General features: G+C 45.7%; 1 protein-coding gene across 1 annotated transcript; it reads left to right on the top strand.

The window, feature by feature from the left end:
- Positions 1–19,009: 19,009 nt before the first annotated feature.
- On the top strand, positions 19,010–107,592 carry DENND5A (DENN domain containing 5A). Its single transcript, XM_036763571.1, has 23 exons — positions 19,010–19,141; positions 52,731–52,802; positions 53,616–53,725; positions 58,517–59,186; positions 64,893–65,080; positions 73,759–74,076; positions 76,879–77,094; positions 78,863–79,097; positions 80,708–80,858; positions 81,668–81,761; positions 88,276–88,407; positions 90,712–90,864; positions 92,615–92,699; positions 94,375–94,459; positions 94,887–95,015; positions 97,158–97,279; positions 99,596–99,741; positions 100,555–100,673; positions 101,142–101,323; positions 102,081–102,163; positions 102,883–103,006; positions 104,702–104,870; positions 106,371–107,592. Exons 1-23 carry the CDS (start codon positions 19,024–19,026, stop codon positions 106,552–106,554), a joined length of 3,885 nt encoding a protein of 1,294 aa, XP_036619466.1. The 5' UTR covers positions 19,010–19,023; the 3' UTR covers positions 106,555–107,592.
- The last annotated feature ends 24,950 nt before the right edge of the window (positions 107,593–132,542 follow it).

Here is a 132,542-nt window from a genome sequence, read left to right as displayed (position 1 = left end):
TTAATTATATTCTAACTTATTTGTTATCATATTTGAACGTATTATAATTTACTATTTAATCCTTTATATTCTACTTTAAATTATGTTTCCTCACAACAACTAAATAATTTGCCCCTGTTTTATTGATGAGGAAATAGGCTCACGGGAATGAAGCCATTTGTCCAAGCTATACTGGTAGCTGGTAAGGGGTGGAGCTGAGACTGAACCCAGATCTCTGCTTGTTGAGTGAATGTATGTTAAGGTGGAGCAGCTAAGTAGTACAACTGATGGAGTGTCAGACTTAAAGTTAGGAAGGCTTATGTTCCTGAGCTCAAATCTGGCCTCAGACACTTATTAGCTGTGTGACCCTGGGCAAGTCACTTAACCCTGTTTGTCTCAGTTCCTCGTCTGTAAAATGAGCTGGCTAAGGAAATGGCAAACTGCTTCAGAATTTCTGCCAAGAAAACCCCAAATGGGATCACGAAGAGTCAGACATGACTGAAACAACCAAATAACAACAATTTGGGAAAACCCTATAGAAAGCTTTGAGGAACTTAAATTTCTCATTTAATTCACGTAGGCCTGTTTAGATCTTTTTTTTTTGGTGGGGGAGGGCAGTTATATTTATTTCTAGGCAAATGTTATTTGCAGTTGTGTAGGTTGTTTTGTTTTGACAGCTAAAAATCGTATGTGTATGAATGTGTATATGTGAGTATGTTGGGGAAAGGGGAGTTAGAATTATATTTATATGTGTCTCCACTCATGAGTAAAATGCTAGGACCCACAGCAGATAGGGAGAGGGAAAATAAAGAAGATATTTATAAACTTAGAATTTCCCTTTTTTAGCAGCAAGAACAATTTTTTTCCCAAACATGTCACAGAATCACAGAATTTTAGGGCTAGAAGGGACCTTGGAGATTATCAAGTCCTATCAGTACTTGGAAAAGAATCTTTTCCACATTGTTGCCAGCAATTAGTCATCCAGTCTCTACTTCAGAAGCTCAAGTGAGGGGGAAGCCACTACCTCCCATGGCAGACCATCCCACTTTGGGGTGGCTCCGTTTGTGTTAGGAAGATTTTCCTTGAATCTTTCCTTGATTGGGAGCTTTCGCCTCCTGATCTTAGCTCTACCCTCTGGGTACCAGTCCAAACAAGTCTAGTACTGCCTTTTGGAGCCAAGGAAAAAGAAGTCTAGTCCTACCTACACATGGCAAGCTTTCCAGTCTTTAAATACAGCTCTCATCTCCAGGTCCAAAGCTCATGTAACATCCTGGCCACCTTCTCCTGTAAACTCCAATTTGTCAAGCTCTGGGAAATGTTGTGCCCAGAACAAATCACAACATTTCAATTGTGGTCCGACAAGAGTAGAGGGCAGCAGGACCATTAACACCTGTGTCTGTAACACTATACTTTTATGTTACAATGCCTGTAACATAGAAAGTGCTTAATAAATGCTTCTTCTTTCTTCAAAATTTATCACCAGTGTGACAGGATAATAAACGTGTGGAACCTACGTAGCACGTTTCATAACGCAGCTCAAGCTTCTTTCTTCCCTTCCCCCCCACCTTACAGATGGCTACCATTAAACATAAATAGGTGTATATATATGTAAAATTATTCTGTACATCTATTTATCAGTTGTTTCTCTGGATGCAGATAGCATCTTTCTTCATATGTCCTTTATAGTTAATTTGGGTAAATTAATTTGAGCTTACATTCTAATAGGACAAAACAACACACATGAGGTGGAAGGGGAAGAACTTTGGTGCAGAGTAGATGGTTAGTGAGGCTATGGAGGAGTGATCCATCCCTTCCAGGAAGTTCATTTGATGGTTCAAGAACTGAAGAGAGGGTGAAAGAGATGCTCTAGAGACAAGATAGCTGGCCAGGCTGGTGGGAAGGGGACCAAGCAGTGGTTAATGAAGTGAATTATGGATGGGGTCTGCCTGAAATAGTGGGCCAGGTGAAGCAATGAAGTGTTCAAGTCTTTTTCATGCAGTGTGTCTGGTTCCATCTCATGACCTTGGGTTGCTTTTCTTAACCCAAGTGCAGAACTGTACATTTCTCTCTATTACGTCTCATCTGATTTGCTTTAGCACCTCACCTTAGCCTGTCAAGGCCTATTTTAAATCCCTGTCTTTGACGCCCAACATATTGTCCTTTCCAGCTTCATTCATGACATCTGTAAATCTGGAAAGCTTTATCCGAGTCATTGACAAAAATGTTGAATAGCACATGGAGTAGGACGGAAGCCTGGGGCTGCCCTCCAAATACATATTGACCCATTAATGACTTCTTTGGGGGTTTCTTTGCTCAATCAGTTCTAAATTCCCTTAATTGTATTGTTGTCTAGCCAATATCTTTTCATCTTGTTCACATGCCTAGAGTATAAGCAACTCTGGCCAATGCTTTGCTACGATTTCCATGTATGGTATCTATAACAGTCCCTTTATCTACCAGACTTAGTACTCAGTCAAAAGAGGTTGTTATATGGTTAACTCTTGACGAAGCAATATTGAATCTTGGAGATGATTTTCCCCTTTCTAAATGCACAGAAATGAGTTCTTTATCGTCATTATTATCTTTAGTTCACTTTTCAAATTATCCACTTAGAAATGCATTATAAAATTTTGTTATATATAATAAAAGTCAAATCCACAAGCCTATAGTCATTTTTAGATTTTTTTGTATTGATATCTTTTGTTTTCCCATCACCTTGATTTTCAGATCTGCTCTTACCATCTTCCCCCTTTTGCAGTGAACCATCTCTTATATCAAATTCAGCAACGGCTGCAAGGCACCATGACTCAGTGCTGGAAATGAACCGCCAGGCCCTGAGTTCAAATTCTACCTGTGACACTGAGTACCTGCCTTGCTTTGGGAAAATCAGTTAACCTCTCTGGGCTTCTGTTTCCTTATATGTAAAATAAAGGGATTGTATTAAAATGATGGGCAGCTAGGTGGCGCAGTGGATAGAGCACTGGGCCAGGAGTCAGGCAGATCTGAGTTCAAATGTTGCCTCAGACACGTAGTGGCTGTGTGACCCTGGGCAAGTCACTTACCTCTGTGTGCTTCAGTTTCCTCATCTGTAAAATGAGCTGGAGAAGGAATGGCAAACCACTCTGGTACCTTTGCCAAGAAATCCCCAAATGGAGTCACGAAGAGGCAGACATGACTGAAACAACTGAATACTAAAATGATGGATGACCTCTAAGGTTCCTCTTAGCTCTAATTCTATGGTCCTGTGAAAACTAGCCAATACGTGAACCAAATGTATCAGCAGATGTAAAGTTCCACACCCATAGTCTACCACTTCCACAAAGAAGGGAGAGAGGTACCCTTTTTAATTTTTTCTTTGTGGCCAAGTTGTGTCTTGACATTACATACCATTCCATTTTGTTGTGGTTGCTTTTATTTCCAGTTATTTAAATTGTGTATACTCTTTTCCTGGATCTGCTTATTTCAGGTGGATAAGAGTCTTCCTGTGCTTCTCTGAATTTTTCCCTATCGTTTTTTTTTAAAATAAGATTTATTGATTTCTTTGTTTTTTACATCACAGTCATTTCCTGCCCACACTTCTGCCCTGGAAAATGAACAAAATAACATTTCAGCAAAAGCTACTGATAGCATGACTCCATCCTTACCCATAATCCTCCACCTCTGCTGAGGGGAGAGAGATGTGCTTCATTATCTGTTCTCTGAGACCTAGAATTGGTTATTCTGGTTACTCGGAGTTCAACTTCCTTTGAGTGTTCTCTTCACCCTCATTGCTGAAGTCATTATCTATGTTGCTCTGGTTCTGGTTCTCTTACTTAGTTAGCATCAGGTCATACGGCTCTTCCCATGTTTCTCTGAATTCTTCCTCATCTTAATTCCTTACAGATCAAGAATTCTCTGCACCATAATTTGGCTGGTTATTCCTCAGTCTGTGGGCACCCATTTTGTTTCCAGTTCTTTGTTGCCATAAAAGTGCTACTACAAATATTTTGGTATATATTAATCAATTGATCCGTCAATAAGAATTTACTAGTGAAACTAGTGACAGTACTAGGCACTGTACTAGAGAGCTGGGGTTTATTGAGGCAAAGATTCCTGCCCTTAAGAAGGTTACATTCTACTGAGGGAGGCAACGTACATAATAAACGTGTATAGTAGATGGAGATGTATATGCATATATTGGTAGTTATAGCTTCAAGAGCTAAACACACAACTAAGACTTTTGGAATACCCTGTAGAGGTCTGCTCTTTCCTTAACTTCCCCTCCCCATGCCTATCTAGTAAGAGATACTGTGGTATACTGTGATTATTTCTTTTACATCAACATTTCTATGTCTTGATTTTGTCTCAAATAAACAGGGTGTCCCAAAAGTCTGGGCAAAAATGCATGTTTTGAAATATTTGGAATATTAACAGACTTTAGCCCCTTTGACTTCTTTTTCTGGGGTATGCTAAAGGAGAAGGTGTACTCAATGAAAATCACAGATGCAACACTCTTGATTGAACACATAAAGAGTAAATGTGCTAAAATTGACAGCAATGTGGAGTTATTGCATTGAGTTCATGTGAATCTTGCAAAGCGCATCAACCCCTGCATCACAAATGATGGAAATCATGTTGAAGATGGTGTTTGTTAATATTCCAATTAAATAAAGTGTTGTTGAAAATTTCATTCCTTTCATTTCTTGAAAATATGCATTTTTTGCCCATGTGTCCAGACTTTAGGAACATCCTGTAGAGAAGCCAGGGGTTAGCTGGAGAGACAGAAAGATTTGAATCAGGTAAGAGAACCAAACCTGTCTCAATGGTAGGAATTCTCAGCTATTGTAATTATACTAATAACTTCTGGTCTGATGGAAACTCCATTAAAAAAAAGCCAATGTAAAGACAGGGAGCTAGGAGAGAGGGAGTCATATGTGAGGAACTGGAAAATGGTAAGTTTGGCTGGACCTAAAATATGTAAAGGAGAGGGATAAGTCATAAGGCTAGGAAGGCAGATTGGAGGCAGGTTGTGAAGGGCTTTGTAGAGGAGTTTATAGGTGATCTTAGAAGCAACAGGAAGTCACTAGAGTGTGCATAGAAGAGCCACGTGTTCAGACCCAAGCTTTAGGAAAATTGCTTTGGCAGCCTTGTAGAAGACGGATTGGAAAAGTGAGAGACTGAGCAAGGAAGAAGTGATGAGAGCTTGTACTAGGGTGGTAGCGGTGAGAAGAGAAGACAGAAGGGAATCGATGAGAAAGATGCTTGTGGTGGTAGAAAAAAAAACCAACAACCAGGATCTGGCATTTGATTGGATTATGTAAGGTGAAAGAGAAGGAAGAATGAAGAATAATGCCAAGGTTACAAACCTGGGAAGAGCAATAACGGCTACCATTTTTGTAGTGCTTTAAGCTTTGCAAAGTGCTTTACATACATAGTCTAATTTTATTATTATCCCCTTTTTACAGATGAGGAAAACAAGGCATGCAGGGATTAAGTGACTTGTACAGTCACACAGCTAGTCATTATCTGAGGCAGGATTTGAATTCAAGTCTTCCTGATTCCAGGTCCAACAGTACTTAGCTGAGGAAGTTTAGAAGACAGGTCTTTTTGGGAAATGATATTTAATTTTAGACATGTTGAGTTTGAGATGTCTCCAAGACATCCAGTTCAAAATGTCCAATAGGCAGGATTGGAGTTTAGGCGGGGAGACTGGGGCCATATGTGTAGATTCAGAAGTCATATGCATAGGGATGATAATGAAACCTTTGGAGGTGAGGTCACCATTAAGAGAGTTTAAAGAGAACAGAAGATTCAAGAAAGGACCAGGGAGGGATCCCCAAGATTAGGAGTCACGATTGGGATGATGATTCAGTAAAGGAAACTGAGACAGAATAGTGCACAGAGTGCCAGGCCTGGAGTCAAGAAGACTCATTTTCCTGAGTTCAAATCCTGTTTCAGACACGTACTAGCTGTGTGACCCTGGGCAAGTCACTTCATCCTTTTTGCCTCAGTTTCCTCATCTGTAAAATGAGCTGGAGAGGGAAATGGTGAACCACTCCTGTATCTCTGCCAAAAAAGAAAACCAACCCAAATGGGGACACAAAGAGTCAGACACAACTGAAAAATGGCTGAACGGCAGACAAAAACTATATATCTATGTTAGAAATTTTCCTGGAGCAACTCCAGGTGGGGACAACAAGCTAAAGAGAGAAACTGATTTCTTGGTGTTAGATCCCTCACACTGAAACCAGTTCATATGAATTCAGAGTCTTGGATGACCTTGGGCCATGGGTTATATATTTATTATTTTTTACAAATTTTAAAAATTGATTTATTCCCTCCATCTATCCCTACCCCAAGAGTCATCACTTAAAAGAAAGAATCCAAAAGAGGAGGAAAAAGTTCAGCAAACCTAACCAACATACTGAAAAAGTCTGATTATATATATATATATATATTAATTATGACAATAAAGATTATTCAAAGGGAACATAAGTAGGCAAGAGAGAGGCAAACAAAACACTATGAGAGATTACTTTTGATCTTATTAATAAGTCAGCTATGGAAGGAAAGAGACCACAAGAGTGATGAGGTTTTGGGGAGAAACAGGCATAGGGCAGTGATCCTGAGGGTTAGTCATACTGCAAGGGGGAGTGGAACACTGCTTCTGGACAACACTCAGTTACATGCACACCTTACTTGGAAAAAAATTGGTGGTAGTTTCTCAATCTCTCATCTCATCTTCTCATCTGAAAGGATGTTATCAGTTTCTAGGAAAGTTTGGAGGCATCTGTCTACAGACCTGAGTCAGAGAAATAATGATGAGCGGGAAAGACTTGGGGGAGAACTCATTCTTCATGGACTTTCCAAACCTCTGGGGGAGAAGATAAGTCTTGAAATACTTAGCCCACAGAAAGATGTATCCTTATCCCAGCCACTGGGGAGCACTCCTGTAGGGGAATTCTCAGTCTCTGAGCTGATGCCAACTGGGGATATGTCATGATGATCACAAGATGTTGGTAACAGACAAGACAGTCTTATTATAACGTGGTTCATGATCACACATATTTAGATATACCACAGGTCAAGCCAGATTACCTCCCACTTTGCCCAGTGTAACCAATTATGTGTAATGAGAACCTGACATAACAGCTAGCTTCTCACACAGGTAGGTGTTAAGTGTTACATTAATGTGAATTGTAATAATTACCTTTAAGTCCTTTTTTTTAAAAACACATATGGAAGTATTTGACAAATGGTACTCAACAAGTATTTGTTAGGCACTTACTGTGTGCCAGACACTGTGCTAGGCACTGAGGTCATGAAGACTAAAGTTTGTTATTGTTGTTTGTCCTGCTTTCTCAAAGAGGACTAATGATACCAGGAGGGTGATATCTTGACTTGAGGGTAAATTGGATTTAAGTGAGGCAGGGCTGTTCGAGGTCATCAGCCTCACCCTCTCCTCCAGAGTTATCTGAGTTCAGTGGCAACACATATGTCGGGATGACTGGTGATGGCCCAGGATGCAGTAAGAGACCTTGGCCTTTTAAACTAAGGTCTTTCCCAGGTCTCAGTTTGTCTAAAACAATGCCCATTCTGTAATTAAAGGGCAGGTAAGAAGTGAGGCAAAAGATGGTCTAGTTTGTGTTCATCAAAGACGAAAGGAAAACCATCTATGCCCCCTAGGAATTTATAGGCTGTGTCCAGGTTGGATATTAACCTTAATCCCAGATTTCCAAACTATACTGCCTCATTCTGGAACTTCCCTCAGTGCCAGGGAACTCCTCAACTGGAACAGCCAACCATGCCTACAACATTTTCAAGCTGGAACACCCCTCGGTGAGACCTGCCTCCTTCACTCGTTGGTGAGTTCTTCCTGGAGGCTCCATTTTGTGGAAGGGCCCAGGATGGCCTTCATTCCTCTACCAGCCCTTTGCTAGCTTCCAGACTTCCAAACTATTCCCCCTTCCTGAATGCCTTCCCTCTCCCTCTGCTTTTGAGTCTTGTTTTGTGTGTTGTCTATCCCCATTAGAATGCAAGTTTACTCCCTGAAAGCCAGGTTGTCTTTCTTTTTTCTTGTGTTTTTTATTTGTAGCTTCAGCAATTAGTGGACACATAATGAGCCTGCCACATAATGAATGCTTAATAAACGCTGCTTTCCTTTCTTCTTTAACCCATCCATTTCTGTTCATCCTGCATGACTCTTGTCCATCCCCTCTCAGAAGTTTGCCACAAAGGATTCATTAAACCTTCTATGGGCCTTTCTCAGTTTCTCTTGACGTCATCGAAGATACAAATGGAACACAGGGATTGTCTGATACTTGTCTCTGCCTCTTGCCTTCTTTTTTGCTCATATGTATGGTTGTGGGTCAGGTAGACCTGACTCTGGCCAGTCAAGTGGTTCAGGTTTGGAACTAGAATGAAATGAGACCCATGTAGACCATCAAATAGTTAGCAACAAGAAGTTTACCCAGCTAGAGCATGGAAAGAATATTCAATAACAATACAGTCCTGGTTCAGGTAGATAGATTCAGGTAGATCATCTCTATAAGAAAATGTTTTAGATCAACAGGGAGTGTTGGATCAAATGAGTGTGGTGGCTTCCCCAGCAGTGGGGCATCTACCAAAAGTGGGATACGCTGACTTCTCATGGGTTGACCTTCTATGCTCCAGGTGGCCAGGAAGACACATCAGTGGATTAGATTCCTAGTTTCCTGGACCAAACAAGTTTTGGAGATATCTTTCCTGCTTTTTACAGAAAAACTAGTCTAGTCCAGATGGGGCTATTAGTCCTGCCACACATGTGGCCGATGACGACCTATACTCCCTTCTGCTTTGTAATTTTTTTTTATAATGTGTTTCAGCCTACTCATGCGCATCATGAGCCTTGCCATTATCCCATAGGTCACCTTTAACTTCGATTCTTCAGAGATTGTAGTGTTCCTTGGCTTGTAGCAATACAACAATGTGAGAAGAATATTGTGCTTTATGTAAGGGAAGGGGAATGCAAGGGAGCAAACATGTATTAGGCAATTACTATGTGCTGGGTACGGTGCTAAGCACTTTACAAATATTTGACCAATCTTCCATCCCAGAAGTCCCAGGATGTAATCATACGGTATTAAACTAACTATAATTATGATGTGTGACCCCCCTCTCTCTGATGGAATTAAAGGGAATAACCTCATTGGGTTAGCATGAATTAGGCATGTCTTTACAGGACTTTAAATAACTAAACCCTAAAAACAGCCTTTAAGTTTGAGTTATTATTATTATTAGTTTTACATTTCAACAACATTTTAAGGATAGAGACTGGTGAGTGGATAGAGACTTCGGGAATGGGCCATCTAATTCACCAGTGCAGTGGCATTGGGATGATGATAATCTATACTTAAATATTCCAAGGAACTGTGATCTTCTCCGTGTGGCTGCTCTCCTCACCAACGCAGATCACAATTTCTCCATACTTGGGTATGAATTTCTTTAACCAAAAATATTCATCACCTGCTGGCCAAGGCTTTTGGCACTCTGTCATCTGAGGACCAGCCTATAGAAATTAATTGTCAAATCTCTACTCAAAGCCTTTTTAAATTGGTAAGATCCACTAAAGCTTGCACTTTATTGATTTGGTTTTAATAATTCAGGGTTAGCTTCATGCTGTGTGAAGTATGACTCAGAGTAATTGGGGTAACTCACACTAGACAGTTTCCAAAGCATGGTCTTCAGAACAATTCCATAAAGTTGGTATTATTATTCCCATTTTAAAGATAGAAATAACTAAAGTTCAGGGGGTTTCTCCCATACTCATATATGGTTTACCCGAATCCTCTTTCCTTTCCTCTGGCTCCTTTTCTTTTTTTTTTTTTTTTAGGTCCATGCTAGTCTCTTTTCACAGTTTCATTTCTATTCCTGTCTGAATTCTGAGGTCAAGTTGGTTGGTTGGGCCAGTAAACTGGGAGGCACTTGGTAGGAAAATATTTAAGCATAAGAGGCATGCCCCACCTAGGACAGTCTGAGAAGAGAACTCTGGGTCAAGGGACTGGGGAGCAGCAAATTATTTCCAGAAGTAGGGGTTTGTACTCAGGTATATGATTAGGAGAGGTTTGGAGATAGTGGAGTCATTAGAGGTCAGAGAGTCCAGAAGTGGGTCACAGGCTGAGGCCAGAGCTGCTGGGTACCCAGACTCCTCATGGCAGGTTCCAGGGGTTTGTATGTGATTGTGGACCAGGAGAGAGAAGACCTGGGATCTAGTCCTGCTCTCCCTCTTCCCAAAACTGGCTGTGTGACCTCAGTTTTCTCCTCTCTATCAGAGGAGTCAAACTCCAAGCAGCCCACAAAACTCCCAAGTGCAGCCAAACTAGATTAAGATGTGTGAAATGTTTAAGAAAATAAAGATACAATACGCACAGGTATATTAATCTGTAGTTTTCTAAGACAATATGTGAGTGCAGGGGTCTGTTTCTTTTTGAGTTTGACCCCACTGTTTCAGAAGCTATAAAGAGGACTTTGTTATCTGAGGGTTTGTGGTTTAGGAAGGCTTGATGCAAGAGGTGGAGACTTGAGTTGGGCCTTGAGAGGAGAGGAAGTAGATAGATGAAGAGGAGAGGCCGGGGACGTGATGTAAGTATTGAATATGCATCGAAGCAGGCAGACATGGGACGTATTGGATAGAGTAAGGTTTCATAGGCATATGATATGATGGTAACCTCTGCTTAAAATACTTAAATATTCTAAGCAACTGTGGTCTCTCTATACTTTTGTAGAGAGTTTTATGAATTTCTTTAACCAAAAATATTCATCACCCGATGGCCAAGCCTTTTAGCACTCAGTCATCTGAAGACCACCCTAATTGTCCAACAATTCCTCAAAACCTTTTTAGCCTGGTAGGATCCATTAAAGCTTACACTTCACTGTCTTGGCTTCAAGAATTCAGGGTTACCTTCACGCTGGGTGAGGCAAAATTCAAAGTAATTGTGATGACTCACATTCGACAGTTTCCAAATCATGGTCTTCAGAACAATTCTGTAAGGTTGGTAGGACAGGTGTTATTCTTCCCACTTTATAGATGGAAATAGCTGAAATTCAGGGGGTATCTCCCCTACTCAGGTATGGTTTACCCAAATCTCTCTTCCCTTTCCTTTGGCTCCTATCCTACATGCAAAGGCATAGTGTGTGATACTGTTCTATCTCTCCTCCCCACAACCTTTAAGCCTTGCCTATGATAGGGTCTGGTTCTTGACTTACCATAAAATAAACCACTGAAGACCATGGAGGGTGTAATTTTCTGGCATTAAAAACCATATATTTCAAATTAGTGTGAATACTGCCTCTTTCCACTGATAAAGATTGTAGTCCTGATGTAATTCCTCATTCAGAATGATTTTTGTTAGTCTTTCTGAAATTTACTTTTTTTCAATTAACAAGCATTTATTTTTTCTCTCTCTCACCTTCCCCCATCATTGGGGGCGGGGGGCGGGAAGAGAAAAACAAAACCCTTATAACAAATATGCAGAGTCAAGCAAAACAAGTTCCCCCATTGGCCATGTCCAAAAATATATGTCTCATTCTGTGCCCTTGAGTCTGACACCACTCTGTGACGGGGCGGGTAGTATGTTTCATCATTAATCCTCTGGAATTGTGGTTGTCCACCTGTTAGTGTCTTTCTAGTTCCCCTATAGAGGATCCACTGATGTTCTTCCTTTGGTCCTTTTAGGAATAATTATAGCTAGCACTTAGACAGCACTTTAAGGTTTACAAAGTGCTTTAGGACCATTCAGGTGCTATTATTATCCTATTTTACAGATAAGAAAACTGAGGAAGGCAGAGGTTAAAGTGATTTGCCTAGGGCTATATAAGTAGTAAGTGCCTGAGAGCATATCTGAACTTGGGTCTCCCTCCACTCGATCCAATGTGCCTTTTGGTCCTAGTGTTCCCTTAAAAGTATGTGCATTGGGGCAGCTAGGTGGTGCAGTGAATAGAGCACCGGCCCTGGAGTCAGGAGGACCTGAGTTCAAATCCGGCCTCAGACACTTGACACACTTACTAGCTGTGTGACCTTGGGCAAGTCACTTAACCCCAATTGCCCTGCCTTCCCCCCTGCAAAAAAAATGAATAAAAGTATGTGCATTTACAAAAACTAATATTTAAGTGTCTCTTCTACTCCTTTATGTTTCTCTCCGTAGGCAACTGTCTATATGGCCTACTCTTAGTCCCAGATTAAATGTTGGGGAACAATAAACAAATTTTCTGGTTAAAATAGAGGATTCACGCAGGGAAGCAATGTGAAATAAGGCCAGAAAGGTAGCTTTGGAGTCAGATTGTCATGGCAGGGAGGGAAGCCCTTGGATGCCAGGAGTGCATAGGTAATAAGGAACTACTGAAGATTTTAAAATAAGCACATCTATGTGCATTCCTATGCATAGGCAAGTCAAACCACCATTACCACCACCTTGACCACCATCTCTCCTCAGACCCTGATGAAGACAGCCCAGGACTCTGAACCCAAGAGCCTCGAGGATAGCAATGCTTCCAGCCCAGTACCCTCTCTGCCATCATCCTAGGCAGCAGCCCCTGTGAGGAGCAGCCTAGCATACACCCACTGCTTCTGTGGGTGCTGTAGCCACAGCTACTGAAGACCCTAACAAGAAAGTGCTTTCCATTAAATCCTCGGCACTGTCAGGTGGTTCAACACAGAAACTGATACGATTTTGCCAGCTGTTTGTCCTTTATTTCAAAGAGAACCAATGACGTTGTGAGGTGATGTCTTGACTTGTGCGTAAACTGAATTTAAGTGAGGCAGAGCTGCACAAAATCGTCAGCCTCACTGTCTCTTCCAGAGTCGTCTAAGTTCAGGGGCAGGACGAAAGTCAGGAGTATTGGTGATGGCCCAGGGTGCAGTGCATGACCCTGGTGTCTTCCATGTTTGACCAAGCTCTACAGCACCTACTTAGCCACCTTCATGGCCATTGGAAGAAATTGTTCTCTTCTGCCCATTCTACTGGGCGAAGTCTTCACATGCCTAGGGCAGATACACCCTTTAACTCACTGCTGGGTTTGAGGCCTGTTGGTTACCTTCAGCCTAGTTTAGCTTGTCTGCTGATATGATTTACCGGGATGTGGCGGTTTCTTGGAGCTGTGAGAGTTGGGTGAAAGTGGACACCAAGTCCTTCTTGAACATCGAATACACCCCATTTTACCAGTGGAAATGCCATGAAAGCAGATGATGCTACTATACCCAAGGACCATGGGGCCTTTCCATCTGATTTACAGCTGAAACCTTCCGTATGGGTTGTCTTCCTCATTAGAATTTGAGCTTCTTGAGGGCAGGACCTATCAACCTGTCTTTTCTATTTGTATTTTTAGTGCTTAGCACAAGGCTTTGTATATATAAGTAAGCATGTAATTAATTGATTCATATATGTGACAGGTGCAAAGAAGTGTTTTAGGAAGATTATTTCATGGGGGTTAACCTAAGACTGCCAATGCAAAATAGACTGCAGAGGAGAGAGACAGGGAGCCTATTGAAATGGGCCTGGTGTAGGGTAAAGAGATCCTGGGGTCAGAGGACGTCTGTGGGAATGGAGAATGGTGGATGGATGGTATTATTTCTACCTTAACATCTCCCACTCCCATCCTCCTCTCTGCTCCCACAGCTACCATCCTACATCAGCCTCTCATCCCTTCTCACCTGGATCATTTCAATGGCCTTTCCATTGGTCTCCCTGCCTCAAGCCTCCTCTCCAATCCATCCTTCCCACAGCTGCCAAAACAATTTTCATAAAGTGCAGATCTGACCGTGTCATCCCTTTACTCAGTACTATGACTCCCTAGGATCAAACTTCTCTGGCATTTAAAGTTCTGGACCCATTTTGTGTTTTCAGCCACATTATACATCACTTGCTTTCATATGCTCCATGGTACAACCACATCGTCCTACCTGGTGTCCCCCATCCATGACAGACAATTTCCTGCCTTCATCACTTTATGCAGATTTCCCCCCATGTTTGGAATGTGCTCCCAATTCACCGTTGCCTCTCAGCATCCTGGGTTTCCTTCAAGATTCAGCTCAAGTACCCACCTTCTGCAGGAGCTGGGAAGAGGGAGGTGGGGGTTTGTACCCTCCTCTTCAAAGTTACTTTGGATCTGCTTTATATATACAGGGTGTATATACTCTGTATATACAGGGTGTTCTAAAAATCTTAGTTCAATTTTAAATTATTAAACAATAACTTAATTATTAATATTAATATTAAATAGCTTAATTGTTAGATAACAATTAAGATTTTATGGTTATTAAATAAAATTTAAAATTATTAATACTTTTAAGTCACTAAACAACTTTATCAATGTTAAACAAAACAATTATTAATATTAATATTAAACACAACTTAATCATTAACATTAATATTAAATAATAATTTAAAACAACTAAGACTTTTGTAACATCCTGTACATAAAGTATACACAGTAACCTTGAAGAGAAGGCAGTAACAGTTGGGTGAGTTAAAGTTATTTTTTTTTTTTGTGGCAGTTAGGTGGTGAAACAGAGCACTAGGCTTGAAGTCAGGAAGACCTGAGTTCAAATATGGCCTCAGACACATACTAGCTGTGTGACCCTGGGCAAGTCACTTCACCCTATTTGCCTCAGTTTCCTCATCTGTAAAGAGGAGAAGGAAATGGTAAACCACTCCAGTATCTCTGCCAAGAAAACCCCACAGGGGTCATGTAGAGTTGGATACAACTGAACAAAACATACTTACATTTTATATTTATATGTATTCATGCATATGTAGATGTGCATATAGGTATATGTATATATGTGTATATTTATATATACATATTTGTATATATGTATATGTATACATATGTGTGTATATATATACACATACATACACACACGTACATATATGTGTGTCTCCCCTGATGGAACGTAAGTTCCTTGGGGGCAGCAACTGATTTTTGTCTTTGTGTCTCCAGCACCTAGTATGTCTAGCATGCCTCAGTACCTGTTGATCGATTGACGCAAGACAAATTCTAAAGAAAGAATACTTCTACTCAAGAGAATGGAAAATCAATGTTGCCCCCCCCAAGAGAATGGAAAATCAATGTTGCCCCCCCCAATCTGTTTTTGGCCCAGCTTACTAATCATAAGAGGTAATGGAAAAACCCTAAGTACTGTGAGAAATGAATATATCTCTCTTATATTTAATAACTAATTATTGTATTAGATCCAGTTTTCTCCTTTCTACTTCCTCATCCAGAAACCAGCCAATGTGGGAAACCTCTCTTAAAAATTTACCCAGGTCGAGATCTAATCTGACAGTAAAAGAAAGTTTGGGCTAATGGGTGTATTCCTGCCCATTTTGTTTGCTCAGATAGGTCTGGGAAGATGTTGATTCTTCCTATTATCAAGTCAGGGGATGTGGAAATTGATGTCTTTTTAAACAAGATTTGAGTGACCTAAGTCAAGTACCCCAAAATAGCCCACTTAGGCACCCCTCTGGAATACCTACTCTTCAAAGGGCTGTGAGCCCATGTATTGGGCCTTTGATTTAAGGGAGACAGCCAAATGACCATCCTTTTATTAATAACTTATTGGCCTTATCAATAGAATGGTTAAATTACCCAGAAACTATGTTTCTCAAATCTTTTTAATTGTCACAGTACTAAGATCTTTCTTCTACCCTCCACTTTGCACAGGGTCCTCTTGCTTAGTCAGAGGTGAGGAGTCTTCCCTGATTCCTGATCAGATGTCATGAGTGACAAGTAAATGGGGAGTTTGCTTCTGTTCTTTTCCGCTATTTTTTGCCAGAATCGTATATTCTAGCTCTTATGAGTGGTGCATTCCCCACCCTGCCCTGCAGCCCTCGGCAGATAAGATCAGAGAAGATGTAACTCTTGCTTTCATGCTCCCACTTCTAAGAACATGGATCATAAAAGGTGTATTTCTCCCATAGAAGAGGATGTTCCTGAGCATAGTTTCTGCTAACCTTGGGGGCCCCAGATGTGTTTCCAGGGAACCTATTGAATAATCTGGCTCACCTGGGGAGTTCATGCCCAGGTTTTAGCTCTTTACTAACTAGATGTACGACAATGGAAAATCCCATCTCTGCTCAGTACCTAACTTCTTCATCCATAATCTGATGGGGTTTCGTGGGACATCTCTAAGGGCCCTTCCAGTTCTGACACTCTAAAAAGTGTTTCTAAAAGTGACAAATATAAGAAGCCAGATTTCTTCCTGACAAGGACTGTTTATTTAACCCTGCTCTGCTCAGAGGCCTGAGAAAATCTGTTGGCCTCAGGAAAGGTTAGGAGGCTAGTGAAGGGAAATCTTTTGTCAGAGCACATTAGTCAGTCAACAAGCATTTATTAAGCACCTACTATGTGCCAACTGCTGTGCTTAGTTAGAAAGGCAAAAAACAGTCTCCTTTCCCAGGGCATTCATAGTCTAATGTAGCAGCATTTATGTTTCCTCTTTTTAATGCTATCTTACCCCGGCCCAGGAAGTTGTCCACAAACCCCCTATTTTTAGCATTTCCTCTAATGTATTTTTAAGTATTTACTTATTTATTTTTGTGCCATGGACCCCTTGAACAGTCTGGCGAAGCCTGTGAACCTCTTGTAAGAATTATGTTTTTAAATGCATAGATTAAATATAGGATTATAAAGGAAACCAAATATATTGAACTAAAGCTACAACTCCCCCTCTTCCCCAGACCCCCACCTGCCCCACTCAACAAACTTCAGGTTAAGCACCTTGCTCTAATTCCTGTTTGGGAGGTGGTGGGCAAGGGCAGGGAGGGCCCAGGAGGGAGGCCAGTGGGCCTCTGGGGGCCTTTCAGATATAAACACGACGGTTGTCAAAGCAGTAACTCCGAGCGGCTGAGGCTGGGCCCCTGGGGTTCCCAATTCAAAGCTTCACTGGGAGGATGAGCCAAGTGTCAGCAGCAGGGAAGCTGAGAGTCAGGTCCCAGCAGGGGATTCTCCCAGGCTTGGCACTGCTAGTTGGGGAACACACACATGAAGCCATGGGTACACACCTGGGAAGGGGAAAGATTGCACTGGCCCCACCACTAAGGCGCCCCAATGGACAGGAAGGGGACCAAGGTTTCAGTGCCGAGGGAGCCTTTCCCTGGCATCAGAGTCCCCAGGGAGGCACGGGCTTAGCTTGTCTCTGGTGACCCGTGCGCCTTCACACAAGGCAGTAAAAGAGCAGGGCTAAATTCTTTAATAACTCGCACTTAAATATTACTTTATAAACATTATGTCGTTTGGTCCTCCTAACAACATGAGATGATATATGAGATGATTATCTTTATTTTACAGATGTGGGAACAGAGTCAGACTGAAATGAAGTTACTTGGCCAGGGTCACCCAACTAGCACAATCATTACATCGTAATGTCCTTGAGGGCAGGTACTGTCTTTTGCTTCCGTCTTGTATCCCCAGCCCTTAGCACAGTGCCTGGCACATAGTAGGTACTTAATAAATGTTTACTGAATTGAACAGAAAATGTTTGAGGTTGTAAATTTGAAGTCAGGTCAGCTAGCTCCAGGTCCAGCTCTCTATCCACTGCTCTATGACTTTAAGCCACTGTGAGATGCTTTAACATCCGGCTGGACAGACCCCAGCTTCGGAAGGGACCCTCCGGGTTGGATCCCAACTAAGACCTTTCTGGTTATGTCCCCAGAGGCATCCCTGGTCCAACCCAGTCCGACCTCTGTTAACCACCCGAGGGTGGAAAATGGGGCTCCTCCCCTGCCTCAAGGGAGACTCTAGTCTCTGGATGGCTGGAGGCTGCCCCCCTGTCCAGCTCGGTCAGGGGTGGGGAAGAGGAGGAGGAAAGGAACAAGGGAGGGGGAGGCAAGAGGGAAGGGCGAGGACGGGGAGGAAAGAGAAGGGAAGAAGAGGAAGGAAGAAAAGGGCGGAGGGAGAAGGAAGAGGAGGGAGGGAGCGAGGAAGGGAGGGGAGGAGAGAAGAGGAAGAGGAGGGAGGGAGGAAGGAGGACGAGGAAGGCAAGGGGAGGAGAAAAGGAGGAAGAAAAGGAGGGAGGGACGAAGATAACGGGAGGAAGAAGGGGGAGAGGAGGGGAGAAGGAAAGGGGGAAGAGAAAAGGAGGAGGGAGGACAAGAGAGGGGGGAGGAGGAGGGGAAAGAAGGAGGAGGAAGGGGGGAAAAGGAGGTGGAGAAAGGGGGAAAGAGTGGGGAGGAGGAAGAAAGAGGAAGGAGAGGAGGGAGGGAGAAGGAGGAGGAAGAGGAAGGGAAGAGGAGCGAGGGGGGGGGAAGAAAGGAGGAAGAAGAGGAGGGAGGAGGGGGAAGGGGGGATATGGAGGAGGAAGGGGGGAAATGGAGGAGGAGGGGGGGGAAATGGAGGAGGAGGAGGGGAAGATGGAGAAGGAGGGGGGGGAGATGGAGAAGGAGGGGGAGGAGATGCAGAGGGAGAGGGAGGAGGGGGAGGATGAAGACGCCAGGAGCAGTAGGAGGAGGAGCACCGGCCGCGCGGGGCGGGAAAGGAGGAAGGAGCAGGAGAATAACATGACGTCATCCTCTGGCCCCCTCTCCCCCGCCCCCGGGGCGGCGCAGGCGCGGAGCGCACGGCGGGCGGGGTGGGGGCCCTCGCTCCCCTCTCGCTCGCTCCCCTTTCTGCACGCTCGCTCAGACGCCTGGCAAACAGCTGGAGGGAGGCGGGCGGCGGGCTGCGGGCGGCTGGCGGGCTGACGGGCGGCGGCGGCGGCGGGCGGCGCGGGCCGGTCCGGGCCGGGCGGGCGGGGCGGGAGCGAACGGACTGACGGCCGGAGCCCAGGATGCCGCGCGGGGCGGCGCGCTCTCCCCCCGCGCGGTCCTGGCCGCGACGGCCGCGGGGGCCGGGGCTGGGGCCGGGACAGCTGCCGGAGCCGGGGCCGGGGCCGCGGTAGCGGCGGAGGCGGCAGCGGCGGCACAGGCGCAGGCACAGGCAGCGGCGCGCGCCGGGCCCGGGGCATCCTGAGTTGGGGTGGGGGGCCGCGGGGGCGGAGGCAGGGGGGCACCGGCAGCAGCGGCGGCGGCGGCAGCCCCCGGCCCCGGCGCCATGAGCGGCGGCGGCGGCGGAGGGGGCGGCGGGGGCTCGCTTCCCAGCCGCTTCGCCGACTACTTTGTCATCTGCGGGCTGGACACAGAGACTGGGCTGGAGCCGGACGAGCTGTCGGGTGAGTGAGCTAGCCCGCGGGGGAGTGACGAACTGGGGGGGGCCCTCCCCCCAGTTTCGGGACGGATGGACTAGCGGGGTCTGCAGCTGGACCAACTTTGCCTCCCTCCCAGGCTCTGGCTCCTCCTGGCCGCGCGCCTCCTCCCTACCCCGCAGCGAACCCCCAAGGATGGTGGACCCTGGCGAGCCTGCATTGTCTCCCCCTTGTCTGGGATGGTCACCCCCTTTCCCTTGGAGAGTGGGGGACCCTGGTCCGGGCTGCATTGTTCATCCCTCAGGTCAGGGATGTTCACCCCTTTTCCCGTGCAGAGCGGGTGACCCAGGTTCTGCATTGTTCACCCCCTTTTCCCTGGAGAGTGGGGGACCCTGGTTGGTGTTGCGCTGTTCACCTCCTTTCCCGTGGAGAGTGGGGGACCCTGGTTGGAGCTGCACTGTTCACCCGCTTTCCCCTGGAGAGTGGGGGACCCTGGTCCAAGCTGTATTGTTTGGAGCCCCTCTCTTTACCGAGATCTCCCCAAGAATGAAGAGAAGTGAACCCCAGAGGAGGCAGCATTGTTCGGGTGCCTTTTCTCGATCCATTCCCCTTGGGACCCTATTCCCCATTCCTCCATACAGGAAAAGGGGGACTCTGGGTCTCCACTCCCATTGTTTGCCCCAAGGTGGCAGAGATTGCCAGCCTCCTTAACCTCCCCCACCCTTCCTGCTTATACCCCTTTAGAAGGAGGGGGTCGAGGTGAACCCTGCTAGCATCTCTGATCTCCCCCCACCCAGTCACATTTTCTGGGGCAGTGGGGTTCCCCGGGTTCAGGGTCTCGGAAGAAGCTTGTGGGAGACGGGTGGAATGATGAAGCAGGAGCTGACCAGGCCCCAAATATCTTGGGACTCTTGTCTGCTCAGTGGGGATTGATAGATGTCTGGGGGAAGGGTTTGCTTCCTTCCTTCGTGCTGTTTTTTTTTTTTTTTTGGTGACTCTTTTAACTATCTGGAGGGGAGGGATGAAGATGAGGGCTGGGCGAAAGTTTATTGTATACACTGTATAATTAAAGGGACCTCCAGCCCAAGTTTCTTTAAAACTTTAGAGTTTCGTTTTGGAGGACTCCTCCCCAGAACGGTCCGAACTCGGGTTCTTAGGCCTTCCCCTGGGCCCTCCTGGGTTTGGTGCTATTAATTTTAACTAGATCCCCAGCTGATGAGCCCCTGTGGGTGAGGCCCTGTCCTGGCCAGCCTGTGGATCCCTCGGAGGTTACTGTGGTTACTTCATCTGGCCACAGAGATAGCGGATCTGTTTTCTGGGGCATGGCCCCCAGATTTCAGTCCTTCTCCCTAAAAGTATGAAAAGGGCAAGATGTCTTTTGGATTAAGCCGATGGGGATATTGGGGAACACAGTACCTGCCTGCCTTCCTACCATGGGCCTCCTCCTTCTGAGAAGGGGATAAGGAAGTGATAATAACTGAGTTACCTAGAAGATGAGGAAAGTGGTTAGAATTCTGTCTGACCCAGTTATCTCTCCCTCAGTGGGATACATTTGGAAAATAGCTTGAGTGGCCTGTGGCTCAGATACTGTACCTGGGTTCTCCTTACCTGGAAGCCTGAACTGTGTCACTTTGCTTGGTTTCTCCCCCAGCTGATGGTTTGTTTTGTTAGGTTTTGTGGGGTTTTTGTGGGTTTTTGACAGCTGATATTGACAGGAAACTCCTGCCCCTTTTCTGCAGCAGATGCCCTCACTGTAAAGTGAAATTAGATCACAGCATTCAAGGTTCATTCATCCCGGTGACTAAATTTGCGTGTCTTTGGTGATGACAGGACAGTTTTCTTCTTGGTCATGAGAAAAATTCCAGTGACTGCATCTCTTCTGAAAAGATATAGATGACTATTCCAAGAAGCAAAACATTGAAAGTTTTTTTTTTAACCCACAACAAGCTAAAACATAGATTTCAACTTTGAAAAAATTGGGAAGAGAATGTTAGCACTTTAGTTTGAAGAGACAAGGCCCTTAATTGGATACTTCCTTCCTGGGCCCAGGGACATGTAGTGTTTGGGGCCTTGGGCTAAGTACTTTGCAAATTCCCCCCTCCACCTCATGCTGTTAGATATCGATAATTAGGATGTTACCGTTTCACTTTCAGATTCAGGCATTTAATATGTATGAGGGTGTAGGGCTTTCTTAAAACTTAAGGCTTAGGAAGGACCTTTAGGAGGAACTTAAGATGTTCTAACCTATCTCCTTCATTTAAAAAAGGAGAAAACACTGAGGCCCAGAGAGAAACCCTAGCTCAGTTAGTGGCAGATCCTGGGCTAGAATGGCGAATGATTAGCTCCTGGGATTTAGAGCCGACTCTTTGGAGCATCTAGTCCAGGGAATCTTAACCTCTAATAACTAATGATAATAACAGCTGGCATCTATATAGCATTTTAAAATTTGCAAAGTGCTCTACAGATATCTCATTTGATCCTTCTCAAATCTTCCTGTCCTGGGAGGCAGGTGCTATTTTCATCCCCATTTTACACATGGGGAACCTGAGGCAGACAGAAGTTCAGTGACTTGCTTAGGGTCCCAGAGCTAGTTAGTGTCTGTGAGGCTGGATTGGAATTTAGGTCTTCTTGTCCTCAGGTCCAGTGCTTTGCCTGCTGTGTCACCTACCTCTGATTCTTTTTTCTAACTCCAATCTATTCCACATCCCTCATAGGATCATAGGACTAGAGGTCACAGCCCAATCCCCTCATTTTACAAATGAGGGGATTGAGGGTCAGAGATGTTCAATGACTGGCCCAAGGTCATACAGGTGGTAAATTGCAGAGGATTTGAACCCAGCTACTCTCACTCTCTCACTCTTTCCAGTATACCAGCTTACTCCCATTGGGCCTGATCTGACTTTAGAATATACATTTAGTGGTCTGGCAGATTGCAGACATGCTCCCATAACATCCTGCCATGAAGCATTAGGCAAGCCCTCTTACTCCCTAGCAGAGAGTGGCTTTCAGGGCATTCTTGGAGAGGACCAAGGAATCATTTTGGGGCTTCTGATGGTATCTGAGCAGACAATAAAGTTGCTGTTGGTTTGTGAATTGTTCACTGTTTGCCACAGGAACTGGCTTCTCATCGAGCTTAAAAAGGCTTCCCTCATAATTAAGCTGCAGGAGTGATTGAAGAAGGGAAGGAGTTGCAGAAATTGTGTACGGAGGGGTAGTTTCCCTGTGTTGCTGGAGGGTTTTTAAATGCGATGGCAGCAGTGGAAAGCCAAAACCGTTTGTCCAGCCTGCAGTCTTTGTATACACACAGACGTTGATTAAAGGTTCTTCTCTCTTGTCGGTTGGTAGGGGACCCTGGTATCCCCAAGGGGGGTGGGGGAGAGCTGGGGGAATCCTAGCATAAAACAAAGCAAAACCCAGCCAGCCTTCTGCCTGTTCGGCTGACTTTTCAGTTCTAGGGCATCCGCGGGCTTCTTGCAGGTCTGTTTCTCTCTGAAAAGGATGATGTCATAGTAACGGAAACTACAGGAAATCGTGAATTGTTCCCGTACCTCTGGAGAGGTCCCTAGGAGACTGTGTTCTCACTGAGTCAATGCAGTTCTGGGCCCCAGGTAACATCCCTGTCACAGTCTTGCCCCTCACAGGCATTATGTAGATGGTCTCTTTGCCAGTGCCGTGACCTAAACTGAGAATGAAGGATTGGAGGAGGCTGGGCTTTGCTTTCTGCCTGTGGAAGGAGGAGGGAGGCTCTGTGATCAGCTTCAGTATTTCTGCCCCCTTTGCAACACTGGTTTTCCAGTTTGCAGCAGCCAAGCTTTCATTTTGAAGTTGTAGTGTTTCTTTAGGTCAGGGGATCTTAAGCCTTTTTTGTGACCTGGTTGCCTTTGACAGCCTAGGGAAATCTTTGGACCCTTAATCAGAATCATGTTTTCAAATGCATCCAATAAAATACATAAAGGAAACCAATTTTTTTGAAATGCAGTTAGCATAATATTAAAAATAATTCATGAACCTCAAGTTAAAAACCTCTACTCTAGCAGGTCATTTATAAAGCATTTCCCTCATAAATAGCCCTGGTTCATAGTGTACATATTATTAAATACCCCATTTTACAGTCGAGGAAACTGAGGCCTAGTGGAAGTCAGATGACACATGTTTGAGGTCACACAGCTAGCAAGTGGCAGAGCTAGGATTTCATTGCTGATCTGACTCCAAGTCTGGTGTTTTTTCCACACTCCCTGCCTCTTATGCAGCTAATCCTTTCCCTTCCCTTCCCTTCCCTATTTTTTTACATATAAAGAAACTCTGGCCCAGAGAAGTAGGAAGTAACATTTTCCATCCTCTCCCTCCTCCAAGTCTGCTGAATCTCCTCCTTCACACCCCTTGCCTCCGCTCTCCCCCTAACCCCACCCCCATCCTCGCCCCCAGCACTGATTGCAGCTTTGCAGTGATCTGATGAGCATGGGCGATGAGGGAATTGCTGGTTTGGTTCATGCTGTGACAATATCAGGCTCTCAGGCAACATACTTCTCTGAGCTCAGATTTCCAGTCCAGGTTGGGAAAACACACCAAGTATAAGGATCTTCAAAGAAATTTGATTTCACTTCAAATCAGAGCCTTCCTGCATCTTACTGGATGGGGGTGATGTCAGGGGACCACAGAAGCCTGTTGTCAGTGAGACAGTGGCATTTCTGTACAGTTTCAGGGTTTGCTCACAGCAGCTCTCGTCATGTAAGCATCGTTATCCCCACTTTGTGTGTAAGGAAGGTGAGCCTCGGCCTGAAGCCCAAGGTAACCCAGGCAGTAAGTGTTACAGCTGAGATCCTCCATCCCCAGAGCTGGTGCTCTTACCACTGGGCTACACTGCCTCTAGTTATCACAGGCTACTGTGTTCTAAGCGAGCAAATGAAGGGCAGCCCCCAGTAAGATCTCAACCAGAACAGCATATGAGGAGGGACTTAGGTCTCTCTGACAGATACGAAGTAGGCAAAAGTGAGATTTCATAGGCCGTTTGTATTCATGTTGAATGTGGAATATGGGCATGATAGGACCTCGTAGATTTATTTCTATAATTTCTATATTTCCTGGGCCGTTTAAAAGAGAAGTAAAACAGTTACCTCCATAGTGCTTTACAGTTATCTCTTGAATATGTCATTTATTTCCCTGAGGTGTGTCCATTCCTTGAGTTTGGCCGTAACGATACCTTTATATGACGCTTTCAGGTTCACAGAGCTCATTAATCGCAACCACCTTTGAGGCAGGTACAGAAGGGGAAGCTACCGCCAGCAAAGTGCAGTGACTCGTCCAAAGTGTTACATGTGAGTCCTGGGATTTGAACTCAGGTCTCCAGAGCCCACGTTCTTTCTGATATACCATGCTGCCCCCCAAAGGGCATAGTAAGCAAAGTCACGCACCCTAGGTGCCAAGGTGGAGGTTGCAGTCAGTGGGCAGGAAGGTGCCCGCCCCCCTGAAGTGGGATTTTCAGTTTAGTTTAACAGATAATAAGAAGCATTTATTAAATGTCTTGTGTGCCAGGTGTTGAGCTGAGTGCCCGGCAGAGTGACACCAAGACAAAAAAGAAACATTCCTGGCCCTCAGAGGACCTCCGTTCTGCTGGGGAATTAGACCCTTGAAGCCGACAAGTATAAACATTAGGATGATTTTCCTTGTTCTCATCTTACAGTCTAGAGTTTAAATAGAAATGATCCTCGGGCAAATCACTATCACATTGTTCCTTTAGGTTTAATGTTCTTGCTTAGGTGGATCTTTTTGTTTTTTAAAGAGGAAGCTAGGTGGCACGATGGTCAGGGCACCAGGCATGGAGTCTGGAAGACCTGAGTTCAAATCCGGCCTCAGACATTTACTAGCTGGGTGACCCTGGGCAAGTCACTTAACTTCTCTTTGCCTCAGTTTCTTCATCTGTAAAATGGGGATAGTGATAGCACGTACCTGGCAGGGTTGTTGTGGGGATCAGATAATGTGAGGAGGTGACACGAGTAAAGCACTCTGCAAACCTGACATAGACGCGCTGCCATCATCCTCTCACAACTGAATAGAAGTGTGGAGGTTTGAGCTCATCTCAGCAGGCTCACCGACAGTGTCTTTGGGACGACCCCAGGAGCAGATGGGACGACAGGAATAGTTTGCAGTTCGTCTTGTTCTCTCATGGTTTTGGTTTCTTTCCATGGGGCTCTATATTTTGAGAGCTTTTCATCCCATGTGGTTTGGAGGTTATGAGTATTCGGGATGCCAAAATCTACTAAGAGTGTTGGGTAAATTTAGTAGATCCGTGATGATGGTAAGGATTATGTATGTGGTCTCCTAAAGAGGGAGAGAGCAGTTAACTAGAGAGAGGAGATGACCAATATGGGCCTTGGAAAGAAGTGTAAGATTCTAAGAGCCACAAACAAAGAGGGGACTGAATTCTGGGTGTGGGGGGAGGGAGTATGTGCTTAGGGAAAATCAGACATCAACAAATAGGGGAGTTTGGCTAGAAGAAAGAGGGAGGGGAGGAGAGTGGTGTATGCAAAGGGAGGCTGGCTGGAGCAGCTTCAAATGCCGAGCTGGAGGGTCAGTGGTCTTTTCCTAGAGGCTGTGGGAATCCCCCAAATTTTGCTAAGCAGAGGGGTGACATGGTTAAAGCTGTCCTTTAGGAAGGTTCTTTTGGCAGCTTTGTAAAAGATGGATCGGAAGCGGGAGAGGCTGGAGACAGGGCCATCCCTTAGGCTGTTACAGTGGTCCGGGTGAGACATGCTGAGAGCTTGCACCAGAGCAGAGTCCCCCTGAATGGAGAGACAGGGCCAGAAGCCAGAGATGGGTTCAGAGCTATAATGTGCAAGACTTGGTAAGTGGGAAGCCCTTTGGGGTGAGAGACAGGGAGGAGTTGAGGGTGACCCTGATGGTGCTACTGATGAGGTGCTTGTGCTCGGACCCTAAATTCTGACAGCCTCTGCTTGGGTGCCTGTGCCTGAACCCCAATTCCAAAACATCCAGTTCTCATAAGCACATACAGTTCTCAAAACATATTCTCTCTTACACATCTTGTTCCAAAAACATTCTATCCCAGGCTCTCTCTCTCTAGCTAAAGGGCAGCATGACCCAACTTATCTCTGCTTCTTCCTCAGTAAGCAACTATGCGCAACCATAGATTGAATTCCAGATGCTGATAATTGACTGAACACTGAATCATAACCATATTTACTATTCACTGCCCTTTCTAACATGTATTTTAGAGACAGTATTTTGTCTAACAAGACACTAGATGAGAAACTATTCCCCTTCAGCTCTCACCGATAGTGAACTTAGTGGTGTTTCATAGTAGAAACCACACCCCCTGTAACCCTTCTGTGGGCTATTCCCTAGAAAACTCTGGGTAATATGCCTGTACAGTAGATACTAAATGTGCATGTTCCTTTAAGAACCAACCACTCCTTGAACACGCCCTAAATCACTCCCTAATCCCACCTCCAAACACCTAGCTGACATGTCCCGCCCCTTAAACCCCATTAGGTTCTATAAAGATTCCCCCTGCACCTCTGTATGGTTGCAGGTTCCCTAAGAACTCTTGCCCGCTGAAAAAGCATAATAAATCTTTCCCTCCTTGATTTAAAGAATGCTTGTGTCCTCGAATTCATTTCAGGTGGCCTCGCCCTGGGAACTTTGGTTTGCTCTACACAGCAAACCCCCTCCCTAGAGGTAGGGTTGGGGTGGTAATAATACCAATAATAGGCATTTACATGGTACCTTAGAGGAAGCCTGGCCTGGTGGATAAAACACTAGGCTCTCACATGGGAAGACCTCTGGCACATACTAACCTCACATGGTAGGTTGTAGAGAAGGTGCCAACCTACATTGGTAGATGGAGTTTCCTTATCTGGGAGTTAACTGTATCAGGTAAACCTAGGTCCAGTCCCTTTCCCTGTCTCTATCCCTCTAGTCTCTTAAGGTATGCAGAGCACTTTAATACAGTATCTGTTGTTCTTCACCACAACTTTGAAGTTAAGTATTACGGTATTATATATGAGGGTTGTGACTTGCCCAGGGTCATGTAGCTAAGAGCCATCCGAACCCTATTAATGAATCTAAGTTCACCCCAAGTCCAGAGTCCTATCGACTTTGCTGTGATACGGGATTATTATCCTCATTATTACAAGAGAAAACACTGAGGACCAGAGGGGACAAGTGATTTTCTCAAGGCCATTCAGTAAGAAGCCACAGAGCAAGACTTGGCCTGAGGCCTTCTGAGTCTCAGACCAGTGGGCTTTTCCATTATTCTAGGTTGTTTCATGCAGGTCGATTTCTTTGGTGTGAGCATATATATTTATTTGAAAGAAATACATGTTCTTTCCCAATCCTTCCTAATCCTAGTACCTTCCCTTGGTTGATTATTTCCTGTTTATCCTGTATATAGCTTATTTGTAAAGAGTTATTTTCATGTTATTTTCTCCCATAAAACTGAGCTCCTTAAAGACAGAGACTGTCTTTCTTGTTTTTTTTTTTTGTATCCCTACTGCTTATCACAGTGCCTGGCACATAGTAGGCTCTTAATATATGTTTACTGACTGACTGACTGATATAGAATTATTTCTATAGATATAGAATTTTTCTAAAACATTTGTATTTCCAGGGACAGCACAGCATAGTGGATATAGAGAATGGGGATTGGAGTGAGAAATCAAGAATGTATTTATTAAGTACCTACTATGTGCCAGGCACTGGGATAAATGTTGGGGATAAAAATATACAAATGAGATGTCCCCTGCCCTCCAGGAGCTCTGGGTATCTACCAAAGACATAGTGATAGGGAGAGGCAGCGCTAACAACTAAGGGAATTAAGAAAGGCCTTGAAGGTGGTAGCACTTGAGCTCGTTCTTGATAGGGTTCCCATCAATCAATCAGTCATCAGGATGCATATTTAAGAACCTACTGCGTGCCAGGCCCTCTCCCAGATGCTGGAGATAAAGACAAAAGTGAAACTGTTCCTGCTGAGGAAGCATATTTAAAACCTTTTTAGTTCAATTTAAAGTATTGAGAAATGTATATTATTCTACTGTAAAGTGTGTAAAAGGTTAAGTACCAAAGCTAGGGGAAAATGGATTAAGGATGATGACTCAGTACAAAACAAGAAATACCCCTTGTTTAGTTAAGATCATTGCCTTTCTCTTCCTTGAAAGGACTGAGAGTGATGTCCAGACCCTCTTTTTCCGTTCTGAAGGGATTAGGGTATTGATTTCAGAGAGTGGCTCCTTATGATTATCCCTGGAGTACACTTGAGGGAGGTGGTCTAAGGAGGAATTGAGTAGTTTTAGGAAAAGATTAAGTGACTTTTGTTCTGTTTTGGAATAGATCTTTTTCTTCTTTTTGTGTTAGAGAGATGCCCAAAGGCATGGGAAGACACTGTCCACTTGGATGTTTCTTTCTCTGAGCTAGAAATTCGTGGACTTAAAATGTTAAAGTAATTAAAAATGGTTTCTGGCAGCCCACCTAAATTGTAGAGTGTAGTAATTTTTTTTATTATTTTTATTTTAGTCCTAAAGTTTCTCTCCCTCTCTCCTCACCTTACCATTTGAGAAGGCAAGAAACAGGGTACCCATTATGCATATGAAGCCATGCAAAACATATTTGCACATTAGCTGTGCTCCAGAAAAAAAAGTACAAGAAGAATAAAGCAGGAGAAAAAAAATCTGTCTATCAGTTTTCTTTCTGTAGGTGGATAGCATTTTTCATCATGAGTTTTTTGGAATTGTATTGCGTTATTGTCTTGATCAGAGTAGCTGAGTCTTTCACAGTTGATAGTTACAATATTGCTGTTACTGTGTATATTGTTCTGGTTTTACTCCTTTCACTTTGCATCAGTTCGTATATGTCTGTCCAGATTTTTCTGAAATCATTCTCTTCTTCATTTCTTTAGCACAATAATATTCCATCACATTCATATGCTACAATGTGTTCAGCCATTCTCCAGTTGATGGACATCAGCTTCCAATTCTTTGCCACCACAAAAAGAGCTGCATAAACATTTTTGTATGTGTGGGTCCTTTTCCTTTTCTTTCTTTTTTTAAGTAATATTTTATTTTTTACCCCAATTACATGTTAAACAATTTCCTTTTTCTTTGATTTCTTTGGGGTATAGATCTAATTGCTGGATCAAAGGTAAACAGTTTTATAGCCCTTTGGGTGTAGTTCTAAATTGTTCCATGGTACAGTGCCATAATTTTTTTTCTTTGACCTTGCCCTCAAAAAGCTTATATTCTGTTGGGGAAGCACCTATAAGTGTATTTAAAATAAATACAATGTAATTTTGTGGAGGAGAGAACTAACAGCTAGGGGGCTCAGGAAAACTTCATGTAGAAGGTGGTAGTTGAGCTGAGTTTTGAAAGACATAAAGGATTCTAAGAGAAGGTGAGGGTAGTGCATTCCAGGCATGGGGGGCAAAGGCAGGGAGGTAGGATATAGCATGTCATGTGTGAGGAACAGTAAGGTAGCCAGTTTGGCTGGACAGAGGAAGGTGAGTCATCTAGAACAAGGTTGGAAAGGTAGGTTGAGGCCAAGTTGTGAAGGGCTTCAAAAGCCAGCCAAGAGGTGGTCAGGAGAATCAAGGAAACCGAGGAATTCTTTACAGGGATATCAGCATGTTCCCTAGTAGAAGCATGTCTCCAGTATAAGGACCAGAAGTAGCGTGGAGCCAGGGAAGCTCCTTGAGAAAGGAAGGAGAATGACCTGGGCCCCAGGATCCTTATTGGATGACACCATGAGATTGAGTTAACCTAAAGGAAGGAGGTGAGCAGAGCGCCCTCTAGGCAGTGGGACCAGCCTGTATTGAGACAGGAAATGGAATGCTGTTGATGAGGGCCAGCATGAAGTCCAGCGTGGTTAGAATGTGGAGTGATGATGGGGATTAACAAGTACTCATCCTGAAAAAGAGCTGGCCTCTGGTCCTGCCTCTGATGCGTGTGATCCTGACTCTGTGATCCTGGCAAGCTCGGCTCACCTCAGTGCCCCTGGTATTTTTAAAGAAATGAGACTTCATTGGGCAACATTGCTTTTGAGCACAATTTAGATTTCAAAGTAGGGGGAATTGGTATGGAGACTTCACTCTCTCGCTCTCTTTCTTTAAAAAAAAATAGTTAAAAAAATAAACATTGCTGTCACTTCCCAGTGACTCCTCCTCTGTACTCTGCAGAACTCTCCATTAAAACCAAAAAGTACAGTTAAGCTAAACATGTATGCCTCATTCTGCACCTATAGTTCACCATCTTTGCGTTGAAAGGAGGGAGCTGTTTGGAGCCTTTTCCTGTAGGTAGCACTTTTTTTTTTATAAGTTTCATTGATGCTTTTTACCTTGCACACATTTTTGTACTTAACACTTTTATGTATATATGTATGTATCTCACTTTTTGGTATATATTTTATATATCTATATATATATGCAACACTTTTTTGATATGATATTTTTGTATAGAATCCTTTCTCAGAATAATGGTTTTAAATGCATAAAATAAAATACATAAGGAAACCAATCCAATTGAAATAAAGATGTAATTTTTTTCCTGTGCAAATTCACAGACCCATTGAAATCTATCTATGCCTTCTAGGTTAAGAACCTGTGCTCTGAAGGATTCCTGCATTGGGGGAAGGCGGTTGGACCGTCTGATAGTCAAGATCCCTTTTAATTGTGGGATTTTGTGCAGTCAGTCAGCCAGCCAGCTGGCAGGTAGTAATGGAGGGCTTGTTGGTAGCCAGTCCTGTGCTGGGCATTATGAGGATTATAAGATAAACCTAAAATTTGGCCTTGCCTTTGGGGAGCCAAGTTAGTGTCTTCTTGGGGAGCTGAGACCTGTCCCCATGAAGCAGGATGGGTCTTATCTTCCCAGCATGGTGGATTGTGTATTCTGGCAGTAGTCACCCCTGGGTTGTGTTGAGGGCTTTGCCATGCCAGCAGCTTGAAGGTCACTGAGTTTTGTTTTGGAGCTGGGAGGCTGCAACTGTTTGGGCTTTATTTTGTGCTTAGATCAAACGCAGTCCCCCTCTGCTTAGCGTCACTTCTCTCTTATGCCACCCATCCCTAGAATAAAAATCCACATTCTCTTCGCCTGGAACCTAGACACCAAACTATTAAGTTACAGCAGTGCCAGACTCGTCTTGCGGCCATCCCCCTTCCTTGTGTGACCTCCTTCTCTCTGCCGTGACTGTGATGGAGAGGATTCTGCTTTTAGAGTTCAAGACTTGGCTCACTGTCCTGGCTCGGATTCTTACTGCCTGTATGAAGGGGAGAGGGAAGGAAACAAACATTTGTTAAAGCGCCTACTATGTGCCAAGCATTTTGCAAATATTATTTCATTTGATTCTCAAAATGACCCTGGGAGGTTGGCACTATGACTATGCCCATTTTACAGTAGAGGAAACTGAGAAAGAGAGAAGTTAGGTGACTTGTCCATGGTCACACAGATAGTGAGGGCCTGAGGCTGGATTTGAAACCAGGTCTTCCTGACTCCAGGCCCAGTGCTATAAGTCTGGCACCACTTAGCGCCTGTAGTCACTTCTTTCAGAAATTCGGTTTCCTCATTTATAAAATTGAGATGTCAGCTCTTGCACAGCATTGCTTTAAGTTAAAAGCTTTTGCAGACTTTCCTGGGCTATAGAAATGTAAGTTGTTTTTCCTAGAAGATGTGAACCTGGGTAAGAGCTTACCTTCTCTGGACCTCAGTTTCTTTGTCTGTAAAATGAGGGTAGGTTTGTTGACTTCTTAAGTCCCTTTCAGCCCTGAATTACAATCCTGTGGTCCTGGTCACAGTTCCTAGTCCCAGCTCTTAGGGTCCGGTCTGGATGCACGGGCTGGGCTTAGTGAGCTGGAGGTTGGAGGTCAGGTTGTGATCCTTGTTAGTGGGCTCTGGCCAGCGTGATGCCCTGGCAGTGGTGAGCAACACTGACCAGTGTTCTCAGTGTACTGGACGTTCCTTGAGTGCTTTGAACATAGGTGTGTAATAGATGCTTTTGGTGGGTGGGATTAATTCTAATTCTTTTAATGGAGAAACTGATTCAGAGGTGTAGGGGTTTTAGCTCAAGATCCCAAGGGTTTGAGTGGCAGCTCCCTGAGGGCATTGCTGTTCAACCTTTCATCTGCCTGTTGGAGTTTATCTCATTTGGTCCTCACATTGACTCTGTAAATTAGGTGCTGTTGTTATCAGAGGAGGAAATTGTGGCCTAAGAGGTTCCGTATCTTGTTGATGGGCTCATAGTCGAGTGAGTGTCTATGGCAGAATTTGAACTCAGGTTTTCTGGTCTTCCAGTCCAGTACCCTCTCCTCTGTGCCACCTCAATGTAGGGAGGGGGTGAAGTCTGATCTTTACCACCTCCTTTCGAAGTATGATTAATTTTTTTTCCCCTCTTTATGGGGATAAATATTTGACTTAAATCAGGGATTTGCTGCTCACTCATGCTCCTAATCACCCACCAGCTTGCTGCTGATGAGGTTTTCCTTTGCTGTGGTTCTTTTTGGGGTGACTTGTGTTTTTTCTCAGAGGTCTATTTTCTTTGAAAATGGAAAGAAAACTCACACTGTGGTTTGCTTCCACCAGACTAAGAGAGTCTTTTTTCTTTCTTCCTTCCGCCCCTTCCTTCCTTCATTCAGTGCGAGGGGCTGCAGCCTGGAGGCAGGTGGGGCTTCTGACTTTCTGTGCCCTCCTGAATAAAAGGAAACCATGCCCATAAACATGGATCAGGGAAATGACAAGGAGCCTTTCAGAGTTTTTAAAGACAGGAAGCAAGAAGAGGAAATGATTCAGAGAGACCAGCATTAATTCCAGGATGTGCAAGACAAAAAAAAAAAACAACCCCCAAAACAGCCACATGCACGCCCAGCCTAGGTGAAATGACAGACCCCTTTGTGTCAACTGCTTTGCTTTCTAGTAATACCTAGAGGGGTCAATAATCCCAGAGTCTCAGGGTAGGAAGGGACTTGGGGGACATCTTAGCCAATCCTCCCCTGGAGCAGAAATCCCCTCTGCATCCTCTTGGACAAGTGGGCATACAACAAGGAGTTCATTGACTCAGGTCTCAGTGACTCCTTCGCTTGGGTGTCCTATTCTTTTCTTTCTCCTTTTGCCTTTTGTATGTAGCTTGGACTGATGGAATATACAGAGGTTTGTCAACATGGGATGCAGAAGCATCCTAGTGCGTAGAATCATATTTTAGAGGCAAAGTGGACTGTTCCTGCTCTTCATTTTTACTGCTGGGGATACTGCAGTCTGAAGAGGAAAAGTGACCAACCCAGGGCCACACAATAAATCAGTGCCAGATTTGGAGACATTGCCTGGGTTTCCTGATCCTTAGCCCTTCCACTGTTAGGAAGTTAGGTCATCATTTTATGATAGTGAAAAGAGTGTTGGACTTGGAGTCAGAAGGCCTGGGTTCAGGTCCTGGCACCATCACTTCTTTAGAGGTGTGACCTCTCAGAGATCCTTTCACATCTCAGTTTCCTCATCGTGACGCTTGCCCTCCTACTTCATAGGATCAAGTAAGATAAATTGTGTGGAAACTCTTCATAACCATAAAGTGCTATGGAAACCAGAATGTTGTTATGACTTCATCTTTTTTTAAAATGAAAATTTAATTTTGTTGACGTCTTTTGTTTTGAGATGGGGTTAGTTTCTGAATATATTTATCCCCCTTTCCCTCCCCATTGAACAATTGTGACAAAACATAAAGAGAAGAACAATGAAAGCAGGTCGGCCAACCTGATCAGCCTGTCAGTCCATTCAATAAGCATTTATTAAGTGCCCACTTATGTGTCAGACACTGTGCTAAGCTGGGGATACAGTTAATTTGTACAACTGTAAGCTTCTGCCCTTAAGGAGCTTACAGTCTTAACTGAGAGGCAGAACACAAAAAGAGACAGGAAAAGCAGAGTGGAGGGCGGGGTGGGGCCAGGAAATGATTGAACGTCTGTGAGTTCAATCTGCTGGCATATGTGGTGTTCCACACTCATGGTCTCTCACCTTCCCAGTGACAGGAAGGAGGTTGGCCTTTGAATTTCATTAGGGTAAGTTTTCCCTCCATTGACTCACATTGCAGGCAGGCTGTGCCTGTAGAGTCTTCCAGGGTTGCTGTGGTGAGGAGCAAATGGAGTTCTTCAGGCCCTGCTGTTGATAGCCTATTTGAACTTGAGCCAGGTTGGTCTTGGTAGGACAGACGGGGTCCATCATCACTGAATTCTCTCCACCTTGGGCTTGGCTGGCAGAACCTTTGAGAAGAAGGGTTGTCTCTGTCTGGCGGGGAGGCCTATATGGGTGATTGTTATCCTTCCTCCTGTAGCCCCATGCCCCAAACCCAAGAGTGAGGAGGCTGGTTTAAAACCAGAGCCGAGGATGCTCATGTTTGACGACCCTCTGGTTGTTTTTATAGCTCAGCAGAATCTGATCTCAATCATTACACCTGTACGAGTCTAAGTTACTGTCGCTGAGGCGTGTCTGACTCTTTGTGGCCCTGTGGACCATACTGTCCATGGGGTTTTCTTGGCAAAGATACAGGAGTGGGTTGCCATTCCCTTCTCCAGCGAATTAAGGCAAATAGGTTAAGTGACTTGCCCCATTCATACAGCTAGTTAGTGTCTGAGGCTGGATTTGAATTCAGCTCTTTCTGATTCTCGAGCTCTATCCATTGAGTCACCTAGCTTTCTCAAGACACTGAGTATTCCTCAGTCATCTGTTGGGAGGAAAAGTTCTCTAGTGTGAATGGTAGGTTTCTGGAAGCACCCTTTGATGAGGTGATAGACTGCTTTGATAGAGCCTTCGTATTGTTACCCAGATGTTAATCAGTCAGCTAACATTTATTAAATGCCTGCTGTGTACCAGGCACTATCCTGGGTGTTGGGGATACAGACAAAGAATTAAACCACCCATACTTTCAGAGATCTCTTAGGATCTAATGGACATTTGTAGGCCTTTATTCTCTTTCCCCATTTGCCTAGTTTCCCTTGCCTGTTCCACATTTATTTTGTCTTCGTGGGTTTTTGCCACATGTTTCCTGAATAGAGTCATCAATAAGTTTCGCTCCATTCTGACTGTGATCAGATTCAAGAATGGCCGGGCTTTATGCCAAGAGGCTCCTAGTCTCTGTGACAATTTAGAACACAGACAAGGCTTCCTAGATTGTCCAAGGGGAGAAGCGCCTTAGAGATGATCTCATCCAAAACCCTAATTTTTCAGGTGGGGAAGTCGAGAGGACCAGAGAATAATTTAATCTTGGGAGTTTGGAAGGATCTTAGAGTTCAAGTAATCCAATCCCTAATTGAAGCCACTTCACAGTCTCAATCATCCATCCTTGACTTGAAGAACTCTGGTGATGGGGAGCTCACTACATCCTGAATGAGTCTATTCCATCATTAGATAGCTCTGATTTTTAGGAATTGCTGATTCCACAAGCATTTTTGAAGCACTAATATGCCAGGGACTCTACTAGGTTCTGGGTATGCAAAGACAAAAAAGTGAAACAGTCCCTGCCCTCAAGGAGCTTAAATTCCAACAGCAGCTTACATCCTTACATTCTAATAAATTCTTTCCTATATCAAAATCTTCCTGCTTGTAATTTCCACCAGTCAGTGCTGGTTCTTTTCTTTCGTGTCTGCTCTAATGCCTGATATGTAGTAGGTACTTCATAAATATTTGTTGATGGTTTGAAACCAAGAAGAACATATCTAACCCCTCTTAATCTAGGGTGATTCTTCTAAGTGGATCTGCGAGCACTCTATGTTGTTGAGTAGATTACTACCTATCCATACTTTCTTATTCCTAAATGATGTTCACCCGTAAATCTTCCATAGCCACTCTCTTCAGTGTACTAGGTGCCTTTTTCTATTTCTTTTAATATTGCTTGGATGTCATCACAGCTGTTGGGCTTTCTGTCTGTCATCCATCACTCTCACTTCACGACCCCTCTTTTTCTAGTTATTAACATTTTAGACAATTTTTTCATGATGCTTCTCATGCATCAGTTATCGTTGAAAAAATGCTGATGCCCTTATGGGTCACCATCTGTCCTTCTGTTGCCCTTTAGGTCAGTTTTGTTTTTGATTCTTCTGAGATCGTGCTGTTGCATGATAGAGGGTACCAATCACCTAATTGGGAGAATATTGGCATTAGAGTTGGGCTTTCATAGCTATGAACATAACCTGGAGAAGTAGCCACCTGGGATGCCTCCCCCCTGGAGCCTTCCTCTCATTGGTTACTCTTCCCCCCAAAGGCCTGACATTTTGGGAAGGACCTCAGCCATGCTTCACCTCACCCCTCACCTCTTTCTGGGCTTTACTGCCTTCTGTCGGCTTCATTTTTCCTTCTAACTTCTGTAGTCTTGGGGTTGTCTTTCTTCATTAGAATGTAGGCTCTCTGAGGTCAGGGACTATCTTGTTTACTTGTTTACACTTAACACAGTGCCTGGCATATAGATAAAGCATTTATTCATTTCTCTCTATCTCTGTCTCTCAGTCTCTGTCTTTCTGTCTCTGTCTCTTTCTCTCACTCTCACCTACCTACCTAGTCTATGCGTCTAGAAATTGTTGGAATCATGGAAATTCTCAGCTGTGTTACAACTATGGAGGTGAAACTTTGAAAACCGAGAGCAACAGAGAACTCAGTAGGAAGAAGATTTTCTTCGGCATCCCCTGAAGCAATGTAAAGCTAAGTCCTTAGATGTTTAAAGTAAGCATCTACTACATATATATGAAATTATTTTTACTAGTTTCTGAATGTCACAGGTGCCTGTAATCAAACAAGTTTTCCTTAGTTGTGAAGAAGGCCGTAGTTTGCCCGGTGTGCCAGGTTGGTAAGTGGTTTTTGATCCCAAGTCTTAAGTCTTTGTCTTCACATCACTGTCTGTGACTGTGCCCCGTGTGACAGTCTTCCCAGCTTGTTAGTTCCATCTCATCACGTGGCAAGACCGGAGGGGTGACCTCAGACTGTGCCATGTAAGAATGACGAAGCCCCTTCTTTGGATGGCAGCTGAGACCTGTTATCTGTCAGCGAAGAAACATCCATGGACAGAGAGCCAAGTGGATGACATTTGTGTCCGGGCTTCCATTTTTGTAGTCATATGGGGCTTTGTACAGTGTAGAGGCCTGAGCCCTGACTGGGGAATCAGAAGACACATCCCCTTCTGCTACTTAGCAGCCGGTCACCGACCCAAGGAACATTTTCCTGAATCTAAAATGAGGCTGATCTTCCCCACCCTGCCTTTCTCACTAGGTTGGTGAGACTATTCATGGGGTTGATGGAAGGGAGAGCACTTTGTTTGAAGCTCTGGGCACGTGGCATAGTGTGAAGAGAATGGAACTTGGAATCAGGAGACCCGGGTTCAAATTCGTGCTCTTATACCAGTCCTGGGCCCTGAGCAAAGCACTTCCTTTCTCTGAACCTCAGTTTCTCCTTCTGTAAAGTGAGAGTATTTATAGTATGCTCCTTTCAGAGTTATAGGTACTCCAAAGACCTGAGAAGTTGGGGTATTGTGTGGTAGTGGTCTTTGGGGGGCAAGATGGGGGAAATTCAGTTTAGCGAGACTGTTATTAAGTACCTTTTACATTCATTCAGTAAACTTCTATTAAGCACCTGCTGTGTGCCACGCACTGTGCCAGAGCACTTTACAAATATTGTACTGTTTCATCCTCAGAACAGCTGTGGGAGGTAGGTGCTGCGGTTATCTCCGTTTTACAGTTGAAGAAACTGAGGCAGACGGGTTAAGGGATTTGCCCTGGGCCACGCTGGTAAGTGTCCGAGGCTGGATTTGAACTCAAGTCTTCCTGATTCCTGTTGTGGTGCTCTCTCTGGTGGACTGCAGTACTCAAGACAAGTTGAGGAGGAGGAGGACAGGACATTTTTACTGGGAGATCAGGGAAAGAAGGGATTTCCACAGGCACAGGTGATGAAAGGAAGCATCCCAAGCACAAGAGACAGGTAGCCAACGCTGATGTCCAGAACCAGGAAGAGAGAAAGGAGATGGGGTACGGCTAATAGAGTGGTTTGAATGGGAAGGGCAGGAGAGAGGAGAGAACAGGGGTGGGAAAAGGGAATTGGGAGCTCATTGTGGGGGTGAAAGCGCCTGTATTTGGTCCTCTTTGCACTGGGGAGATACGTTTGTGGGCAGAGAAGTAAAACAGTCCTCTATGGATTTGCTGAGTCTTTTGGAAGGCTGCACAAGCAGCAATCTGTGACTTTCAGGATGATTGGGAGTGGGAGACTTGGGAGCCGGGCTTGCTGTAAACTGATGGGATGCACTTGTCCCTTATACTGCCTTCATAGTTGACTGGGTTGATTTTTTTTTCCTATAACTTCTCTACATCATATCTTTGGTGTGTAAGTTGGGGAAGGGATGTGACATTCAGGTGCTGCTGATCCCAACCCTCAGAGCAGAGGGGGCATTTTTAAAAATTTTTTTATTCTTATTTATTTATTTTATTTTATTTTTATTTTTTTATTTTTTTTTTGAGGGGGCATTTTTAGAGGGCTTGATGTCCTCCTCTGATAATCATCATGGCTTCCAAGTCACCCAGAGGCCTTAATATCTGTGTAAACAGAGTACAAACTCTCTCAACCCCAGTTGGGATTGATTTGGAAAGGCTTTTGAGTGTGGACCCCAGTGACGATGTATCTGAGGACCGATCTGAGATGAGAGAGGCTCACACCAGGTGGCTGGCTGGCCATAAAAGGGTGATTTTTTTTTTTTTTTCCCAGAGCATCTCTTGAACAGCTCACGGAAGTGAGGAGGGAGGGGTTGTGTTCTTTATAGGTGGAGGAATTTTTCTAAAGGATTGACATAAGAACGTTTGTGGACATCTGGCCCCTTGGACACCCTGTGCTTTCTCATGTTCCCAGAAAAGAGAGATGAACTGGGACCTCTCTCTAGCGGGATGGCCCTCATGCCCTGAATGGAAGGGGCATGTGAGGGCAGATTTGTCCAGAAAGGGGAGAGGCTGGTCTGACCCAGGCTGTGTGTGAGCATGTCTGTGTGCCCTCTCTGAGGGCAGGGGCCTTGTGTACTTTTTTAAGCCCCTCAGCGATTGGAAGAAAATGAGGTTTCTGCGTGGTGGGCATGTGGCAGAAACATGATTCTGACTGTGTGTGTTTTTGGTGGGATGGGAGGAGAAAACAGACAATTTTATAGTTTGTGGTTTGGTTGGTGAGAGTGTTTCTGTGAAAGTCTGGGCGAGTGTGTTTTGATTCTGCCTTGCCCTTTTGAACTTAGTTCTGGAATAGTAGAAGGTGCCCTAGACTTGGAGGCTCCCGTCCTAGTTCTGTGGGGTAGATTGTGTGACCATAGGCTCATATCGTTCCCTTTCTGGACCTCACGTTTCTTCTTGGTGAAAGGTGGGCCTTGGGTGAGATGAGCCCTGAGGGTTTGTTTCAGCTTAAAATCCTTGGACCTGGGACTTGGGCATTTGGTAAACCACTGGATGAACGTTGGGCTCCTTTACTCTCCAGAGTACACCTGGCCCATTTCTTTCCTTCTTACCATGTCCCTCTTCCTGGTTCATTCCCTCCTCACTTTTCACCTGGTCTCTTTCGGGGGCCCCCTAGTTGGTCTCACTGTTTTTGGCTCTCCCTTTTTTCACCCTTCTACTGAGCCTCACAGATCATCAGGTCATGTCCCTGTTCCAGAAGCCTCCCTTGCCTCTGAGATAAAATGCAAACTCCGGTTTTGGGCATATTTCATATTATTCTCACGCATACATTCTACATTCTAGCTCCACTAGCCTGTTGGATATTTTCTGAGATTCCATCTCCTGCTTGTGTGCATTTGCATGGGCTGTGCCCCATACTTGGGGTGCCCTCCCTCTTCATGGCTGCCTCTTAGAATGCCTGACTCCAGGCACAGCACCCCTTCAGTATGGAGCCCTTCACCAAGCCTTTCCTGATCTCCACCTCCTCCCCCATCATTATATATTTATTGTGTATTTACTTAGTTGGGGACAGGTTTTTTTCCCCCTCTGTAGAATGAAAACTCCTTCAGGACAGATACTGATTTCAGTGTTGTTTTTGTCTCTCCAGAGCCTGCGTTGAGTCCAGCTCCGTGCCTAGCTGGTAGTCGGCACTTACTAAACGCCAATTAAATTGAACTGAGTTCAGTTCTGCTTTTTAGGCTGGCACATCCTTTGCTGCTGGAGTGAGAAAAACTCTGTTGTGAGGAGCATCTCTGCTTTGTCAAGTGTGCTAGAGATGGGTTGTTTTTTTCTTTTTTTCTAAGGAATTAAAAAAAAAGTTAGTGGAAAGAATCCTGGATTTGGAGTCAGAGGACTTGGATTTGGCTGCCCCCGGCCCTGCTGTTTATTATGTGGGTAACCTCTGGCTTCAACCTTCTCTGCCTCTGTTTCCCCCTTTGTAAAAGGAGATGGTTGGACCAGAAAACCTCAGTGTCCATTTTTTGCTTTAAACCTGTGATCCCATGAAACCTCTTTACTATATTAAGTTTCCTCAGGAAGTGAGTTTGCCCTGGTTAACTGCCATGCCTTAATAAAGAAAAATCCCAGCTGACACTGGGGTTTTAAGAAGTAGCTGGGAGGTCCATCTCCTGCTTTTAGGCAGGCCACATGGAACTCTTGCCAAGTATAGAAATAGAAAGACCGCTAGAAAGCAGTCTTTAAAAGCCTTCAGAGGTGGGATTCTGCTTTGCAGCTGCCTTAGATTCTAACACTAGGCACTGGGGGGAAGTTTTTCTTCACATTTAGCCCAATTAAAATGGATTTGAATGTTGCAGGCTGCCCTTTCATCCACCTTGGGTGTAGGCCTGTCTTGGGGCCTCTTGGGGTGGTGGGAAGGACTCTGGAGGTGGGGTTGAGGGCCTAACATGGTGAAGAGTGGGGAGAGGGGTAAAGATCAATGAGATACAGGCCCCTCATTTTAAAAGGGGGAGCCAGCTGAGGCCCATAGAGTCAAAGGGGATTGTCCAGGGTCACAAAGGGAGTATCAGAACCACTGTCTGAGCTTCAGGGTTTTTTTGTCTTCCAAACTCAGTGTTCTTTCTGTCACACTCTCTGTTTCTAGCTCAAATACAGGCTATAAAAGCTTAAATTACCGTCAATCTTTCACAGACCCAAGACTATGATTTTAAAACGTAATTTATAATGAATTTAAAACTTTAAGCAAAAAAACCAAGCCCTACCGACTCTTTTTTTTAAAGAGAGACTTCCAACATATAGAAACTTTATCCTTTGATAATGGCCATAGAGACTTCCCTCTTTTGTGCCTCAAAGAATGTCCTAGCCAGGAGGGACCTCAGAGCCCTCCAAGGCCACCCTGTATCTGACCAGCAATCTACTGGTCCTAGAGCATCCCCAACCAGTGGCCATCCTACCCTCACTTAGAGTAAGGGGAGCTGGCTGCCTCCAGGGCAGCCCAGGACACTGTGATGGCTCCTACCTATTAGGAAGTTTTCCCTTAACATCGAGCCAGAATTTGCCTCTCTGTAACTTCTCTGGCTTGTCATTCCCGCTTCTGCTCTTGGAGGCCAAGTAGAAGTCCGATCCCTTATTTATGGGATGGTCCTTCAGATCCTGAAGACATTAGTTTTTTTAAAGAATTCTTTTTATTTTGAACTCAGCATCAAATAAAATGAGCATTTCAAAATACCTAGTAGAACAGAAAAGAGAGATTTGTATGGGAAACTGTGGCTGTTTTGTACAGTCTGCTTTTCGTCTCAAACATACCGTCAGTTTAACAGATCACTTTCCAGGTCGTCCTCCTTGCCCGGGATCCTCACGGGCCTTCTGTTCACTTCCAGACTTTTATCACCTCCCTCTGACTCTTCTCCAGGCGCAGCATCCTCAGTGCCTTGTATGGCACAACCTCGAGAGCCTTCCTGCCTGGGGACCCTCCTCTGCTATTAGGATTTTAGTCTCCCCGTGTGTCCTTCCTTGTGTTAATTTTGGCCCTTGGAGGTGATATGTAAGGGATTTGGGAAGACAGGGTAGAGTCTGGAGGTGGAAGGCTTATCATGGCTAGCATTTATATAAAATATAATTAAGGTTTTGCAAGGTCCCTTTATGTTAGTTACCTCATTTGACCCTCACGAAAACCCAGTGAGATACGTGCTATTATTATATCCCATTTTACTTATCAGGACACTGAGTCTGAGAGAGGTAAAGTATCTTTTTCAAGGTTACGTAAGTGGCGTTTGAGGCAGGATTTGAACTCAGATCTTCTGGACTCCTAATCCAGCCATCTGCTCACTAAGCCACAGTATATGGCGGCATGCCTGTATAGTTCAACAACCCGCGGAAGCAGAGACAGATCTCCTTCCCAGGCCCTTTCTGTTAGGCTCGCACGGCTTCCTTTGTGTCTCGCCAAATAGATTAGACAGTGGCTTCTTCAAGCCGCGGAATATTTAAGTCATAAGGGGACATAAAATATCAGCTGGCAGAGACCAGAGAAATAATTTTCCCATTTTACCGGTGAGGAGACTGAGTACTAGAGAGGGGAAATGGCCTCCTGAAGCCATTCGGAGTTAATGGCTGAGCTGGTTCCCATCTCTTTCCCCCGGAGTCCTTCCCTTTGCTCACTGGGAGCTGATCTTCCTTCCTCAACTGTGATTGGTAAGTGAATGATGCACCGATCTGGCTCCTGACCACTTGGCCCCAAAGAATGATATTCTGTGTTCTGGGACCCTTGTGACCACCCCATGGGCCCTGTGTAAGCAGATTTTACATTGCAGTACAGTATGGGGACACAGGCAGGAAGGAAGCCCTACTATGGGCCCTTAGCAGGTGGGAGTCTGGTTGGGACCGCCTTCTTCCCAAGTCACGCCTGTCTGTCATTTTCCCATTCCCTCTGTGCGGTTGGAGTTGTAATTGATAGAAATGCTGGGGTTTTTTTTTTTTTGTTGTTGTTTGTTTGTTTGTTTGTTTTTAAGGGTATCAGACTGGTCCAGGAGTTTTTGTTGTTAATTGTGTAGGCCTCCTGGTGTCCTGAAGAAAGCCTTGTTTAGGCCTTCTCTTGACTCCCCCTGATGCCGAAACCTCCTGGCCATCAGGCCTCTTCATTCTTTCTTCTGGAGCTGGGCCACCTTGGCAGGTCCAGGCCCTCTCCGTCAGGCTGCTGCTACAGCCCTCCGGAGCCTCACCCCAGAATTCAGACTTCTGCCCTGGACCTTGAGCTCTGATGTGTCAGCTTTCACCTGATTTTGCCTGAAACTAGGCTCCTACTCCCCAAACCACAGTGCCATGGTTCCTCCGTCTCCCCCTTTCCGATCAATCCTCGCTTCCACATCAATCTAGGTGGATTGTGCACTGGCTAAATGTCTGTGTCCTCTGTGCACAAGTCTTCCGGGGCTCTCCTCACTGGGCAGTCTGGTGCCTCTACTGCCCCCTCTGCCTTCGTCACATTCTCTCATATTCCTTTCTAGGACTTCGTGCCAGCTGAATGAAACAATCCCTTGCCTCTAGAACATGCCTGGGATTGACTTTGCTATTCCTTGACGTTATCACCCCTGCCCTTCTTCCTGAAATGCCGTCTCTCCTGCTTTTCACCTCTTATATCTGTCCCCACGCTTTGAAGACCGGCTCCATTTCCATCTCCTACAGGAAGCCTTCCTGGATCCCTCCATCTTCACCATCTTTCCCCTTGACCTCATTTTGGGCTTAGCTCCGGGCCTCCTCAGTGTCCTTATCTTAGAGTGCTGGGCCTTTTCCTTCCACTGGACTGTAAGTGTGGAGTTAGGCACTGAGTCTTATCTAAACTCTCCCTCCTTCATGTCCTAGCACAGTGATTTGTACACTGTAGGCACTTAATAAATGCTTGTGGCTCCTGCGGTCTTTGTTTTCCCAGTAGAGGCTGAGGTGGGGGCTCTTTCTCCCACGTCCTTGAGCAAAAGAAGGGGCATAGGAAGGACTGTGTTGGTTGCTTCTGCTGGTGCAGCTAGGTGGCCCAGTGGATAGAGTGCTGGGTCTAGAGTCAGAAAGACCTAAGTTCAGTTGTGGCCTCACACATTTACTAGCTGTGTGACCTGGGCAAGTCACTCTACCTCTGTTTGTCTCAGCTTCTTCGTCTGTAAAACGGGCATAATGGTAGCACCTGCCTCCCAGGATCGTTGTGAAGATCACGTGAGATAATGATTGTAAAGCACTGTGCATCTGGCACACAGTAAGCACTACATAAATGTTGGCACTGGGTTCCCATCATGTGGATGTCCACTGCCTGGACCATCCTTTGCTGTGGGTCACTGCTTGGGCTTTGATTTCCCCCAGGGCTGTATAAAGGATGGAGGCACCTGCAGGAGGAGGCATCATGCCTCTGGAGTGGAGAGGAAGTAGGGAAGGAGAGGGGCTCCACTCGTCTCTTGGCACCACATCTGCCGCAGCCACAGCTGCTCCAATGGTTGCTGTAACTTGTCTAGGAAGAAAAAAATGCCATTTTCAACATCTGTGTGAGTCCTCAGCTCTGAGAGCCCGATGCTCCCCCAGCCTGGGACCCATGAGCAGGCTGCCTCTTGGGGCCTCTCCTTGGATGACAGCTGCAGCCTCTTAAGCAATTCTGTAAAATGAGGAGGGGAGGCCATGACGGTGTTTAAGACCCTAGCGGAAAGATCAAATTCTCTCCAGTAGAATTGAAGCCCCTTAAGGGCAGAGACTGTCTCTTTTGTGTGTGTGTGTGTGTGTATGTATGTATGTATGTGTGTACACCCCTCAGACTCCACATGGTGCCTGGCATAGACTAGACACTCACTACATGTTCGTTGAGATAAACTGAGGCCCTTCCAGCTCTAACGTCTGATCTGACTTGCTGCAGCTTCCAAATTAACTTGAGCTTTGGTAGCTTGGGGTCCTGAGTCGTCCCTGAAGCATGATCTCTGAGGCCTGTCCTTGGGCATGTTGACAGCCTGCGATATGGGGAAACTGGTGACTGGCTAAATCTTAATAAATGTACATGAACTTGGGGAATACAATGAGCCCTTGTGGCTTGAGCTCCAGCCAGCTCTGCAGGGCTGCTGCTGTTCTCTGAGGGAACCCTTTGTGACCAGGGGCCTGGGAGCTTGTCTGGGGCTAATGCTCTGGAAGCAGCTGGGGCTGCTGCTGTTGTTTGTCCATCCTTTCCCACAAGCATTTATTAAGTGCCTATTGTACGTGCTGGCGATGGGGTGAGGGACAGGAATCAGCCTCTGCTCTCAGGGGGCTTCCATCATGTTGGATGTTATCATTCCCAGTTTAATTCCAGAGATGCTTATTGAGGCATCATTGTACAGGAGACCCTGAGCTGGACCCTGGGGACCTGAAACAAACTGGTGTCTGGCTTCTGGGAGTCACCTCTTCTTAGCCATTGGTCCGCTTGCACTCTGGGGGGGGGGGGGGTCTTCACCTTTTCTGTGTTGTGGACTCCTTTAGGCAGTGTCTGCTTTTCAAATGCATAAAAATAAAACATATAGGATGGAAAAAGGAGCCAATTGTATTGAAATACAGGTATCGAAAGACGACAGAATCAAGTTCATGGACTCCAGGTTAGGAATCTCTGACCCATGGGGCAGCTAGGTGGCGCAGTGAGTAGAGCACCGGCCCTGGAGTCAGGAGGACCTGAGTTCAAATGTGACCTCAGACACTTGACACAAATTTACTAGCTGTGTGACCTTGGGCAAGTCCCTTAACCCCAACTGCTCTGCCTTCCCCCCTCCCAAAAACAACAACAAAAGGAATCTCTGTTCCTGAATTGAGGAGGGGTCCCAGAGAGGTTCAGTGGCCGCTAGATTGGTGGTCCCAAATCTCAGCTTGGCCACTTGTTAGCTAGGGCTAGGTACCCTTGGCCAGATCCCGTCTCCTCTCTGAACCTGTTTCTTGATCCATAAGAGGGGCGCAATCATGAACCCCAGTTTACTCACAGGGTATTTCTAAGGAAAGAACTTTGTGAAACCCTAAAGTCCAGAAGCTTGAGCTGCTATGATCAGATTTGATAATGGGGTAAAAACATTTGGGTAGATACAAAGCATAGTACGAGCTTTATTTCCGGTGGATGGAGTTTCAGATGTTGCCCTCACAACAGCTCTGTAAGGGGTGTGGGTCAGTTATCCTTAACCCCATTTTACAGATGAGGACGCTGATGTCCACAGAGGTTCAACTGACTTCCTTCCTCAAGGGGGTGTCTCAGTCAGGACTTGAACCCTGATCTTTGGGAATTCAGATCTAGCCCTTTTCCTGCTAATACCATGATGGCCCCCCTCATAAGCAGCATAGCACCTGTTCACAATGTGTAGTGTTTTAAGGTCCGCAAAACAAGAAGTTATTCCTAATTGTAATGTTTATAAACTGTGACACCATTTTCACATATTTGCAATATTGACTAGGTTTTCTGTAGTGTTCTAAATAAAACTCAAGGAGCGGGGAATAGTGTGAAGGGGTTTGCGGATTATTTAAAGGAATCCCAGAGATCTCCCAGCCTTTTGGGGGAGGAGAGCTCATTTCAATTCAACAGGCATTTGTTGAGTGTTGGGTGCTGAGCTCTCTGCTAGCCACAGGGGCTACAAAGATGGAAATGAGGGAGTCCCTTCCCTCATAGAACTTCTACAGGAAGGATTCTACAGGAAAATTGACTTTTCATTTCTTCAAAGCCGTGACAAAGCCGGCACTGACCTGAGTCAGTGGCTGAGTCAGAGGAGACCAGGGGCCACTACTTCTGTCTTGGAAGTATATTTATGGGCACTGTTGCCATGGAGACCTATGGATAAAGCTTCATCATCCACTGGGGTCCCTTGCTCTGGTCAATGGCTGTGACTTGCATTTTATAGTGGGTGGGGTGACAGACCTGACTTGGAGGCTAGATCCAGATCTGGCCCATCCCAGACTGTAGCCCGTGTTTTGTCATGAATGCCCTTTCCACTCCTCTTCTGAGAGGGATGCCAGTAACAGAAGCAGAATGTGATTCCCACGAAGAACACAGTTATGTAAATCCCCTGTAGAGGATGAGTCAGGACACCCCCACAGGCGGATTTAGAGCAGGCACCTGTGAGTTTGAGGAGAGAACCTTCAGTTAGGCCCTAGGGATCCGGGGGCTTCCCCGAGAGGGGTTTACTGGGGCCACAGCGGGCCGTCTGCTTGCGGATGGATGAGGAGCAAAGATGTAGAAGGTCAGTGTTAGTGTTCACAGTTCCGTTTCTGTACTTTAATGTGTAAACCTGGACTACAGCAACTTTAGAGTTAGGAGCAGGAATCTCTCTTTCCTCACAGAACATTAGAGCTGAAATGTCAAGCAGTCCGATACACGCTGGCCAGGATCTCCTGCAGTACGTTAAGCATCCATTCAGCCTCCGTGTGAAGACCTTTAGTGTTGGGGAATTCATGGAGCTGTGACTAGGGCAGGGCCACCAGACCTCTTCATCAGGGTTACTGATGATTGTTACATTCCTTTACCAGGGCAGAAACAGAGCTTAATGTCAGTTTAATAAAACCAATCAGTTACCATAGGAAGCTACCAGGTAACAGACTTCTTTGTCTGACTGAGGTCTCCTCCCTCACTTCCCTCCTTCCTGAGCCTCCCAGCAGTGTCCTTGTACTGGTCTTTTGGAATCTCTGGTCTTTGTGCCACTTAACCCAGGTGATAACTTGCTAAAATGCCTACTTATGGCCCAGGGAATCCACTCTCTCTTAAAATCACCCATTCTATTTTTGGGTAGCCCTAATTGTTATGAATTTTTTCCATTCATTGAGTTGAAATCTCCTAACCTTCTAGACAGGGGTGAGGAACCTGCAGCCTCAAGGCCACATATGGCCCTTCAGGTCCTCAAGTGCAGCCCTTCGACTGAATCTAAGCCACATACACACACACTGAAGTTTGGATTCAGTTAAAGAGTTGTACTTGAGGACCCAGAGGGCCACATGTGGCCTTTGAGGCTGCAGGTACCCCACCCCTACTCTAGAACCAGAGCAGGGCTGGGCTGGTTTTTTTTCAGCCTGATGGGCCTTCATAAAAAACTACTTAGCCAGGGGTCATGTTACCTCCTAAGTCTTTTCTTCTCCGGGATAAACATATGTGGCTTCTCTCCCGGATCCTTGTATGGCCTGATCTTCTGTCTCCTCACTGTCCCAGTCATTTTCCTCTGGACACACTCCAGTTTGCCAATTAGAATAAAAACGCCTCTGTTCTGTATCAGCCTGTGAGATGCACCTGTGTACTAAGTAACACTTTTACATCATCTCCTAAATGAAGGCGATTATGTTTCCTCTTGTTGACTTTGTCTGACGCTTTAGAAGAGATTTCTGCATGTTCTGAGGGTGTTTTAGCAGCCATCCTTGGTGCAGTGGTGGAGGTGTATGGGATGTCATTGTGTGTGATGCTGTCTCTGCAGGTCTCTGAGGCCTTCTAGAGCTTGGCTGGTTTAGACTTCTTTCTCTTTGTTCGTTTCTGTTTCCAGATGGTAAAAATGTTAAGAACTGTGGCTGTGTATCATAGCCTGCTTGGATTATGGGAGATCCAGTGCACCTTAGAGATTCTACTTTTGCCAGAACCAGAGGGTCCATCCTTTCAGACCTGTGTGCTCAGGTTCCTCCATTCATAGACTGCCAGTATTATAGACTGTCAGAGCTGAGAAGGGTCTTAGGACATGGAGTGGACATGTCAGAGCTATAAGGACCATAGAACTGGAATGGACAGTGTCAGGGGTGAGAGGTGCCTTAGGACATGGAATGTACCTGCCAGGGCTATGAGGACCGTAGAATGTGGAATGGACAGTGTCAGGGGTGAGAGGGGCCTTAGGACATGGAATGTACCTGCCAGAGCTATGAGGACCGTAGAATGTGGAATGGACAGTGTCATGGGTGAGAGGGGCCTTAGGACATGGAATGTACCTGCCAGAGCTATGAGGACCGTAGAATGTGGAATGGACAGTGTCAGGGGTGAGAGGTTGCCTTAGGACATGGAATGTACCTGCCAGGGCTATGAGGACCGTAGAATGTGGAATGGACAGTGTCATGGGTGAGAGGGGCCTTAGGACATGGAATGTACCTGCCAGAGCTATGAGGACCGTAGAATGTGGAATGGACAGTGTCAGGGGTGAGAGGGACCTTAGGACATGGAATGTACCTGCCAGAGCTGTAAGGACCATAGAACGTGGAATGGACAGTGTCAGGGGTGAGAGGGGCCTTAGGACATGGAATGTACCTGCCAGAGCTCTGAGGACTGTAGAATGTGGAATAGACAGTGTCAGGGGTGAGAGGGGCCTTAGCAGATGAGATATTAGAATTGGGAGGAACCTTCAGAATGTAGGAAGATCATCAGAGCCAGCAGGGATCTTGGCATTTAGAACTGACAGGTCTTGGAGGGACTTTTGAGACCATGCTGCCCAGGCTGGTGATTTTTCTGGAGGGAGAAACTGAGGCCAAGAACAGGCAGCCGTTTTACCCAAGGCCGTAGAGAATTGGTGGCAAACAAAGGCCCTGGAGCTGGGGGGAGTGGAGGTGGGAGATGAGCTCAGAGGCCGTTGTTCTCCTTCCTACCTGTTTGAGCTCAGCCGAATCACTTGCCTCCTCTGGGCCTCAGTCTCCTTCTCTGTAAAATGGGAGGAGGTGGTGACGTAGTCTCTACAGGATCATGCTCTTCCTTCTGAGACAGGCTGCTTTCCATCAGCTGCGGATGACTGTGTCCACGGGAACATGTGACACCGTCTCCTTAGGCACGAAGGAAGGAGCTGTCACCTCTGTCCCCAGAGGCAGTGTCTGTGTGTGTGGCCTTGGTCAGGGGAGCACCCACATTACTAACATGATAATAAGAGTAATTATTAAAGTGCTACATACGTGTAGTGCTCTAAGGTTTGCATAGGTTATCTCGTTATCCACATTTGACAGATGAGGAAACCAAAGCTGAGAAAGGCTAAGTGACTTGCCCAAGGTCACACAGCTAGGAAGTGTCTGAGGCCACGTTTTAATTTTTAAAAATTTCTATTTATTTGCTTTTTTTTTTTTTGGAGCGGGAAAGGCAGGGCAATTGGGGTTAACTTACCCAAGGTCATGCAGCTAGTAAGTACTTCAAGTATTTGAGGCTGGATTTGAACTTGGGTCCTCCTGACTCCAGGGCTGGTGCTCTGCTCACTGTGCCACTGTCCCCCGCGGCCAAATTTTAGCTGCGGTCTTCCTGATCTAGGCCTGATGCTGTCTCCACTGTGCCCCTTAGGTGTCTCGGTTTTGTAAGTACTGAGGTGACCCCAGGTGCATTGACTTCAGCCTTGGGTCAAGACCCCTCCTCCAGTTACTGGGCCCGTAATTTGGTTGGTTTCTCAGCCTTGGCCTTTGGAATACCCAGCTTTGCTTTCCTCCTGTTTCCAGGCCCTGTTCTGATTCTTCTCTGCCTTGACTTGAACTGCCATCGTGATTCATATACTCTGGGTTTTCCCCGGTTTCTGCATCTCTTTTCCCCTGGCCGTGCCACTAGCGCTTCTCTAGTGGCCGACCTCAGCCCTTCCATTGCGGGTCAGCTTACTCCAGCGGAGAATCCCCATCCTCTCCCTCTCCCCAGCTCTTCTCTGTCATCTGGGTGGAGTTGAATTGAGTAGAGGCTGGGAGGTGAGAGGAAAGGAGAGAAATGGGGATTGGATCCCTCCTCCCTCTGCGTGGCCTTGGACAGCTGGAGTCATTGGTTAGAGAGTGGGGAGACCAGGCTCTCCTCTTTGGGAGCATCAGGAGGGATGCCTGTGTTAAGTGCTGAAACAAAAAAATCGTTCTTTGACTCCCACTATGCCCAAAGATGGTAGCTCCTTGGGCCCATGCTTAGGAGAGCACAGTATTTGCATTTTTGAGGGGCACCAGACCTGTGATTTCAGTGGTTAGGGAACTTCTTCCTTCTGTCAGTGCAGTTCAGCACCTGCTTAGGAGTTCACTGACCTGGAGAGTTGTATTTCTTAATGTCTTTTTAGAAAACTGAACTAGGTTTTGAAAAAGACAAAATTAGTAGCAAGATTCCCCCTTGCCCTTCCCCCCCAATTCTGTTACTTGTTTGGGGATATGAAAGTGTTGTTCTCTTCCTTAATTCCCCTCCGCCCTCAATCTCAATCTCTCTCTCTCTCTCATACACACACACACACACACACACACACACACACACACACGCATTTACACACACGAGCATGTACACTGCCTCTCTCAAAACCAAAGCAATTTAAAATAAGTGTTTGAGAACTTGCTCACGCTGCTGTCCCCCTGGACTCTTTTCTAAATACCCCGGACACAGTACCCCCCATGCAGGGCTGAGCACCCAGGGCTCCCCTAGCTGGGGCTGCCGCAGGTGCTCATGAAAGCCTAGGGCTGCGCTCCCCGGGCCCCACGTGACCCACGGCTGATTCCGCTCTTGGTTTGCTGTAATTTGGCACCATTGTTGCCACAGCTGTCAGCAGCTGTGTGCTCATTCTGCCCGTCCTCCGCAGTGAAGATTACCAAGTTTATTTTGAGGCATGAAATTTCCTGAAATGGGAGATTTCAGAAGAACTCAAGCAGAAGGAAAAAGAATAAAAGAGCAGTTGTAGTTATAGAAGTTGGTCTGTGAGAGAGGCCTGGGGGTCACAGTGAGTGACGGAAGCCTACGGTTCTGTCATGTCAGAAATCGGAGAAGGATGGAGATGTTTATTTTCCATCTTCATAGAGAGGGCAAAATAAGGGAAAACAGGGAAAGGTAAAAGGGTTCGGTAAAAGCAACAGTAATTGTATGGTTGGTATCTGGACTAGGCATCCGCTGACTTGCGAACTCAGTTTCCTGGGGTGGGGTGGTTAGTGATATCTCTGGGATTTCCTTCTGGCTGATGGTCATATCCTTGTTACAAAGGGTGTCTGTCCTTACGCAGGCTCCTTAGGTGGCAAGTTGTCTTATGTCTGAACTCTGGGAATCTGTGATTTCAACAGTATAGATAGATGTTCCCTCGGAGTCTTAGTGGATGGTTTGGGGAGTTGTGAAAAAAATGCGTGTGGCTAAAAAAAAAATCTCATCCCCTTTGGGGCTCCAACTTCTGCCAGTCTGCATTTAACTAACCAGTCTGGTTTTCCAAACCACTGACAGAGCTTAGCTGTTTCTCCTTGGGCCTGTACTCAGCCCTCTTAGCTTGGGAAGATGCGATAGAGCTTAGACTCTTGTGGTGTTGCCTTTGAGAACCCAGGGCCATGTCCAGGCTAAAGTGAGGGATCAGAGGTGGGTGTGAGCCTAGGCTCCCTTTGCTGTGTCTGTTCTCTCAAGTCCATGGCAGCTTCTACCCAGTAGGATTCTCCCCATCCCTACACCAGACAAGAGGACAGCTCGTAAAGGCCTGTTAGGAGCAGCTTTGCATCAGGCCAAGGCTCTGCTCTGAGGCCTGAGACTCTTCCTTTGGCTAGTTCCGGGCTTCCTGTTCTTGGTTCATGTTTCCCTCTTCATCTCCCTAGGCATCTGTTGATTTCCCTGGCCTGCTGTGCTCTTACCTCCCACTGAGTCCTCTTTACTTCCCTCCCCTGTGGATGCATGCATGATAGGATGGGGAGGCCAGGCTGCTGTGGGTCTCAGGATGGGGAGAGAGAGCCATGTTCTGCCCGGAAAGGTGTGAGGCCCAGGAACCATGTGGCTGTCCTGGAGTTGGATGTTGGTCTAGCTGTATACCCCTTCATCCCGATATTCTCTTGTAATGTTCTGTTGTTTCATTTGTCACATAGCTTTATGCCACTACATACGGGCTTCTAAAGCCAGGGATGGCACCAGCCCTTTCATTGCCAGTACAGCAGAAGGTAAAAACCAACTCAGCCCAGAACGACCAGAGCTTTCTGGTGGTTCTTGTAGGTGGCTCTCTGTGATGTCTTGTGCCCTTTGACCTTCTAACTTTCCAGCTCCTCTGGGAATTGTTAGTCTGCTTCTTTCTAGGTGGCGGGTGCTCTAATGCTCTTCCCTCTGTTTCTGTATTTACATATTAATTTTTAAGTTGTAAAAGCCTCTAACCCAAGTGGGGAGGGAGAGACAAAAGAGAAATTCATGGTATTTCATGTTTCTGAACTGACAAGATGCTTCATTTGATATGCTTATTTAAAAAAAAAAGACAGCACACCAAAAACCTGTTTTTCTATAACTCTTGTATCTTTTTTGTCTCTTTGTGCTTTTCGGAGATGTTAGAAATGCAGATTGCATTTAGACTGCAAAGCAATTTATTGTTTTGCCTTGTCACCAGTGGAATACCAAACAAACCTGAACCAGCTTCAGGCAACTCGTGTTCCCTGGGGGTTGGGTTTCCTTCATTCTCATAACTATTATCTGTCATCCCCACCCCCTCCACACACACACAAAAATATTAATTACTAGATTTGTATTAATCGTCTCACTGTAAAGAAAAGCACAGACAGATAGTGGTGTTCTACATAACCACTGCTAAAAGATTTCCGTTTCCTTGCTGCCGTAATCACCTTGCTGCTCTCCTGTTCTTGGCTCGATGTTGGCCCACTAACCCTCCTGCCTTCCTTCCTGTGTTTGGCTGGGCAGCACACATCGGGCCACTGGTGGCCCCGCGTGAATTCCTCAAAACATTTTCACAATCCTTTTTTTTCCCCCAGGAGAAAATTTTGAGCAGACACCCCTGAGACGCACATTCAAATCTAAAGTTCTTGCCCGATACCCTGAGAATGTAGAGTGGAATCCTTTTGACCAAGATGCGGTGGGAATGGTGAGTACCAAGTGTGGAGAGCTATGGGGATTCTGCTCAGAGGCGGAGTGCTTAGAAGTGTGAAAGCTGATCTTGTTTTAGTAATTGGAGGAGGAGGAGGAGTGACCCAAGCTGTCCAGAGCCCCTGGGTTGTTTTGACCACAGACCACATCTGCTGATGGTTGACACACGGCTGCAGATACATTCTGCAGACAGTCGCAGTGCTTTGAGAGGTAGCTTGGCCCTGGAGCAAGAAGACCTGGGTTCAAGTCTTGCCTCAGTGACACCTACTGGCTGTATGACCTTGGGCAAGTCTCATTCCCTTTCATGACCACAGACAACAGAGCGCTTCATGCATCAGTGGAGGCAGTGCTTCACACTGTCGCAAATCAGAATTCAGTACCAAATGACAACTTAGATATGCCTGTTTGTCACAGTGATATTCCACAAATGCCTGCTGTGTGTTAGACCTCCCTGGGGGAGATGCAGAATTTAGAGAAGACCTGGGTCTTCTACCTGCTCTGATGGATCTCACAGACTAGTGGAGAGTCCCTCTATTGAGCTGAAATCAGCCTTTTATTTATACCAGGGGTTTTTTTTTTGTTTGTTTTTTGTGTCCTGGATCCATTGGACAGTCTAGTGAAATCTGTCAGCTCTCCAGTATCATGTTTTTAAATGCATGAAACAAAATACCCAAGATTACAAAAGAAACCAGTGATACTGAAATTCACTTCCAAAAAAGCCCATTTTTTTTTTAAAGGTCATAGACCTGAGGTCCAAAACCCCTGCTTTATACCTGTTTCTCTTAGTGCTGTTTTCTGGGCTAACCAAAAATCATCTAATCCTCCAAATGATGGCTCTTCTTATGTTTGGAGGTGGAATCATGACTGTTCCTAAGCCTTCTCCAGGATAACCTTTTCTGACTGGATCAGGTGAACCTAAGATCACGTGGGGATTTTTCTCCCCTTCTCCTTGTCTTGTGTGTCACTGAGCAGATGAAATGGAAATCTTAGCCTTATCAACACTCTGGATGCCTTTGCAAGGCTGATATGTAATACCACCATCAAATGTTTGAATAAGCATTGAGAGCTGGCGTGGCCTAGTTGATGGAGTGTTCTGAAACGTTCTGGTTGTGTGACCCTGGGCAAGCCTATTGCCCTCTCAGTTCTCTGTGGTTGCTCTCTGAGAGTTTGAACTGTAGACCTCCTTCAGCTATACCATGACTCTGGTTCATCAAATAGCCCCATGAGGTCGATAGTGCAAGAGATGATAACCTTTGTTTCACAGTTGAGGACACCAAGGCTCAGAGATGTCTGTTTATCTGCCCCAGATTATACAACTAATAGGCAGCTGATCCAGGATTCAGCCTGAAGGCCTAGGACTCCTGGTCAGGGCTCTTTCCTGTATACCAACATCCTATCCGTCCGGAGTGCACAGAGTTCTTTGGATGGCCGAATTCTAGGCTTTTGGGGACAGAGGATAATTCAGGGCATTCTGTTTTCCAGAGCAGCCTGTGCTGTGCCTAGAGAAGTCTCATAATTGTCATCTTGTGGAGTTGAAAAGGGGAGGAGTCTGCCATCAAGTCTGGATGCTCATTAGTCACCCAAGGTCCCTTTCTTAGAGAAGGGAGAGAAATGTTTTCCTCTTCCCCAGTCTGTTATCTTTTTGCTTTATACAAAATTAACCCAACAATTTAAAAAAAATCAGGGCGCAGACAGCAGGATCGCCCCAGCCCCTCTCTGGTTTGGCTGTCACTTCTTTTTGTCTCTCGCCCTCGTTTCTACGTCTGGCTGACTGCTCCCTTCCAAAGGCTGTGTGAGAATGTCATCTTGTCCCCTCATGTGATCGGTTTGCAGCATTTTCTAGCTTCTGAGGGAGACAAATATTCTGCCGGCCTCTGATGGGGGAGGAGGAGGGAGATAGGGTTTCTTGGCGCCCTCCCTCGCATCTTCAGGGAGGTTTTCAACAAACCGTTGCTCCACTGGAGCCATGGCTGTTTGGGGATAAGTTCAGCGGGGCCCCCTCCACAGGAGGGACGTATTCTCATTGCTGCCTGCTTAGGGGGATTTATATGCTGCTGTTGGCAGACAGAGAGATGGGGAAGCCTGAGATAATATGAAGCAAGCCCCACAGAAGATGGATGTGTTTAATGAAAGGGAGGCTGAGTTTATGAGGATGCCCAGGGTGTGTGGTGTTAGTGTGTGGCTGAGGATCAGGACATGCTCTGGAGACCACAGGGAATGATGTCAGACATTCAGTCATGTGTAGGTTACAGGCTGCACGGTGTACAAAATGTGGTTTGGGCTCCTAGAGCCTAGATCTTTGGGTTTGGGTCAGGAGAGCTGGGAGGAGGGCCCAGTTTTTTTGTTCTTTTTAAAGCAGCATCTCAGTTTGCAAGACGACATCATAAAAGATGCTTCAGGCCGTGTAGCCTGAGGCTGAATCTGTGGGCCTTGAGAGGGTCTTGGTTTGCCAGAGACATCCCAAGGGCCTGGGGCATCTCTCACAACATGTATCTGAGACACATATGGATGACTGGCAAGCCAACCCCCTAGTAGGGGAACGTTTCTGGTTCTCTCTGCAGAGACTTGGGGTTAGCAGTCTTCCAAGGGCCGTGTATCCAGGGATGTGCTCCTCTAGACTCTTTGTTCAGCAATTATGCACATATGTTAAGTACATTTGTACATTTGTGCTCATGTGTGTGTATATACAGATACACAGAGCTTCAATGCCACTCCCTCTATGAGGCCTTTCTTGATCCTCCCAGACCAAGGTGAGCTCCTCTCCTCATATTTCTTTTTAAAAAAATTGATTTTTATGGATAACTTTTGTTTTTACATCACCTATGTTTTCCTTGTGTCTCTCCCATTCCTCCCCACCCCATAGCCGTCTCCTCGTAACAAAGAAAAAGAAAAAAAAGAAATAGGAGGAATAAGAGGAAATCATTAAAACTTACCAGTGCATTGTTCAAAAAAATCTAGTTTTATATGAGTGTTCCTTACCTGCGGACCACCACCTCTGGAAAGGGAACCAGAGAGGAATCTTCTCCTGTCCCCTTCTTAGGTCAAGCTTGTTATTTGTCACTGTTTTGTGATTGCTCTTTGCATTTATGTTGTTGCTGCGTACTGTTTCCTGGCTCCACTTCCTGCCCTCTGCATCAGTTCATGTAAATCTTTCCATGCTTCCCTATGCCCCTCCTGTTTGTTGTCTCCTACAACCCGGTGGTATTCCATTGTGTCCGTGTGTCATGCCTTGTGTGGCTGTTCTCCTTTGTTTAAAGCACACAGTGGGTCCTTTTATTGACTTAAGAACAGTCCCAAGACTCACGTTATTGTCTAACCATTTCATATTAGATTTTCACTCTCTGGATTTATGCTTAAGCAGACATAGAATAAAAGCCCAGTTATAACGTCTCTGCATTTGTTTTACTTCATCCATTTATTCTCGCTTTCCAGGCTGAGAGTGGAGGGAGGGTTGGAGGTGAAGAAGCTGGGGCCGGAAGGTACAGCCTGCGACTCTTCCACGGCCAGGACACAGCTCGAATGTAGCGTGATGCTAAGAATGGGAGTCTGTGCAGATTATTTTAAAAACAGTGGCTACCTTTTTTGGGGCGACCCAAGAAGAGTGCAGCCTTGATTTCTAAAACCTTTATAAATCAAGGCCTGAAGGCACTCTGTTCAGATGACGATAAGGGTTTTTAAAAAATATTGGAACTGATTGATATTGGGGCTCCTCTACTCGTCGGCTCCTTCAAAGATTCTTTTTTTTTTTTTGTGTGAGGCACTTGAGGTTAAGTGACTTGCCCCAGGATCACACAGATAATATGTGTCAAGTGTCTGAGGCTAGATTTGAACAGGACTAGTGCCCTGTGCACTGCATCACCTAGCTGCCCCATCCTTATCCTGGGCCGTCTCTAGTCATCTTGATCCATAGCTGGCCCCGGACCCAGATGGCTCTGGGGGAGAACATGAGGCTGGTGACTCTGCACAGCCCTTCCTCACTTAAGTCCAATTCAATCGCATGTCATGGCATCCCCTCCCTTTGAAAATGAAGGACAAACGGCAGGAGCCATTCTCCCATTTCCTAGTGCCCTTTGTCCAGATTTCTTCTTTGCTCTTACTACATTCGTTGTGTGTTATTTATAAGCATGTCTCATCTTCTCCTCATTTCTCGCTGCCATCTTCTTTGTCCTCCAGGGCCAAGCATCCAGTCTTGCACACAGCTGATGCTTAATAAATGTTTGTTAACACAGTAAACCCACAACCAAGGGCATCCATGCATCAGGGTCATGAGACTTTACGTAAAGCCTCCAAAGCTCTATGATCAAGCCTGTCAGTCTTACAGATAATTGTCTTGGAGCACACTCCCATTCTAACTTCATGATTTCCAACCATAATAATCATTGTCATGCTTCCCATTTTTACACTGATTTAAGGCTTACAGAGTATTTTTCTTTATAAACTAAGGGTGAGAGAAACGATTTGTCCAAGGTAGGTAGTAAGTGCCAAAGAAGCCCCAGGAGAAAGTAAGGTGGGGCAGTTGCAATGAATGACCGATGGAAGTCTGCTATTGAGCACAGAGGCCAGGGCTGGCATGGCCATGTGGGGTGGGGGCAAAGGTTTTATGGCTTTAGTTAACCCTTTTGGGTTTCCCTTTCTGAACTTAATCACCAAGGTTACCTAACAGTCCTGCTTCCTCTCTCCGGTGTGCTGGGCACAGCGTAAGTATGTGACTGTAGTGGTTTGGAAGGCGGTGCTGCTGTTGTCCCGAAGCAGCTTTTTCTCTGCTCATCTCTTGTTCTCTCTTTTGCAGTTGTGTATGCCCAAAGGGCTGGCGTTCAAGACTCAGGCTGACCCCAGGAGCCCCCAGTTTCATGCTTTCATCATTACGCGAGAGGACGGCTCCCGGACATTTGGGTTTGCCCTCACCTTTTATGAAGAGGTGACCAGCAAACAGATCTGCAGCGCGATGCAGACTCTGTACCACATGCACAACGCGGAGTACGATGTGCTGCGCACCCCATCTGCCAATGGCAGAGAGGGAGGCGGCGGTGGCGGGCCCGAAGACTGCTGTGACAGCGTCCCTGGCTCCAAGCTCCAGCGCTTTAACTCGTACGACATCAGCCGGGACACTCTCTACGTCTCCAAGTGCATCTGCCTCATCGCGCCCATGTCCTTCATGAAGGCGTGCAGGCGGGCCCTGGAGCAGCTTCACCAGGCAGTTACGTCCCCCCAGCCTCCACCCCTGCCCCTTGAGAGCTATATCTATAACATTCTCTATGAGGTGCCGCTCCCTCCACCAGGCAGGTCCCTGAAGTTCTCAGGGGTCTATGGACCCATTATCTGCCAGAGACCGAGCACCAGCGAGCTGCCACTGTTTGACTTCCCCGTCAGGGAGGTCTTTGAACTGCTTGGGGTGGAGAATGTTCTCCAGCTTTTCACTTGTGCCCTGTTGGAGTTTCAAATCCTGCTCTACTCACAACGTAAGTCGGTACTTCTCTGGGCAGGGTCCCTTCTCTTCTTTCCCGCCAGGTGGTTTTTGCAGTCCCTAGCAGTAGTGATTACGGACATCATTGGGCCTTCACTTTCTCCATGTGTATAAAGAGGGAATTACCTTGGAGGGGCTCTGAGGTCTTTCTCAGTCCACAGAGGTTTATGATCCTAAATTCCAGCTCTCTAAGAGGAGCAAAAGGACCATGATGTCAGGGAGGTGATGCCAGGACTTGCAAGTGAATTGGATTTAAGTGAGGGAGGGCTGTGCAAAATCACCAGCCTCCCTCTGTCCTCCAGAGCCATTTGGGTCCAGTGGCAGGATATAGATCAGGACGACTGCAGATGGACCTGGATGCAGTGGGAGACCTTGGCCCTTTTAAGCTAAGGTCTCTCCCAGGTCTCACTTTGACTGAGGCAACACCCATTCAGTGATGAAGGCCTGATGTCATTGGTCCTCTTAGAGAACAAAGGAGGAAAAGTGCTTTGTGATCCTAAAAGCTCTGTGGAATTGTGCAGGATTTGAACTGGGGTCTCCCAGGCTCCAGGCCCCTCATTTAATCCATTGTGCCTCACTATGTCTCCCTCTGTTTACGTGGCTTGTGTAGTTTACTGTGTATATCATGTCACTGCTGTGGTGGAGACTTCCCCTGTGACTTCTGGTGGGGCTGGGGATGACCCTAGGTTCTCTTAGGCTGGGCCAGTAGGGTCCTGCCAAGTTGGAGGTGCTTTGTGTACGTGTGTTTGGGGGTGGGGAGGCTCATCCCCATAGCACCAGCCTCCAGGAGATGACAGTGTTCACCAGGACAACCCGCATTTACATAGTGTTTGCAGAATTCTTTCTTCCCGTGTGTTACCTACGTCATTTGGGCCTCATGACAGCCCTGTCAGTTAGAGGCTATTATTACCCCTAGTTTAAGGAGGAGGATAGCTGAGGCTGAGAGAAGTGACTTGTATCAGTTATTAAGTGTCTGTGGCAAGATCTGAACTTGGGTCTTCCTGACTCCAAGTCTAGCATTAGATCCACTGAATTGGTACGTGGCTTAGTACGTGGTTATTTATGGAGACCATGGACAGGAAGGCTCTTAATGCATGTTAGTGGAGGGAGTCCTCATACTGTTGAAATGACAGATAAAAAAGATGAAGTCACGTCTGTTAATTTGGGCAAGTAGGGGTCTTTCTGAGACATATCTATTCAAACAGCATGATGGCTCTTTAGAGTTAGGTTTTGGACCAGGGTCCTAGTTGCAGTTTGTATATGGAGACAACTACTCTGTGTACCTGTGTCTTTCTGCCCATAGGTAAATTATTTAAAGAAATAAAAACATGCTGATCTTCCCTTCCCCGCCCCCAGGCTACGAAGGTGGGGTTGGTAGGGATGCCAACGTTTCTCTGCCTCCGTTTGTCAGAAGTAATTGCTCATTATAACATTATGAGAGCCGTGTGGGCAAACCCAGCCCGTTGCCAGGAGCTGACGTGTCTGCAGTTGAATTTGATTGGTTGAATTGCCCGGGATGCAGATGACCTTCAGCTGCAGCATCTTGGTTGTTTTCACCTTTTGGCTATGGGGAGCCTGTCGCTGGGCTTGTCAGTGTGGGCTCCACAGCCCTGCCCTTGAGGATGGCACAGCGCTGATGCCGTTAGCTCGGGAGGATTACTGTCAGGTGCATGACCTAGCACAGGCCTCACAGGGTTGGAGGAGCTGAAGCATGAAGCACCCATTAGATCACCTTTCTAAGAATGGTTTTGCTATCGTTGCTCTGTCTGCCTTTTTGTTTTTTATTGGGGGGGAGCAGATAAACCTCCAACTCGAAAGTCTTGCAGACTGAGTTCTCTAGCATCAATCAACCCAAAAGACAAATCATTTACCCGAGTCTTATTTGGGCCCCCTGTGACCTCTCCCTGTATCCCAAGGCTCCTCTCCATCTCATCCTGACTCCTGCCAGTTGCTGCAGTTCGAACAACTTGATGAAGGAAGTGCTTCTAGGCTGTGTTTTTGCCTGAGGGAAACACCTTTCTTGGTCTGAGAAGCTATAGCCTGAGCTCTAGAGCCCAGCATTCTGCTCAGGAGGAGGGGACAAACCCCAAACCTGGGTCTCTGAGCTGTGTAAAAATAGGCTGTTTTGGGGCCTCTAGGAGGCGCAGTGAATAGATCATCGGCCCTGGAGTCAGGAGGAGCTGAGTTCAAATTTGACCTCAGACACTTGATACTTACTAGCTGTGTGACCTTGGGCAAGTCACTTAACCCCAATTTCCTCACCTCCCTCCTCCAAAAAAAAATAGGCTTTTTTTCTAGAGCAGAGGAAATGCCTCTCCTTTGGGGCTCTTGGCCTGCTTTTTGGTTATCTTGGTGAGGTGGTAGATGCTTTTGGAAACACCCTCCCAGAGGGCCTGCTGAAGATCACCTTGCAAACCTTGGGCAAAAGAGAAATAAAGTCAGAGTCATCCTCAGTCTCAGATGGCTTCTTTAGCAGCAGACAAGCTTGTTAGTCACGTCAGCCCTTTCTGGGGTGTCCATTTATGGACCAAGGAGAAGAGCCAGAAAGATTGCTTGGATCCCTCAGGGTCCTGAACATTTCTACAAGGCAGGCTTACAAAGCATGTCCTTGTGAAGGAAGAGGGATACCCGTGTTATCCCCATTTTGCAGTGAGGAAACTGAGACTCAGAGCAGTAACAGGCCTTGGCTCGGGGTCACACAGCTTATGAGTGTCACAACAAAGACGTTTCTGCCTCTAAGCCAGGAGGGTGAAGGAAGGTCTCTCTGGTCTTCCTGCTTGTGTGGCTTAGCACCCCACATGGAGGGCTGGCATTTTATACAGTGCGTGCCTGGGTGTGCACGCCTGCCAGGAGAGGGGGATTTTTCACCAGAGATTTTTCTGAACTCCGCATTTGTGAACCAGTGCTGGGGTGTAGTATGACTATGCATTTGGCTGTAAATGTCAGTTGAAGGATCTCTTCCTCCCCCGTTCACTCTCCCACGCTTTTAAAATTCTCTTTGATTCATCTTCATCTTAGAGTCAAAAAAAGAAAATTCCTAGGATGACTAAGATTTTTGAGATAGCTATTAATTGGCATGCCTTCTCTGTGAAGGGACAAGAAGAGAGAAGGAATTAGATTTGGCACAGATGGAGACTAGGTTTAGTTTCTGTAAGGAGACAAGCGAGGAATCTGGGCTAAAAGAATCCTTGTGGATGAATTTGACCATCTGGGTGAAATGAAAAATGACGTAGACTGTGGCTCACACCCCAGCATAGCCTGCAGCAGGCCTTTGATGACTGGAAGAGTGTGCGTTTCCTCGCCCTCCTGTCCCATCAGTTTTCTATCACTGGCGAATCTTCAGCGGCTCTCCGTCACTAGCTGTGTACATTGTTCAGACTCCTTTGCCTGACATTCAAAGCTTGTTATAGTCTGGTACAGGGGTGAGGAACCTGCGCCCCTGAGGCCACACACGTGGCCCTCTAGGTCCTCAACTGCAGCCCTTTGACTGCGGCCTTGAGGCTGCAGGTTCCCCACCCTTGGTATGGTACTACCCTGCCTTTCCAGGTTTCTCTCCAATGGTTCCCTTCCATCTACTCTGCATTGTCCTCCTCTCTGCGCCCTGAACATACCCGAGGCTATCCCTCCACCAGGCCTTTATTGGTGTTGTTTGCCCAGCTCTCTATGACCTCTCTGCCCCTTTTTGTCTGCTGAACCCCTGCCCATCCTTTAAGGCTCAGTTCACGTGAAACCTCCTCCATGAAACTTTCCCCAGCGCCCGCCTTGTGGCTGACAGTGATCTCTCCTCGGACTTCAAGGAGCCCGATGTTCATTTCCCTCTTGGTGCAGCTCATCCTTCAAGCTGTGGGTGCAGACAGTGTCTCACCTATCCTTTGTACCTCTCCCATTGCCCAGCACAGGACTCTGTATACAGTAGGCCCTTAACCGCTAGTCATTTGAATTGAACTGTCTCTGAGTCTTCTCCCTTGTTGACAGGCCCCAACCAAAGTCTTAGTGCCCCAGTGGTGTGTGTTGTGAACTGTGCAGGCGGTGATATCTGCCCCTTCCCTCAAGGTACTCAGTATGCACCTTTCTAGCTTTGGGATTATGGGCAGTAATATCCCTTAATGTCCCGCGCCTCAGTTTCCTCGTCTGTCAAGTAAGGGTTGCTATGAGGCTCAAGTGAGGTAATCGATGTAAAAAGTGCTTTGTAAACTTTAAACTTTACAGTATTTTTTCAGCAAATGTCATTTGAATGATTGCTGTCTTTTGGGCTGGGGTCGGGGCACCAAATTCTAGTCCTTCTTGATTATTTGGATTTCAGGTTCTGAGTAATTCTCCTTTTCCAGTGTGTCCCATTGTAGTCAGGTAGGAACAGGAATTGAGAGTCATAGGAGGACACCTGTAGAGAAATGAGGCCCAGGCAGAAGGAAGGCGGGCTTTTGAAGGCAGACAGACCTAGGGTTTTCTTTCCCTGCCTTGTAACACTGTAAAATGTAACGTTCTCGGAAATGTTGGCTGCTGACGGTCTTGTTATCCTTTTTTGACTTCCTTTCCTAGCCAGGTCCTCCCCCTCCCCACAACCGCTGCCACTGCCAGCGGCACCTTGTGTAGCTCCAGCCCACTTGGAGTACCAGCTCCCACCCGGCTTGAGTGCCAACGCCCTCTTCCTTCACCGTAGCACCGTAGCACAGAGAGAGACAAGAGACGAAGGTTTTTCCAAAAGGATTGTCAGGACCTGAGGGAAAGCCGGGTTAAAAGAAAATGAGCATGTGGCACAAGGCCGGATGACTTGTGGAGCATGTGGAAGCTGACTGTGAACAGCCCTCTAGGACATTCTGGGCCTTGTGGCCAGCTGCTGAGGAGCTTTGGGAGAATGAGGCCCCTGTGGCCTGTGGCCCCATCTCTGTTCAGGCTTAGTGTTTTCAGATCCCTTTGGCCTCTTCCACACCCTTCACTGCCCCACTGTGCACCAAAACTTTTTCCCCAAATGTTCAGATCCGGGCTGCTCTGTCAAATTTCCTGCCAGAGGTTTCAGCGTTTGAACTCCTGTTCACTGTCCAGACGTCAGACTTTCTGGGAGCTCTCTTTTATACCGTAGCTATGCCCTGCAAGAGATTGGTGGTGGATTTCATCAGCTCTTCATCCACCAAACCGTTTTCTGGTGAAAGCTGTCTGTGTAGAAAGGATTTTTCTGGCTCCTGGCGTGGTTCTCAGGTCTAGGAAGCAAACTTGCACAAGTTGTCTTTAGTACCTGAAACCACTATGTGCTTGATGATAGATTACTTGATAAAACTTCATCTTGCTGTATTTTGTCTTCCCACAACTCCACTCCTCTTTCTGTCTGTTAATGTCCTGCCCACCTGTCGAGGTCCACCACTTCTGCGAAGCCTTCTTTGACTTGACCAGTTGCCAAGCACTTTGGCTTCGTGTTGCTGATGTACATTCCTCATCTCCTGTTCAGCTAGACTGTAAGCTCTTTGGGATTCGGGACTTTGAGTTATTCATCTCTGTGTGTTGTTCACTCACAGGCCTTGTACACACATGGTTGGGCCATTGAATCTTTGTTGATTCAAAGGGCTGGGGGTAGAATTTTCAACCTCGATTCTGGTTGCTTTTGATCTTAGGAAGGTGTTAGTGGAAGGGCTCCGTTCAGTACCTTGGGAAGGAAGGTTCCACTCTTTTGATGGTGTGGTTTGTGTGTGTGTGTTTTTTGGCTCAGATTACCAGAGACTGATGACTGTGGCAGAGACCATCACGGCGCTCATGTTTCCCTTCCAGTGGCAGCACGTCTATGTCCCCATTCTCCCCGCCTCTCTCCTGCACTTCTTAGATGCTCCTGTTCCATACCTGATGGGCTTGCATTCCAACGGCCTGGATGATCGGTCCAAACTGGAGTTGCCTCAGGAGGTAAGAGGGAAAAGGTGGGGGTCACCTTGGGGGGAGCGGGAGAACCCTGGGATAGATGCCCGATAGCGATCGGCTGCCATGTCACTGGACATCAGTGCCACCGTTTGGGGACATCCAGTACTATTGATATGCCTGATTTGAGATGGCAGCTTTCCCTTCCGTCTTGGGACCCAGACTTGCCCCACTGCCTTGGTCTCTTTGTAGCAGGAGGCAGAATTAGAGGTTGGGTTGGAAACAGTTTTACGTCCTTGGAATTACATGCCCTGCTGCCTTTTAGGAATTTTGGTTTGTGGTTGGGGTTGGGGAGGAGAATCTTGGTCTGTTTCTGCTCCAGGAAAGGCACCAAGTCTTGGAGAGGGGGGCCGGCAGGAGAGACCTGGCACGTATTGGCTGGGTTACCATGGCCAGGTCTCTCGACCTGCTTCAGCCTCAGTTCTTTTATTTGTAAAAGGGAGAAATAATGTTCGTAGTTCCCACCTCCGAAGGGGCCTGTTGTGAGGATTAAACGAGATGAGATTCATAAAGCGATTCGTAAACCTTAAAGTGACAAATTAACGTTGTGATGATGATGATGCGGCCCTTGGACACAGAGGGACCTGAATTTGAAGCCTGTTATGGGGAGGTAGGACTGGTGTGAATGGGCAAGTTACTTCCTCAGTTTCCTTGTCTGTAAAATGGGGGCTAATTAGAATGCCTGTGGGGGAGATCAGATCCAGCGAGGTGAGTTGTGTAAAGTGCTTTGCAAACTCTGAAGTGCTGTATACAGGTGAGCTATGACTACAGCGACAGTGATGACTGTAGAGATATCTGCTGTCATTATGATGGCTGATTCTCATTCGCGAAGCATTTTGTGTGCCGGGGGCCCAGAGCAGCTGCTGTTTGTTCCTTGCCCACCCTCCTGTGCTGATATGTAGGGAGTGAGGACAGCACTGTGACATGTGATGCTTTTGCCAGAGCCAGCTTGTGTTGGAGCAGGGCCTGCCTCTGGGATGGCCCTTTCCCCTCCCCTCTAGAAACAATTGGGAATTCTCCGGGTGCCGCTCAGGAACAAGAAGCCTGAAGTGAGGAAAGGAATAGCAAAGAAGGAAAGCATTTGGATTGTGTTGCCAGCCTGAGTCTGAGGATCTGGGTAGAAGCGGATGTCGTCAGCATCCTTGATGAGCATCCCTGATAATTAGCCCACCCTTGTGATGCCTTAATTGCAGAGAAATGCTTCTCTCTGTGTGCTCTCCTTTCCTCCCCTTTAATTTTAGGCACCAACATGTCTGTCCATGCAGCTTCTCCTTTCTTGCCTCCCTTTTCTTATCTACATCTGGAGGAGTCTGTGCTGGGCGAAGTGGGACCAGACAGCAAGAAGAAGGGAACGAGGGAAGGAGGAAGGGGGGGAGGAAATGAAGGAGGGAAAGAGAGAAGGGAGAGAGAGGGAGGGAGAGAGAAAGGAGGGAAAAAGGAGAGGGAAGGAATGAGGGAGGGAGAAGGAAAGAAGGAAGAAATGAGGGGGAGAGAGAGAATGTGAGATGGAGAGAAAGGGGGGAAGGAAGAAGGAGAGGAAGGGGGAAGAGAAAGAGAGAGACAGAGACAGAGAGACACAGAGAGAGAGAGCAAGCACACTCATTCGCATGCTCTTTCTTTGCTTTGAGGCAGGAAGTGAACCTGGCAAGGACTAGAGAAAGCCTAGCTGTTTGAAAAGACACCAGTAATGTAAAATGAGTCGTGCTAGTTCCCCTGATTGGAGTCTTATAAACCCTAAACTGAAAGAGAAAGGCCTTGGGAAGCCTGGAATGACAACTGGAAGGAATTTGGAGACCACCCACCACAATCCCCTCCTTTTAGGGATAAGGAGAAGCCGTGATCTCGGAGGTGAAGTGGCCACTAGGGCACATGACTGTAGGAACGAATGCAGCCAACACTGGAACCCAGGTCTTCTGACTCCAAACCCAGTGTCCTTTCCACAGGTGGGATTTGTGCCTGCTAGGGTCAGCTGTTTTCAGCCTGCTGTGGGACCTGGCCCATGGCTTGTTGGCTCTCAGGGACTCAGCTCCCCCTCCCCAGATGCAGAAGCAGTCTAGAGTGTGCCTGACTTACTGTGATGATGGCCAGCACAGTCTTTGCATCACTGGCTGAGCAGCTGTAGGTGAACAAGGAGTGCTGTGATGGGCCCATGCATTGTGTGCCTGGCAGCTTTCTTGATGATCTCATGTTGTGACCCTCACTATTGCTTTTGTCTTTCCTTATACACTACACTCCTGGGTTCCAACCCTCCTGGGTACCATCTTTATCCTTGCCAGCCTCTACCCTTGGCCGGGGCAGAGGGATTATCTGTCCTAAGGGAAGGCTTTTGCCTCCTCCTTCCTGATTGTTTTCCCTCCCCTACACACATAGAACCATAAGATGTGTGAACCAGAAGGGATGCGTTGAGATCATGTAAAGGTAGTGCAGAATGATAGAGTCAGGAGACACAGATTTGGCTCCTGATTCCTCCCCTTATTACTTCTGTGGCCTTGAGAAAGCCACATGTCTTCTTGGGGCCTCCATTGCTTTGTCCATGAATGCAGAGCTTGTGCTAGATGACTTCTGTTACTCTTTCCAATTCTGTCATCAAGTCTATGCCCTTATTTTATAAACAAGGAAATTGAGTCCTAAAGAAGCTAAGTGATTTGTCTAAGGTGGCCCTGCTAGTGGGGCTTTGGGGATAGTGGAATCAGGCTAAGGGGGTTGGGTATGGATGCCAAGGGTGGGCCCTGCAGGAGGCCTGTGTAGAGGGCATAGCCCTTGAGAAAGAAGGGGGAAGGGAAGGTCCAGTGGTATACCCAGCCCAAATCAGAATTCATCAGTGGCTGCCATCCTCTGGGCCACTAAGAGCTTCTCAAAAGGCCTTTGTTTCTTTGGATAGAAACTCATGAGTCCAGTGGGTCCAGAAGCCTGGCCTGCTTTTGTGAGCCATCCATTATCTCATGGTTCTCTATGAGGGGTGGTTATTTGAGTCTAGGAAGCAGGAAACCTCACTACTGTTAGGGGACGATGGAGAAGGGTCACTTCTTCCCCTCTGAGATCCTTCTCCCCCCTTTTCAAAAACAACCACTTGAATGTCTGTTTCAGGCACGCCTTGCTTGCCAAGCCTCTGTCCCGTCCCTGATGAGCTGTGGTTTGGCAGTAGGTCAGTGTACGGGGCCCGGAGCAGGCAGTGGGGCCTTTTGCAGGAAGCAAGCCAGACTCTTTGCGAGATCTGAAGGCCACGTGGTCACTTCCACTCAAAAACTGAGCCTGCTCTTTTCTCTTCTCCCTCCTCCTGGAGTTTGGGGAGAATGAGGCAGGCTTGCTGTTAGAGGAGAAGCTGGTGCAAACTGAGGAGGGCCCGTTTCTCCTCCTGTGTCACCAGTGATGAACCTCGAGGTGCTGGGGGTGATGGGGGTCAGGGCTAAACTATTTTTTTCCTCAGCCCAAGGGATGCATCTCATCTCTTAACACTCTTTGCTGGAGTGAGTGGTTGAGCCCCAAGCAGCCCCAGACCCTGACTGTTTCTGGAGAGTAGAGAGCGGGGGTTTTCACATTTACAGAGTTGGATTTTTATTTTTGTTTGTTTGGTGAGCTCAGTGATCTGCTAAATAGTGATCCCGCTTCCCCTCAGTAAGCTGCCCAATTGTAGTCCTCTCTACTCCCTCTCTAGCTTTCTCTTTGCTTTTTTCTTCTCTTCCCCTTCCTTTCCTGTTCCCCTCAGTTCTTCATCTTCTATTCCCCCTTTCCCTATTAGTAAACTGCTAAATCCTCCCTCTCCACCTTTCTTCCTCCTCTCTGCCCTCCTTCCTTCCACTCTTCTGTCCCTTCCCCTACCAGTAACCTGTTGAACAGTGATCCTCCCTCTGCCCTTTGAACCCCTGTCTCTGTCCTTTCCCTCCCCTGTTCCCCCTTGGTTCATCTCCTCTTTCTCCCTTTCCTCTCAGTATTCCCCATATCTGTCTCCCCTCTCTATCCTCCCTTCCCCCTTCTCAGTCACCGCTGAAGAGTGATCTTTGTCCTCTCCTGTCACTTAGTCCGCCATCTCTTCTTGCCTCTTCCCTTGCCCTTTTCATCGCCCCCTCCGCAAGATTCCCCTTGCTCGCATCCCCAAGGCAGGCTGTCTGAGTTGTGGCCTGTGGTCCTGCCTAGATAGATCAGGACTCTGTAGCCATCTCCCCATCCCATCTGCTTGTGTCCAAGGGCATCAGCAGTATGTGTACCCAGTGCTTGTAGTTTATGAAATTCTTTCAAGTTGTCCTTCTATATTTGGTTCGGAGCAGCAGGGGAGAAGCCAACCCGCCATTATTGAGTGAATACACTCTATTTTTAGCTGCCTTGTGTGTTTCCTTTTGGAGAAATGGGCTCTTTGAGCCTTCTGTGATTTCCTACCCTGCCAATCCCAAAGTAGAAAGCTGGTGGCTTTGTGTCCTTCCGGGTGGGTCATTTTCAGCAGGCTTCGATTATTCCTGTGTATATCTGAGTAAGCCAAAAGTGCAACTCTTAGCTCAGGCATTTACATCCACACTTGTAGCTTCTTTGTGTGCTGGCATGGCAGTGCTTGTAATTAAGCAATTTTCAAGGACCATTGGGTTAGAATTACATCCTCAAAGGTGATGGTTACCTTAAAGGTCCTGTAGCAAGGGCAGGTTCAAGGAGCACCTGCCATTGGCAGAGCTCTGTACTGACAGGAGATGTTTAGAGCCCTGATCGTCCCTGTCCCTGGATCTCGGGGCTGGCTGGCTCTGGAGGGGCTCGTGACCGTGAATAGTCTTGTCATACTTCTCCTTATTTGAAGACTGCAGTTTCCGTGGTTTGGATGTTGGTGTGGATGGTAACTAACCTGGGTGGACATGAGGGGCTTTAAACTTTCTAGGTGAGTTTTCATGGCTTTTAGGGCCAGGAACCTTCTGTTGGGGTTGTAAGCAAGTGCTCTGGAATCTGACAAACATCAGAGACACGCCGTTCAGCCCGAGGCTTACAAAGACAAGGATGATGAGCTCGGCAGCGGAAGTTGGAGAGGGCAGCGAGTATGCCACTAAGGCCTCTTCTGGAAGGCCGCGTGGGGTGCTAGAAGGAATGCGGGAGGCCAAGGCCTGACTCTGACGGACTCTAGCTGTGAGGACCTGGGGTGAGGGACTTTGTTGCTCTGTGCCTCAGTTTTCTCATCCTTAAAGTGAGGGTGACACTTGTACTCTGGAACTCATGGGGTTGTCAGCAAAATGCTCTGTGAACCTTTGAGCACTTCCCTCACACACCTCAGTTTCTCCATCTAGCAAACGAGGGGATTGCACTCAGTGACTCTTAATCCAGCTAGATGGTGCAGTGGATAGAGTGCTAGGCCAGGAGGCGGGAAGAGCTGAGTTCAAATGTGGCCTCAGCTGCGTACTAGCTATGTGACCCTGAGCACGTCACTTAACCTCTGTTGGCCTCAGTTTTCTCAACTCTAGAAAGGGGGAAATAGTAGTGTCTGCCTTGCAAGGTAGGACCAAGCAATGTAATATCTGCAAAAAGCTCTCAGCACAGTGCCTGACATACACAGTAGGACCTGCGTAAATGCTTGGTAAAGGTCAAAGTAAAGCATAAAGCTTGGTAAAGGTAAAGCTCCTAAGAATAAAACCTGTGCCGTCCTGCTCTCAGGGTCATGTGTTCCAGCCAGTGTTTCCTCAGAGGAGGCTTTTATTGATTTTTCATCATTTACCTCATGGTGAGGTTTCTGTGGGGAGGAAGTCTGGGGGCGGGCGGGGGTGGCCCTAGAACGAGAAGGGGGACTCCTGAAGAAGAGGAGAGGAGGCCTGAGGTGAAATAAAGGCAGAGAAAAGCTGGCTGTTACAAGGGGGAGGAGGGGAATTAGGGATGGGACTCAAAGTTCAGGTAGGGTTAATTTAGGGGGCAACCAGTTTGGGATAAAAAGCACACTGAGGGCTTCAAAAACACTTAACTATTCACTATCAAGCCAAAGAAATGAGGAGGCCTTAGATGCTGAGGAAAAAATGGTGTGAACAGTCGATCAGCGGAGCCATATGGGGACGCTGCTTCTCTCTGCGTCCCACGGGCCGGAGAGTTGCCCAGAGACTCAGGAGAACAGTGGCCAAGCGGGGCAGACATTTAGGGTCTCTTCCTTTTAAGGGGGAGGTGCCTGGAGAACCCCTGTGTGGCTTTCTAACCTGCAGGGGTTTGCTTGCTCCACACTTTGCTGCTGTAATTTGGAGTCATAAATTTTTAGCCTATTTCAGCCTATAACTTTTCAGTTATTTTTTTTTCTTTTTGGTTGTTTCCCTTCAACAAAACATTCCCAACTAGAAGATTAAAAATTAGATAGTTGAAAACTGTCCTGCTTGATTCATGATGTGAGCTAAAGATGATCTCCCCCTACCATTAGAAATGGCCATTCAGACTTTTGAAGCATAGACCCATAGAATTCCAGAACTGAAAAGGACCTAGAACATAGAATTCCACAGCTGAGAGGTGCCCTAGAACATAGAATGCCAGAGCTGAAGAGTGCCCTGGAATATAGAATGCTAGAGCAGAGAGATGTCCTAGAACACAGGATGCCAGAGCTGGAGTCTAGAACACAGAATGCCAGAACCGAGACGGAGCCTAGAACATAGACAATCAGAACTGAGAGGTGCTCTAGAACACAGGATGCCAGAGCTGAGAGGTGCCCTAGAATATAGAATGCCAAAGCTGAGAGGGAGCCTAGAACATAATGCCAGAGCTGAGAGGGACCTTAAAAAAGCTCTAGTTCAAGGGTTCGTCACCTTTTTTGTGTTATCGACGCCACCCCCCCATCCTTACGCCATTGGCAGTCAGGTGAAACTTATGGACCCCTTCTCAGAGTAACTTTAAAAAAATTCATAATTGAAGGAACTGCTAAATTTCATTTGGAGGTTAGTGAAAATAAAGATGTAACTTTTTTCCCTATTCAAGTTCACAGCTTCCTGACCTCTCCCCACCCTCCCCGAAATCTATCCATGGACTCCAGATTAAGAGCTCTCTAGTGAAGCTAACTCCCTTATTTTATAGATTAGGAGGCTGCGACTTAAATCTCAGTTTGGTCTTAGTCCTAAAGAACATAAGGAAACAGCCCACCAAACCATTTAGAAACTACCGAATCCTAAAGGGGAGGCTGGACCCCACTCGTCCCCTCTGCCATTCGCTCCTGGTGTTGAACAGTAGACAGATCTAGCTGATTATATTAGCTCCGGGAGTTCTCTTAGGGCCTTTCCCAAACCCACAAAGTTCACATGTGGCTTAGCTCTGCCCAGTGAATTTCTGTATGGGAAGTTGAAAGTCCCCTCTTCTTTAGTCCGCAAACTGAATCTTTTATGTTTAAAAGTCCCTTCTCAGTGCTAGCTTGTACAGAGACTCTTTCTTGGAGATGTGATCTGAGGGTTGTTTTGCATGTGGAGTCTGGGCCAGTAGATGCCCTGCATAATGAGAGTGTCCTGCCTTTCTAAGTGTCCTTGGGCGTGTGAGTCTTCTCCACTGTCTTGGCTCTTATTGGCCCTGCAGGAATAAGGGAGAATTTAAACCAACAGTTGGTTTTATTTTGCCACAAGTTTGTTATGCATTAGAAGGCAAGAGTTTGTTGCTCAGACACTGAGTTGTTTTGGGCCTGCAGCCAATCTGACCACCACCTTCCCCAGTGCCTGAGATGGCCCCCCGCATTTCTGTGGTGCTTGACCTTGGCCGAGTTGGGAAAAAAACAGGCCAGATGGAATTATCCCAAGTGCATCTGTGGCCATAAGCCCTGGCTGCTGGGCCCTCTGAGAATTGAGAGTGATTGGTGGCCCTTGGGCTGCAGGTGGAGTGGTTTTCATCACTAAACACTTGGCCTCGTACCTGCCCCAGAGCCAAGCTACTCAGCCGGCCACTTCCTGGCCCCCCTAACCTATCTGTCCCCACAGCAACCCCAAGACCTTGGTAGTAGAATCTGAGCATGTCCTTCCTTAAACTGGGTCTCCCTGCCCTTGTTACTGAAGGGTGAGCCCTTGCTCCTTAGTCCATCAATAGTGGCTATAAAGGCGCTGGCCTTGGAACCAGGGAGACTTGGGCCCAGACCTGCTTCAGACATCATCCACGTGACTGTGGGCAGGGCTCCTGTGCGCTGCCTCAGCTCACTTGACTATAAAATGAGAGGGGTGGACAAAATGGCCTCCGAGGTCCCTTCTGGCTCCAAACGTGTGCCCGTATTGGGTGTTTGCTAAGTGCCAGGCACGGTGGCTGCAAAGACAAATAGGAAATCACCTTTGACCCCAAGGAGCTCTCATTCTCGGAGTGCCCAGCTAGGCATGGAGGCAGGAGGCCTGGGTCCAAATTTTGGCTCTGCCAGCAGTAATAGTAATGATAATAACAATGACAGCTTATGTCTCTAAAGCACTTTCAGATTTGCAAACCACTTCATGTACCGTTGCTGTGTGCCCGGGGGCCAGTCCGCTCGCCAGCCTGAGCCTCATCTCCTTAGCTCTGAAGCGGGGAGCCCGCCATTTACACGAGCCACTTCAAAGAGCTGTAGCAAGGGAACCCCACAGAACCATAGATGTATATATTCACATAGTTATTTTGGTTCGTTTCTTCGAGCCCTCCCTCTTCCCTGTGAATGCTGCAGCTGATGATGACTTCTCTTTCTCTCCTCTTCTTCTCCCTCTCTCTTTCCTTTGCCTCCCCCTTCCTATTTACAGGCCAATCTCTGCTTTGTGGATATCGACAACCATTTCATTGAGCTGCCTGAGGACCTGCCTCAGTTTCCCAACAAGCTAGAGTTTGTTCAGGAGATCTCTGAGATTCTCATGGCCTTTGGAATTCCCCCGGAAGGGAACCTGCACTGCAGTGAGAGTGCCTCCAAACTGAAGAGCCTCAGGGCCTGTGACATAGCCTCAGACAAACGGAATGGGAACATTGCTAGCTCCGCTCTGCACACCTATGAGCTCCTCAAGGAGAATGAGACCATTGCCAGGCTGCAAGCCCTGGTCCAAAGAACTGGGGTGAGCTTGGAGAAGGTGAGCCTGATGCCAGTGTTGTGGCCCAGGGAGAGAGCTGGGGTGGGGGCGCAGTGACAAAAGCCTGGCTTGTTCCTTTGTTGTTGCCTTGGTGTGGGTGAAGGGTGTGCCTAGCCCTGCTTTTTCTTCCTCTTACAATCTTTTCAATTATTCACAATCTCTTGTCTCCCTCTTTCTTTCTCACATTGGAAGAAAACAAACCTTTGTAATAAATATGCATTTTCAAGCAAGACAAGATCTTGCATTGCCTTTGTCCAAAAAAACAGACATCTCATTTTGTGCCTTAAGTCCATCCCTTTTCTGCCAGGAGGTGGGTAACATGCTTCATCATTGGGGCTCTGCACATATGGCTGGTCATTTCATTGACCAGACTTTTCAAGTCTCTGAGAGTTATTGTTGAATGTATAAATTGTCCTCCTGGTTCTGCTTCCTTCCCCTGCAACAGTTCCTACAAATCTTCCAGGGTTTCTCTGAAATGGTCCTTCCCATCATTTCTAACAGTACAATAGTGTTCTGTGATAGCTATACACCCATCATTTGTTCAGGCTTTCCTCAGTGGCTCTCCCCACATTAGATGCTTGACAAGAACCAGTTGAAGGCAGCTGGCAGCCTCTCCTCCTGGTGGGGATGGTGGTGGACTAGAGGTATGGAAGGAGGCATACATTTTCAGTCATAACCAGTCCCTTGATTTTTGCTTGACTGGACTTATACAAGGAAGAGTTTAGGGGTGGAGCAGAGGGGAGGAGTCATTAGGAAGTGATAGTGATAAATTAAAAATAAAAGGGGATCATTTAAAACATTTTTTCAAAGGTGACTGGCAGCCAGAATGGCTGAAGCACTGTTGGTGATTTTAAGCAGACACAGGGATGCTTGGGGACTGTCAGGTGCTCTGGGCAGCAGTGTTTGCTCCTGGAAAATCATCTGTGAGTTTTTGTGTCTGTCCTTGGGGGCTGGGCTTGGGCCTCCTTCTCCGTTTGGATTGAGGTGAAGGGGATGGATTTTGGCTCCTGCCTGAGACAAAAATCAATTCTTATCTGTTGATCTTAATTTTTTTTTGTGCTGTGGAAATGTTTATTGATACCTTGTGAGTTTTTTATTTTTCTACTTTACAAAAGGTATTTTTGGAATTAAAGTGCCATTGGGAAGTTGTCTTATTTTTGTTTTTAATGGTTACAGGCAGGAGTCAAATTGGGTAAGTCCTCTCCCTTTGGAGCCTCAGCTTTTCCACCTTTAAAATGAGGTGTTTGACAAGATGTGCTCTAAGGCCGCTTCCAGCTGGACACAGATTATGTCATTGCTTCCGGGGTTTGAATTTGGCCTCTGACCCTGCTCACATCAGGCTTTTCCTTTTTTTTTTTTAATGTGTCATCTTTTCTTTTTTTTTCTCCCTAATTTAATAATATATTTATTTTTAGTTTTCAACATTCACTTCCATAAGTTTTAAATTTTCTCCCCTTCCCCAAAATGGCTTGCAATCTGATAAGGGCTCTAGACATACATTCCTATTAAATACATTTTCACATTAGTCATGTTTGCATAGAAGAATTATAATGAATGGGAAAAACCATGAGAAAGAAAAAACAAAACAAAACAAAAAAGAAAATAGTCTGCTTCGCTCTGCATTCTGACTTCATGGTTCTTTCTCTGGATGTGGCTGGCATTTTCTTTCCATTGTTTTAGGTCCTTGCATTGCTGAAAAGGGCTAAGTGTATCTAAATCAGTCCTTGAACACTGCGGCTGTTACTGTGTACAGTGTTCTGCTGGTTCTGCTCACTTCACTCAGCATCAGTTCGTATAAGTCTTTGCAGGTTTCTCAGAAATCCACCTGCTCATCGTTTCTTATAGCACAGTAGTATTCCATTGCATTCATATACCACAACTTGTTCAGCCATTCCCCAGTTGATAGGCATCCCCTCGATTTCCAGTTCTTGGCCACCATAGCAGGAGCTGCTATGTTAAATGTGTTTTTTTAAAAATAATTTTAATCCCATCATTTTCCAATACACATCCCTCCTCTCCCATTAGAATCTTCTCATGACAAGGAAGTACAGTTAGCAAACCAAACCAGTACATTAATCATGTCTGACAGTGTAAGTCTCAGTCTGTTCTTGTGGCTGAGCCCCTCCCTCCCTATAGTAGGGAGCTGTTCCTCATCAATAGGTCTCTGGAGTCAAGACTGGCTAATTCATTGTATCCATTGATCCGAGTTCTGTTGTCTTTTAGGGTTATTTTTCTGTACATTTTTGTAGTCATTGTCCTGATTATTCTCTTAATCAGTTCAGGATTATAGGATCTTAGGGCTGGAGCTGGAAGGACACCCCAGATGCTGTCTGGGTCTCTCCCCTCCCCTGCATTTTTAATAGGTAAGGAAACTGCCCACTTGCCCAAGAATATACTGAAAGTAATCAGCAGGGATTTGAAACCAGGCCCCCCAACTCTGAAGTCCTGGGCTCTTTCTTTTTTATCACATAGAGCTTGAGTGGAGATTGATTTAACTGTTACTGCCTGCCTTCCAGCAACTTTGAGTTCCTCTCACCATTGGGAGCGAGTGAGCCATTAGAGTGAGATTAACTGGACTGAACAGACTCATTGTTGCTAAAGGCTCAGAATTTATCACCACATCCATCCCTGCTCTGTTTTCTTCTTCCGCTAACAAGTCCTGGTTTCCTGGCTTATGTTGGGGGTGCTCAGTGCAGCTCCTGACCTTCTGATTCCTCTCAGGAGTCAGGAAGAGAGTTTCTTCTCATTTTGGGAAGGGGAGGAAAAAAACCTCTTTTTCTTGCTGTTGTTTCTTTTCCGCAGCTGGACATGCGTGAAGAGAGCAGCAGCAATAAAGATCTCAAAGTTCAGTGTGAAGAAGAGGAGCTCAGGGTTTACCAGCTGAACATCCAGATCCGAGAAGTCTTTGCCAACCGCTTTACCCAGATGTTTGCTGACTATGAAGTGTTTGTCATCCAGCCCAGCCAGGATAAGGAGTCTTGGTTCACCAATAGGGAGCAGATGCAGAACTTTGATAAGGTGAGTGTGAACAGCGGACACAGGTGTCGTGGTGGCCTCGTCGAGGATGGTGCTCCAGAGGTGTCATGACAGTCTCTTTGAGAATGGCAGTTCAGTGGAGCCTGGTAAAGGAGGCAGCTGCCTCTGACTCGAGGGAACTCTAAGGTATACCGTTAGTCTTAGTAGTTCTTTTAAGGCATCTGTGCTCTGGAAGCCAGCATTCATGGCCTTACTGATATATTGGTTAAACCTTAAAGTCTTGTCTGTTGAAACATTAGTTGGCATGGGCAATTCTAACCTATCAATCTATCCAATCCAATTCAACAAACATTTATTAAGTGCCTAGCTTATAACATGGCACGCACTGTGCTTAGAGCTGCTGAGCTGCAATGAATAAAAACAAAGATAGTGCCAGCCCTCAGTAAGCTTACAGTCTAAAGGGGGAGACAACACAAGCAAAGCCAGGAGAGCCAGAGCAGGATGCAGGAGCGCCTCACATGGGAGCCTCTTGTTCCATGGTGTTGAAGCTAGGCAGGACAGCTGATGTGAAGGGGAGTAATCAAGCATTTATAAACACTTATGATGTGCCAGGCACTTTGCTAGGTTCTGGGGATACAAGGCCAGAGAATGAACCAATCTCTACTCACAATGAGCACATATCCTAACAAAGGAGATAACACATACATGTCATCTCTCTCTCTCTAGATATAGCATAGACATAAAGTAAATACACATATGTGTATATATACACACATACATGCACATATAAATATACAGAGTAGTTAGATACAAGGTGATTGGGAAGGAGGGCACTACCAACTGCGGGAATAACAAAAGGCTTTGTGCAGAAGATGGCATCTCCCTCACTTGCCTCTTAAAGGAAGCAGGACTCTGTGAGGCAGAGGCGAGGCAGGGGGAGTGGGGGAGGAGTATATTCCGTCCACAAGGGATGACCAATGAAAAAGCATAGAGATGGAGGTGGATGAGCTTAACCGAAGAGTTTATATTTAATTCTGGAGATATTAGGAAGCCACTGGGGGTGGTTGAGTGGGGGAGTCACATAGTCAGATCTTCTGGCAACAGTGTGTAGGGTGGACTGGAGCAGAAAAAACAAGACAGGGGCATCATCCAGGAGCCTGTCACAGTAGTCTAGGTGAGAGGTCATGAGGGTCTGAACTGACATGGTAGCTGTGTGGCCTTCTCTGTCTTTCCTGTTGAGAAACTAATATAGACCAGGGGTGAGGAACCTGTGACCTTCAGGCCATATGTGGCCCTCTAGGTCCTTGGGTGCAGCCCTTTTACTGAGTCCAAGTTTTATAGAACAAATCTTTTTATTAAGGGGATTTGTTCTATGAAGTTTGGATTCGGTCAAAGGGCCACACTTGAGGACCTAGAGGGCCACATGTAGCCTCCAGGTCACAGGTTCCCCACTCCTGGTATAGACTTCAGTTAGGAGATCTGATTTCCCTGGATCGTCTGGCGGGCTAGGACCAAGGTGCCTAAAAACTCTGTCATAGTCTCTTTATCTGGTTACAGATGTGTAAGTAGATAGGAACTTTCAATTGGTTTAAAGGTCAGGGACATGCGATGTATAATGTGTTTTTGTTGGATACAGACACCAAAAGGAGCAAATCTGTTCTCTGATGGGTGGGAAGCCCAGTGAAATCTTGGATCACCAGTCCTCTTGGGTAAAATGGCATGGTATATTTTGCTATTGTTGCTCATGGCTAAGGTGCTGTCTCTGTCTCTCTCTTCCCTGTCTTGTTTCTCTTTTCTGTGGGTCCCAAAGGCCTCTTTTTTATCAGACCAGCCTGAGCCCTACCTGCCTTTCCTCTCAAGATTCCTGGAGACCCAGATGTTTGCGTCATTTGTTGACAATAAGATCATGTGTCATGATGATGATGACAAAGACCCTATCCTGAGGGTGTTTGATGCTCGAGTGGACAAAATAAGGTTATTGAACGTGAGAACACCAACCCTGCGAACATCCATGTACCAGAAGTGCACCACTGTGGATGAAGCAGGTGAGAGGTTCCCCCAGGAGATGGTGCTCCGTCTGGCTCAGCCCGTCTCTTCTGCATCTCTCTGACTTGTAACAGGTCAGCGAGGCTGTGCCTGGCAGCCCGGGGACAGCGAGGCTGCCACAGTCTCCCGGTACCTTAGTTGAAATTAGTATCTGCTTCCTGAGAGGGCACCTGGGCTACTTGGCACGTCCCCTTTTGTGCATTTTTCTAGTACTCTCTCCTCAACCTTCAGCTTCCAGGCCTTTCATTGACATGACAATTCTCAACAAAGTCCTGAGGCCATTGAACCTTGGTGAGCTTACTGTCTTTAACACAAGACACCATAATGCCTTGGAAAGATGTCAGGATTCAGATTCCCAGTGCCTTGCCGAGGCTGGTTCATTGACAGCTCTGGGGGTTTTTCATGTCCCATGTAGGCATCCTTGGTGTTTCTGTTAGACCGTGTTCAGTGATCAAAAACACTGGCTAGGGGCAGCTAGGTGGCACAGTCAGTAGAGCACCGGCCCTGGAGTCAGGAGGACCTGAGTTCAAATCCGGCCTCAGACACTTGACACATGTACTAGCTGTGTGACCTTGGGCAAGTCACTTAACCCCAACTGCCCTGCCCCCCAAAAAACAAACAAACAAAAAAAACAAAAACAAAAGCACTGGCTAATATCCCCATGCTTGTGAGCATCTAGGGTTATGGGTTGCAAATCCAGAAGGGCTTTTGAGGTCATCTAGTCTGGCAGAAACCAAGGCCCAGAGAGGCTGTGACTTGTTCCAAGTCACATAATAAGTGACAGAGTCAGGCTTTGAACCCACCTCCTTTAACTTGGGCTAAAAGGTGGACAAACCAAATCATCGTCTAGACCATTTGAAAGAAGTAGCTACGGGCTATGGAGACAGGTCTGGTTATGGTATTTAGGATATGAAAGTGTCTGGAACCGTATTTGGGCTGCTGGGGATGAACAGTGGGATGGCACTTGATGCCTACCTTAGATATTCGAGATCTTTGGAGAGGCTTGGCCGGTGGGAGCAGCTGGGCCGCACTCTACCGCACATATGTAATTGCCTTTGCTGGCTGGAGAAGAGCCCGCCCTGCTCTCTGCAGACACTTGATAGTTGTGTGACCCTGGGCAAATCCTTAACCTCTGTGGGCTTCAATGGCCTAATCTATAAAATGATAGGGTGCACCCTCCCTCCTATATATATACACCCACTTCCACCCACATAATCACCCACATTATGCACATGTGACCATGCATACACAGCTCATATACAGTTAACCTCTATATACATACCCTCCAGATATGCCTCTTACATATATTCCTCCATACATATAAACAGTGCCCCCATACATACACACCCACCCACAGTGTCCATACACCTCTACACCTGATCCACGTCTCCATCTAATAGTAGGAAGAGGTAGTTTAGTTCTAGTTGTAAGGGAATGTTAGACTCTGGTATGGTTTTTCTTTCTGGGAGTCCCTTGCCTGTGGTGAAGTGAGTTAGTATGTTTAGTTTCACATAGGTCTAAAGTTGCTGTCCTGTAGCTTTTGAAATAGGCCAGATGTTCAGAAGGGCCTTGCCCATTTGGTTTTTGTTCTTCCCTGCATCCCCTGCAGAGAAAGCGATTGAGCTGAGACTGGCAAAAATTGACCACACTGCTATTCACCCTCACTTACTGGACATGAAAATTGGGCAGGGGAAGTATGAGCCAGGATTCTTCCCCAAACTGCAGGCTGATGTGCTTTCAACTGGGCCAGCCAGCAACAAGTGAGTAATCCTGGAGGCTATCCATGCCAAGAGCTCTGGAAATCAAGGTTGTATGTGCTGGGGAGGGTTGGGGTAGGTGGTTGGGGGATTGGTCATATGGCGCCATGACTTTGAATTCCCTGAAAGTTTCTAAGTTAGGTAAACTAAAGATAAGGAAGGCCCTGTTCATTCACCTGACAGGGCAAAGGAAAAGTTAGTGCTAGAGCAGGGTCAGTGAATTTTTTGATAACTTTACTTTTATAGAATTGGTTTCCCATGTAATCCTACATATTTTATTATGTGCATGTAAAAATATCATTCCAAGAAGGGATCCATGAGCTTTAACCAGCTTGCCAAAGCTGCCTGTGACCCCCAAAAGGTGAAGATACTGATCCCTCTAGAGTGTTCACCATCCCTGTTCTAATGCTTTAGTTTAGTCAAGGACTTCAGATCCCTGATGAGCTATAAGACCACATGAAATGAAGCATAGACTCCTCGGCAGAATTGTTGCATTCTTCCCATGATGCTTTTGGCAGTGAGTTGTGCCATTTATCTCAAAGGTTGGAAATGGAAAAGGGCTTGGAGAAAGTCTTTGTAGGGTCCAGATGATCTAGACCCTCTGTCCAGAACAGTTAACAACGGAGGTGGCATCTGCCTCTCCCAGGAGGCCACCCCCTAGTTCAGTCCTTGGTCCCTGGCCACTCTTCTCCCAGAGCAGTGATACCCTTTGCAGATGGTGTGTGGTCCTACTCTCCCCTCCCTACCCAGCCCCCTAGTCCTTCAATCCAGCCTGTGGGCTTCTTACTGCCCGCTCTCCTTGTTTCTGACAGGTGGACCAAGAGGAATGCGCCTGCCCAATGGAGGCGGAAGGACAGACAGAAGCAGCACACCGAACACCTCCGCCTGGATAACGACCAGAGGGAGGTGAGAACCACAAGGGATAGGCTGGCGGGGAGGGGCTGCCAGTGGCACCGAAATCTAGAGAGAGCTTTGCTTGCAGTAACTGTACGAGGTAGGAAGGGCAACTACTATTTACCCCCCATTTTACACATAAGGAGAGTAAGAGAGGCTGGGAAGCAAGAAGACTTAACCTGGGTGGTGTTGCTAATGAGCACTGGAGTTGAGACCAAGGTCTTTTTACTGTTGAGTCCAGTCTCTAGAGTTGGAAGGGAACCGAGAGCCAACAAGCCCCACCCATCCCTGTGGGTGAAGCAAATAAACCAAAGAGTCACTCCGTGTGCAGTTACTGATGAAATCTGTTAGAAAAAGTCTTATTATTAGACATCAGACAGCTGTTTAGAGGATGGTTGTCTTACGTATACATTTCTCTCCATCAGCCAAGTGTCCTCAAAGTCTGGGTCTTAATGTATTCAATGAAAATTCTCTAGAAACGACCTTATGCTATAGAGTTTTACATTCAAGTTACAGCTTAGGAACAACAGTGACCACCACAAGATACAATTTTTATTTTCCTTTCCTGTTTGATATTTTGATATTTTTTTGATATTCCTTTCCTGTTTGATATTATAACGATAGTTTGATATTAATAATATAACAACATTTTATATTGTTTGACTAATAATGTTATTATTAGTCAAACAATATAAAATTTTGTTATTAATATCAAACTATCATTATTTGGTATTATTATTTATATTTTTATTTATTATTAATGGGCTTTAAGGACTTCCAGAATGAAGGAAAAGTAACACAAATCATAAAGATTCGAACTAATAATCTTATGAGAATAAACTAAATTCTGTCTTATCTCACACACACACACACACACACACACACACACACACACACACAAAGTGGTAATGTCTTCTGATACCTTATAATGTAGCTACAATTTACACATGTTATTTTGTTTTACCAGCTTAAACATTAGAGGACTAGTAAGTTTCTAGTTAAGTTTTATGTAATTTATTGCTTAATTTCAGTCTCTCTATCAATTGGAGACCTTGATATTTTGCTTCCACACTGTACAAGGTCCACTCACCCACTAGAATACCCTGACAAGTAGTCATCCAACATTTGCTTGAAGACCCGCCGCCTTCTGAGATGCCCCATTCCATTTTGGGTAGCGCTAATTGTTAGCAAGTTTTCCAAACTTGAAGAAAGCCATCATACTTCCCTTCCCACCTCCTCCAAGTGTCTTCTTCCCCGGTCTTTATTCCTCTCAGCCAGTCTCCTTATGGTATGGTCTGGAGGCCCTTCATCATCTGATCACCCTTCTCTAGATGCTCTTCAGTTTGTTAATGTCCTCCTTACTCTATGATGTCAGAACCCAAAATAATACTCAAGATGCGGTCTGAGCAGGGCAAAGAACAGAGAGACAGTTCCCCAACTCTCAGCTCCTGGATGCCACAGATCTCTTAAGGCAGCCTAAGATTGTTTTAGCTTCTTTGATTGACCTTTATCTTGAGAAGCAGCTCAGTGTGGTGGATAGAGTCAGTCTTGGATGTTTTAGACAAGTTCTTTGGGCGTCGTGAAGACCTGAGTTCGCATCCCATCTGTCATCTAAACTGTTAGCAATCCCTTATAGCTTTATGGCACCTGCAAGTTTTGTAAGCATTCTATGACTTTATCTAAGATAGGTCTTGATAAAAATGTTGAACAGCACAGGGCCAAAGATGGATCCTTGTACCCCTCCAAGTTGACAACAAACAATGAATGAATGAATGACTCCTCTTCAGGTTTGTCCGGCCATTCAACCAGTTTTGAATTCACTTAGCTGAGCTGTTGCTAGGCTGTATCCTCTCAGAACAATGAGATATTTTTAAATACTTTGCTGCACCCTAGGCAAACTCTTATCAACATTTCCTAGAAACCATTCTAGTAACAGTCAAGACATGAAATGAGCTTAATTTGTCATGACCTGTCTTTTTTTTTTAAGCTTTATCGATGCCTTCTGTTTTAACATCACAGTCCTGATTCCCTTATCCAGTGAGCTTTAACTCACAAAATAAATAGAAAAAAAAAAGAGTGTCACCTAAAGTCAGCCAGTACATCACTAACGTCTAACTGTGGCTGTAACATCCCACTCCCATCTTCCCCTGCTTCTCCAGTGAGAGCATCAACATATGTTTCTTAGCTTTTCTCCAGGGCCCAGCTGGGTCATCATGATGGCAAGATACACAGTTTCATGATATTTCATGAATTTCATGATACTCAGTTGTAGTCACTGGACATATTGTTCTCCTGGTTCTGATGACTTCATGCTGCATCAGTTTATACAATTCTTCCTATCATATTCTTGCACCTCAGTTTCTCTGGTCATCCCATGGCTGTCTGATGGTTTCCCACGTGGCGGCCAGTGATGGAGCCATTTGTGAAAATCACTGCTTTGTTTGGATGCTGACTTCTCCTGAGAGGCATGGTGGTGTGGTGGATGACACTGGTGGGTGACAGTGTGACCTGGGTTCAAATCCCACTACTGACTCTTCCTGGCTTTTTTGACCCCTCCAGTGCTCTGGGCAACTCTCTGTGTGATTGTCAGTCACAGAAAAAGGTGAAAACTTGAATTGGTGGAGCAGGTTTCTTCACTGAGAAGGAAAGGGACTATACACCACCTTCACTGGTAGCTTCTTCATTGAAGATGTAGGGGCTATATTGGTGCAGCTGCGGGTCCTGTCTTTTTCCTTTTAACCATTACATCATGCTTCCTCTTAGTTGCTTTGGAATGCTATGGAACCAGTTTGAATCCTCACCATTTTTTCTTCTTTTTTTTTTTGGTGAAAGGATCTGGGCATCCTGCCTAAATTTCATGACCTAGTTAACATCTAAGTTTTGCAGTTGGGGTTTTATACTTAATAATCTCTTCTTCTATTGGAAAACAGTTCTTCCTTAGAATATGTTATTGTCTGTGCCGGGGCCTTTCCCCTCCCACCTCATCTTTTTTTTTTTTCCTGGGTAGTGTCTTTTGGCTTCTTTGAGGGTCACTTCCGAGAAGTGTGGCAGGATCCTGATTTAGGAAACAATCCTCTATAGATAATTCGATTCAGTACAGATAGATCTTCACTAGAAACTTGTATGCAGCATAGAAAAATCTGTTTTAGAAGAAAGAACAAAGATGGAACATTTTGCTTTAGGCAAGTCATATTTTGGGGAAGAAAGGAATGGAAACATTTGTAGCGTCATATTACGTTCCATCAAGATTGTTTTTCATTAGTCTGGTTATTAAAAATGTAATTTATACTAGGCATTTTCTCAGCCTGGCAGAATAAAGTTATGGGTAGTCATTATAAACATATACGTCTGATTTCATGGGTGTGGGGAACTCCTGATATGAAAATTCCCTCCACCCATATAAATCTATAACTTGTTTGTAATTTAGTCTTCAAGGAAACAAGCATTTATTAAGCACCTACTATGTGCCAGGCACTTTGCTAAGTGCTTTAATTTCCTGGGTGACTGACAGATTCTCAGTCAATATATGGCAGAATCAGGACTTAAACTCAGGTATTCCTCACTCTAAAGGTAGCCCTCTCTCCACTCCACTACCATGCCAGTCATTGTTGACTTAACAATAAATAAAAAGAAGCCTTTGTAAAGCCTTGGATCACATATTTCTTGGTGATTCAGTAAGACCAATTGGCTCTTGTGGGGTGCAGAAAGACACCTGGCCAGCCAGCCAGGGGGTCTGGGGTTCGAGTCTCAGCCTTGCCATTCGCTTGCTGTGTGACTGAGGTGGAAGGTGAGGTGGGGCAGAGTGAAGTCTTTTAAATTCTCCGTGCCTCAGTTTCCTCATCTTCTTAGGGGACAGCTGGACTAGATCACTGACAAAGGTTTCTTAATGAAAAATAATTTTCTTGATTTTGTCAAGATAGTTGAAGACAAAATTCTGAAAGTTCTGACCATCAGCTAACTAACTGTCTAATATTGGACAATTTAGTCTCTGGGTTTCAGTTTCCTTTTCTGTGGCATGGTGGAGAGAGTGCTAGACATGGAGTCAGGAAAACCTCACTTCAAAACGTCTGAACGCTTACGAGCTATGTGATCTGGGGCAAGTTGGTTAACCTTGTTCAGTCTCTGTTTCTTCATCAGTAAAATCACAGGATTGTTGTGAGAGTCAAATGAGATGATAAACATAAGCATTGTAAAAGTGTTAGCTGTTACCATCATAACGTAAGGGGCTGGGGCTAGAGCGTCCTCTTTTTTTTTGAGTTCAATGACTGTTATAATTTGTACAACTGGTTCCTTGCCTCCTCTCCCCCTCTGGTGGCAGTGAGCAGGTTGCTTCCTCTTTGGGGGCCTTATCTATAAATGTGGGAGATGTGTATGCTCCCTGAAGGTTTCTTAAGATGGCTCCAGGGGGACTGCCCAAGTGCCTGGGAGGATGGTAATGCTATTCATGGTTCAGTCCTCCAGTGCAAACTAAAAAAAAAGAACTTTTTTCTTGTTCTTTAAAAAGTTATTTAATGGTATTAGCATATTAAAGCAACTGACACTGAAAAGTCAGTTGCCCTCCTGAGTTGGACTCTTGGCGCCTCTCTCTCTCTCCTTGTCACCTGGACATACATGTTTCCCACATGACTCAAGACTTGATCACTTGGGCCCCTCTAACCTTCCTACCGATGGGATGTTTTTCTGTCCTGAAGTCCCTGGTACTAGGGCTTCCTTTAGAGTACAGTGAACATGAGGGTTCTTTCCTTGTCTGAAAGTGGTGGCCCTGACATAGGGAGGGAAAAGTGGGCCGGGAAGGAGCCTGAACAGTGTTCCAGAACAGGGGACCTAGATTTGTTTTGCTAATGGGTTGGCAGGGGTCTGTGCAGGACTTGAATAGAATGGAAGAAACTGATGATCACCTTTAAGGGAAGCTGCTGAAACTTCTTGACTTCTGTCCACCTGATGTGACCAAAGCTACTGCTTCTAATCTGAAATCCTTCTTCTTCCCTTTCCCCCAGAACCTCTTTATCTCAGTCCTGTGAAGTATCTGGTTTAGGGATAGTTGTGTGGAATTCACAGAAGTGTTCCAAGGGGCACAGAAAGATTCTGACAGGCGTGAGCTATTAGGGCTGGTAGATGGTCTCATCTTTTGTGAAATGGTGGCGTAGTGTTTTTATATCCTGGAAGGATTTGCTCTGATTTATCTAAAATGTCTGATTCCTCCTGAAGATTTGTTGTTTTTTTTTTAAATGAATTATTCATCTCAGCACCCAGGTCCTCCTGGCACAATGATGGGGGGAAGGGGAGAGAGAGAGAGAAGGAGGGGATATTGATTAAACCCCACTGTGCACAAAACACTGCTGTACCTTAGAGGTCTTTGGGGTTGAGAGAAAAGGAGATGTCAAATCTGGAGAAGACTTAGTCCCCGCCCTTTTGAAGAATAAAACCTGATCAGGGGCTAGGACACAAATACAAATCACTATTAACCTACCACATTGTGGTTCCTAGACCTAGAGCTGGCCAGGGTGGGGTCTCATTTGTCAGCTAGAAGGTTCCAGGAGGTTGTGACTTGCCCAAGGTCCTGTATATAGTAAGCATCAGAGATGGCCTTTCAGGGCTAGAGTTTTCCTACTGTGCCACTTATCTGGGACGTGGGTGAAGAGGGTATCACAAAGGTCTTTGTGAGGTCCAGGTTGGGAAGGGTCCCCACCAGCAGGGGTCCTAAGGGAAGGCTTCATGGAGGTGATAGCATTGAAGTTGGACTTGAAAAGCCTGGGAAGGAAAAGGGGATGAAGACATTCCATCCTGAGCAAAGACTCGAGCCCTGGAGGGGCAGAGTTGGGCAGCTGGGCTGGAGGGGAGTGGGATGAATAGGTAGAAAGGAATTGGGAGCTAAGGCTGGTGGAGGTGGTGGCAGAGATACCAGTTTGGAGAGCTGGACCTTGACAGTAGGCCTGAGGGCGTCTTGACCCAACAAGTTCCTTAAATCTGGCCTGATGTGACTGAGTGCTGTGGAGATGGATGGGGAGGGGGGGTTGGAGTGGGCTGGGTGCCCCTCCATTGGAGGGGCCGGGACTGGGGAGAGCAAGCTTCGGAGCCCCCTGCATCCCCGCAGCCTTGCATTGAGCTCTGCTGTTCTGGGGCCAGGCAGGCGGGAGGGTGGGCATGCTGATTTGTGTCGGGATCTGGGTTGAAAGGCAGCTCTCAGGAGACTCTGCAAGCCTCTCCTTAGGCCATTCAGCATCTGATGATTTCAGGCCTCTGCAGTTCTGTAAATCACCAGATGCAGAGTGTTTGAAAACTGGCCCAGCAATCCGCCCCTCAGCCCTGTGTGGTGGAGGAGGAGGCCGGAGCGATGAGAACTCACTTGTGACACAAAAGGGACATTTTTAACCCTGGCCCAGCTTTCCTGCCCTTCCCCCTTCTGCCCTTTCCCTTGCTGGAGTCCTGGGGATGGGGGGATGCTGCCCTCTGCAGGTCACAGTGTGAACTGATGGAAGGTAGGAAGCCTCATTCTGACTTTCCCCTGTGTCCCGTACCCCTGCAGAAGTACATCCAAGAAGCCAGGAATATGGGCAGCACGATCCGGCAGCCCAAGCTGTCCAACCTCTCGCCCTCGGTGATCGCGCAGACCAACTGGAAGTTTGTGGAGGGCTTACTGAAGGAGTGTCGCAATAAGGTACAGTCCAGGGGAGAGGTGTGGACACGTGTGTGATCAGGGGTGTGTGTGTGTGTGTGTGTGTGTGTGTGTGTGTGTGTGTGTGTATGCATGCACGCGCATGTGGAAGGGTGAAGTTATCAGCCGAGTGTTAGCCGCCTGCTGTAGCTGGTCCTACGTGGTGTCTTCCCTGGTTGGCTTTTGGCAGAAAAATTAAATTTGCAGTGATGAAATGCAGTTCGGGCAACATGTGATAAGTACCTGCTGTATGCCATGCCTTGTGCAGCATAAATAAGGCGTGATTACCCTGTCCTCAAGGAGTCTTCCAGTGTGTAGGGAGATGAAGTTTTAGTATCTAGATCTATGTCTAATTTGCTCATGATTACATTTCACTGATTCAGTTCAGTTAAACAAGCATCTATTAAACAGACGCTTCCAGGCAAGGCACTGTCCAGGCACGTGGGATGCAAAGGTGAAATGGAAATAGATCCTTCCTCAGTAAGGATACCCTTTTGGGGAGGGGGGAGATGGAGTAGCAGTCAACCAGTGAGCATTTCTTTTCTGCACAGGTAAGTTAGTCCGAGATCACTTGGGGAGGAAGAAAGTGCTAACAGCTAGGGTGTTGGGAAAAATGCTCTCTTGGCATCTAAATTGAGCCTTGAAGGAAATCCATGATTAGAAGGTATGAGGAGCGACGTGTTCCCAGCGTGGAGAAAAGGCCCAGAGTGAAGGGTTGGATGCTTGTTTTCGGTCACTTTGACTAGAACATGAGAACGTGAGTGCATGTGAGTGCATTGTTGTGAAACAAGCCTGGCATTCCAGGTAGGCTGAAGCTAGACTGTGAAGACTTAAGTGCCCAGGGGAGATCACGGTCCCCATGACTTCTCATGTTGGGCTGTTCTCATCCGTGTCTTTGCATACATTTTCCAAAGAAGGCTCTATCCAACATTCAGGAGACTTTTTTCTAGTTCTTTTCCTAGCTTGAGATGGCCAGTGTGTGGACCCAGTTTGTCCATCCAGCATCTTTGATTTTCATTACATGACCTCCCCTCATTTATTCATACATCCAAGAGGCATTTAGTAAGCCCTCCTTTTTCAGGCAGTAACAAGCATTTATTTTTTTTTCTATTTTAGAAACATGATGCCTATTTTTGCTCATTTCATAGCTCAGGTCTGACTTGGTCCTGCTCATTTAGAATTTTGGACAAGAAAAGATACTTAGGCATATTGTATTGGGATTTGTTTATAAAACTTGCCTAATATACCATATCACTAGAAATTATAATTGCACTTCATGATTACCTTTAGTACTTTTAATTAAAACTATATAGAGAAATGATTTTTCTTCTTTACAAAAACCATGTAAAGCTTTTTAAACTTTTGATTTCCATAGGCTCATTTTAAAGAATAACTTGTTTTTATTTACCTTAAAAGATGGTGATGATGAAAATCAAGAAAAATATACCCAAGGAGGCAGTAGAAAGAATCTTGGCCTATGAGTTGGGGTACCATGGTGGCATCCTGGGCCTGCTGTTGGTCACTTCTTTCATGAAGGAGCTGGTCTAGAGAGGATCTCTGTGGTTCTGTCTTTAACGTTCATAGCTCTTGGATTCAGAATTGAACGGTTTGACTCAGTCATGTCCATTTGGCACCAAAACACTTTTTTGGCCTGTTATAGCAAATTCATTGCCTCTAGAGGGTCTGTCTGAGTCTCAGATGAGAAGGTATCAGGCAGTGAGAAAGAGCAGGGTTAAAGAAAGTGCGGAAGGTAGATAATAGCCTCAAAGAAGTTTAGGGATGTCCCAGGGAATTCTGTCACTGGGTACAGGGGTGAACCAGCTGATCTTTAGTTCTTTCCATCTTTGAAATCCTCTGTTTCTATGATTCGAAGCTTTCTTAAGCCCTTAGGGGGAATTTGTAAATTGTAGAATGCTAGAGATTGGTTGTGGAGTGGCGGACCGAGACATCGGCTAATCCAGTCTCTTCATTTCACTGGGACCTCGAGACACTGGGGCAGTCATTTGGCCAAGGTCACCCAGCCAGTGAGTAGTTGAAGCAGTACTGGAACCCAGTTTTCTTGATGCCTGGCCCAGAGCCAGTTTGAATGAGACATTGTGTGGAAATTAGCCGATGATCTTTCTTTTCACTCAGACTTTTTGGCAGCTCATTACATAGAAAATGTGCTTGCAAGGTACAGATGCTGTCTGTTTTTCCAGGTGCTTCCCTTCCTGGATTCTGGGGTGCTCTAGATAAAGGGCCATTCTATGCACCTTTAGTTCAGTTGGTTTGCTTACTGATGTTCTCACTCTGTCACCTGCCTCATAGACCAAGAGAATGCTGGTGGAAAAGATGGGCCGAGAGGCTGTGGAACTGGGCCATGGAGAGGTCAACATCACCGGTGTGGAGGAGAACACCTTGATCGCTAGCCTCTGCGACCTCCTCGAGAGGATCTGGAGCCATGGACTGCAGGTCAAACAGGTTAGGAAGCAGACCGTTCTCTGTGGTTATGGTTAAAGTGACTTTGAGGGCTACTGCTTTGTGAAGGTGGCTGGTCAGGGAACGCTTCCTAGAGGAGGGGGAGGATGATGATTTGGGCTTTTAAGGAAAAGTAGGATCTTTCTGAGAGGCAGCCTGAGGCAGTGGATAAAGAGCCAGCCTCAGAGTCAGAAAGGCCTGGCTTCTAGTCCCATCTCTGGCATGTTCTAGGTATGTGACTATTCGTAGGTAACTTAGCCTTCCACAGCTTCTGCTCCTCTGGCCCCGTCTCTGAGAACTTAAGAGTTATCTCCATGCCCCTGCCAGGCCCTGAGGAAATAGAAAAAAAGGGAAAGCTGCTATCATCACTGATTGCACACCGCTTCCTGCTTTGCCCAGTGATTGCACATTCTCATTTGACCTCACCGCATTTCTGTGAGGTGACTAATGGAAGTGTCATCCCCTTTTAAAAATGGGAAAAATGAGGCGTGGTTCTGGAGGCCCCCAAGGAGCCGTATGTTCCCTAGAATTTTGTCAGAGTTCCTATCCTGCCTGCCATTGGGCAGCAGAAAGCATGATTCTCCGTCGCTACACTACCCCTTCACCTAAAGGGGGGCTATTTAGGGACCACACAGGGGCCTGGGGGGACATGCAGGACTGAACTAATATGGGCTGTTTGCTTGGCGTTGAATTAGGGTTAGGATGGGACCAGAGATTTAATTTTTTAAGTGCCTAAATCCTGTAGGAAAAGCTCATTTTCTTACCTTCCAGCCTCTAGAAAGTCTTCTGAAGTCTTCCTATTGCTAGCATGTTGAACTGGATTAATCTGTGACTGGGTTGGAATTTCAGAGCCCATGGGATACCTGGGTTTATCCCCCCAAGCTTTGGTTTGGATTAGACAAGGTGATTAGATGAGGCCCCTCCCAACTTAAATTTCTTCTGTGGGCCTGTGATTAAGTAAAAGCATGAGATATGCCTTGTAGCTACATCCTGGGAGGGGAGCCCACACTCCGCTCCCCCCATACTTCAGTAGTCACACTCCCCAGCTGCCAGAAAGAATCTTAGGTCTGTGGCTGATAGCCCTGGGTGGAAACACACTGGGAGACAGAGACAGAGACAGAGACGGAGACAGAGAGAAAGACAGAGAGAGAGAGAAGAGAGAGACGTGTGTGTGTGTGTGTGTGTGTGTGTGTGTGTGTGTGTGTAGGGGCTCTCACACTGTACCCTGCTGGTCCCCTGGGTGACAGACTGTGGAATGACTCACTCTGAAACGCATCTCCTTTACTAGAGTCTTTTAACTCTTTCCCTTCCCATTCCAAGGGATAAATAGAAAGGCCTGCACAGGCTCAGGTCACTCCTTTTTTTGTTGGATTGTTTGCGGGGCTTCTAGTTCCAGCCTGCCCAGAAGTCCCCACTGTAGCATGGCCAATTGGGGCCATCCTCCTTCCATGCTTTCCTGGACTCTAACGGGGGGGGGGGGGGGGGCGGGAGGGGGGAGAGAGAGAGAGAGAGAGAGAGAGAGAGAGAGAGAGAGAGAGAGAGTGTGTGTGTGTGTGTGTGTGTGTGTGTGCACATGCCTGGTAAGGCCAGAGCAAGCTCAAATGCTTTCCTGTGGCCAAGGTTAAGGTGAGAAGCCGAGGTTCTCTGCATTCATATTTCCACTCACAATTCAAAAGAAACTTTGGTTTCCATCTTTGCCCTTTGTAGTTTGGAAACTAAGCTGTTGTCTCTGTTCTGCTTGTCCGTCCTTCAGGGGAAGTCTGCCCTGTGGTCGCACCTGTTGCATTATCAGGAAAATCGACAAAGAAAGCTGACGTCTGGAAGCTTGAGCACCTCAGGTAAGGAGATTTCTTCTCTCTAGGGAAGAATTTGCCATTTACCAGCCACTGGACATTGGGCAAGTCACTTCGCCCCCCTGGGCCTCAGTCTCCTCTTCTGTAAATGAATGGGATGGCCTTTGAGGTCCACTCGGTTATAGGCCTCTGAACCTGTGACCCTTGCTTCTTCAGAGTAGGGATTGTTTCAGTCTTTGGAGTTCTTTCCCCAGGGCCTAGCCCAGTGCTCGTGATAGAGGAGGTGCTTCATAAATGTTTGTTGATTCATTGGGTTAGATCTCTCACATAAAACACTCCACATCAGCAGGGCATTGCTTCTGTGAAGCTGAAAGGGCTGTGGAATGTTTTCTGAACCGTGGGACGCGTGAATGGAGCTCACCGGCACTGACTGGCATTGTGTTTTCTGTAGTCATGGAATAATCATAATGATATTAAGAGTGTGATCACATCAACAGTATTAGCATGCTAAGAGCGTGTTGGTATAATAATTGTTAGGAGGATAGTCATAATGGCAGTAATTATTATTGTATGTTAATAAGAGGAACGGGAGGGATAGCAAAGGCTAACACTTCTGCTTTAAAGTTACTAAATATTTCTCTCTGTTATCTGGTCCTCCTAACAACCCGGTGGGGTCGGTAGAACAAGCCTTGGTAACCTTCATCTTACTGGGAGGAGCATGGAGGCTCAGAGGGGTAAAGCACTGGCCTGCTCACATGAGGAGGTGCAGATGACCGGGCGAGGAGGACGTGTCTAGCCTGGCCCTTAACCTTGTGGAGGGGCAGCCGCCTGGAGTCTGGAGCTCCTGAGCTCAGATCTGACCTCAGACACTTGCCGGTGGTGCGGCCCTGGCCAAGCACCTTCTCCTCGTAGTCTCAGTTTCCTCTTCTGTGAAGTGGGGATGAAAATAGCATCTACCTCCCGGGGGTGTTATGAGGATCACATGAAATAGTATTTATCAGTGCTATGCAAACCTTAAAGTGCTATATAATGCTAGCTGTCGCCACTACTGTGACTACGAGTACTGCTGCTACTCCTGTCATTATCCTTGTTAACGGAGGGTAGAGGAGACACCCTGTGTACGCAGGAATGTGAGAGAATGCATGGAGACAAAAGGCTTGGCGTCCACACCAAGCATACTCTCAGAGAATTTGTGGATGGGGAGGATGCTTGTATCTGGGAGACAGGGGGTATCTTGGAGAAGGTGGCACCTGAGCTGGACCCTGAAGGTAGAGAGAGTTTCCACCAGGCAGAGCTGGGGGATGGAGTTCATTCTGTGTGAGCACTTCCCAAGTGGGTGGAAGGGAAAATGAAATCAGGGACTGGTGAATTTGGATGGAACAAAGAATGTGTGAGGAGGAGGGAGACCGTGAAAAGAGAATGGCACAGTCGGGTGGAGTCAGACAGTGGAGGACTTTCAATGCCAAATGAGGGATTTATTTATGTTTGACCAATGAGATCTGCACATTAGGAAGATCTAGACTGAAGAGGGGAGAGACTGGAGGCAAAGGCCAGTTAGGAGGTACACGAGGTGGTGTGTAATCATACAAATGCGCACAGATGCATTTTCTAGGGAGAGGTATCTGTGCATGTATGTACGTATCCATACATATCCCCATTTTGGTCAGTGAGGAACTATTTAAAGCTCTTTGGAAATGCTGAATTGACTTCTTATTTTTAGGAATACTATTGGATTCAGAACGGAGGAAATCTGATGCGAGCTCTGCCATGCCTCCCTTAAGGATCTCTCTCATCCAGGACATGAGGTCTGTTTGCATTCACAAAGAGTTTTGTGTAAAGTACTTAGCATTCTGTTGACCAATGTGTGGTCCAGACTAACCTATGATGTTTTCTTGGTTGCCTTTTTTTTTTCCACGAGACTTTTGTAGGGTTCTTCAGATATTTAGGAATTTTGGTTTTTAAAGATTCTTCAAGAAACTTATAACATGCTTTAAGAAAGTAGGATACTCCAAGACCTGCAGTGACTTTTAGGAGCAACTTTGAGCCACTGAAATAAGTCCCTTGGGTGCAGAAGGGGCCTTTCATCCTTAACGCCTCTTGTAGCAATATCTCATAGATCTGCTGACATAGAGGAACTTGAAGGAGTGGGAAGGAGTCTCATCTTGGCACTGCAGGCAGCTACTCCCTTCCCTCCCTCAGGCGATCACTGAAGCAGGTCTACTTTCCTTCTAGGCACATCCAGAACATCGGGGAAATCAAAACCGATGTTGGCAAGGCCAGGGCCTGGGTTCGGCTGAGCATGGAGAAGAAATTACTTTCTCGGCACCTAAAGCAGCTGCTTTCAGATCACGAGCTCACCAAGTAAGAGGGATCTCAAGCCCTTCATGGAGGGAAGGCAGATGATGGGTGTGAGGTAGAGTTGGTGAATGGGAGGCATGTGCTTGGAAGGCTGTGGTGAGCTCTCCTGGGGCCATGTAGACTGCTATTACATTCTGCTTTTGGGTATTGGTTTTGCAGTGTCCCCTCCTTTCCTTCCATAGCCCATTCACAGCGAATTCTGCCACAGAATTCTGTCTTTGTATTCTGTTTTCCCCACCATCGCCTTGTCGAGGCAGAAATTCAGAGTTGTGTATTGTGGGAGACCCTAACTTTGCACAGAAATATTCTGTAAATCACTAGGTTGATCTTTAAGAATTAAGAACAGCATGGCTTGGTAGGTCTTTATACTCAGATGAAAATTCAGTTCACTAAGTTCATATTTACCAAGTGTTCAGGGTACATGGCATTTCTTGAGAAATGAGCTGTCAGAAATCTGTTTTAAATTCTTGAATTTTGGGGGTGGAGAATTAGTTTCAGGGACTATGAAATAGCGAGGTTAGAAACAGTTCTTCCTCATACTCAATAAATGACAATCTACTCTTTGCTTGATGACCTCCCATGAAGGGGTACCCACTGCCCATTCCACATACCCCATTCTGCTTGGGGACGTCTCTGAGTGTTCAGAAATTGGCAAGGCCAACTTAGGTCGCCTTAGAACAAATCTCAATCTCACCATTACTGATCGTTTTGCCATCTGGGGCCTGGCAGAACAAACGTAATCCCTCTCCCTCTTCTATGGTAAAGTCCTCAAAGGAGGCAGAGGTTATGGAGTAAAATTTGAAAGAGGCTGGGGCTCTTGAGAGAGAGGAGGGTGATTGAGGCTACCACTCAATGATTGGTGGAAGGAACTGGGGATGTTGAAAGATCTTCCCAGGCCAGAAAGTGGGGACAAATCAGAAGGTGAAATTTAATACAGAGAAATGTAGTCTTCCACTTGAGCTCAAAAACCCCCCAACTTCTTCAAGTATAAGACAGTGGAGATATTGCTTAACAATAGCTCATCTGAAAAAGGAAGGAGCACTTTTAGCGGCCCAGCAGGGCAGTACAAGTCTCAGTGAAATACGGTGGCCAAGATGGCTTGTAGCATCTTCAAGTGCCTTAAGAGAGATGCAGTTTTCAGGACCAGGGAGATGGTAGCCCTACCGTACTCCTCCTTGGTCAGACCACCTCTGGGATATTGTGTTCCATTCTGGGGATCACATTTTAAAGAAGAACATTAATAAGCTAGAGATGTTCAGAGGAGGGCAGCCAGGATGGTCAAGCACTTTGACCATAAGGATGGGTTAAGTGAACTGGTGAAGGGAAGCTTTGGAAATAGGGGGAATGGAAGGGGAGGTGGAAGTGATAACTTCTCCAAGTATTGGAAAGGCTTCACTAAGGACGGGGGAGAGGGATTGGGTTTGCTCTGCCAGGCTCCAGATGACAGAGCTAGCAGCACTTGTGGGAGTTGGGAAAAGGCAGATTGAGGTTTGTTATAAGGCAATGCTTCTGAACACTTAGTGCCATCCACCAGTGGGAAAGGACACCTTGGGAAGGCAGCGAGTTCCCGTCACTGGAGGTCATCCAGCAAAGACTGGTCTGTCTCTTGTTGGGTGTGAAGTAGAAGGATTCTGTTCAGGCATGGGAAGGTGGCCTCAAAGGTCTCTTAGAACTCTTAGATTAGAGGAGAACTCTTAGAACTCAAGCATTCGGTGAATGTTTAGCTTCTAGAAGAGAACCCTGGGAAGACGTGATTCCTCCTTCAGTGATCTGAAGGATTGTCATGTGGCCTGGTGAAAAGGGCCCACGGACATGCGGAGCCAGGACCCTTGGGATCCTGTCCTGGCGCCAGCTGTCTGGGTGACCCTGGACACATCTCTGAAGCACTCTGAGCCTCACCTTTCTCTTCTCGGAAGTACTACGAGATCTCCAAGGCCCTGTCCAGCTCTGTGATTCCTGTGATACTACACTGTGACCCCATTTCCCTTGTAGTGCTTAATGAAGACAGGGAACAGCTGAGTCCAGTGCTGCCTGTCCTTACCCTTCAAAAAGCTGAAGGCCCTTCCTCCTGCAGCCTAGCCAGGTCCCTGGTCCTCTCAGGCCCCCGTTGTCTCCCTGAGGCTCATAGGGGCCTTTTCTTGGCAGGAAGCTGTACAAGCGCTATGCTTTCCTGCGCTGCGATGATGAGAAGGAGCAGTTCCTTTATCACCTCCTGTCCTTCAACGCTGTGGACTACTTCTGCTTCACCAACGTCTTCACGACAATCAGTGAGTATCTCTCACCTCCCATCCCTGCTCTGCGTCCTCTGGCGAACTTTTTGGAGACTTTTCTCTCATCCCTTTTTTTTTTCTTTTTCTAAGAGAAAGGGAACCCATTTCCTGTTGGCTTTTTCTTTTTGTTGATGCTCTGAATTTATGTGTGTGTGTATGTATGTGTGGGAGTGTGTGTGTGTGTGTGTGTGTGTATGAGTGTGTGAAGGTATGTGTATATGAGTGTGTGTATATGTGACTGTGGGCATGTATATATTCTCATGTGTATGTTGGTATACATAAGCATATATTTATATATGCACATGGCATGTATGTATGCGAACATCTATGTGTGAGTGTATGTGTGTGTATACATGTGCAAGTGTGGCTGCCTGTATGTGTTCATGCATGTGTTGTGTGTGTGTGTGTGTATGTGCGCGTGTGCATATATGCACGCATTTGCCATTTCTGGGTGGGAGGGAATGGCTGTTTGTCCCTGAAGCTCTTTGGTTTGACCTTGTGCTTGGCAAGCATAACTCTCTGGGTCAGCATGCTGCCAATGTGGCCCCAGTCGTTACACATAGTAGGCCAGGTGACCATCCTCTCAGTCTCTGCCTGAAGGCAGGGGCACCATTCAGCCATGGAGCACTTAGAGACTCAGGAAAGAGAGCATGACAAAGCTGGAACGCCAGGCCCTTTTAAAATCTTTTGCAGAAGGGTATTCTGTGGCCATTGCTTCTCAAAGGGAGACTTGGATGACTTTGGGCTGCAGAGGAAAGAAAGGCTCTCGGTGTGGTATTGTGAAGGAGGCAGGAGAGATCTGGGCTCACCTCAGCTCCTTTACTTGGTAAACAGGATGGGATGTTCTGAGGACAGAATGGGAGGAGGAGAGGATACTTTGGAACCAAAGTTACAAAACTGAGCACCGCGAAGAATAATAACAGCATTATTAATATTATGTTAATATTAAATTATTATTAATGTCATCCCCTGAGTTCTGGGACTTAATGCAGATATTTGAATCCTAAAATCTTGAGGCTCTGGATGCAGACTCTAGTGAAGGGGTTTTTGACCTGGAGTCTGTGAACTCAAAAAAAAGATACATATGCACATATGTGTATGTAGTTCTTCACTGTACTTCCACATGCTTGGTTTCCTTTGTAATCCTTTGTATTTTATGTTAGGCATTTAAAAAACATTATTCCGAGAAAAGGGTCTGTAGGCTTCACCAAATGGGTCCATGCCACAGAAAAGGTTAAAAAAACCCAACTTCTGGCGTTTTTCCTTCTGGCTCAGCAGAATTTGGAATTTTCATCCCTTCTCCCTGTGAGGAAGCTCATAGTTTGTCCCAGACATTATACCACCACTGACTAGATCCATGACCCCTGTGGAGCATCTCTGGGGTGATCTTTAAGTTCCTACATCCTGTTTGAAAACATAAATAAAAATAAAAACCAACCAGCACTTAGTGCTTTGCAAAACACTTTAGGATTCTGAGATCAGGTCTGCATAGTTGGAAAGGACTTCAGAAGACATCTAGTCCAGCCTCCTCATTTTGCAGGTGGGAAAAGTGAGGCCAAGGAAAGTTAAGTGTTATCTAAGACCACAAAGGTAGTAAGCATCACAAGTGGAACTTGAACCCAGATCCTCAGACTTTAGATCTTACCTTATTTGATTCTCATAACAGTCCTGAAAAGTCTCATCACCTCCATTTTACAGATAAGGAAGCCGAGAAGTCCAGTGACTTGCCTAGGTTCATATATTTAGTAAGTGTCAGAAGCAGGATTTAACACAGGTCGTCCTGGCCCCTAGTCCAGCATTCTGTCCACTACCCCATGGTCTCTCATATATAACTCTGTCCAGCATGAAGCTGGGGAAAGGCAGAGGTGCCATGCCCTGTGAGCTGCTTACTGGGAGTCAGATCTGTGTGACTGCATAAGGTAGTCTTCTGTATTTGATGGGAGCAGCTGTTCCCGAGAGAGAACGACTCCTTAGCTTCTCAGTTCTGAGTAAGTGCTGTTGTGGCTAAGAGTGTGCTCCATTGAGCTCCCACGACTCTGAGAACCACTAGTCGGGGCTCGCTCTCCCTACTCAGCTCCATGGGTGGAGGTGCCAAGGTCACCAGTGTGGGTGGGCAGCTGGGAGGTGCCGAGGTCACGGGTGTGGGCCAGCAGCCGGGCTGAAGGGGTTTCAGACCCTTACAGGTTGTTGTGGAGGAACTATCAAGTGAACGGGCCCTGTCACCATCATCACTGATGATGGGCAGGCAGCAGCTGTGTGGGGGGCCCTAGTGTTGCTGGGCCTTACTTCAGCTTGTGACTTTTCCCTGCACAGTGATCCCTTACCACATCCTGATTGTCCCCAGCAAGAAGCTGGGCGGCTCCATGTTCACGGCCAATCCTTGGATTTGCATCTCGGGAGAACTGGGGGAGACGCAGATCCTGCAGGTGCCCAGGAACGTCTTGGAGATGACCTTTGAGGTGTGTTCTCAGCCCAGGGAGGTCACGGCCTTTTAAGAGCTCCAAAGGCAGCTTGGAGACCCTTTAGTCCGGCCTCCTCCTTCACAGAGGGAGAAACCGAGGCCAGGGAGGTCAGGAACATGGTGGTGTCTGTGCTAAGCCTAGTGAGTTTATGGGTCTTCTACAGAGTTATCTGTAGAGGACTGGTGACACCTTCCCTCCCCATGCATCCACAGAACCTCCTTGCCACCCCCACCCCCACCTCCCCAATCCCCCTTAGGAGAGGGTCTGAGGTTGGAAGAAAAGAGTTTCCTCTCATGTGATGATTCAGGAAGTTCATTTCTGACTAGTCAGGACTGATATAACATAACATAACATGACAACACAACACAACATAACCATAACATAACACAACATTACTGACAAATTATATGAGATGTGATATATTAATGTATATACTTACACACACATTTATGCACACACATATATGTATGCATGTATATACACGTGTGTATTTGTACATGTGTAAACATATGCATGCATGATTTCACGTACATGCTTTTCACCACATCCATGATCCAGAAAGCTCATTAGGTGTTTGGGTCAGGAGGTGGACTTGGGCCCAGGACTTCCAAAAGCTGGAGCTGGTGTTGAGCAGTGGTGGCTGTGGTAGGGTGTACATCAGTCCGGGAGGGCCCTTCAAACTTTTGTCGGAAGTTTGTGGCCTGGTCGTGTTTGTGGCCCTTGTCCTGCGGCCTGCTTCTCCTGGTTTAGGGTTACATTGTTACACTCTCCCTCCTCACTGTCCCCTCTCTTTTTTTTTGGACTCGGCAGTACCAGAACCTGGGAAAGCTCACCACTGTCCAAATCGGCCACGATAACTCGGGGTTGTACGCCAAGTGGCTAGTGGAGCACGTGATGGTCAGAAACGAGATCACGGGACACACGTATAAGTAAGCACGTCCCCAGCCCACACTTCAGGGTGGGGTGTGAATGGACGTGGTGGACTGACCCTACCCAAACTGGAGTGAGAGGGCTTGGAGCAGTGTTGAGATTCCACATCTGAGGACCGCCGGCAGCCTTGTGATACCTATTCTGCATTCCCTCGTTTACAATAAGGAAATGTTAATATTCATGCTACTTGCCTCACTAGGGTACGGTGAGGGAAGTACTTTGTAAACCTTAAATCGCTAGGTTGAGATGGGAGCTGCTGTTGTTATCCGGTGGCTAAAGAAGGTTTGCTTAGTCTTGGAGGCAGGAGTGTAGGAATGCAGGCACGTAGGAGTGACCCATGGGGAGGAGCTGGAGGAGCTGAGCCCCAGGATGTGTATGCCCATGGGTGTGTGTGTGTGTGTGTGTGTGTGTGTGTGTGTGTGTGGCATTTCCTGAGTGACTCTGACGTCACGTGGCCGTGCCCTTAGGTTCCCCTGTGGCAGGTGGCTGGGGAAAGGGATGGACGATGGGAGCCTGGAGAGGATCCTGGTTGGGGAGCTGCTCACCTCTCACCCCGAAGCCGACGAGAGGCAGTGCCGAACCCCTCCCTTGCAGCAGTCACCCAGCATGATACGGAGGCTTGTCACCATCTCTCCCAGTAACAAGCCAAGTAAGTTGGAAAGGAGGGTCTTTGGCCCTGCTGGGCAAGGTGGACTGTGAAAAGGTATTGGGCCTTTCACTGTGAGCACTCTCCCGCTCTCTCACAGAGAATCTCTAGGCCTGGTCCTGTTCTACAGAAACCCCCACGCCCCACCCCCATAGGGGTCAGAGCCCCAGGTCCACTTCCCCTCAAAAACTGTCTGTGCTCCCAGACAATTCCTGCTTTGTCCTCTCTCACTCTCTACCACAAACACTTTTAATTCTTTTGCTGAGGAGGGTGGACAGTGAACTCTTTGCCCTCCTCTTCAAGGCCTTGGCCAGACAGGCCATAGAGCTCTGGGGTGATTGGTGATGACGCTGCACAGAGGCAGGGGGATGGACTAGTTGACCCCTTCCCTCCCCTTCCTTTCACCCTCTTTGTGGTCCTTTGAGCTCACACCTGCAAGGCTGCTGAACTTCAGGCCTCAGCTTGGGCCTGGCTGACGACTCTAGGCCGTTGTGTCCTTAGCCCTATTCTGGTCCATTGCCTCAGTTTAGCTGCTTGGATGACCCTTCTCCCTCTTAATCCTATGACCCCCTGGCCTGTGTTGCAGGACCTTCTTCCCTTTGCTGAAGTTCTGGCTTCCCTTGGATCAGGTGCCTTTGTCTTGGACAACAGCAGCCCTGGTGTCTTCTGTTGGGGGATGGGAGGAGGAGAGGGAATAACACACACAGGGCTGTGGGAGAATGGCCAAAATGAACCTTGGGTTTGGGTCTGTCTCATGCAGAGTTAAACACGGGGCAGATCCAGGAGTCCATCGGAGAGGCTGTCAATGGCATCGTCAAGCATTTCCATAAACCAGAGAAAGAGGTGAGTCTTCCCATCAGTGGCCTGGAGCTATGGGGGCAGAATTGTGAGAGGCAGTGGGGACACAGGGGAGGGAGCCCTGGCTTCAGACAGAGGACATCTAGGTTTGAGGCCTGGCTTTGACCTGGGCCAGTGTGGACAACTGCCTTCTGTTTCCTGAGCCTCTGTTCCCCCGTCTCTAAGATGAGATGCACTGCCTGCATTCCTCTCTACCAGATAGGGTTATGAGAGAAGGACTTGGTGCATAATAGGACACTCTAACAGGGGGAGTTGTTGTTACTATTATGATCATCAGTACTTGTGTTTGAGGGGCTCGCTTTGTTGATGGGGCTTTCGAAACCACGTGGTCGGCTTTAGTATTCATGGCCTAGTTGCTTCTCCACTATTGGATTATGAGAGAAGCAGGTTTGGGGGCAAGCACTGTGGGGAAGAGGAAAGTATCTCATTGTACTTCTCATAGAAGGAGACAAGACCCCAAAGTCCAGGGGAGACATAGCACCTGCTCATCCGCTCTTGCCCTCTCTGTCCTGACCCCAACTAGAAATTCATTCATTTCCCAGCCATCCCTGTGTGACTGCCTTGTAGTCTCTGTACACTCTCTGGGCCTTGATGGTCAGGCTCAGTCTTGCTGTGGGTAGCCTACCAACTGCCCAGTCTTGGCTGGGGCTCCCCAAGAAGACAAGGCCCCCCTGGGACCCCAGAGCTTCGTGGTTGTTTTGCAGCGTGGCAGCCTTACGCTCCTGCTCTGTGGCGAGTGTGGACTGGTGTCTGCCCTGGAGCAAGTTTTTCAGCACGGATTTAAATCCCCTCGGCTCTTCAAAAACGTCTTCATTTGGGATTTTCTGGGTGAGTTGAGGTGAGGGTCAGGAGTGGGGGAAGGGGAAAACAGAAGGGAGGGTACAGGAGTCCCACATTTGAGACCACTGCCTCCCCAGTGAACCATTCCCACTTAACTGTGTTGGTCATACCGTGGTTGTAGTATTGTGGGCCAGAGACCAGAGTTACACCAACAGCTGGTATAACGTATGACCCCAAAGTCCGGAAATAAGGCCAGTTGAGGGACAGGTGGGAGAAAGAGGCATTACCGGGAGGCAGATGTTGGCTCGGTGTCAGGCAGAAGTTCTTAACAGTTGGACATATTTTACAGTGAAACAGGCTCCTAGGAAGGTAGTGAGCTCCTTGTCACTGGAAATGTTCAAGTGTCAGGCAAACTATAGAAAAGATTCTTACCGAGGTAGCAGTTAGCCCAGATGCCTTCTGAGCTTCCTCCATCTCTGCGATTTCAAGGCCACACAGCCTTGAAAGGAGCCAGCTGGTGGTCTAAGGTCGACTAGTAGATAGGTTCCCCCATGAGGATGGAGCATGCATGAGAATATCCCAGCTTTAGGTTCTTTGTAAGCTGCCTGGGTACCCTGTCATTGGATGTTTATGTCTGGGTGTGTGTATCTGCTTTAGGAGACGGATTGGGGGTGGTTTTCCCAGAGAGTTACAGATCCATAGGTCTCCAACTACAGGGTTGGAGAACTATCATTACAAAGTACAGTGGAACGTCTTCGAAGGCCGGGACTGTCCCGTTGTTGACTCATAACTAACCCCAGGACCTAGCGGAGCTCCCTCAGCTGAGATTGCTGAGAGCCACAGGGGTGCGCCATGTCCATTCCCAGGGGTCCTATCTGGGCCAGGGGCGCTCTGTTAGACAGGCACTTAATCAGTGTTGGTGGTGTCATTGAATTAAAAAAGCAGTAGTTTGGGCTTTTTTCTCTTTTACTCAGTTCTTCCCCCTCCTCTTTACCGCACAAAAGAGGGAGAACCCTTTGGCCTGGGGTCTAGAGTCCTGGCTCTGTCCCTGTCACTGTGTGAGCTTGCTTTCCTTCCCTGGGCCTCAATTTCTTTTGCTGTTAAATGAAGGGATTGGGACTTCATGAGCTCTAGAGACGTAGAGACATCTAGTGCTAACATTTTGTAGTTCTGTGCTGCTTTTAAATAGAAAGTATTTCCCTTAACTTTTAAAATTAAGAACAGGAAACCCAAAACTATTTTAAGTCAGTTAAATAAATAGTTATGACATACTAGCTGTGACCACAGCACTGTACACTGCCTACATGTTCAACAGACTGAGCTAAACACCAAACAGTTACCAAGCTCCTGGTGTGTGTGAGACAAAAACAATCCTTGTCCTTAAGGAGCCTACATTCTACTTGGGCTTGGGGAGGTGGAGGTCCATCGTTCACACAGGTAAATGCAAAGCATCCATGAGGTAAAATGAAGTCATTTCAAGAGGGAGACAGTGTTAATGTTTAAAGTACACAATGAGAACAACAATCATTAAAAAAAACCCAGTTCTGTATTAGGCTCTGTTAAGAAATGTGCTCAGGAATTGGGGGGAAGAAACAGAGGCAGACTGTGCCTGGATGTTTCTATGTGAAGGGTGGCCCCAGGCAGCAGGGAGCCTAGGCAGCGGCTTCTGGCAGGGCAGCCCAGGAATGTCATGGCACTGAGGAATGTCTGTGCTGAGGTCAAAACTTCTCACCTTCTTTAAAGAAAAAGCACAAACCTACTATGAGACCCTTGAGCAGAGCGATCTCGTCCCTGAGGAGAACTGGCAGACGAGGGCCCGAAACTTCTGCCGCTTTGTCACCGCCATCAACAACACCCCCCGCAACATCGGCAAAGATGGCAAGTTCCAGATGTTGGTGTGTCTGGGAGCCAGGTATGCCTTTAGCCAAGTGTGCATGCCCCCTCAGGCCACAGGCTGGATAGTGTAGCTTGGCTGATGGAACATCTGGACTGTAGAGGCCAGAAAAATGGCTATTGCAGATGTGCCTTCAGGCACACGAAAGAGGCCTTTTCCAGGTGTTATAGATTTCCTCTGAGTATAGATGGGTGTATTTTTTGTTTTATCCATATTGGAAAAGACACCCGCATTGGTGAAGTGAGGGAAGGGTGGAATGTTTATCCCTTACTCATATGCATAGGTAGGGCTGTAATCTTACCGGGATTGGTGTACCAGTCTTGGTTCATTCATGCCTTGTCATTCTGTGCATTCCTTATTTCTGTTGGTCTATAAATCCTCCATGAGGAAACCATGCATTGTGCGGGAGGCCTTCCTCTGATTCTTCTGACATACCATGGATTGGTACCAGTCCAGCACTCGGCTGGTCCATCTCTTTTGTCTCTCACTCCCTTTTTTCTGGTCTAAAGTGCCCACGAAACTGTCTTCTCCATAATTTCTTGCATGTGAGTTGTCGTCATTATACTTTGACCTACTGACTAGTGCCTCCACCAGTGCCCTTCGGCACCCTGCAGTTTTGATTTTACTGAGATCGTGGAGTTCGATGATTTGTAGCCGTTGAATGTCAAAAGACCATTTGTATTTCAAAAGGACAACACAGGGAGCAGCCCGGGATCCTTGAGAGCCTGTGTGATTTCCCAAATCCCATTCCGCTTCATTTCTATTTCCTCTTTGACTCTGGGCCCAGCTCACCGTTCATCTGCAGTGCCACTTAAGATGGTGATACTGATGGACCAAACCATGGGCTGCCCGTAGTCTGGATAATATCTGTCCTCTAGGATTTCTTTTTTCCAGTGTGTGGATTTGAGTGAGGGCCCTTATTCTGGGCCTTGTCTCCTTCCCTCTCTGTCTCCTGCAAAAGCTTTCCTAGTGGTAGGAGGCACAGGCTTCATTTACCCTAAGGATCTGTGATTTCATGGGCATAGGTACAGATCACAGCCCCTTGATGTCTGTGAATTATTGTTGCCAAAAAAATTCATTCCCCTGGGGTGATGAGCCTCTCCCAATTTGATTAGGCTAATTTTCAGTTGACAGACGTACCATCGCTGGGCCTTTCACTTAGCTCTTTCCAGTCTGGTGGGGTCTGGGTAGGATCTCTCCTAGGCTTTTTGAGCTCCGTTGACATAGCTATTGAGACCCCAGGGTTTCCCTTCATGCCAGTGTAGGACTTAAGGGGAGGGGATGGTTAACACAGCCTTGCAAAGAAGCACACATGAGTTCCCTGGCCCCTCCCCCCCCCAAAAAAACCCAAGAACAACAAAAAACACCTGACCAGCCTGTCAACTTCTGGGGTGGTGTTGTGTTCCCCGGGGAGTCCCTGAAAATGTAATGATTTGCACTGTGGGCCTGGCTATGACTCTAATTCATACAAATTTCTCCCTCTCCCTTTTTTCCCCATGCTTGTCCTGGTTTGGGCAGAGATCACCTCTTACACCACTGGATTGCCTTGCTTGCGGACTGTCCGATCACAGCACAGATGTATGAAGATGTGGCGCTTCTTAAGGACCACACGCTTGTTAATTCCTTGATCCGGGTACTGCAGACTTTGCAGGAGTTCAATATCACGCTGGAGACGTCCCTGGTCAAAGGGATTGACATCTGACCCCATCCTGGGGCGAAGGGAGTGCCAGGGACCCTGCCCATCATGGCCTCCCCTAGAAGCTGGGGGACCTGCAAAGAACTTGGACTTTGCATCCTGAAAGAGACTCCAGGCATAGTGCAGGAAACGGATAGGAGGTGTAAACTCGATGTAAAAAGAAAAAAAGAGGATTTTGGAATAAATAATCTATTTTAGAGTCTATTTGCAGAATTGCTTTCACACTTTCATGTGAAAGAGAGCGAGGGAAGAGATGAGTCTTGAGCAGCTTATTTTCAAGCTGTGGTATTTTCCATACGTCCGGTGACCTTTTCGGTGTCCTTGGAACTTGGCCTTCAGTGGGGCCTTTGGGTCAGAAAACTCAGCGGCCACATCCTGTTTCCGGTATGGGCAAGGACATTAGCCTTCTGGTCCTGGCTCCGCCATGGACTGGTCATGTGACCCTGGCCAAGTCATTTCCTCTGTCTAGGCCTCAGTTTCTTCATCTGTCAGATGAGGGGCTGGACTAAATGATCTCTAAGGTCCCTTCCAGCCCCAAAATTCTGTGATGCTGTGGTTCTCATATTTTCTATATTCACACCATCACCAATGTGTGCTTGGATGGAACCCGCCCCACCCCCGGCAAGCGGGCTGGGAAGTACCCCAGGCCCCGACGGGTTTTGTTTTGAGTCACCTCAGCCCCCCTTTTCCTTTCCTTTTGGTTGTCAGTATTATTTGAGGAGGAAGGAAAGCTTGGCCCCAGGTCTTGGGAGAGAGCGTGGAGCGGAGTTTCTTCTCCTGGGACACCACGGTGCCTGCTCAGGAGAGAATGAAGCATGGGTTTGGACCGCTGTGTCATTGTCTCTAGTTTTAATTTTATTTATTTAACCTTCCGTTGAGTGTTTTGTAAGTCGTCTTTTTCTTTTCTTTTTAAGAGGTGAGGCCTCTTACAGTTCTAACCGCTCTGTTAGTGTTTATTAGCGGCTGTGCCATTTCTGTTGTTTTGGGCAGTTTTAGAAACCAGTGGTCATACAGCCCACATCAATAAAACACCTAGAAACTAAACCTGTCTGCATGCCTCCAGCTTGTTGGAGGGGCGCGGGGAGGGAGGTGGGAGGGGCGCTGTGAGAGGCCAGCGTCTGCTTTCCTCCCTTTGCCGCCTGGAGCAGATAGAGAGATACTACGGTCCCAGGCCGCGGGCAGCTTGCAGCCTAGAGAGGTAAGTGGCATACAGGAAAGAGGCCTGGATTTTTGGAGTTAGACATGGATGGTTTCAATTCCCAGCTCTCACGTCAGCTGAGCCGGGCAAGTCTCCGGGACTCAGTTTCTTCATCTGTAAAACACAGATAATAAATTTTGCATTGATCGTTTCATGGAGTTGCTATAAAGAAAAGTAACAGCTGCTTAGTGAACTTTGAAGCGTCAGAAATGGACAGAAGGTCGGAATGGCCGGAAGCAGGAGGATGAGACGAGTTGGAATGTGATAAGCATGTGCGGGTTGGAGGAGGACAGGGGTCTTCTCCACTTGGGAAGGGGCGGAGTGTGTAGATGGCTCTCGGAGAAGCTGGGGGTGCGGCGGGTTTCAGTAGTGACAGCAGAGGGCAGCAGAGAGCCTGGGACCTAAGACCAGGATTTTAACTTTAGTTCTGCAACTTCATATTTTTAGGCCAGGGCTAGTCATTCAGGTCACAGAGTGGGCTTTATGAGCTCAGAGGGATCTTAGGACTTGAAGACAGCAGGACACAGTACAAATGAGCTGGATTTAGAGTCAGAGGGCCTGGGTTCAAATTTTGACTGCTTCCAGTAACTTTTGTCCAGCTTTCTTATCCGTGAAATGAGAAGGATAAACTTCTGGCTGGATAAGGACCTAGGATACCAAGCTTAGAAAGGGGCCTTCACCGGGCATAATATTCAAAAGAACACAGGATTCAGAGTCAGAGTTTTTATTCAGTTGTTTTAGTGTGGCCAACTCTGTGATCCTATTTGGGGTTTTCTTGCGAAAGATCCTGGAGTGGTTTGCCATTTCCTTCTATAACTCCTTTTACAGATGAGGAAACTGAGGCAAACAGGGTCACACAGCTAGTAAGTGTCTCTTTGAACTCTGGAAGATGAATCTTCCTAGCTTCTAACTGCGACTCCTGGGAGGCAGCGTTTTTTCTATTCCCCAGGCAGGCTCGTCCTTTGGGCTTACTTGAGACCCGTAAGATTTCCCTCCAAGATATATTTGGAAGGATGTGTTTACTCCGGGGGGGGGGGGGGAGGTCTCTGCAGGTATCTAGAGTTGACAAAACAGCTGACGTTTCTATAATGCTTTAAGGGTGACTCAGAGCTATTCCTGCTCACCACCCTTTGAGGGTGGAGGAAGGGCAAAGGTTATTCTCACTTTACAGATGAGGATGCAGGTTCTCAGAGAGGGGAAGTAAGATTGCCCAGGTCACAATGAGTGGCAGACTCCAACCTGGGTCGTTTCGTCATTTGTAAGATAGAGATAATATTGTTTTGGAGGCAATTGTAAGTGACTTGCCCAAGGTCACACAGCTAGTAAGTGTCAAGTGTCTGGAGCAGGATTTAAACTCAGGTCCTCCTGACTCCAGGGCCGGTGTTCTATCCACTGCACTGCCTGGCTGCCCCAAGATAGAAATAATTGTGGTGCAGGCCAGCATGTAGGGGGAAGGAATAAGCATTTCTTAAACAAGTGCCAGGTACTGTGCTAAATGCTTTAGAATATCTCATTTGATTTTCACAACACTCTGCAAGGTATGTGCTATTATTATCTATTTTACAGTTGAGGAAACTGAGGTAAGTTAAGTGACTTTCCCAGGGTCACACGGGAAGTGTTTGAGGTTGGATTTGAACTTAGGTCATCCTGACTCCTGGTCTGCCTCTCTATCCACCACACCGCTTAGCCACGTGTAGAGTGCTAGACTTGGAATCAGGAAGGTCTAAATTTGAATCCAGCCTCAGACATGTCCTAGCTGAGTGACCAAGGACAAGTCACTTACCCTCTCTGATCCTCAGTTTCCTCAATTAAAAATTGGGAATGAGACTAGCTCTAGGACCATTGTGAGGCTCCAATTCGATAACATATAAAAAACCCTTTGCAATCCTTTGTCAGTCTCATTCATGTCTAGCATTTCAGCTCCCACTTTTTTTCCCCAAATTTCCAGATCTTTTATTCTAGTCCTGACTTCTTTTTGGATCTGCAGCCCGTTGTACCCCGCGCCATCACCTATGGGACACCTGTCCCTGGCTGTTGTCCCCACCTGCCCTTCAAACTCAACACGTCCCAAGCCATGCTGTTCCTCCTTTGGAATTTGCTTGTTTCTGTCCATGGTACCACCACTCACCCTGTGACTCTTCCTTCTCCTTCACCTATTATACTGTGTGTGATGATGTGTAGGTTTTCAATGCCAAAACATCTCTCAGATTCTTCTCTACCCTAATTTGGACCTTTGTACCACCTGCCTTGGCTATTGAAGTACTCTCCTACTAGGTGTCTTCCTCCCTCTTCTGCCCCTGACCTTTCCAACCCAATCCTTTATGTCACTCCCAACAGAACCTTTCTAATACATCGATCTTGGGTCATGTCACTCCTCTCCTTCAAAAAACCTTTTCCTATTGCTTCCTGAATAAAGTCGAGACTCCTTTGCTTGGCATTCATGGCCCTGAATCACATGGCATCCCCTGGACCTTTCCAGTCTCATCTCATCTTACTCTCTTCTTCCATGCTTTCTGTGCTCTCCAGCCAAAATGGAATCCCTGGCTTTGTTTAGGCCAAACCTGTAGCCTTGAGGCCACATGTGGCCTTCTAGATCCTTGGGTGCAGCTTTTTGACTGAGTCCCAAGTTTTACAGAATAAATCCTTTTATTATGGGGATTTATTCTGTGAAGTTTGGATTCAGTCAAAGGGCTGCACTCGAGGACCTAGAGGGCCACATGACCTCAAGGCAACAGGTTCCCCACCTCTGGTTTAGGCTCTTCCCTTTGCTCTGCTTTTCCATTGTCTTGTTGAATTTCTACTCTGTCTTCCAGGAATTTACATTATACTAAAGATTTTCTTCTTCCTCTCCTTCCTTCCTTCTTCCTTTCCTCCTTCTTTGCCTGCCTTCTGTCTTTTCCCCTCCTCTCTCCTTTCCTTCTTTCACTCCTCCCTCCCTCTTTTCCTTCTTTCCATCCTTATTCTCTCCTCTCTACTTCTCTCTTTCTTTCCTTTCTTCTTTCCTTTCTTCTTTTCCTTCCTTTCTCTCCCACCTTTCTTTCCTTTCTCTCTCTCCCTCCTTTTCTTCATTTCTTCTTCCCTCTTTTCCTCCCTCCCTCCCTCCTTTCTTTCCTTCACATGCCACCTCCTACTCCAGGAAGCCTTCCCTGATGATTCCCCCCCAGAGCTCAGGTAGCACTTTGTTTACATGTCTCTGATATTCTGTGTATCATAGTTGTAGTACGTGGAAGGAAGATGGGTAGCAGTTGGACACAACACTCCAGGTTAAGTGATTCCTTCCCAGCCTAGCTGATAAAATTCCAGAAAGTAAGGGGCAGGTAACATAAACAAGATGTTAAGTTCTTAAAGTATAAAAAAAGTGCTTCGTGCTTTGTTATCCTTTTATGAAGAATGAAAAATTCTTAGCAGAAAACTTGATGGAATTGAGAGAGCAGTTTGCCATTGGCTACCCCAAAATCTGCCCCGTCCCTGGTACTCCTTGAAAAGCAACCTCCCTAGCCAAAAAAGTTGACCCAGGGAAGCACTAAAAAGTGTGAGTGACTCCTGACAACAGAGAAGAAAGGAGGCTAGTTCTTGAGAGGAGATCAGTCTTTGCTTTTCTCTTTATATCTCTAATCATGGCCATCAGGATGGAATGTGGTGGAGGGAGGATTCTCTCTCTTCACTCTCCCATCAGCTTTGTAACATAACCACTTGGTTAGTAGGAGACACCGTATCCAGCAGGTCTGAAAAGAGTCGAGACAGCTTGGAGGTGTGTGACTCCTGGCAGCAAAGAAGAGAGCCAGTTACAGATAGAAGAGAAAATTAACTCTGGCATAGGCCAGTAAACTGAGGAGAATAAAAGGTTCAGGAGGCCCAGCTGAGCAACGTGCCCCGAAGAGATGAGGCACTCAGTAGAGAGCAACATGAAGAGAAAGGCCATCTGAGCCATGCAGTGTTGGAGCATGAGATGTAGTTACATGTTCCCTAAGTATATGCCTCTCTTTGACCCAATTTTGTTCTCTGGTTATTTATTGAAGATCAGCTCACTGTTCGGAACTTATAAGACGTAATTTTAGTTAACCGGACCCATAGAGTATTTCTACATATCAGGAGGTCCCAACTCCTAAAATGATATTTCGTGACCCCTGACCAGTGCATTCAGCACTCACAGAAGCAACCCAACCAGCAAATTAAGTGTCATGTTAGGGAGGTAGTCCAGAAGGAGGGCTACATAGTAACCTATAGTCCATTCCAATCCGACAAACATTTAATATATAAATGCCTACCATGTATTGGACACTGTGTTAGGCATTGGACCTATAGAGACAAAAATATAGAGACAAAATGAGAAAAAAAAAAACCTTCCCTCCAGGAGTCTACGTTCACTATACTGGTTCTTTCCCTTGCTTCCAGCCTGTATGCTCTTTGATAGTGGCTCCCTTATCTGAACCTTTGTAAAAACCCTCTGCTTCAAATACAGGGCTCTGCACACAGTAGGTAGTTAATTAGTTTTTTTGACATTGCTGCAGATGTAGATGTTCTGTCCTGTCGCTAGGTGGCAGTAAGAGGCTGTGGTGATTTCAGCACTCATGGACTCAAGCTAATGTTGGAGTTGAAAAGGATTTGGGATTCTTAGAGATCATTGAGTACAAGCCCTTATTTTGAATAATAAAGAAACTGAGACCCCAAAAGTGAAGTGGTTTGCTTTAAGTCATACGGCCACCTCATATAGACAAGCTGGGGTCAGGAAGACTCGTCATCCTGAGTTCAAATGTGGCCTCAGACACTTCCTAGCTGCGTGACCCTGGGCAAGTCACTTAATCTTCTTTGCCTCAGTTTACTCCTCTGTAAAATGAGCCGGAGAAGGAAATGGCAAACCACTTCAGTGTCTTTGCCAAGAAAACCCCAGATGGGGTCATTATGAGTCAGACACACCAAAATGACTGAACGACAACAACGAACTCAGTCTCTGGCTTCCAGGCCTGGGCACTGCCCCAATACACCCTCTGTCACTCTTGTAAGGGGTTCCTGTTCTAGTGATCTGCTGTGATTTGAGTCCAACCCCTTTTCCTGCCCTTCAAGGGATGACTCCAAAAGAAAGCAGTCAGTGTTCTTACCCCAAGCTTCAATCAAGAGGAAGAGAAGGTCTTAAAATCAACCATATGTGTCTGGGGGCGGGGCCAGGGCCAGGTTTATGTGGGTCTTGTTCCACTGAGTTATCTACCCTGTTCCTCAGGTGACTATGGAGAACAGACAGTGGAGACCTGGGTTTAAATCCTACCTCTGGCCCAAAGTCACTTTGAGCAAGTCACTCAACCTTCATGGGGCTCATCTGGTGAACTAGATGATCTCTGAGACCCCTTCTGGTTCTTAAAGCTCTAATCTTATGACGGGGTGAGGGAGCAGAAACCATAGGTCCCACAAGACCTCCCCAGATCTAAGACCCACACCTATTGGTTGCTATGTTTGGCGGGACCACTGGGGAAGAGGCTACCTGTCAGGGGACAAGAACGTGGTAATTTATACCTGATAGAGGTTGGGGGTGCCAGGAACCATCTGTACCTACAAAACTTAGGCAAGACCGAGGCCCTTCCTTTCTAGAGTTTACAGAGAAGTAAGACACTAGCTGTAAGTTACAATATTAATGCCAAATGCATTTAGAAAGGTGAAAAGCTGTGCTATGTGAGGTGAGGGGTGGGGGGTGGGGTGGGGAGGGAGGGCTGGAAGGTCTTTATGAAGGTGGGCAGGCAATCAGGGAAAGTTCCCTAGAGGAACTTTTGCCATTTGAGTTCAACAAGGAAGCAGGGAGTAGGCACAGATTATAGGATCACAGATTTAGAGCTGATTTGGTTCTCCCCCATTTTTCGATTGAGAAAGCTGAGGCTTATTGCAATGAAGTGCCTTGCCCAAGGTCTAGGTGGTCTGAGGTGGAGGGGGTCTTCAAACCCAGATCTTCTGACTCCAAATCCTGTATTCTTAGCACTGAACTATACTGTCTCCGTATGGCAAAAACCCAAACATCACTCAAGCTCCTACGAGGTCTTATGGGCCATGAATGGAGGGATGAAAATGGAACTTCTATTGATTTAATCTAAGTAAGGAACATCATTTAATGTGAGAATCACTAAAGACAGTCTCAACCTGTAGTTACACCTGAATGGGCAGGGGGCATAGGTGGGGAGATGCTCATTCTAGAAGGTACATATCCCACGCCTAAATCCTTGGGCCAGGCCTCCCCACCCTCGCATTCCCAGGAGGCTGGCTGCCCCCACACCCTCAGCTCCCCTAATAGCTAATTGCTTGCACCTGGCTAGTCCATGGCCAGGCAGTGCAGGGCAAAGGGTTCTTTAGTCGAAGAATCCCTGGGCTGGGAGCCAGGACACCTGGGTTCTGATGTGGTTTTACATAGCTCTGCTCTTGGGCAAACCTTGGGCAAGATTTGCTTCTCCTTAAGCCTGCCTCAGTTTCTCGCTCTGTAAAAACGAATGGGGTGGACCAGATGGCTCCTAAGGACTTTGGAGTTTGCCTAAATGTACATTTGAAGGATTGGGTTCTCATTTGTCCACAATGTCTTGTTACATTCTTGACCATTTATTTCCCTGATTCTTTGTGTTGTCAACTGTTCTCTTTTTCTCATCACTCTCCTGATAGAAGTATGAGGTATTCTTATTCATCTCATTCTTCTCATCTTTTTCAGTGGAGTTCAGATAGATCATCCTGTAATTATCCTTTTACATTTAAAAGCACAGGTAGATAAAATATCTTCTTCTTTTTGGGGGGTAATTGACTAAAAATATCAGAAGGTAGGCTCACCGAAACCCTCTCTGGGATAATTCCAGCAGCAGACAGGATGATAGGAATGATCCTGTTCCCCCATCATTTAAAAAATTCCCCTGCTGGGTCTTTTTATTTTGAAAGCTTTTGTTGTACGCATGTAGTTTGGAGATGATGAGTGTTTGATATGCAGGTTATCAAAATCAGCATTCCCAAATTTTTATGTTTATGTTATGCAGTTGCGGGCAATAATCAATCCACAAATTTTTATTAGGCTCTCACAGTCAAGCACTGTGCTAAGCCCTGGAGATACAAAGAAGGGCAAATGCAAGGTCTCTGCCCTCAAGGTGTTTACATTCTAATAGGGAGACTACATATGAATTAATAAAATATACAGAATAGAAAGAAGGTAGCTTTAGAGGAGGGATGTCTCCAGCAGCTGTGAGGAGGAGGGAAGGCTTCCTACAGAAGGTGCTATTTGAGTTGAGTCTTGAAGGAAACCAGCTATTCTGTGAGGCAAGGGTGGGGAGGGGAACTGTTCTAGGCATGGGAGCAAAAGCAGTGAGATGGTAGACATGGGACATGCCTTCCCTTCCCAAGGAAAGCAAAGAGACCAATGCTGCTGGATCCCAGAGTGGGTGAGTTGTGAAGGGCTTTAAATGCCAAAGAAAGGATTTTATTTTTTGATCCTGGAAGTGATGTGGGATGGGGTCTCAGGAGAGAGTCTAAGGCTAGATATATAGATCTGAGAATCATCCATAAAGAGGTGAGAGTCGAATCCATGGCAGTTGATGAGATTGCTAACTTAAGAGCCTTGGAGGACAATGTTGTTGTTCCGTCATTTAGTCTGACTCTTCATGACCCCATGGATTGTACTGTCCTTGAGATTTTCTTGGCAAAGATTCTGGAGCGGTCTGCCATTTCCTTCTCCAGTAGATGAAGGCAAACAGGGGTTAAATGACTTGCCCAGGGTCAGACAGCTGGTAGGTATCTGAGGCCAGATTTGAACTCAGATCTTCCTGACTCCAGGTCCAGCACTCCATCCATTAAGCCATCTAGCTGCCACATGGAGGGCAATGATGGGTGTGAAATGAAAATCCTCTCAAGGAAATCTAAGGATTGACCAGAGGTCAAGAAGGATGAGAACTTAGATGTGGCAATTCAGAGCTCTTTGATAATCTGAAGAGGGCCGTTTCAGCTGAATAATGAAGCCAGAGTGCAGAGGGTTTAGAAGAGGAAGGAGAGGAAGCAGGCTCATCAATTGGGGTAGCTTTTTAACCGTGTTTAGCTGAGAAGGGAGTAGAGGTGGTACCTAGGGGGTCGGAGGATGAAATGAGAGCGGTTTTTTAAGGATGAGGGAGTTTCGAGCACACTTGTAGGGAAGGAGCTAGTAAATGGAAGAGCCGGAAGATTCAGGAGTAGTGGAGAGGATGGTAGAGGCAAGGTGCTGGAGAAGGTAGGAAGGGATGGGGCCAAGGATCCACACTGAAGGGTTGGCCTTAGCAACAATTCTGTCTGGGATAATTGTTTCCACTAGAGTTTATTTGTTGAGTTTTCAAGAATACTTCGAAACCTGCACAGGGATTTATTGACTGTTTATGAAAGATAGCAAACTTCTGATAGATAATTCAAACCATCTGATCTTGTCTTGCTAGTTATTGGTTAGGGGCTAAGTTTTTGCTGGGCAGTTAGTGGCACAGTGGATAGAGTGCTGGGCCTGGAGTCAGGATGACCCATCTCGATGAATTCCAATCCAGCCTCAGACGCCTAGATAGCTGTGCATCCCTGGGCAAATCACTTAACCCTATTTGCCTCAGCTTCCGCATCTGTAAAATGACCTGGAGAAGGAAATGGCAAACTACCCCAGTCTCTTTGCTAAGAAGATCCCAAATGGGGACGTGAAGAGTTAGACACAACTGAACAACAACAAAAGATTTTTGCATATTGCAGCGATGTGCTACATGATTTCTGTTTCCTTGCAGAATCGACATTGAATTGTAAGGATAACCCGTCTATAATTTCTAGTGTCAATGACCTGGTCTTGAACTCAACCATTTCTTTAACATTTTTTTTTTGTCGACATATTGTTGGTTGAGTTCATGTGTATGTTGCCCGTGGAGTGCCTTTCAATTTCATTCTGGGAGCTTAGATGGTTCACCGCTTCCATCTAGAGGTCAGCCAATTTGGGTTTTCTTCAACAAATCCAATGGCAGCTGAGTGTTATAAACTAAAAAAAAAATTAATTAATTAATGAAAATATAATAACAAATCCAATGGCAGGTATCTATTATTAGCCTTTAATGTTGCTTAGTGAAGGGATGTCTGCTTATTCTAAAAACATTCCTGTAGATGGACTCTAAGAGTGTCTATCCTCCTCCTTTTTTGGTGAGGAAGCGTTCATCTTTCTATGGCTACCTAAGGGTAGCAGTCCTGTGTTTCATTAATATCGTACGGGTTTTGTTAGGATACCCTTCAGATCTGTTGTGGTCCATTTTACAGTTTTGAAAGTGTACAGTAAGAGTGGTGTTACGTAGATCTTACTTGCTTTAAAAATATCCTTTCCATTCACCTCTGATTTCAAAATGCCGTCCCACTGTCTTCACATCGATATTTTAAAACTCAACGTCTATAATAATAATAATGATATTATTTGGTTGCTATTCTTTTTATTATTAACATCTTGATATCTCAACATAGTCCATATCAAGTTAAACCAGGATTAAGCAGCTGGGTGGTTCAGCAGAAAGAATGCTAGGCTTAGAGTCAGGAAGACCTGAGTTCAAATTCCACCTTGGACACTTAGTTATTTTTTTCAGTCTTTGTGACCCCATTTGAGGTTTTCTTGGCAAAGATACTGGAGTGGTTTGCCATTTCCTTCTTCAGTAAATCACTTGTCCTCATCCTACCTTAGTTTCCTCACCTGGAAAATGGGAATATTAATAGCCCCTAACTCCTAGGGTCACTGTAAGGATAAAATGACATAATATATGTACCATGCTTTGCAAACCTTAAAGTGCTTTATAAATGTTAGCTATTATTAACATCTAGCAGTCTATTCAATTTGAGGTTATTCTGGGGAGGGCAGAGCTCCTTCAAACTGACTCTAAATAAAACTCTTCTTGAGTTTTGTCTTTATGCGGAAGAATAAAATGAGAAGCTGAAAGAAATACAAAGTTTGTGCAAGGTCAGAGGAAGGAAAGATCACTTCTGACTGGGGGGATGGATTAAAATAATCTCTAAAGGCCAGTAAAGGGCTGGCTGAGTGAGTTTATGGCGCAAGCAGCAATTTCTTCAAGGTCTATTTCTGTCCTTAGGGTTTATAGGCTCTTGGAGGTGCTGATGTGAGGCATTTGCATCCTATATGTCTTAGTAATGAAATGTGTGCCCCCAGGATCTGAAGAGAATTGGAATCCTGTTGGTAATAAATGCATTCTAGTTTTGGGTAGTGAATATAAAGTAGGTGGCACCATGGATAGAGCGCTGGGTCTGGAGTGAGGAAGATTCACCTTTGTGGGTTCATATCTAACCTCAGACTCTTACTAGCTGTGTGACCCTGGATGAGTCACTTCACCCTGTTTCCCTCAGTTTCCTCATCTGTAAAATGAGCTGGAGAAGGAAATGGCAAACCTCTCTAGTATCTTTGGCAAGAAAACCCCAAAAGGGGTCACGAAGAATCAGACATGACTGAAACGACTGAACAAAAACAAAATATTTGAAACATTTAATGTGTGATCTATAAAATCATTAAACAGAGGGGACATCCTGCTTGGGGAGGGTCAGTATCCTTCACTATTCTGTGAGGACGGTACTTGCACTGGCTCCTTTATCCCCTCGAGTGCTAATGTAGAAGCAATGAAGAGCCAAGTCACTGGGACTATAGAGAGGGAAATAACAGGCTGTGATCATTGACTAGACTGTCCAGCGGAGGCCGGACAATTATTTGTGGAGGATGCTGTGAATTGTTGGGAATTCTATGGAAGAGATTTTTGGTCACATTGGCCAGTTGGCCTAAAGGTCCCTTTAGCGACTCTTCCAACTCTTAGCTGTGGTGATTTTGTTAAATACTACATGGTTTCCTTATTGGCTAGGTGGCACAGGGGATAGAACACTGGGCTTAGAGTCAGGAAGCCCTGAGTTCAAATCTTGGTTTCTGATGCTTACTAGTTGTGTCTGTGTATGTATCACATAAAGGGAACAGTTATTTCCCTCTGTCTATAGATGGCTTCAGCCAGGCAGGAGCTCAGACATTCCTGACTTTGGGGAAAGGAATTCCAGGAAGCTGAAGTCCCTCACACGTTAATCCTTTTTTGTTGGTTTGTTTTTAATGATTTCCTTGAGATCTTATTCCCATTTTGGGGAAAGATGCAAAAAAGAGGTTCAGTGATTTACCTTAGGGTCACCTAGTGAACTAATTGTGAAAATAGAAACAGACCGTTTCTCCCCTTATTTCCTTCCTTTATCCATAAAACTGGCCTATGTATTTTCCTCAGATTTCAGACCTGTTTTCTAAGCTCAGAGTTAAACATGTCTCCGTTGAAATGAAGTGGCATTCCCCCCCCCCACCCAAGCAACCTTAGTATTCTGTAACGTGCTAAGTCATAACTATGGAAATTAGTCATTGAATTTAGCTGAGTTTTGATGTTTGAGTATTTTCCTTTGCATCATTGTGGTCATCTCATAAATTGTTCCAGTATTGCATACTTTGTTCTGCATCAGTTCATACGTCTTCCTAAGTTTCTCCAAATTCTTCATATTCATCTTTTCTTACAGTGTGATAGTACTCCGTGACATTCATATACCACAATTTGTCTAGCCATTTCTTTTTAAAAAGATATTATTTTCAGTTCCAAATTTTCTCTCTCTCTCCAACCCCTCCCCCACCCATTGAGAAGACAAGCAGTATGATACCCATTATGTGTGTGAAGTCATGCAAAACATATTTCTACATTAGTTATGTTTCCAAAAAAAAAGAAAGCAAAATAAAGTGAAAGAAAATATGCTTCAATCTGCGCACAGAGTTCATCAGTTCTCTTTCTGGAGACGGATAGCATTTTTCATAATGACTCCTTTAGATTTGTCATTACTGATCAGAGTAGCTAAGTCTTTCACAGTTGATCGTCGTTACAATACTGCTGTTACTGTATGCAGTGTTCTCCTAGTTCTTTTCACTTCATTTTGCATCAGTTCATATGAGTCTTTCCAGGTTGTTTTTTTTTGAAACTCTCTTGCTTGTCATTTCTTACAGCACAATAGTACTCCGTCACAATAATATGTTCACCCATTCCCCAATTGATGAGCATCCCCTTGATTTCCAGCCCTTCACCACCACAAAAAGAGCTGCTATAAATACTTTTTTACATGGGTCCTTTTCCCACTTGTATGATCTCTTTGGGATACAGACCTAGAAGTGGGATTGCTGGGTCAAAGGGTATGCACAGTTTTATGGCCCTTTGGGCATAGTTCCAAATTGCCCCCCAGAATGGTTGGACTAGTTCACTACTCCACCAACAATGTATTAGTTTCCCTATTTTTCCACTTCTCCTCCAGCATTTGTCATATTCTTTTTCTTTCATGTTAGCCAATGTGATAGACGATTTGCATTTCCCTAATTAGTGATTTAGACTTAGAGCATTTTTTTCACGCAACTATTGATAGCTTTGATTTCTTCTTCTGAAAACTGCTTGCTCATATCCTCTGACCATTTGTTTATTGAGGAATATTGGCTCTTATTTTTATAAATTTGCCTCTGTTCCCTATATATTTGAGAAATGAGACCTTTAGCCAAGAAATGTGCTATATAAATTTCCCCAGTTTCCTGCTTTCCTTCTAGTTTTGGTTGCATTGATTTTATTTGTACAAAACATTTTAAATTTATTATAATCAAAATTATGTATTTTACCTCCTGTGATCTTCTCTATCTCTTGTTCAGTCAGACTTTTCATTTATCCATAGATCTGACAGGTCATTTTCCCCCATGCCTAATTAGATTATGATGTTACCCTTTATGTCTAAATCATGATCCATTTTGACTTTATCTTGGTGTAGGGTGTAAGATGTTGGTCTATGCCTAGTTTCTGCCAGACTGCTTTCTGGTCTTCCCAGCAGTTTTTGTCAAATAGTGAGTTCTTGCTCCGAAAGCTTGAATCTTTGTGTTTATCAAACACTAGGTTACCGTGGTCATTTATTTCTGTATATTGGATACCTAATCTATTCTACTAATCAATCACTCTGTTTCTTATTCAGTATCAGATTGCTTTAATGAGTACTGCTTTGGAGTATAATTTGAGGTTACTGTACTGTACTGTAGCTATTTCTCAATCAATGGGTACCCATCTTCCAATTCTTTCTACCCAAATATTTTCTTTAATCCTGAGCTATACATGATGATCAGGCTGCAACTTCCTGATTGGAATTTCTAGGTTAAATGCATTTAAATAGCAAGGTTTGAAGCAATTAAAACCAACCCATTCAAGAAAGAAAAAAATTATGAAGTGAAATTGGAGGACTGATGGAGCTGTTGAGAGAGAATGGTGTAGTGAGAAGAGCAAACCTATGGGGGTGGAGGAAGGAGCTAGAGATCCTAAGAAGAACAGAAATGGACCAAATCAAGTGAAATGAAATTTATTAGGGATAAATAAGAAGTTGGAAAGAAAAACTGTAGATTTGACTGGATTGCTTCTGATAGGAAGATGTGACTGGATAGTTCTTGTGAAAAAGATCCGGGAGTCTTAGTGTACTGCCAACTCAGTGTGATGAGGCAGCCAGAAATTTTATACTGTTTGTCTCAGGCTGTATTAGGAGAGGTGAGGGGTTCAGAATAAGGGATATAATAATTCTGCTCTACTTAACAGTGGCCATTCTGTATCTTTACTGAATCCAGCTTTGTCCATTACATTTTAGGAAAGATATAAACACATTAGAAAGACTATAATGGATAAAGAGCTGGCCTCAAAGCCAGGAAGACAGGCTTCAAGTCCTGCCACTGACATCCTGGGCAAGTCACTTACCCTCTTAGTTTTCTGGGCAACGCTCTTAAGACTAGGCTACTTACATTCATAGCAGCTCTTTTTATGGCAGCAAAGAATGGGAAACTGAGGGGATGCCCATCAATTGGGGAATGGCTGAACAAGTTGTGGTATATGATTGTTATGGAACACTATTGTGCTACAAGAAATGATGAGCAGACAGACTTCAGAAAAACCTGGAAAGATTTATATGTAGAGTAAAGAAAGCAGAAGCAGGAGAACATTGTACACAGTTAACAGCAATGCTGTACAATGATCACCTATAAATAACTTAGCCATTCTCAGCAATACAATGATCCAGCCAATTTCAAAGAGCTCATGATAAAAAATGCTATGTACCTCCAGAGAAAGATCTGATGGAGTCTGAATGAAGATCAAAGCATACTATTCTGTATTTTTTGTATTTTTTTCCCTTTCACAACATGACTAATATGGTAATATATTTTACATGATTGAACATATATAACTTATAGTAAATTGCTTACTGTCTCAGGGAGGGGCGAGGTAAGGAACAGAGAGAGAAACTTTCAAACTCGAAAATGTTTTAAATTTAATGTTAAAATTATCTTTACATGTAACGGGGGAAAAATTAAAAATATATATTATTTAAAGAGTAGGTTGCAGAGAAGGGTGCCAACCGGTGTTGACAGAGGGAGAATCCTCATCTGGAATGATCCAGTACTAACAAAATCATGGATCTAGTCCTTATGTCTATAAACAAGTTGGAGCCTGTCAAGACGAGAGTATGAACAGGATGGGGAGGGGAATGGGCAACATGGCATCCTGGGATCGGTTGAAAGAAACACCCGGGGGTGTTTAGCTTTGGAGGAAAGGAGATTTGGTGGGGACGTGGAAGTCGTTGTCAAGTATCTGAAGGGCTGTCAGAGAGAAGAGGGATCATCGAAGTTCTGCCTGGCCCCAGAAGGAGATCTAGGAAGCTACAGAGAAGATGCTGGACTCAGTGGAAGGTCTTTCAAACAATCAGAGATATCCCCAAGTGGAATGGGTTGTTTCAGGAGACACAGTGTTCTCTGTCTATGGAGCTCTTCCAGCAGGAGCCAGACAACAGTTTGTGGGAGATGGGGTGGGCATGATTTTTGGTCACATTGACCAGTTGGTCAAAAAGTCCCTTTAGTGTTTTTTTTCAGCTTTTAGTTTTTGTGATTCTCTTAAATAACACATGGATTTCTTTAGCGGCTATGTGGCATGGGGAGTAGGGTGCTGGGCCTGGAGTCGGGAAGACTTGAGTTAAAATCTTAGCTTCTGACATGTACTAGCTGTGTGACCTTGGGCAAGTCACTTAACTCCTCTGTGCCTTGGTTTCTTCAACTATAAAGTGAGGATAATAAAAGCACCTAACTCCTATGTTTGTTGTGAGGGTCAAATGAATAATATTTGTAAAGTTCTTTGCAAACCTTAAAGAATGCTATAAATGCTAGTTTTTATTATTAACATTAGTATTAATATTATTATTATTATATCTAGTAACATTCACTTCCTTGTGAATTATGCCCCACATTCACGGAAAATTCAGGAATTTGCTTGTGTTAATGTTGTCTTGATGAAGACATCAATTGAGCTCATCCCTGCAATTAACTTAAAGTTTTAGACATTGTCTTGGCATTTTCTGGGTTTATCTCCCTCTAATCTGCCCAAGTCTCTGTAATTGGTTGCAGCTTACCGCCTCCATTGGACTGTTCCCAGAAAGAGAAAACCCTTATCAGAGAAGGATGGTGAGGTAAAATTGGTTCTACCCTGATAGCCCACTTAGCCTGGCATTAATAAGCCATAGATTTTTATCTCATGTGAATGCGAGTATATACCTTAGATTGTGCAAACTTGTGGTTTTGCCTAACCCTATTTCATGACTTCAAAGGAACTGATTTCTTTGGCATGTGTACTCCCTCAGGATACATAAGCCTCCATGCCTTATCAGACGGTCTTCACGAATTGCTACAGCCCTCTCTCTGGGGATCAGCCCCTCCACACTTAGCTAGTCTGGTCCTCAGAAAGGAGTCACGTAGTCTATTGTGTGGCCCCTACTCTAAGCTTTTCACAGGTTCTGAAGGGACACATGCTTTTTCTAATTCTATGAGAATGTCTCCATTCCATCATTATACAACTGCCTCCAAATGCTCACATAAATGTGCCTTTCTAGGCTTTTTTGGACTGAAGTGTTTGTATTTCAACATTCCTACTCAACTCTGGTCTTTTCATTAGATTGCTTGAAAGTCTTCTATTTTTAAAAAAAATCCATTTCCCCTTGTAGGATTATACTTAACTTTGTATAGTAAGTTGTTGTTGATTATATTCTCTCTGACCTTTTGGAATGTTCCAAACCCTCTGGTTTTTGGAAGCTGCCAGGTTTTGTGTAAGCCTGCCTGAAGTCCCTTGGAACTTGAATAGTACCTTTCTAGATGCTTACAGTATTTTTTTCTTTGATGTGGAAACTCTGTATTTTGGCTCTGACATTCTTAGGACTTTTCCTTCAGGAAGTGGTCAGTGTATTTTTTCTATAATTTCTTTGTCCTCTGGTTCTAATAGATCTGAACAGTTTTCATTCAGAAATTCTTGAAATATAGTGTGCAGACTTTTAAAAATCATGGTTTTCAGGGAGTCTAGTGAGTCTTAAATGATCTCTCCTTGATCTTTTTTTTTCCAGATTAGTTGTTTTTGTTATCAGCTATCTTACATTTTCTTCTATTTTCTCATTATTTTCATTTTGTTCAAATATTTCTTACTGTGGCATGGAGTCTTTGGTTTCTGTTTGGGCTATTCTAGTTGTCAGAGATTCCATTTGTTGGGTAAGGGATACTACTTTCCATTCCAGGCCACATATTCTCTTTTCAATTCTTTCCTCGAGAGACTTTATTTAAATTTTTGTCTCTTGTTTTGTTTCTTCTAGGTATTCATATAATCCTTGAAGAAGGTCCAATTTTTTTCCTCTGAATCTCTGCTTATGTTGTCATAGAGCTAGATTTATATAAATCTTTTATACTGGTTAGTGTCTGCTTTGATTTCCTCCTCTGTCCAGCTTTAGTTGCAGAACTAGGACTTTGCACCAAGGCCAGGTTCTGGCCCCAAAGGGCTTTTGGGTGGGGTGGCTGGACCTCCTTAGTCTTGCCTTCTATCTCCCCAGTTCTTGCACTGATCTCCTTTTCCCTCGGGGTTTGGCCTCCCTGAATCTTTAAGGTTCAAGGTCCTGAACCCCCAGGGCCCTTTTTGGCTTCTTGGGACTTAGAGACCTCAGAGCCTCCCAGGGCCTGAGCTTTCCTAGTCTGAGTACTGCCAGCTGCTGGTTGGCATCAAGCTGCTTTTTACTGTTAGTCCAGGGGGTTCCAAAGTCTCCCATCCCTACCTTGGGGCTTTCCTGAGGAAGCCCTCAGCTCCTTCTGCCTCAAGATCCAGAACTTCGCAGGCTACCCATGTCCCATCTCTGGTCATGCTGGAGGGCACTGGTGCCTGTGGGCTTCTGGCTGAATTTGTGTGCCAGCGACTGTGTTTTCTTATTGGATTTCTTCTTCCTTATTCAGTGTGATGTGAATCTTAGTGGTTTACTGGAGTAAACATGCAGGAGTGGCCTTCTTGGCAGAAAGTTCTTGGTAAACTTTCCTTCAGAGCTCGGTTCAATTTCTACCTTCTCCCTAAGACCATTCCTGGTCTACCTGCAAAGAGGGTCAGAGGAAGGACTAGAGCAGAGGTGAACCAAACTCTCTTTGCATCTGTACATTGTAGTTCAGTCACAGTGTGGCCATGCCACTCCCCTTCTCCCAAGTTTCTCTGAAATGTAATGCTGCTTATTGTATCCTTCTGTCTCTTCTTGTGCCAGATGTTTGTGGGCTCCTGGAATATGGACCGGCTCTCTGTTCTCTTCTCCCTTGGTGGCTCTGAAAATAAAACCAGTCCCTTTCCTGCTGGACTGAGCTGCCCCCGTACACTGTGTCTCTGATCCTAAAAGGTTGCCGTTTTATCCCTCCCAACATCCGAAAAATAGTTTATTATAGCAACTGACCTTTAATCAGGGCAGGACAGTCAGTGTTTCTAAAATTTCGGATCTGAAGTATTAGTTACTCAGAACTGGTCTTCAGTTTCTCCAACTGGCTGCCCAGGTCCTCCTCCAAGCTGGTTTTCCACTGAGGGTGCCCTGAGGTTTTCTGAGAGTATCCCTCATCCACGTTGCTTATTCCTTTCTACCCCCAGCCAGAAGAAACGTTAGCCTCTCAGTTCATAGGCCATTTCCAGGAGAAGCTAAAGGTACCTACTGGCTCCGGCCCTGGCGTTTCTTTAAGGGCCAGTGAGGACCTGACCTCCCTGACTACAGCCATTATATTCAGGCTGTCACAGACTCGTATTCTGCCTTTCTGAAACCACACAGAATGGACTCACAAGTTGTCCTGGTTCATTGATTCATAGAGAAAGCTGTTAACCTATACTTGGGGCTTCTGGTTTTTGGATTAATTAAGGAATCTTTCAATTGAGCAATTTGTTCACCAAAAGCAGCTCCCTAGAATTTGAATAAAGCATTAAAAAAAGGCAGCTCAAATTCTCATTTTATTTTGGTTTCTTTATGTGACTTCCTCTTCTCTCCTAATCACTGCTTCAATTTTGAATATTAGTATTATTAATTGGTAATTATTAGTTAGTAATATTAAAACATTAGCAAACACACGCACATATATCTATAAAATATTATATGCATTTTTTGGACTGGATCTGATTGTATCAGTGTGGGGAACTCCTGGTGTGAAAATTCCTTCCACCAATGCAGAATAGCAAATTGTCTAGAACTTATTGGGGCTCTAGGTGGCATAGTGGGTCAGGCCTGGAGGACCTGAATTCAAATCCAGCCTCAGACACTTACCAGCTCTGTTACCCTGGGGATATCACTTAACCCTGTTTGCCTCAGTTTCCTCATCTGTAAAATGAACTGGAGAAAGAAATGACAAACCACTCCAGTATCTCTGCCAAGAAACCCCAAAAGGGGTCACAAAGATTTGAACATGACTGAAAAAGTGACTAAACATTAACTAAACTAAAACATTATCTAAACTAAAACTGATAGTCTTAGAAAGTTGTCCAGGACAATAAGGGATTAAGAGATTTGCCTGTGCTTTGTGGCCCCAAAGATAGAATTTTCCATCTCTCTACTCTGTAGGCGCTGCCTCTCCTCATTCATACGTACTTGTGGATCTGGGATTTCTTCAGTGTAGGGGACTCCTACCAGTGTAGACTGTTATCTTCTCTGTAATTCAGAGCCTTAAAGAGCCTATTCATCATCTGTAAAATGAGAGCTCTTATGGTTCTATGATTCTAAGAGTTTCCTGGGGGCACTGAACGGTTGAGTGATATAATCATTCTGCTGATATACGGCAGAGATCTTCCTGACTCGAGTCTTTCCAGCTCCCAGTTTGTTTCTTTATCTACTATGCAGTATGGCCTCCTGTAATATGTATGTGTATACGTAAATATATATATACACACATATATATTATATATACACGCACATGTACATATATATGTATGTATGCATGCATGCACGCACCCATGCACCTTTGTGCACATATGTTATACATATAAACATGCACACACATATCTAATACATACCATATATACACACATGTAATATGCACACAACATATGCCTCTAATCCATACAGTACATGTGAACATATATGTAATATATACCATATATATGCCTATATGTAATATATACAATATATGTAATTTTGGCAGTGTGGGGGAATCCTGGTATATAAACTCCCTTCACCAATGCAGATTGTTTAGACTGTAATTCCAAGCATTAGAGTTACCTGGTTACATAGCTAGTGTATGTGAGAAGCAGAATTTGTACCCAGGTCTTTTGGACTTCCTTCTGTCCATTAGGCCATGTCACTGTCCTCCACTCCTGCATGGAGGAAAGTGCTTGGTGTCTATGCTATGGGTGAACAAGACTGTCACCCCTGGACACCACTGGAAAGAGAGTGACAGAGCCTTAGTTGAGTAGATTTAAAATCAGCATGTAGTTCCTGCTATACAGCCAACAGAAAGAGGCTGCTCCTGCCCAATGGCCAGGGAACGCAGAAAGTCTCCTTCCAGAAGCAGGTCCCTGGCATCTCCCAGGCGGGTCCCGTCCTCTTAGGTGATCTGGACGCGTGTCAAAGCTCTGTTACCAGGGGTTCACTGGTGCCAGCTCTAACTGTCTTGCAAGAGCCGATTATTAAATTTTCAGCGCGAGCATCTATACTTTAGAAATTGGCAGATGCTACAAATCAGGGCTTTATTTGTTGTTTTGTTGGTTGTCTAGACTTAAGAAAGTGTTAATACTGCAGATTACACTTAAGTGTTGCATACATTCTCCCTTCCCCTTGTTGTTAGACGTTTACCAACACTGCCCCCCCCATACACCCTTATCCATGACACATATACACAAATGCATAAATACATTTGTTGCTGTTCAGTCATGTCTGACTCTTCATGACTCTATTTGGGATTTTCTTGGCAAAGATACTGGAGCGGTTCGCCATTTCCTTCTCCAGCTCATTTTATAGATGAGGAAACTGAGGCAAACAAGGTTAAGTAACTTGCCCAGGGTCATACAGCTAGTAAGTGTCTGAGACCAGATTTGAACTCAGTAAGATGAGTCTTCCTGATTCCAAGCCCAGTTCTCTATCCATTGTACCACCTAGCTGCCCCATATAAATAGATACATATACAGAAATACGAATATAAAACACTATTGTTGAATCGATCAGTTGTGAGCTTTACTCAGGTAACCTCTCTCACTGAATCCTTTTGATTCAGTCTAGAAACTCTTTTCCTACTTTGATACTCCCCTAAATCCATGGCCAGACAATTCTTACTTTCTGCTCTTCTAACTCTTGTCATTCAGAACCATGCCTTTATGAAAATATATTAACATCTAAGCTCCTTGTGAGGAGAGATTGTTTCATTCTTTGTCTTTGTATCCCCAGCACTTAGGCTCTTGATAAAGACTGGTTGATTCATTGGCCCAAAACCTCCTTCTGGGTTTCCCCAAATTCTCATCCCTGCCCCTCCCTGGTGCTTATCCTCTCCTGCTCTCTGGAATCCCCTCTCTATTGTTAACTTGGACAGAGCTCTTCCTTTTAAACTCCTTCCATTTGGTAGTTTCACTGAAATCTGGTTTTTCTCCTAGAGACTCTATCCCACTTGGTCTTGTGTAGTGTTGACCACTATTTCTTGAATGCCTCTCGACACACTGCAGGTCAGGAGGAGTTTCTCTCATCAACCTCTCCTCCTTGGAAGTTGACACCATCTAATTCTATTTCCCTCTCCAGATAATTTTTCCTTTTATCTACAGACCTCCAGCTCATACTCCTTCCTTTTTCAATGAATTCAGTACTCTTCTTTTCCATATAAACCCTGCTCTCATCCTTGGTGACTTTAATATTCACAAATATCCTCAATCTTCTCAACTTCTATAACCCCTGTCTCTTGGCTACCTCAGCTATCCCCATGGGTGGTCACACCTTAGACCTCATCATCGCCTGGAACTTCTCTATCTCCAAGACCGTGAACAGTCAAATTCCCCTCTCTGATTACACTGTCTCTTCTACTCTTGCTCCTCTCAAACCTATTTTTTCTCACCATGACCTCAAACTCTTTGATCTACCGTTATGTCACCCTTGAACTGATCTTTTTCTCCTTTCACAGTCTTGACCCTATAATCAACCAGTTGAACAAAATACTCACTTACATCTTCTGTACACACTTAAAAATATCCAAGTTGTTTAATGAATATCAACATCAGTCTCTTTTCTTCCCCATCAGAATTGGTTTTCTGAATTTTATTCTCAAGAGTCTACCATCCCTCTTGGTCTGACTTCCTCTGTAAAATCTGTATCTAGGGGATTCCACTGGTCTTCTCATTGAACCCTTTGAAATATGCTTTCCAAAGATCTAAGGTACATATCAGACCGTGCTCAGCTTTTCTCTACTCTCCTTTCACAAATTTCCAAGATGGAATGATCAACTAAAGTTTCCATTATTTCTCCTCTAGCAACCAGTTACTCCTTGAGGTGAGTACCTGGTCCAGAATGAAAGTTCCCCTTGTTGGTTCTTCCACCTTTCAAAGGATGAAATTATTATTAAGGAATGTTGAGAAATTATTAGCTTCTGTACTTTTTGAGAGTAAGAGAGAGAGAGAGAGAGAGAGAGAGAGAGAGAGAGAGAGGAAATGAAAAGAGAAGAGGGGGAAGAAGGAAAGAAGGAGATAGGAGGGTGGGAAAAGGGAGAGAGGAAGGAAGGAGGAGGGAGAGAATGGAGAGGTCAAGGGAAGGAGGGAGAGAGAAAAAGAGAGAGGGAGGGAGAGAGAGAGGAGGGAATGAAAGGAGAAGAGAGAGGGGGAGGAAGGAAGGAGGGAGATGGGAAGGAGGGGAAAGGGAGAGGGGAAGGAAGGAGGAGGGAGAGAAGAGGGAGGGAAAGAGAGGAGAGATCCAACAGATGTCTCCACCCTTGAATCCCTTGTTCCCTGGTCCTCCTGTTGTTCATTCCTTGCTAATCCTCAGCCTGGGTCATCCTCACCATCTGCCTCCTCCCCTCCTACTCCCAGGCAGCTGAATACTGTTAGAGGAAGGGAAGAAATTATGCAGATTGGGTCTACTACAAATATGTTAGCCAATCTCAACTAGGCCAAAGGAAGATAAGGATTCTAAGAGACAGAGGTGAAGGAGAGCTTGTCAGGCACATAGGATGATGTATGTGACTGGATGAAGTTGGGAGATAATTGTACTAGATTTCAGGGAAATGCAATTAGTCCAGTTTGACTGGAACTAGAGTTTATGAGGGGGAATAGCATTAAATCAAACTTCAAAGGTAAATGGGAGCCAGACTGTGAAGGACTTTAAATGCCTGGTCAAGAATTGTGATGGGTAGGCATTGAAAGATTTTTTTAAAATATATTTTTATCTTTTGTTTTTACTTCACCTAAATTTCCCCTTGGTGCTGACAGTTTCTGAGGAGAGAATTGAATTAGTCAGGCCTGTGATCTGATGGGTGTTCACTGTCAAAGAGCCTCTCAGGTAGTTTGAAGAGAAGGCATCTATCTGGCTATTACACAGATGCCCAACCTCATGTCACCTCGCAGCTTATATACTACCCAACCTGCTTTGCTTTTCCTCTCCTCAACACTCATCCAGATCGACTTATTCCATTTGGGACTTGGCTCAAAATTTACTTTCTCCAGTTGTCAGAGGATTTATCCCAGAGTCCTTTCTCTCCATCACTTACGCATTTTAGTGTGACGAATAGGACAAATTCTGCCATAACCAAAACCGTTGCAGCCAAAAATCTCAGCATATCCAAAAGCTTCCTCTCCTCTGGTGATGGATGATTCACTGGAGCAACTCTAGATGCAATAGAACTCAGCACAATAAAATAATTCAGAGAGTCTCTCGGTGCTTGTTCCAAGGAAATTTGACCCTTGTCTTGTTCCTGTTGGAATATTTGTTTGGCAATTTTTCTCAAGTGGTTTTGGGATAGGTTTTTGATCCCAACCCCTCCCCTAGCTCTTTTTATTTTTATTGAAGATGAGAAAAGATTTTATTTGGTGAGGGGGAAAGATGCAAAAGACGGGCAGGCCCAATGAGCTGCTTGCTGGATCCCCATCTAAAATACATCATTCCTACTTTCCCAACTCCAGTTTTGTGAGGTTGAGAATCATTCTTTGGCGTCTCTTGCTGAGCCCCTAGAGCATGGTGCCCATAAAGTAAAGAGACTGGTTTTCGTAAGCCACATAAAATTTCCTTCAGCATTATATAGTCGTGCCTCAGTGAGTTGCTCAATAAATACCCTTAACCCCTTTCTATATATCCCATTTCCACAACCGGGTTTTGAGGTTTGTGTTTTTTTTTTCTTTTAATATAGACCTGTGATTTTAGTGGTATGGGGAACTCCCCCTATAAATTCAGATCCCTACTTGTCTCCAACTTTGCTGATCTAGAGAGTGGTCCTGGGCACTGAGGGGTTCGTCCATTTTTTTTGATGAGGTGTATAAAATATGCCCCATCATCACTATTTTAGGGTGATGGAATGTGCCATTTATTTTGGTCCTGACCTGAGATTTCTCTACCAATATAAATCTGCAACTCTTAGCTTTGAGTTTCAGAGATTTACTCAGAGGCAGAAGGACTGTAAGTAACTTGCCCAGGATCGTAGAGCCAGGAGAGGTCTTTGGCAGGACTCAGAATCCAGGTCTTCCTGATATCAAGTTTGGTCCTCTATCCACTGTGCCATTACTGCAGCACGTTAAAAACAAAATGGGAAAAGTCTCCATAGGACATTACAAAGCTTCAAACCATGTTTGCATTTGTTTTGATCCTTCCCACAAGTCTATGAAATGGGTAGGATGGTGTTACCATTATTCTACAGATGAGGAAACTCAGACCTACAACTTAGCACATTAGTACATAGTTGGCACTTAATAATTGCTTATTAAATAAAATTAAATGGAATGTTTCGCATAAGTCTCTAATGATATCATCAAATCCTCTTGAAAAGTCATGTGTCTTTCTGGTTTCTTAAAGTGATGGCCAGCTGCCTTCTTCCCACTAGCCTATTATGATAACTGTGTCCTTCCCTGATAGGGGATGCCGGATGTTTAAAATCACCACTAACTAACTTTCTTTATGGTCAGTCTGTCTATAGATAGACAGACATATTGGGTCTTGCATCAGGGTCTTGATACTCTTACACTATAGTAAGGAAATAAAAAAACATTCCTGCATAATCTTAATTATTGTTTCTTTGAAGTAGGTTTTGTGGAAGCTACCATCTTCTTTGCATATATATTATATATATTTTAAATAATGTTTGAAGTTATAGTTCTAACTTCTGAAACCTTTTTTTTTTTCAGTTTTCTCCCTTCCTTAGATTATTCAACTTCTAGTAACACTCATTCTTTGTTTAGTATGATTCAATTCAACAAACATTTATTGACTACTTCTTATGTGCAGGCCATTGGGACAAGCACTAGGGACA

Source organism: Trichosurus vulpecula, chromosome 6, assembly GCF_011100635.1.
Source record: "Trichosurus vulpecula isolate mTriVul1 chromosome 6, mTriVul1.pri, whole genome shotgun sequence".
In the NCBI taxonomy this organism is placed as follows: Eukaryota; Metazoa; Chordata; class Mammalia; order Diprotodontia; family Phalangeridae; genus Trichosurus; species Trichosurus vulpecula.
The sequence above is the reverse complement of the archived record's forward strand: the minus strand, read 5'-3'. Positions and strand labels throughout refer to the sequence as shown.

Coding starts and splice junctions, on each gene's coding strand:
- DENND5A (XM_036763571.1), top strand. CDS start 19,024: ATGAGCGGCGGCGGCGGCGGAGGGGGCGGCGGGGGCTCGCTTCCCAGC. Junction 90,865..92,614: donor ATGGACTGCAGGTCAAACAG/GTTAGGAAGCAG, acceptor TCCGTCCTTCAG/GGGAAGTCTGCCCTGTGGTC. Junction 95,016..97,157: donor TCAGATCACGAGCTCACCAA/GTAAGAGGGATC, acceptor TTTTCTTGGCAG/GAAGCTGTACAAGCGCTATG.